Source organism: Lithobates pipiens, unplaced genomic scaffold (assembly GCF_037356315.1).
Source record: "Lithobates pipiens isolate NorthernLeopardFrog02 unplaced genomic scaffold, aLitPip1_a1.2 Scaffold_3, whole genome shotgun sequence".
NCBI lineage: Eukaryota > Metazoa > Chordata > Amphibia > Anura > Ranidae > Lithobates > Lithobates pipiens.
In genome coordinates, this window is record NW_027507790.1 from 5,955,595 (window position 1) to 6,078,363 (window position 122,769).

Sequence of the window (122,769 nt, forward strand, 5' to 3'; positions counted from 1 at the left end):
GAGATCAGACCTGTAGGAGATATGCTGTCTCTCAGATGATCTCCCCGCGCAAATCAGGCCTCCACCGTAAGTCAGGACATCCAGCCTGAGAGAGTGAGATTCCAGGTGCATTCCAGGTGCAATCCAGTGTGAGATGACCAGTCGGGTTACTAGGAAAGCCTGCTGTTCCAGGACATTCATTTGGGCCTTGATCACAGGATTTGGTGAAAGGGCATTTTGCCCATCTGCAGGGAACAGAGACACTGCACCATAGAAGGAGTATGAACACTGTATACAGATATTGTTGCTGGTAGTCATCTTGCTGACACTTGTAGTACCAAAGGGATAAGGGATAAGGCTATCCATTTTGGGACACTGTATACAGACATCATTGTCCTTTCACCTTGCTGAGGAGTATACTGCCTATTTCACTTGATGAGCTGGGCCAGTTGTGTTGTTTGGGCCCGCTATACAGGAGTTTAAGTGCACCATCAAAAGTGGCTAGCTGAAGACATGAAATCTTATCTTTTCCTCAAAAGAACTAAAGCTACTAGTGCCATACAGATCCACACACACATATTCGGGGCTCTGCATAAGCATTGAGTGCGTGGGACAGTTTATCTAAGAAGTTAATCCATTACCTGTTGACTTGTATAAAGTGTTTAAAGTTGGGCCTGTGGTGTCAGGGGTTAGGAGAGAGAGGTCTGACACAAAGGGAGTCATTCCTCTGCTCTCCTCCAGCCTGGACTCATAGAGCTAACCTGAGTAAAAGTAACCAATCCAATTTAAAGTGTCAGCTTGAATATAGGATTGAGAGCTATATTGCTCTTAAATCTCAGTTATTGCTCTCTGGTTGATAACTTGAATATATATTGTTACTGTCTGTCATCTGTCCACAGAAATATTGCAGTAAAGACAAGTTGTGTGTTTTATCATAACATGTGTGCTTCTCATTGGTCACTGCACCTACACTATTGCCAGGTGTGCCAGAGGGGGCTGGGACGGTTATTAGGGTTGAGAGGCAGAGTAATGGACTGAACAAACAAAGCAGCTCCTTTGGGGGTATCGCTACACGTGGGGGCTCTTCAGGGATAATACCACTACTCTGCAATCAACTTCTCAACACAGCACCCCTAAAGACACCAAGGGGACCCTTTTGTTGTGACCCAGTGGTGTACAGAAGAAAATGGCCAAGTGGAGCTGTGTGTGGTGATTGAATTTACTAGCAGTGACTGGACTGAAAACCAGGTCTGCTAAGCCCTGGATGCCTTCGATCTGGGCCAAAGAGCAAACATTCTGAATGTGAAGGCTGATCTTAGCTCTGATAGTACCTTTGTTTTAACAGAGTGGAAGAAAGGAGTTTCTGACGCCTTAAAGATGGTTATCCTTCAACTAACTGCTAAAGTCAAGGTTGATCCAACCAGACGGACAAATGTCAAATCCAGGGAGCTCAAGACATATCCAACCAGATCCAGAGACTACCACCTCTATGTCAACTACGTCCTCTGAAGACCCTTTTACCGCTTTAACAGCTGAGTTTTGGAGATTGGTTGAGGGCTCCTCAAGAAGCCAGCTATGACCGATTATGGTTATCACAAGCTACAGTCCTTCTCGGAGAAAGTCCCCAAACCCTCAGGAGAGGATGACTTTGACACCTGGATTGACATCTATACAAGCGGTGGAAGAGTGGGAAGTTTTATGAGCTAAAAACTCATTTTCTGGGAAATTGGGAGACCCTGCATTGGGTGAAGTGAACACCTAGCAAGTGAGCCGTGATCCAGGTAATCTAAAAAGCCAACCCTTTTTAATCTCATCTTCCGAGGGTGGGAATGTGCCTTTTTTCAAGTGGGAAGTGAAAAAGGTGCAAGAGAGTTGAGTGTTCTGTCGAGGGGCAGGAGGGACACACCTTTTTAGAGAAAAGAAAGGTGTGTTATATAAAGGAGAAGCTTTTGACCAGGCTTCTGCCTACTCAATTCCAGGGGAAAAGGGGTAAATCTAGTACCCAGGGGATTTTCCAAAATGGGAAATCAGTTGGGGGGAGGCACTAAAATTAAAAGTCCCCCTTTGACTCCTTGCCAGGAGTTAAAAGCAAGGTATGGTAAATGGGTGGTCAAATCTGTTAAGAAATGGCATAGATTAACACATATCACAGATTATCCTGTGCCCATTAGGGGGAACTTATGACTTTAGAACTTGGACTGCTTTGCAACACAATTTTAAAAGCAAAATTACAGCCCTAACCTAACGAATTAGCAACTTGGGCAAGGTGGACCAATGAGGCTTATTCAAAAACGTTAAAAATCCTATTGGCAGTACAACCTAAGGAATCAGAAGAGAAGGGTGACATATCAAAAGAAATGATTATGAGCACCCATTTATTTGCTAAAACACTTAAAAGAGATCCTAGCAGGCCAGTGATAGAGGAGGTGTCTAGTAGTGATGGCCGTCCACCTCCATACGCAGCTGCGTCCACACCAAAGGTGACCCCTCGTTGTACAAATGGGGCTACATTGGGGGAAGGGTCTAACATAGGATCATTACCGCGGGCAAGTGGATCCAGTAGTCCTCCAGTAAAGGTATCATGATACAGTCCATATCTGTATCCTGCCTTGCCGCCTGACAATCAGTGGGATCGGGAGGACATTGCTGATACCACCGAGGGGCAACATAAGGGATCTCATTATGATCTTAGGAAGGAAAGGAAGCCCCCAGGGAGACTGTATCCAGTAAGGGAACAGAGAGCATACAATGAAAGACAGGAGTTAACAGGAGTAATAACTCATCATGTTCGCTGGACTCTCCAGGTGAAATGAACACATTTCTAAACACTATTCCAAAACCAAGGCACAGTCCTCATCTGTTTGCTCTGCAGTTATGTAATATTAAAGCAGGCTACAGAGCAACCTGGGAAGACATGTTAAGAATAATTAGGGGGGGGTTCTTGTTAAAAAATAATAATTAAGGGGGTAGCAGTAGTGAGTGATTTTGAGTTGCTAATAGGAGAAGCAGGATTGCATGAAAGGGAGGATTTGGGCAAAAAGAAAAACTATGTTGCTATAGATCAGATCAGTGTAATAAAATGAAAGGGGCAATAGGAGGCATATTCCCTGCAGCCTCCTGGACCAAGGTGAGTACAATGTCACAGGGAATGAGAAGCATCGACAAAAGCATGTCAGTTAGCAAAAGGTCAGTCAGTTAATATATATAATGATTCATGCTATGCTTTTGGTGCTGTGCATGACCTGGGAGCTCTGTGGAAAAGTAGAAATTATTTAACGTCCCAAGGGGGAGAATATAAAAAATGCTGCTTAGCTAATGGCTCTGTTAGAAGCTATTACCTTACCAGCTGCTATCGCTGTAGTGAAGGTAAAGGCCCATACTAAAGGGACAGATCATTATAGGATGCCAAAGACCAGACAGAGCTGCTAAAGAGGGAAAAGTGAAACAGTATGTTTCCTAAAACTATAGAGAGTGATAGGGGAAAGCACTTCACAGGTTAGATAATGAAGGAAGTATTGACAGCTTTCAACATTGAGCAGCGCCTATATACACCATACAACCCTGCTGCAAGAGGTTAAGTAGAGAAATATAATGGGTTGTTAAAGGCAAAGTTGGGGGAATTTAAAGCTGGGACAGGATTGAATTGGTTACAAGGATTACCAATTGCATTGTTTTCTTTGAGAACTACCCCAAAGCAAAAAAGAAAAGATATCTCCTTATGAGATAATTTTTGGATCAGTGTCAAAGACAGGTTTGTACTATCCACAGGCCTCAACTAAATCCTATGGCACCCTCACTGAATATGTAGTGTTCCAGTTCGTATATTTCTTTTATGGTGCTCAACATAATCTTCCTTCTCTCCTACTTTTTTCTTGCCCCGATAGATATAAAGTTTTTTTTTGAAAGTTCTGGGGTATCATTTTCACTGGAATATTTCTCAATCTCTTCTTTTATGATTTTTTGATTTTCGTCATCCTCCAGTAAATCCTTATTAATTCTCCATGTTCCTTTTCCCATAGGTTCTCCATATAATTTCATCTTTATCATCACTGGGGCGTGATCTGATACAGTTATTATTCCTATCTTTGTTTCTATTATTTCTTTCAAAATTCTATGTTCTACCATAATGTAATCTAACTGTGAATATGTTCTGTGTACTGGCAAAAACAAAGTGTAATCTTTTGTACTCGGGTATTGTATTCGCCATGGGTCTACTAGCTGGTGCTCATATAAATTTATATATATTCTCATATATATCTTTATTTTCCTAGATTGCCTAATTTCTCTGTCTATTATGCCCGAGGTACTATCTAAGTTCTGATCCATGGGAAAATTGAAATCTCCTGCTAGTATTAATTTACCTTGTTTGATTTCTATTAGATCTTTCAATATTCCCCCCAGATATTTATGGGGGTTTTTATTAGGGCAATACATATTCGCAAGCGTATATTTTATATTATGAATGGACCCTAAAAGAAAAAGGGTCCACTTTTCTCTTTTCTATTTCAAATCAAACATTTTTCCCCAATCCTATGGCCACTCCTTTTGCCCTTCTAACTGAACTAAATCTCCATAGAACCATGTTGGTTTATTTCTTGAGTAAATTTTGACATTTGAATCCTGGGAGATATGCGTCTCCTGGAGAAATACAATTTTGGCTTTACTCCTTTCTAATTCCCGTAGGACTATATGTCTCTTGCCTGGTGAGTTTAATCCACAGACGTTATAGGTTAAGATTTTTATACTACTTGTATCCTCCAATTTCTTTCCATTCCCATCGTGTCCCCCCGAGCGACCCCCTCCCATCCCCCGATAGGGGGTATGAGCTGGGGTCGTCTAAGGCGACACATGGGATCCTCTTCCATTTCATCGAAACAATATAGTCTGTACATTTCCCTAAGAACAAACCTCTTCCCCCCCTTATCCCCACCCCAACTCCCTCCTCTCACCTCCCCCCTCCCATAACCCCACTCATCCTCCCACTCCCCCTACTTCTCCTTTGTTGTTGTTGTTGTGATTGGTGCTTTTATTTTTGGAGCACCTCCTTGTCCCCCCCCCTGCACTCCCTTTCCAGAGGTGGAAATCTATTGGCGTACCAGACTCACCCAATCTATTCCAAAATGGACGGGCCTTGTGCACGCCATGTAACCCCATCCCCCCTCTCTACCCACACTAAATTTCCTGGCCTCCTCCACATCTAACCCCCATCCCCCATCCCGTCCCTGACCCCTGAGAACCAATTATTTTAACTTATAGATCTAATTTCTTGAAACCAATTGCGATTGTGCTGTATCTAGTGTATTCTTTTATTCCTGTTTAGAGGCTAAGTCTCTGAGATTTTCTGGTATTGGAATTTCAAATTTTTTACAGAAATCAGGTATTTCATCCATGAATCTCAGTCTCGCAACTCGCCCATTTTTCCTGGCTATCAGGCTTGCAGGGAAACCCCAATTATATTGGATTTCCTGGATTTCCTGTTCTTGTAAAATTTTCAGTAGAGATGTCAACATCCTCCTTCTTCTCAGAGTTTCTTGCGATAAATCCTGGAAGAGTTGTATCGGTTTTTCCCCGTATTTAATTTGAGTCTTTTTCTTCATGTTTCTCCAAATTATTATTTTTTTTCTTCCCAATCTTTAAATCAAACAACTATATCCCTCGGAATTTCCGTTGGAAGTCTTTGTGGTCTTCTCAGTCTATGTACTCTTTAAATTTTTATTAAATTAGTTTCTTCCTTATCCAGGATGGGGTTAAACATCTTCCTTACTATTTCTGGTAAGTTTTCTTCCTGGGTAGATTCTGGTATACCATGTATCCTCAGGGTTTTCCTTCGGGCCCTATTTTCTTGGTCTTCCATTTTATATGCTTGTTCCTGTTGTTCCCGTTTTAATAAATGTATTTCTCCCCTCAACTCTTCTATTATTTTTACATGAGACTCTACTTTTGCCTCTGCTTCTTCAACTCTTACAAGCATATGGCCCAGATCTTTATGGATTGTTACCATTTTTGTTTTTAAAGAATTTTCCAGCGCTGCGAACATTTTTTCCATGTCAGATTTTGTTGGTAATTGAACAGCTTGTTGTTCCTCCAACCTTCTAACTCCTCCATACACTGCTTCTTTTAAGTCCTGCTCTATTCTGGGTTCTGATAATATGCTGCTTTCCACTGTTTTATTCTGGCCTTTTTTCATCTTTTTTTCCTTGGTATCAGTTTGTCTCCCCTTTACACTCGGTTGTCTTTCTCCCACTACATCACCCTGTGTTAAATACTTGTTCATAGGGCCGGAGCTCAGACTAGGCCACGGTGATTTAGCAACCGCACCACCACTTCTTACCATTTTACCACGCATTGAGAGAGGGGGAGGAAAAAAAACCCACACAGGTACTCAGTAGCTGATCTTTCACTTTTGCTCTGCCCCAAGGGAAGAGACTACGGCTTCATTGATTCCATCTAGAAAAATTAATTGACTAAATATGCAAGTATTTCACCACTGTCAGCAGGCTTTTTCTTTTTTCACCTTCCTCCTCTTATTTCACAATTCCCAGAGAGCACAATCAATTTTGATCGGGTCCACTTTTCTGTTAAACCATCCATCAAATTGAATTTAAAAAAAACACAAACATTTCCGCTACCATTTCCCTTTCTTTTCCTTTCTCTCTTCCTCTCCCCCTCCACATTTCGTTCTAGTAGAATTAACATTTATCAAGTTTCCTTTGCCACAAAAAATCCCATACATATATTTATTTGTCCAGTTATTTTCCTTTTCCTCTCTTTCACTTTCACTTTCTACTACCGACTTACTCCTTTGATAAGTGACACCATCCTGTTTGTCTTTCACTTAAAGCGGAGCTTCCGCTCATTGGAACCCTCCCCCCCTCCGGCGCCACAATTGGCACCTTTCAGGGGGGAGGGGGTGCAGGTACCTGTACAGTACAGGTATCTGCACTCACTTCCGGCGTAGATTCTGCAGAAACTACGCCCCTTTCCGCAGAGTCTACGTCCCTTTCCGAAGGTCCCCCGCTGCCTGCTGGGAAACACACAGATCCCAGAGACAGCGGGGACCATCCTTATTGCGCAGCGCGACTTGCGCATGCGCAGTAGGGAACCGGGAAATTAAGCCGCAAGGCTCCACTTCCTGATTCCCATACCGAAGATGGTGGCGGCAGCACCCGAGAGATGATTGAGAGATCGGCTTCGGGTGCCGACATCGCGGGCGCGCTGGGCGGGTAAGTGTCATTATTTTAAAAGTCAGCAGCTGCAGTATTTGTAGCTGCTGGCTTTAAAAAAAAAAAAACGCCGGACTCCCGCTTTAACACTGCACAGCCTCCATACATTCACTTTTTCCTCTTCCGTTCTATTTTATATGCTTAGTTTTGCATTACTATTTTCATTGGTATCACAAAAAGTCAGTAAGAGGTTTACTTATCTCATAAAGCACCTGTGGGGGGGGGGGGGGGTAGCGTCCCCCTTCCTCGTTCCTGTAAAATTGTCAGGTCAGGTCTGTTCAGCACTTCTTAGAGCTCTTCACCACGTCCTGGGGGCTCCGTCCTCTCTCTGCCTCCACTCAACGGGCGCTTATAGTGGCTATTCAGCTGGGAGCCGCTCGTCCATGCGCCGCATCAAGCCAAGGAGGAAGACTCCCTCAGCCACCATCTGACCTCTTCCCGCCTCGCAAGCTCCCAGCACGAAGCGTACGCCCGCCCACCCTCACCTCTTGCAAGGTGGGGGGAGCCGACAACCAGAGGTCGACGGCGCAGAAACGGGAGGAGAACGGGAACTAGAAGAACCCGGGGGGGTCAGCAAGGGCATCCATGGGATTCTACGTCCATCCTGCAGGCAGGGAGAGAGATAGAGGCTCTTCACGGCATGCGACCTAATGGCGCCATGTTTAGAGTCCCCCCCACTGAATATATGATGGATCTACAAAGACACTTTAAGCAGTTGCACAATAAAATCTATGCTTCGCTTCCAGAGCCAGATGATCTCAAAGGGACACATTGTCAGGTCACCTGAGACCAGGTGACAGATGCACTCCGGAAGAGTCAGAAGTGCGCCGCTAGGTAGTGGACCTTAGGACTGACTGCTGCAGATTGTACCCAGGGAGATTCAGGACACAGGTCTACAGGATCACTAACACAGATCCCAATGGGAGCTGGAGCATAGATTCCCCAGGGCGCGGAGTCTAAGAGCCAGCGGGTGTTCGCCAGAGCCTCCAGTGGTGAGGATGGACTTCGCTGCAGTCTGGCTCCAGGTCGTGGCCCCTAGGGTCTCACAGCTCACGCTCACAGTAGACTATAGGACAGTGATGGCGAACCTTGGCACCCCAGATGTTTTGGAACTACATTTCCCACGATGCTCCACTACACTGCAGAGTACATGGGCATCATGGGAAATGTAGTTCCAAAACATCTGGAGTGCCAAGGTTCGCCATCACTGCTATAGGAGAAGGAAGCAGCAGGCTGGAACGACAAGGATACTAAGTGGATACGGCAGAGGTCAGGGCAACTAGGAAACAGGAACAACAGAGTACACACCAAAGGTTTAGGGTCACAGGCAGACAGGGATGGTCGGGAACATGCAAAAGGTCAAGGTCGCAAGCAGACAGGAATCTTAGCGAACACGCCAAGGTCGTTAACAGAGTTAAACATAGAGCAGTGCACGGGTTATTATAGGGTTCCCTGATAGGGCCTGGGGTGGAGCCATGCTTAGAGGAAAGGTTATAAAAACCACCAGGTGGAAGTGGCTGGCCTCTTAGTCAGAAGACATGAGGGGAGGTAAGCAACCAGAGGAAGATCACTGTATAACCATGACACACATAAGTTAGAACCAGGTGACTGGGTGATGCTTAAGAAGCAACAGAGTAAAGGTCTCGAACCTTGTTGGTCAGGACCTCATTGTGTAGTAATGGTGACCCCAACTGCGGTAAAGCTTGAAGGCAGAGATACTTGTGTGCATGCGTCACACTGTGAATAAGTGCATAAAGCAGTGATACCTGAGCAATCAGGCTAGTTAAAGTGATGGAGGTCTTGGAGGGGGCCCCAGATCTTGACAGGAGGTGCTTAGGAAAAATATTAATTGTGTCCCTTTAGTTTACAGAGTAAATTATTTGTGAAGAAGGAAGATGGGCGCATGGAAGGGTGCTCCCATCTCATTATAGTAGTCCTGGGGCCGATATGTATGGGAAGCCAAACTTTCTTGAATAGGATGATCCAAATGCATGAGGTGATCAGTACGCAATTCAATCTCTCAGATTGTTGGATATGCACTATGATTCCCCCTAGTGTACGTCACAAACCCATAATTGCTATGGCAGTGACAAGTCCTGATTAGGGATGAGCCGAACACCCCCCGGTTCGGTTCGCACCAGAACTTGCGAACGACCCCCGCGTTCGGTACGAACGTTAGAACCCCATTGAAGTCTATGGGACTCGAACGTTCGAATTGGAAAATGCTAATTTTAACGGCTAATATGCAAGATAGTGTCCTAAAAAGGGTTTGGCGACCTGCCTCCTGCCTCAGGGGACATGGGTCAATGCAAAAAAAAGTTTTAAAAACTACCGTTTTGGCGGGAGCACTGATTTTAATGACGATTAAAGTGAAAAAAAAAGTAAAATATTCCTTTAAATATGGTGCCTGGGGGGTGTCTGTAGTATGCCTGTGAAGTGCCACGTGTTTCCCGTGTTTAGAACAGTCCCTGCACAAAATGACATTAAACGGAAATAACACCATTTAAAACTGCTTGCGGTTTTAATGTTATATCTGGTTCCTGCAATATGGTTGAAAATCATTGAGAAACATGGCATGGGTAGCCCTCCCTGCCCATTACCAGCCTATTTGGGTCTTGTACACATATTAAGGGGAACCCCGTACCCATATAAAAAAAAAGGAAATGCGTGTGGCCCCCAGGCCCTATATACTCAGAACAGCAGTATACAGGCGGTGCAAACAAGACAGGGACTGTGTAGGTTTGTTGTGTTAAGTTGAATCTGTTTGTCATTTTCAACCGGTACATTTTTAAAGTGTAGCTCCAGTCAAAAAAAATATCTTTAAGCTTTTTGGAAAACATAGGGAAGGGGTATCACCCCTGTATAATTTGTTTTGTCGTCCATCTTTTTTCATCTCACTTGCTGCTGTCTCCTTGCGTTTGCAAGTAGGAGATGTTTGTAAGTTGGATGTTTGAAAGTAGGGGCCTGCCCTATATTATAGCGGTATGTACTGGGTACAGAGCACGCAGACAGCACGCACTATCTCCTAACACTACTGACTGCAAGCTCTATTATTAACCACTTGTTAGCCCAATGTTTGCATAAAGTGAAAGATGAAGTTATGCTGAGTAAATAGATATCAAACATGTCACTCTTCAAAATTGCACATGCCCGTGGAATGGCGCCAAACGTCGCTACTTAAAAAATCCCCATAGGCGACGCTTTAAATATTTTTTTACTGGTTACATGTTTTGAGTTGCAGAGGAGGTCTAGGACTAGAATTATTGCTCTCGCTCTAAGATTCTCGGCGATACCTCACATGTGTGGCACATGCGAGCACATGGGGACATGGGCGCTTTAATTTTTATTTTATTTTTTTATTGTTCATTTTACTTTATTTATTTTAGTTTGACATTTTTTTCCCCCAAAATATATTTTTGATCACTTTTATTCCTATTACAAGAAATGTAAACATCCCTTGTAATAGGAATATGGGGTGACAGGTCCTCTTTACAGTGAAATCTGGGGGGTCAATATGACCCCACATCTCACCTCTAGGCTGGGAAGCCTGAAATCAAAAATAAAAAAAAGATTCTGGCTTTGATCGTACTGGCGAGTTGGTAGAAGCACCGGAGGGCGGTGAGGGGTGGGGGGCGTCTATGGCTGGGTATTTCAGGGTATCACCGAGTATGGCTGGGTATCTCTGAGTATGGCTGGGTATGGCAATTTATGGCAGGGTATTACAGAGTATTGGCGGGGTATTGGCGGGGTACTACAGAGTAATAGCAGGGTACTGCAGAGTATTGGGGGTACTGCAGAGTAATGGCGGGTACTGCAGAGTAATGGCGGGTACTGCAGAGTATTGGGGGGTACTGCAGAGTAATGGGGGTTACTGCAGAGTAATGGGGGGTACTGCAGAGTAATGGCAGGGTACTGCACTGCAGAGTAATGGCAGGGTACTGCACTGCAGAGTAATGGCGGGGTACTGCAGAGTAATGGCGGGGTACTGCAGAGTAATGGCAGGGTACTGCAGAGTATGCACTGGTATTGCAGAGTATTGGCAGGGAATTGAGGGGTTAAATTCGGTGAGCAGCGATGTGGGCACTGCAGATGCAGCCCACATCGCTGCTGACACCGATCTCTTTCCCCTCCGCTGTACCGATCGGTACAGAAAGGGGAGGGAGGAACAGGCGTCATAACATGACGCCGGTTTGTTTCCAAGTGATCACTCCGTCATTTGACGGAGCAATCACGTGGTAAACGGCCGCTATGAGCGCCCGTTTACCGTGATGCGCCGGGTCCTGCGGACCCGGCGGTCACGGATGCTCTCGAGTGCGCACACCTCGGGGCACGGGAGAGCAGAATTCTGGGAGGCCGTTAATTAACGGCCTCTCTGAGTTAAACAACCGCCCTGAAGCCGTTAATCGGCAATGGGCAGTTGTTAAGTGGTTAAAGCTAGATCACTAGCTATATAGGTGAGGTGAATATAGTGGTGTATACTGCAGTCAGGGCACAGACAACAACCACTACACAGCAGCAAGATAGGAAATCAGCCAAAAACGATTGGTGTGTACTGTGTTGAAGGTACACAGAACACCCACTGCTTCAGATGCAAAGTAACACACTACAGGAGGCCGCCTTAAAGGCGGCTTTATATAGTGTGGGGCGTGCACTACACAGCCTGAGCTATGATTGGCCACAGGCATCCTGCCTGTGGCCAATCATAGCTCTCCTCGCTGCCGGCGCTGCGATTGGCCAAGCATGCGGGGTCACAGTGCATGCTTGGCCAATCATCGGGCAGCAATGCACTGCGCCAACGCAGTGCATTGTGGTCCGCGCGCGCGTCACTCGAATTTTGACGCGAACGGCCAAAACGTTCGGAATTCGCCGAACGCACGAACAGCCAATGTTCGAGTCGAACGTACGTTCGACTCGAACACGAAGCTCATCCCTAGTCCTGATTTATATCATACTTTATTGGTAAACTTGTCTACAAATAGTGTGTTAAGCACCGTCAGGAAAATCAGTTAAAGAAGAGGATTTGTTAATCCAAGGCATATCAAGTAGAGGGGGTTGGAATGTAGAGAATCTTAACATTCTCTGCTGCCTTCCTGATGGTTATGTGTGGGTCCACTACCTGCACATCCTAAAATGGTATTGTAATTGTTATTGATAATGTGTGAACAACTACTATGAAATATATAGTAAATATAAAGGTTTGAGCCTTTCTTCACACACCTGTGTGTAAGGAATGACGGTATCTGATCAGTAATGATCAAAGGAAGGAATTGATGTATAGGGACAATATATGATCCTTACTGATTCACATCATAGTCTACATTAATAGTGGTTAATATTAATAGTACACACACATAATTATAAGTATATATATATATATATATATATATATATATATATATATATATATTATATATATATTAATTATGATAATAGTTAATATAATATATGGGTATATTCTCCATTTTGTCTAAATGAAGCTAAAATGGCGACATGAGCTTTGTGTGATAAACAACTTCTTCTTTGAAGTAAACAATTTAAGGGAACATGCCTGGTATTTTATCAATGTGTTTTTGAAGACAATTTGCCAGGAAATTTTAAATGTATATGTAGCATGACCCCCTTGGGGACTCCTTGGATTTACCTGCTTATCTGCACCCCCGTGATCCTGGGAACATTCCAACTCACCTGACAATCTGGGTTCAGACATGTTTGCACCACCTTAAAGTAATAAGTCAAACAGCTTGATGAGTTTATATTCTATTAACGTTTACTGGATAACATATATCAAGGAAGATCTTATTGCACAGAGGAGGTAATAAATCAACTGAACTTTGGATAACAGCCTAGTTCAGTAGACAAATTCCTCTACACTTATACAAGTTAGACAATTTGGCAATAACAGCATATTATATACATGTATGTACAATGGAGTACCACTTGAACGTGACCTTAAATGATAAGCGAGTGTTAAGCATTAATACTGGCAAGACTTCTAAAGGGGGAACCCAGGCCGGCCTATTTAACCTTTAATCCTAATGAGAGATCAATTAAGCAAGAACGGTATGATGGCCCTTTAAGTAGTAATGACAGTAATGTCCCCATTGCAGGTGTAATGGCCTTCGCCAGCAGTCGGAGCTCAATAACTATATCCAATAAGGTGCAGCAACAAGGCAATGGTATTTCTTGGAATGGTTGATGCAACGGATTTTTATGTGCAGTGTTCAAATAGAAATGCAGTAAAGTGTTTCCCCAGGGTAAAGCTGTCTGTGCACAGTGTCCCAATGAAGCAACAAAGGAAGGTTTGCAAAGGTGGGCAATTGCCCTCTCACCAATGACCAGGCCAATTCAGTGCCTTCTGAACAACGGTTCCCGGGGAGAGAGAGACGTCCTTGCAGTGGATCCCCACGGGATGATCATCTGATGCGAAGCCCGTAGTGCCGGTTGTCGGACTATCAGGATGGCACTGGATAGATGTCTGATGAACAGCAAGCAGTGATGGGCCCTTCTCGGCCGAGTTGGAATGTTTTACACTGTGTGGTAGGCCACGACCTTACCCTCCCTGTACAGAGAGGTCCGTCACAGACCAGACCCAGGAGGAAGAGAGCGTGGGCCAGTCCCTGGCCTCTTTTATAGCTTTTCCCAACATTCTCTCCGATGGTAGCAAAGATCCCTGGGATATGTAGTCTGGGTGCATGGTCATACGGAGCAATTGCCATTCTGAGGAACTATTAATCCCACAATCCCTTTGGTTTGGCTCACAGATATGATGTCAGTTAGTGACACTGGGCACTAGAGGGACAATACACTACATAGAAATGACAGGGAATTGCTATGCTTTGCATTTGTAGTCCACATTGCTACATCTACGTTTGTTGTTTCTTGATAAGAAACTCTATATAAGGGGATGCTTTAATACCTAGCACCAGAGCATATTCTGGCCAGCCGCATGTGTGTGTGTATCCATAGGGTAGGTTCCTATTTTTACACGCCATGTTGAATGGGTTAGAAATGCTAGTGTTGGCCTACTACGTACCACCTCCATTTCAATTTAATATCCTGACAGAGAGATTAGCTTTTATGTCACAATTCCCCACTGTACTGGCTATATGGTAGGGGATTTTAATACTGTAGTTGACCCCACTTTGGATAGGCTTGCCTCTGTGCCACCAACAATTCCCACACCTTCCAACATGAGATTCGGGAAACTTCTGAGTGAATTCGCAATGGTAGATACCTGGAGACACAGGCATCAAGATGACAGGACCTTCTCTTGCTTTTCAGTTATGTACAATACTATGTCCCGTATAGATGTAATTCTTCTATCCAAAACCCTGCTACCAAACCTGAGCAACACAGGCTTCAGCCCACGCATATTATCTGACCATGCACCCTATTGGATAGTACTTAAAATGTGTTCCCCTCCCCCTTCATATATGTGGAAACTCAACCCCTTTTGGTTGGCAGTTGTTCCAGATATGGAGGGAGTATCGTGCCTCTGCCCCATTCAAGACAGTATAGGACTCTTTTAAGTCCCATGCTCAGATGGTCCTTTCGAATCTCTAGGTATAGGAAATCCTCTGCGCAGGTAGCCCAACAAGCAGAAGAAACAGCAATCCTTTAAAAATAACCCCTCGTCTGTTTTGGCGGATCAGGTTAAACTGCAGGCCCATATAATGAACAGCCTCCACTTTGAAAAAACAGAGAGGAAAATATTTTACAATAGGCAGAGAGTATATGAGTGTGGGGAGCGGGCATGGCATCTGTTGCCTTTTTTGCACACTTTGAGAACAAACCGCCCATGGTGGTCTCTCTACAAGATGTGCATGGGCACCCATCTATGATTCCTATATAGTGGCCAGAAAGTTTTGCTTCTTCTTTGCATCCCTGTACTCGTCTACCACAAACAATTCCCCTGCAGACCTGACTGATTTCCTCTCTGCTGTTGTGCTACCAACACTAACCTCCTCGCAGATTGAGATGCTGGAAGCTCCCATCTCCGCACATAATATCAATCAGGCAATATTACATCTTGGCCCTTCCAAGGCCCCAGGCTCAGACGGCCTCCCGCTTGAGTTTTACACGAGTTTTAGTGAGACCTTAGTGGCAAAATTACATAAGCTATTTTCGCATATCTTTAAATCCACCTTATTACCCAAATCCACAGGTGAAGTCTTAATTGTACTCATACCCAAACCAGGTAAAGACCCAGAACTCCCTGAATCATACCGCCCAATTTGGGTTTATGCCAGCTAAAAACACGGCATTTAACTTACGCAGACTCTTCATGAGCATACAAGCTGAACACGACCAGATTGGCTCCAGAGTGGTAGCGTCTCTAGACGCTGCCAAGGCATTTGACTCAGTGGAATGGGACTACCTTTGGGAATGCCTTGCCCGGTTTGACTTTGGACCCAATTTCATTAAGTGAATCCAGTTCCTCTACCAGGCTCCAACTGCCAGGATCTTGGTCAAATGATAGGGTCTCTGATGCTTTCCCTTTGGCCAAAGACATGCGCCCAGGGTGCCCCCTATCCCCCTTATTATATGCCCTGGCAGTAGAACCTCTAGCTACGTCATTTCGAGCGCATCCAGCGATTAGGGGCCTGTGCAGTGGTCAATTAGTGGAGACGGTTAGCTTATATGCAGATGACATGCTCCTTTATTTAGGAGGCTGGTCCCTCTCTAACAGCAGCACTAAATGTAATAGAATAATTTGGACGCTACTCAGGTCTGAAGATCCTAGAACCTCTATTTGCAGTTTTAAAAGCTAAAACACAGGTGTGGACTAGACGTCATGGGACGTGTCAACCTAATTAAAATGGTTCTGCTACCCAAATTCCTGTAAGTCCTATGGCATGCTCCAGCATATATACCATTGTGGATCTTTAAAACTTGTCCTGGCAAGCGCTGGAGAACCCCGCGGATTTAGGGGGCACAGCACAGCACATCCTGACTTTAACCTGTACTATTTGGCAGCGCAATTGTCTCATTTTTACTATATAGACAAGGGGAACAAAGACTTCTGGCTTTGATGTGTTTCTCCTTTTCCCAAATTACCACACACCATTTTCATCTCCTTTTTAGAGACCCGGGCAACCCATGAACTCTGGGAAATCGTGAAGGATTGTTATATCATCACTGTAAGGTGTGGGAGGTGGTGAGGCGCAAACTCAAGACTCCCTCCACGCATAGTCATACACCCCTGTAGTAAAATCCTTGCCTGGCCGAGCTCCTACAGATACCCGACCACCATCTGTGGGTTACCAGAGGAGTTTTATACTTATCTCATTTTTACTGTGGGAGGGTACTGAAATCATTCCAGCAACTTAAGGATGATTTCGGTATTCCCAATTCCATGCATTTTCGCTACCTCCAGCTCCGCCACGCTCTTCAGACCCAGTTTTGTAACACCCCTCCCAACTTAGAGCAATTATATACCCTTCGGGTCAGAGTCCAAAAAACTTACATCCACATTTTATAATAGTCTCCTTCTTCCCTCTGCTACAGCATTAGCTTACCAATTAAAAGACCGCTGGGGTGGAGATGTGGGGGAGATGGAGGATGAGGAGTGGGAGGAGGTGTTAGATGCATGCAAAAAGGGCTCCCCTAAATTGTCTGACCGTCTCACTCAGCTATATATTTTACACAAATCTTACCCGACCCCTTCGCACATGACCAAATACAAAGCCAACTGCAGCCCGCTATGCCCTAGATGTGGAGGTTCCATAGGTAACTTTTTTCCCAATATATGGTCCTGCCCTGTGATTCAAGACTATTGGTCCCATATAGTAAAATTCATTCATGACGAAATGGGGTCCCCTCTTACACTCTGCCCTAAGCAGTGTATACTGGGAATGTTCCCAGACCCCGATTCGGATACATTTCCTTATACTTTCTTGCAGTAAATGTTATTCATGGCAAGTCTGCTTATCTCATGAACATGGCTTATGGCACTACCCCCCATTGTTCAAAATTGAATAGCAGCAGTTAATTCTGTGCTGCCTTACAAGAAAGAGTTATATACTCACAGGGGGTGCCCAGCTAAATACAATAAAATTTGGGATACCTGGTTAAAAAAGCCTTCCATATGTTCTGAGCTGGAAGAGGATCCTGTTTCATTGGAGGGTACAGAGTTGACAGGTTTTTTACCCCCCAAACACTGTGAATGGGACTCATGGACATCATTCCAACTTAGCAGATGCAAGGCTGGTTTATATATATGTCTGGTTTATTACTATAATTTATTTCTCTCTCGAATATGTACAACACTTGCAATACAAGTGATGCGATTTTGTAAACATACACTCTTCGCAAATAAAGAAAGTTGATTGTAAAAAAAAAAAAGTGTTCAAGTGGTACACCCCATGTACTGAAGAGAACACACAGCACATGAAATGGCATAAACATTATGTGTATTACAATTTTTTAATTGTTTAAAGTGGAACTAACTTATATCAATCAACATTAATTATTTTAATACTTATGCTGCTAGCATTAGTAAATAGATAGGAAGGTATAGTATAGTTATTTGTTCTAAACTTTTTTTTTTTTACATTTAATCACTTTTTTCTGGCATAGGTCAAAATTATGTCTTGCATCACAAGAGACTTCTTGGGCAATATTTTTTCTTTCATCTCGATAAGGTTAAGAACTTCAATCAAGCTCAAGGTTTGTGCATGCACTCTAGAAGTAAACACTGACACATGTTCAGCCTGGTTACTTCTACATCAGGGCAGTGTTACTGTTTTATACACAAAGATACGTCATGTTACTCTAATGCCCCGTACACACGATCAAACTATCCAGCAGACTTAGTCCGGCGGACAATCCGCCGGACTTTGCAGTAGAGGTCCGCCGGACTTGCACACACACGACCACACATGAACGGACTTTCCGGCGGACAATTCGCCGGACTTTGGCCGAGGTCCGCCGGACTTTCCAAATGAACGGACTTGCCCACACATGAACTAAAGTCCGTTCATTTTGAACGTGACTTTAGGTATGACGGGACTAGAGCAGGAAGTCGGCAAGATTGACACCTTGCGAGCCCCGTCGTCTGGTATGGGTTTTAAGGGTAACCCCTACGCCAAAAAATACATTCAAAATGAATGGACTTTAGTCCATGTGTGGGCAAGTCCGTTCATTTGGAAAGTCCAGCAGACTAGCACACAAACGAGCGGATTGTCCGCTCGAAAGCGGAGTCCCACTGACGATTTTGAGTCAAGTCTTCTTTCAAAGCCCGCCGGACTTTCGGGAAGAAAAAGTCAGCTGGAGCTCACACATGATCAAATTGTCTGGCGTACTCTGGTCCCCAGGATAGTCGGATCATGTTTATGGGCATAAAGAAACTTGAAGCTTGAAGCTTGGTTGAAGTTGGTTCTGTCTTCACTTCCGCATTCTTCTAATGTGTGGGAAGCAGGGCGGTAGCCGCCAGTTTAGTAACGAATCTGTATACTATATAATGAGTAAGGAGTTGCATAGAAACATGTATATACATAAGCAAATAGATTTTCTGGTCAGTTATAAATGTTCCCCCTCTTACTAGGTCACATCTACTAGTTTTCCCCCAAGGAAGCTGTTATCTTGGCCTCTGTTTCGATCTTGAACTGATATAATGCTGCACATGCAATCAACAATAATACCAGCCATTTGATGGTTTGACAATTCTGTTGAGAGCACAACCAATGGGACAGTTACGTTCCTGGGAAAAATCAATGGGGTTAGTTCCGCTTTAAGACATTTTTTCTAGACCAATAAATGGACCATTTAATGTCAATATTGGGCATCCTATATAACAGAGCTGCTAATCATTAAAGGAGAAGTCCAGCCAAAGCTTGTTTGTCTGGGCTTCCCCTATGGATCACATAATTTTCTTCCCACAAATAGAGCTTTCTTTTGGTGGTATTTGATCACCACTGGGGTTTTTATTTTTTTTGCTAAACAAACTAAAAAAGACCTACCGGCACTGATGAGGAGACACTGATATGTAGAATTGATAGGCATTGATAGGTGGCACTGATATGCAGCACTGATGGGCACCAATAAGCGGCACTAATATGCAGCACTGATGGGCACTGATGGGCCCTGACAGGCAGCTGTGATGGGCACTGACAGGCGGCACTGATTGGCACTGATAGGTGGTACTGATTGGCATTGACAGGTGGCACTGATGGGCAGCACTGATGATGAGTTACTGATGAGGTACTGACTCTGTGGTGGGCACTGATTGGCACTGATATGGGCACTGATATCCATTTTTTTAATGGGGCACTGACTGGCAGCTGATGGAAATGTATTGGCAGCTGTGGTGCCACATCTGAAGGGGGGGTCTGTGCTGATAATAGGCAAATTGATTATCAGCACAGACCCCCCCTCTGACAGGGAGAGCTGTCGATTGGTTCTTCCAGTCAGAACCGAGGAATGCCGTTTACCGGTCACAGCTGATCACGTGGTAAGGCGCCTCCGTCAGAGGCTCCATACCATGATCTGAGATGCAGTGTGTCAGACTGAGACAGATCACCACCAATCGCCACGCTGCGCACACCCCCGCAGGCGCATGCCGGCATGTTATGCTGCTGGCCGCCATATGACACCCAGTCAGGATAACAGAACCACTGTCCGGGTGTCTTTCTGCTATAGGCCGGGCGGGAAGTGGTTAATAAAGGATTTGTCAAAAACTGTCTCTTCTGTTTTTTACTTTTTGACACTTTTTTGGTGAATGGGTAGGGGTACCCATTCAAATGCGGGGGGCGGGATCTGGGGGCCCCCTTGTTGTTATTATGAGAACCCCCCCCCCCCCCCCCCGCAGACCCCGACAACCACCGTCCTGGCTTGTCGGGAAGAGGCCCATGTCCCCATCAAGATGGAAACAAGGTGCTTTGGCACCCTCCCCATGTTGAGAGAAAGCGGCCTGGTATGGTTCAGGAAGGGGGGGGGGGGGCGCTCAGTCATCCCCCCTTTCCTGGCCTGTTAGGCTGTATGACCTGAAGGGCCTTGTATGGATTTTGGGGTGAACCCATGCCGTTTATTTTCCTAATTCTGTCACATCAATACACTGTATTATATACTCTGCACTGCACTGTATTATACACTCTGCACTGCACTATATACTCTGCACTGCACTGTATTATATATTCTGCACTATACTATATACTCTGCACTGCATTGTATTATATACTCTGCACTGCACTATATACTCTGCACTGCACTGTATTATATACTCTGTAGAGGGCAACCTGCCTTTGACCAATCATGGCTCTCACAGCACATCATGCCGTGATTGGCCAAAGCATACAGGTCAGGTGAATACTTTTGCCAATCTGCAGCCATCAATGCACTGCAATCTCGCAGTGCATTTTGGGGCGCTCAGCAGCAGGTGAACGTCCCGCAAGTGCCCCGTATGTTAGTTAGCGAACACCCAATGTAATAAACAATTGTTTAATACAAAATCTAAAAAAAAACAATACATAAAGGTTTTTGTCAAAACTGCATAATCAATTGATGCCATAGATAAGAGAACATAATCAAACTATTTACAGCACTTGTGTGCGATTGTACAAAGTCAAGTTCTGCGCGTTTGGAAGTTTTTGCCGTGATTCCTTTTCATCAGGAGAAAGTGGTGTAGAAATCTATGCAATATACAATTCATAACGATATGAGTAAATACAAGATATATGCATACACAAATTGGGACACAGAAATTTTGTCCACAGACAAACACTATATAACTTTGAAAAACATTGTTTACTGACCATATATGTACACACATGCAGGTATCCTGATGTTTTACATCAGGGGTAGAGAAAGAAGGGAGCGGAGGAAGACAAGGAGGAAAAAAACCACACGATGACCCAGGCGGGGAGGGACGGATGCAAACACGACCATCCAGGAAGGGGGTCAAAAGGGGGAGCAAACTATTGGAAGATAGCCCGACTTTTTTTGATGTGCCATTAGGGATGTGGGCAATCTCTCCTATTCCCCACTAGAATTGAACTACTTCTTGCATTCAACTTGAACATCGGGCCCACCTCTAATAGGAAGTCAGATAAAGACACCGGCAGGCTTGAGAAAGGGGGCATGCCACCAAAATACGTTGTGGCCAACCTGTGTGTGTTTGCACCCGCCTCATAGAACTTGCCTTTTGATCTGTGGCCAATTGTGTTAGTGGCGCTTGGCTGCGATCCCCTCCTGCTGTTGTTTGATATTTAGCCATCCACTTGGTGTTTTACTCTCCTCAGATCTGTGGGACTGAAATTGTGTGTACCACTCACTTGCCTCTACATGCTTGTGATGGTGGTGCTCTGCTGTCATCCCCTCCAGTACAGCCTGTCAGTTGCACTGTCACTGTGGGACTCTGACATCAGTTCCCCTGCCCTTGTGCATAAGGCAGCATGCATATTACACCTGCCTGGCTGCTAGCTGGGTCCTTGCTCATTAATGCTCACTGGGTTGGCCAAAACTAACTAGTTAAGGTCACAGGAAACCTGGGCTTTGGCTTTAAAGTGTTACTAAACCCACAACAGTAAAATAAATCTGTATATGCAGTAAAGCATGCTTGTTATATTCAACATGGAACTCAAGTGGTTAATCCTCTGAATTATGTAAAAAGGCTGATTGATCCTGTCTTCACTGACCCTCCTCTTCTACCAGAGTACCCAACCCATCTTTTGATAGTACAGAGGCTAGGGGACAAACTGCACATGTTCAGTTTGGTGTGTATTGCTAGAGAGTTTTTTTTTTCTGCAAGGTGCATATGATCAGCACAGGGCCAATCAGCATTCTCCAGACAGAAGGTCAGGGGTCCCGCAGCCTCATAGGACAATCATGGGATAATGAAAGCTCCTTCTACAAGCTTTTACTAGACACTGATAGAAGTCACGGGACTGCTCTAACTGCTGATAAGAAAAGATTTATATTTACAGGCAGTTTATATTTACTAAAACTATTGCATACTCTGTACTGTGGGAGACAAGATATACTGTGGGAGACCAGATATAGTGAAATGCAGGGTCCCAGGTTTAGTAATACTTTAAGCTTTGGCTATCAGGATAAATAAAATAACAAATGTGGCATGCTAAGAATATTTGATACCCAATGCTGCTTTATGCAACAGAACTAATAATGATAAAATAAAATAAATTATAATATTGCCCAGAAAAGAACTGCGGGCTGTGAAACTTACAGTAAATGGTCAAGAAAGAATGCCCCTTTCATGGGTGTGCACAGCCAATTGCATTAGGGTGTGCTCCCCAAAGCTCATGCTTGCGTGCATACAGTATATACACTGTATAATATATATATATATATATATATTGTATATACACACACATACTGTATATAAACGCACACACACATACATATACTCTTATACATAAATGTAAACAAACATTTTTAAATGTTTTAAAACATGGACTGTGTCAGTAGAGCAGTGGACATGTCAGTAGGGCAGAGGTTGGTGTCAGCCGGACAGTGGATGGTGTCTGTGAGTAGGGCAGAGGACGGTGTCAACAGGGAAGAGACTGGTCAGGCAAGGGGAATCTGCACCACACAGTGTGATTATGGTGTGCCCAAGCACACCCAGCACACCCTGTGCACACACCTATGGCCCCTTTACTTTGGTGGTCAGTGTAGTGCTCTTTTATGCTGGTGGTGAGTGACATGCCTGTTAGCAACCCTGGAAGGAACCACGGAACTCTGTCTGAAGAAGGCTGCTCTAATACTAGACTAGACACTTTAACACTAAAAACTTTTCTCAAATGATGAAGCGGGACATTTTTTAACACACATTATGTAGGCAAAGGACACTTTCCTTCCACAGCCCCAGTTACACGGACCTCATAGATCTAATATGCAGAAAGTGGTTGGAAAACCACACAAGTGTTTTTTTTACCTCTATTTTTTTCCATCATCCAGCCATGTGCCAGTAAAAATGCCTTTTTTTATTTTTTTCCCTTGACGTGATTGGGTGTTCTTTGAAAGTGATATTTCACCATATTTACTAAGTTCTAGGGAAAATTTCCTTTCTGTGAACATTAACAATTTATTTGCCTTTAGAAAGCCAACCCTATGGACAGAACAAAGGAGTCCTATGACATGGCAATGGAGGGAGGAGGGAAATTGATATATTTTTCAATTATTGCGGAGTTGCTTATAGCACTGACATTTCTGTGATGATGAGTACTCTATAATGTAGTTTGCATGTGATGTCAGCTGTTTTTTTATTACCCTTGTACGCTATCTTATCCATCCTATTGATTTGCCCTATAATTACGCACTTCTTTTTTTTAATGAATTCTTTATTTCCAAAGACAAGGACAGCATTACGTCGCGTTTCAGTAGATGGTGATAGTACATGGTATTATAAAGATCAGGTGATGATGTATGCGCAACAGGCTGTCTTGTACTACTGATGAATTGTACATGCCCTCCTGGTAGTGGATCTGTACGAAACATGTCATTTTTATATTAGACAATTCTAATATTCCCCCCCCCCCTTTTTTTTTTATATAAATTATCTTTTTTTTTATATAAATGATCTTTTTTTTAAAGACAAGGTCAGAATTACATTGCATTTCAGTAGATGGTCATAGTACATGGTATCAGAATGACCAATAAAATGTGTCATGTACTCGGCAAGGACACAATTTATGTGGATTAGTCTTTTATGAATTGTACATGCCCTCCTGGGTAGTGAATCTGTACTAAACAGGACATATTTGTAGGAGACAGTTCGAATATTCTCCCTTTTCTTTTTTTTTTATATAAATTATCTTTTTTTCAAAGATCAGGTCAGAATTACATGACATTTCAGTAGATGGTCACAGTAGATGACATTACAATGACCGAGACCATGATTCATGCAGAATAGGCTGTCTTAGTACTTATTGACGAATTGTCCACCCAACTACAGGTCTTGGAGCTGGCTAGCCCGAGGCAAAGAAACTGAAAGAAGGATTCAAAGGTGGTCCGGTGCCGTCTCGGTTTGTGGAGAGGCCCAGCAACTGTGAAGGTATCCAGGGGAGGACTCTTCGGGATAAAGCCAAGCAAAGGTTGGTTTCTCAGCAAGAGCCCGGAGAAGTTGAAAGACCCCAAGTGAATCTGGTCTTGTGTGGTATCGCTGGACCGGCTGCAAGATACTGGTACCATACGAGGGTTCTCCAAGTGTTCTACAAACTTTCAGTTTTACTCAAGTGTTCTATAGCAAGTCTGTGGAAGAGACTTGGTCTAATTGAAACACCCTGTTGGCTGCTAGGCCTGGTGAGAGAAGGACTGTCCGATAAGGGTGAGGATCCAGTTGTGAATGGCTATTCTCTGGATTTCCTGATGTGAGAGACTTTTTTTCCTATTTGAATTAGCACTAAAGAGTACCTGGACTTTCCTACCTAAACCCTCCAACCCTATGTTGAGAGACTGTGTTCGTTAACTATTTTTGCAAATGGAAATCCATTTAAGTGGGTCTGGCGTCAGTCTCTACAGTTCTTGTGCCATCTACCTCGGGAAACCCCTAGACACACACGAGGTGAAGAAGGTAACGGTGAGCCCAATTAAATCAGCCGCTCCTTTGGGAGTCAGTGATACATAGATATTTGCTAAATAGATTATTTTGTAGGAGACAGTTCTAATAATCACCTTCTTCTTTTTTCTATGTAAATTCTTTATTTTAAAAAACAAGGACAGAATTACATCACATTTCAGTAGATGGTCACAGTACATGGTATCAGAATGGTATTGGATCTGTACTAAACAGGTCATATTTGTAGGAGACAGTACTAATAATCACCCTCTTCTTTTATCTATATAAATTCTTTATTTTTTGCCTGGGTTCACACTAGATGCGGGGTGAATTCACATCAAATTCACTGCAGATTCGGCACCACATCAAAATCGCAACCAGTCCATGCAAACTGATTGTGGAGTGTATGTTGGGTTAGTGCCCAATCCCCCCCCCCCGCAATCGGTGTGCAAAACGCAGCACAATTTGCAGAATCGGATCGCGTTGGTGCACCCACACGATCCGATTCTGGTGCAGACAAAAAAAGACAAGGACAAAATTATATCACATTTTAGTAGATGGTAACAGTACATGGTTTCAGAATGATCAGGGCCAAGATTCATGCAAAAATGCCTTGTATTTATTGATGAATGGTACATGTCTTCAGGGTAGTAGATCTCACTAAACAGGTCATATTGTAGAAGACAGTTCCAATAATCTCTTTATTTACTTATTTTTTAGAAATTTGTTCCAAAGACAAGGATAACATCACATCACCTTTTAGTAGATGGCCCAGTGCATGGTATTAGAATGATCAAGGCAACATGTTATGTACTCAGTAAGGTTCATTCATGCGGAATAGTCTGTCTTGTATTTATTGATGAATTGTACATGCCCTTCTGGTAGTGAATATGTACTAAACGGGTCATATTTGTAGGAGGCAATTCTAATAATCACATTCTCTTTTTTTTTTATATATAAATTCTTTATTTTCAAAGACAGGGACAGAATTACATCACATTTCAGTAGATAGTCACAGCACATAGTATAAGAGTGATCGAGGCAACGTGTTATCTTCTCAGCAAGGCCACGATTCATGCGGAATAGTACTTGTACTTATTAATAAATTGTCCGTGGCCCTATTAGTAGTGGATCTGTACTAAACAGGTCATATTTGTAGGAGACTTTTCTAATAATCACCCTCTTCTTGCAGTGACAAGCCCAATTAGCAACACCCACCTGTAAGTCACAGGCCTCCCTCCTCTGGGACAGTGGGACCCCCAGAGTCAAGCTTGTGAGACTGCTATTTGTTCTGCTAGCTGATAAGAAAAGCCTTGTTCTTTCTTGAAGCTGAATGGACTCTCTGTACTGTGATCGAGAGAGCGAGGGGTGGAGAGAGAGTCCGAGTTGTTATAGAGGAGGGGCGGGCAGGGGGATGGAGACATTGACTTTGTCATTTTAAGTCATTCTTCAGTTAGGAAGAAAGTCTTTTTGCTGTGCTTTGTAGCAGCATTAAAATGACTTTTTGTGTTATTTTTAAGAGATGTATACATAAGGAATGAAGGTAAACACAGGAGAAGGAGAGATAAGAAGGCAATAAGGGAGGAGGGCCAGCAGACAAAGTGTGAGAGCAGTGGCGGACAAAGACAGCGTAGTGTATTGAGGTCTCAGCTTTCCAGGCAGACCTACACAACAATTATTAGATAATAGCACAGAATGCTTCTCTTATCGTGTATGTGGACTGCTGCGAGCATGGCAAAAAACATCTGATACTGGGAACAACTTACAGCCTGCCCCGGAGACTCCAGTGAGAGAGGTAAGTGACATTTGTTCATAGTACATAGAAGAACGGGCGTGTGGGCTAAATGCTGTTTGGGAAGCTTTTGACACATCAAATAAATGTGCAAAACAAAGGAAAGTTCAAAGCACATGTTATTGTACTCCCTTTCCACCTCAATTCACATTAATTTAAAGTAACACTACACTCTGATTTAAAAAAAAGATTCTACTCAAGTATGTATTTGTAACTCAAAAAAGTCCCGTCTATTGCCCCAGCCTTCACCAAATCTCCAAATTCCTTGTTTTTGTTGTGCTCTGACCTCCTGGTAGAGGGTGGCTCTCCATGGTCTCACTGTATATAGGAACCTCGACACCTACACTTTCCCAATCCCCAGATGGACTATGTACTATGAGATTTGTAGTGTGCATATAGAGCAATGCACAAGACTACAACTAATGCCGCGTACACACGATCGGACTTTCCAGCGGACCAGAGTCCATCAGACAATTCGATCGTGTGTGGGCTCCAGCGGACTTTTTCTTCCCAAAAGTCCGGCGGACCTAGAAATAAGACTGGCTTCAAATTTATCTTCCAGACTCGCTTCTAGCAGACAATCCGTACGTCTTGTTAATTGTTAATTGTCCCCTTTAACACAAGGATAAAGATCTTTATTTGCAACCATCTGACTCATTTTTAAATCTCATTGGAGCAAAAATAACTCATTATAACGTATGATTCTGTTATGTTAACTTTGTGAGCTCCATGACTCTAGTATATTCAGCAGTCCCGAAAGAACGAAGAAAAAGGGACAAATATGATAGGGGTGATTCACTGTCTAAGACCACAGTTTGATTAACAGATTAAAAAGCAAATACAATACATGTAAAAGTATATCTTTACAGACAGTCTGTAAGAATTGTAAGGTCAGTTTAGTACTCTAAAGCAGTGGTCTCCAAACTGCAGCCCTGGGGCCAGATGTGGCCATTTGCTTGCTTTTGTCTGGCATTTGGGGCACTATTTCTCCCATTTATATTCCTCCTACTGACACCAGCAATTGACCATAATTACTGCCACCCAAGAATAAAAGGAAATATCCCTCCCACTGACACCAATAAGGGGGCATAATTCTTGCCACTGAAACCAATGATGAGGCACTATTCCTCCCACTGACACCAAATAACGGCGCACTATTCCTCCCACTAACACCAATGATGGCGCACTATTCCTCCCACTGACACCAATGATGGCGCACTATTCCTCCCACTGACACCAATGATGGGGCACTATTCCTCCCACTGACACCAATGATGGCGCACTATTCCTCCCACTGACACCAATGATGGGGCACTATTCCTCGTCCCACTGACACCAATGATGGGGCACTATTCCTCCCACTGACACCAATGATGGGGCACTATTCCTCCTCCCACTGACACCAATGATGGGGCACTATTCCTCCCACTGACACCAATAATGGGGCATAGTTCTTGCCACTGACGCCAGTGACGGGGCACTATTCCTCCCAATGACACAAATAATGGGGCACTATTTCTCCCACTGACACTAGTGACGGGGCACTATTACTCCCTCTGACACCAATGATAGGGCACTATTCCTCCCACTGACACAGTCCAGGCCCCCTAAAGCCCAAAGAACAGTAAACTGGCCCTTTGTTTAGAAAGTTTAGAGACCCCTGCTAAGTATCCCTATGGCATGGACACCTGATATACATAGTTGAATTAGGCTGAAACAAAGGAAACCTAATCTAGAGATAAAAAAATGTTATCACTAGGAAACAATGTTTTTTTCATGTAATAGAGAAACATTACAACAATATTTCAACATTTCAATACAGTGTTTGTTTTAAGATCTGTAAAATATTAGGCAGCCAATTGTGGTTTAAAAAAGAGGGATGTTGAAATTGGATTGATTCTTCTTTTTTTTTTTTCTTTTTTTTTTTATGCCTTTAAACATAGCTGTATTTCAGCCAATGAGTTCACGTGGCATTGGGGTTTGCGTTTTGGAGCATTGTTCAAGAGAAAAGAAAAAAGCCTCAAACCTGCGTTCGGAGAGGTGCTACATACATATATAAACGCACGTGTATGCATGTACATTTTTACAGCCAATGTGTTCATGTACATTGTGGCATTTAGGTTTGTAATTTAAAGCATTGTTCAATAGAATTTTAAAAAAGCCTCAAACCTGTGCTCAGAGCAATCCCACATACATTATTTCCAGTGGCCAGAACAAATGAATATCCTAGCTAATAGAATGAGTTTACACCCATATGCTTTTAAACACTATACACTTATAAATGCATGTAATTACGCACCAAAAGGAGCATTTTATTATCCTGGATTTTTTTGCTAGCCCCTGGCTGAAAGATCCAACGTAGATGGGAATATTTGAACCGGTCCATGTGCATGAAGTTATATGCGTAGTTGTTTTTTCTAACCTTATCATTTATTTTTGCTAAGGCTAATTTATGAAAAATTTAGCAATTGGCATTGCAAGTAGCTTTGTGGCTCATTAATCCATTAAAATCTATATAAATCAATAAACGTGAAACCCAGCTGGCTGCCCCATGCAACAGTCAACATGCAACAATTTCTCCATTTAAATTTACATCAGCCACATGTATTACTTTTTTATTGCTTGCATGCTTCAAAAAGAATTTACAGTTCTGTGCTGGTTAAATGATACATGATATGGATTGGATAATAAAATCATTTCAGATCTACCCCTCATATTTGCAGCGACTGCACTTCCAAGTGCACTTTGCACATGTAGTGCAAAGTGGATTTGCCTTTCGTAAATAACCCCCAGTGTGTTAGAAAAAAAAAAATCTTAAAAAAAGAAAAAGAAAATAGATTTTTTTTCCCACATACTGTCACCAGTTATATGATAACACTGTACTGCACTGGTGACAGTATGTACAATTTTTTTTATTAATTTTCCAAATAATTGTGACAATAAATTATAACAAAAAAACTGGCCATGCCTCTTACTAAATACGTCGGACTGTCTACTTTCCAAAAAGGGGTCATTTGGGGGTATTTGTACTGTCCTGGCATTTTCAGGCCTCAAGAAATTAGATGTGTCAGTACATCAGGGTTGATTGATTTTCAGATATACTGTATGTACCATAGTTTGTGAACTCTACAACTTTCCTACAGACTTAAAGTGGTTGTAAACCCTTACAAACCACTTTGACCTACAGGTAAGCCTAGATTAAGGCTTACCTGTAGGTCCAAGAAATATCTCCTCAACCTACACGGTTTAGGAAATATTTGCCAAAACACAGGCACCGCTGTCAACGGCGATATGCCGCGAGTGGCGGCTCCCTTGTGCATGCGTGGGAGTGACGTCATTGCGGCTTCGCCGAATGACAGCGCCGGAGCAGTGAGACCCACCGAGAAGATGGAGGCTCCGTACACAAGGGGACAGCGGTGACTTTGCTGGCTCCTGTGTCAGGTAAGTGACACATAATGGACTACTATGCGATGCATAATAGTCCATTATGCTTTACCTTTGCATGGAATCAAAGAGGAAGTAAATCCATCAGGGTTTACTTCCTCTTTAACCACTTCAGGACCGCCGTATTGCCATTGTACGTCAGCACAATGGCACAGGCAGGCAGAATCACGTACATCTACGTGATTGCCTTCCAGCGGGTGGGGGGTCCCATCGGACCCCCTCCCGCTGGATACGGCGGTCCGATTCGGTCCAGCAGCGATCCGTGATGAGGGGATGGCCGTTCGTTTTCGGCCACCCCCTCTGGATCGCTCCTGGCCAATGAGAAGCTTCCTCCCCTGTGTATTGTTTACACAGGAAGGAGGAAGTGATGTCATTCTCCTCGGGGCGGTCTTTTTGACCGGACTACGAGGAGAAGAGTAAAAGTAAGTCTGCACGAACACTACACTGACATGTAGGTACACACAGGCACACAAACCCCCCCCGATCCCCCCCCCGATCGCCCCCCGATCCCCCCCCCGCCCCCCCTCCCCCCCCAGTCACAGTGTCACTGATTGCATTGATCATTTCTTTACTGATCAATGCAGTGTCAGTTGTGACAGTAAAAACTGTCAGGACAGTTAGTGTTAGGTCCAGGGTAGCCCCCTATCACCCCCCAATAAAGATTTAACCCCCTGATTGCCCCTAGAGTTAACCCTTTCACCCCCTTTTGCCAGTGTCACTAAGCGATCATTTTTCTGATCGCTGCATGTGTCGCTAGTGTCGCTAGGTAGCTAGTTATTTTTTTAGGTTCACCGCCAGGTTTTTATATCGCTAGGTACCCCGATATACTACCCAATAATGTTTTTAACCCCCTGATTGCCGCTAGTTAACCCTTTCACCCCCTTTTGCCAGTGTCACTAAGCGATCGTTTTTCTGATCGCTGCATTAGTGTCGCTACAGTCGCTAGGTAGCTAGTTATTTTTTTAGGTTCACCGCCAGGTTTTTATAGCGCTAGGTACCCCGATATACTACCCAATAATGTTTTTAACCCCCTGATTGCCGCTAGTTAACCCTTTCACCCCCTTTTGCCAGTGTCACTAAGCGATCATTTTTCTGATCGCTGCATGTGTCGCTAGGTAGCTAGTTATTTTTTTAGGTTCACCGCCAGGTTTTTATATCGCTAGGTACCCCGATATACTACCCAATAATGTTTTTAACCCCCTGATTGCCGCTAGTTAACCCTTTCACCCCCTTTTGCCAGTGTCACTAAGCGATCGTTTTTCTGATCGCTGCATTAGTGTCGCTACAGTCGCTAGGTAGCTAGTTATTTTTTTAGGTTCACCGCCAGGTTTTTATAGCGCTAGGTACCCCGATATACTACCCAATAATGGTTTTAACCCCCTGATTTCCGCTAGTTAACCCTTTCACCCCCTTTTGCCAGTGTCACTAAGCGATAATTTTTCTGAACGCTGCATCAGTGTCGCTAGTGTCGCTAGGTAGCTAGTTAACTAGGCTCCCAAAAAGTCCCCCACATGTGGTATCCCCGTACTCGGGAGAAGCAGCAGAATTTATTTTGGGGTGTAATTTGACTTCTGCCCATAGCATGTGTGAGCAATATATCATTTAGTGACAACTTTGTGCAAAAAAAAAAAAGTTTGTAATATTCCCGCAACTTTTGGCAAAATATAAAATATTCCATGGACTCAACATGCCTCTCAGTAAATAGCTTGGGGTGTCTACTTTCCAAAATGGGGTCATTTGGGGGGGTTTTGTGCTATTTTGGCATTTTATGGCCTTCGAAACTGTGATAGGTAGTGAGGAGTTAAATCAAAAATTTGCACCCTTAGAAATCCTGAAGGTGGTGATTGGTTTTCGGGGTGCCGTGCGCGACTAGACTCCCAAAAAGTCCCACACATGTGGTATCCCCGTACTCGGGAGAAGCAGCAGAATGTATTTTGGGGTGTCATTTCACATATAACCATGGCATGTGTGAGCAATATATCATTTAGTGACAACTTTTTGTAAAAAAAAATTTTTTTTTTTTTTTTTGTCATTATTCAATCCCTTAGGACAAAAAAAATAAATATTCAATGGGCTCAACATACCCATCAGCAATTTCCTTGGGGTGTCTACTTTCCAAAATGGGGTCATTTGGGGGGGATTTGTACTGCCCTGCCATTTTAGCACCTCAAGAAATGAGATCGGCAGTCATAAATTAAAAGCTGTGTAAATTCCAGAAAATGTACTCTAGTTTGTAGACGCTATAACTTTTGCGCAAACCAAAAAATATACGCTTATTGACATTTTTTTTACTAAAGACATGTGGCTGAATAAATTTTGCCCTCAATGTATGACTAAAATTTAGTTTATTCGATTTTTCTTATAACAAAAAGAAGAAAATATCTTTTTTTTTCAAAATTTTCGCTCTTTTTTCATTTATATCGCAAAAAAAAAAAATCGCAGAGGCAATCAAATACCATCAAAAGAAAGCTCTATTTGTGGGAAGAAAAGGACGCAAATTTCGTTTGGGTGCAATATTGCATGACCGCGCAATTACCAGTTAAAGCAGCGCAGTGCGAAATTGCAAAAAGACCTCTGGTCCTTAAGGTGTTTATTGGTCCGGAACTGAAGTGGTTAACAATAAATATTGATTTGGATTATGTTCACCAAAACAATATAGCAGAATATATTTGGGACTAAATTTATAAAGGAAGATTATTTATTTGCAAAATGTTATAACAGTATTTTTCGTTTATTTTGCAAAAAATAAAAAAATAAACCCAGTGGTGATTAAATACCACTAAAAGAAAGCTCTTAATGATAATAATTTCATTTGGGCACAATGTTGCAGGACCGCACAATTGTGCATTCGAAGCGTCACAGCGCTGAAAGATGAAAATTGACCTGGGCAGGAAGGGGGTTAAAGTGCCGTGTATTGACGTGGTTAAGGGCTGGTATGCTTGAAGGGAGCCCACCCCTCCTTAAAGGTACAGGGATGCACTGGACATCCATCAATAGCACAATGGCAGCAAAGGTGAACTGTAAACTGTTATCCAGGAAACAGCAGCTTTTTCACATATGGAAAGTTCACCAAAGGCTGCCATACACAGCTCAAATCTCTGCCAATTCTTGCTGAATTAGTCGAAATTCACCACTGTCGGGAGTCGGGACAACCTGGCCTGAATAAAGTCAATTGTTCAATAGGCTTGTGTTGAAGAAACCAAGTGGAAAATTGTTGACTCTACAGGTATTTTGACAGCCACTGGTGCCAGCTGTTCGTATACAACAGTCAGCAAGGGAAATCTTCCAGCCTGCAGGCTGAACAAAATAAATCTTTACAAGTATGCTTAGAATTAGTTCACTTTAAATGATATCTAAATTTTTGTTTTTGGATAGAGTATCAGGGGGTTAGAACTCCTATCTGGTTTTCAATGTGTCTGTGTCCCCGCTGAGGACATTCACTCTCTAAGTCTGTTCTGGTGTCACTATGATTGGAAGTGAGGAAAAAAATCAGTTTTTTTATGCCCATCTCTGGAGAGAAAACTTGAACCTGGATAGGGCATCTGTTCAAATGACAACTGTTTAAGTGAGGAATTCAACTTACTTTGGGTGACAGAGCAGGGATTCCACTTCTGGCTCCGCTACCTGGGGACTATAGAGAGTTGAGACAAGGCTCTTTCTACCAGTCTACCAAGTTTGCGTGTATGGCTGATTTGCCTTTCAGCCTCCCCCTTTGCTCAGATGCTGCTCCAATAACGTAAGACCTATCCGCATTTCTGCTCAAGTGTATAGACCGTGTTAAAGCATCTCCAACACTATTAAAAGCTGTTGTACCTGAGTTCTGGTGGTATTAACCACTTCCATACTGGCACTCCTCTCCTATATCTAATAATCATAATTTGTTTGCTAGAAAATGAATCAGAACCCACAAACATTATATTATATATATATATTTTATTTAGCAGACACCCTAGGGAATACAATGGCGGTAATTGCAACTTTTTATCTCGCACGATATTTTTCAAACTTTTTTTTGGAAATTTCATGATTTAAAAAATAACAAAAGAGTAAAGTTAGCCAGTTTTTTTTTAAATAATGTTAAAGATGATGTTAGGCTGAGTAAATAGATACCCAACATGTCATGCTTTAAAATTGCGCACACTCTTGGAATGCCGCCAAACTTCAGTATTAAAAAATCTCCATTGGCGGCGTTTTACATTTTTTTTTACAGGTTACATGTTTAGAGTTTCAGGGGAGGTCTCGTGCTAAAATTGTTGCTCGCACTATCATGCACGCGGTGATACCTTACATGTGTGGTTTGAACGGCGTTTACATATGTGGGCGGGACTAACGTGTGTGTTCGCTTCTGTGCGCAAGCAAAAATTATAATTTTTTTTTTTATTTTACGTTATTTTTTTTAATTTTTACTTTCTTTTACAACATTTTCTTTTTTGATCACTTTTATTCCTATTACAAGGAATGTAAAAATCCCTAGTAATAGGAATCATTCCTGACGGGTCCTTTTTTTGGAGAGATGAGTGATCAATAAGACCCCACATCTCTCCTCCAGGCTGGAAAGCATGAGATCGGGAAAAAAATGCACAATCTCATGCTTACCAGCCGTGATCAAAGTCATCATAATGTCACGCCCGGGCCTCAGACGGTCATAGAGATAACCGGTGACCATTTGGTGACCGGTCATCTCTATGCACCGGCCGATTCTTTCTTCGTGTTCCCGATGGCACGGGAGAGACCAGAGAAGCACCATATGGCGGCGGGAAGGGGGGGGGGGGGGAGTGGAACTGCCACTATGATCATTCTTATGGTGCACAGAATCGCCGGCTGAAAACAAGGATATCTGAATGATGCCTGTAGCTGCACCCATCATTCAGATATTCCCACTGAAAGTCCACAACGTCATATGACGCCCTTTGGCTGGGAAGTGGTTAAGGCTCTAAGACTCTGTACCATATTGTTTAGGGTTGTTGAGTAAACCCCTTGCTGCTGTCTGCTATGTATTATATGTTACTACTAATTATCCAAACAATACCAGTGCCACCTTCTTTGGTCTCTGTATGCCTTTAATCTTGGGTACCAAACAGTTTTCCCTGCCCACAAGTAATCAGGAAGGATGGAGTTGAATGAATAATTGATCTGAATGACTATGGGCTTGCCTAATTAAAATAGACTTATAGTATATGTGTAAAGTTCACAGGCACCAAAAAATTGTATGCAGCTAATGTACTCAGACAATTTCATTGCGAAAAAAGCCTTGTCCCCTGTATATTTTTCCACTTTTTCCAAGTGTTCAGGCATTCTATGGAATGTTCCTTTAAGCTTTAACAACTTGAGGACAAACAAGGTAAATGCCTACAAAATGTCAGAAAAGTACCCCTTGGATGTATGTTGTATGTTATTTTCCTCCTGCCCCCACAGCTGCTTCTCCCGACTGTCTTGGCCAGATTTGCATCACAAAGGTAGCTACAGCTGCTGCTATGTTAAATGAAGCCCTGTTAACTGTTTTGAATGCTGTTAAGAAGCTTAACATCTAACTGTAGGTTTCTTGTGACTTTAAATAGTTTGTTTGAACCAAGCTGGTACAAACTGTTTTGCTGTATACACACGACCGGACTTTTTCGACGGACTTGGTCCGGCGGACTGGAATCTGTCGGACAATTCAATCATGTGTGGGCTCCAAAAGTCCGGCGGAACCTAGAAATAAAACTTACTTCAAATCTTTCCGACGGACTCGAGTTCGGTCGAAAAATCCGGTCGCCTGTGTGCTAGTCCGACGGACTAAAACCGACGCTAGGGCAGCTATTGGCTACTGGCTATGAACTTCCTTATTCTACGTCATCACATTCGAATACGTCGGATTTTTGGAGTGATTGTGTGTGGCCAAGTCTGTTTGAAAGTCCACAGGCCTCAACTGTAAAGTCTGTCGGATTGTCCGCCAGACCAAGTCCGTCGAAAAGTCCGGTCGTGTGTACGCGGCATTTATTTCACTAACAGAAGTGCGTGCTCAAAGCACTGCATAAAATATATGTAGAATCATCCACATATAGTATAAATTGCTGTGCTCTGGTAGAGAGAACTTCCCATCTTGCTCCCAGAACAAATTTGAGTTGGGTTGAGCTCCGCTCAGCCACTCATAGGGAGCTTTGTGTTATATGTATAATATAATTGGATGAAGGTGAGTTTGTGATGTTATCCACCTGCCTTTCCATCTCAGCCAACCAAGTCTAGTATTCACTGTTAAAATACAAAGCTTCCTGTGAATGGCTGACCAGCGCTCAGCCCAACTTGATTTTGTAGCGGAAGCAGGACGGGAAGTCACAATCCAGCTGCTGGAACACATCTGTATAATATATGTAGCTGATGCTACGTGCAGTTTATACAGCGCATTGAGCGCCCTCGTCTGTTAGTGAAGCAAATAGTTTGTTTGGACCATTTGGGTCCAGGCGAACTATTTAAAGTCACATTAAATCTAGAGTTAGGCTTTAAATGAGAAATACCATGTAATAACATTACGGTTACATGGTAATTACTCTGTTTCATTCATGTGCAGATCACAGGGATTACATTTTATCTGCATATACCATGTGAACTGATGACGTAATTTGATGTTAACTGATGAAAATGCATGTAACAGCATTAAAATATTAAAAACTGAAATAAAGAAATAACATTCTGTTTGCCTAAATGTTTTCTTCTCTGCAGACGTATTTAGGATACAGCATTATAGAGTCCCATTAGACTCCCACCTTGGGGTTAGCAAATGAATACAACAAACTCTTATGCTGTGTACACGACAGGACTTTTCGCCGGACTAGGTCCCATGGTCTTCCCGACCGACTTTTGGCAGGGTTCCGACTGACTTTCCGAACTAACGGACTTGGCCACACACAATCACACCAAAGTCCGACGGATTCAACCATGATGTACGACCGGACTAAAATAAGGAAGTTCATAGCCAGTAGCCAATAGCTGCCCTAGCGTTGGTTTTTGTCCGTTGGACTAGCATACACACGAACAGATTTTTCGACCGGACTCGAGTCCGTTGGAAAGATTTGAAACATGTTCTAAATCTAAAGTCCGTCTGATTTTTCAACAGAAAAGGTCAGATGAAGCCCACACACGGTCAAATTGTCCGACGGATTAGTTACGTCGGACCTTTGCTGTCGAAAAGTCCGTCCGTGTGTACACGGCATTACAAGATTGTAGAACATGAGACTTGGGCTGGGCTAGAAAGCAGAGCTGGCATCTAAAGCATAGTCTCCCACATTTAGGTGTTGTATACAAAAGCGTTTGTGTTTTGCTGCTGACATGCATTTCATAAAGATCAAGAAAGCAGTGTTAGAAATTTGAATTGAATAGTACAGAGTAATATTATTTTGTGCTTTTGCTATGCAGTGCATTGTTGTATGTGTTTATAAATGCATGTCCTGTTGCAATGCGTTTGTATTGCTTTTGTGTCTGGAAAAGTAAATAGGAAAGTAGTGCATGGTAAATGCACCAAGATCTAAATAGCAGACCATTTATTTCTTCCAAGCACATAAAAACATACAGTTTTGCAGTCATGGTCACAACCTCTCCACTTGTCTTGTACTGGTGTCATAGGAACAAGAAGTGAAGGAAAATATTCACACTAGGGTCACAGACTGATATAAAAACCTGCTAAAAAATGTATTTCTTCCCTGCTTTATCCAAACCACTGTTAGGCTGAACCTTGAAGTTAGATCTTAAAGCGTAATTACACTGCATCTGAGCACCACAAACCAAAAACACAATGAATTTTTAATATTGAAATCAAACTCACCTATCCATCCATGTCTCCATGCTTTATTTTGCTGAGAAATCGCCTTGAAAAGAACCTCTTAGCATTTCTGGTTGTGGCCATCTTGAGTAAGGCCAGAAGGGCATGTAGCATATACTGGAATCCATCTGCCTTTAGCTCAGACCTAAGGGCAGGAGGGTGTGCTTACTTGGGAAAACCCCTTTTCCTCTCTTGAGGACTACTGAGATATATGACATAATTTGTCAAGGCATGGAAACCACAAAGTAACTGAAGAAATGTAAAAAAAATGTTTAAAACAAGTAATTATGATATACTTTTATCTATATATACTATTATCTATTTACTAATGCTAGCAGCACAAGGATTAAATATAGTCAATGTTGATTGAGAGAGTGAAGTTCCACTTTAAAATGGAATTAAACCTAAAAAAGTAAAAAAATATGCTGATTTTGTGTGATTTTTATGTCAGAAACCCTTCACCCTGTCTATCATGGTTTGTGTACACTGAGCTGCAACCGCATATTTCTTTGGCACTTCTTTGTGCATGGCATACTAGCACATTATGGCCAAAAGTTCTTCAGGCCACTTACTTTTTTTGCAGAATTTTTATTCCGCTTTAAGTTAGGTTGAGAAGCCACAAAAATTCCTACAAGCTGTCAAATACTCTAAGGGGACGATTATAAATTGAGTGCTGATACTTCTACCTTGAGAATAGAGCTTTGTTCACTTCATATTGTGCCTGCCTTTAAAGTGTTACTAAACTCACAACAGTAAAATCAGTCAGTATATGCAGTAAAGCATGCTTGTTATACTCACTGTGGAACCTAAGCGGTTAATCCTGCTTATTGCGTAAAAAAGGATGTTTGCTCTTGTCTGCTCTGATCCTCCCCTTCTTCCACTGTCTCCAATCCATCTCATGATAGTACAGAGCCTTGGGGGCACTCTGCACATGCTCAGTTTGGTGTGTATTGCTAGAGAGTGTTTTTTTTATTTTTTGGGGGGGGGGTGCAATCAGCACATGGCCAATCAGCACTGTCCAGACAGAGGATCAGGGGTCCTGCAGCCTCATATGACAGTCAGATTAGAATGAAAATTAAAAATAAAGCAAGCACTAGGTAAAAAATGATATATATATATATATATATATATATATATATATATATATATATATATATATATAGCAGCTAGCATGAAAAAAGGTGAATATACAAACTTCAATAGCAATAGTGTATAAAGTTTGTGCAGCGCTTACATATAAATGGTACAAAGCCACTCAATTGTGATGAAAAATGCAATGTAAAACAAACTAACAGTGTAAGAAATTTCCAAATGGTGAACGTGAACAAATTGTCATCTAACAGAAATCAGCTGAACTTTTCAGTGAATCCAATGAGCTCCTCCGAGAGTGAGTATGGCGTGTCAGAACACTCACCAGATATCAAACAGACTTCATCAGCATTGAAACAGGAGACAATACACCCAAAGTGTTGCCAGATGTTCCTCCAAAGTTATATCCCTCCACCAATCTATGCACTCACCGGAAGTTGAACCAAGATAAGTCTAGAACTGCTGGTATGTAGCATGATGATTTTGTAGTCCGGTGTGCTGGTTGTGTGATCAACTCGAATGGGATAAACACTGTGTGAAAGAAGCTCACCATCAGAAGCCAGAGCAGTGCTCATATAGTGTAGTATTTATTTAAATAAAAAGCAGGTACATGTACTCAAGCATAAAAATGTAGGCCCCTCCTATTTCTGTTAGATGACAATATGTTCACGTTCACCGTTCACCACCTGGACTTTCTTTACCTATTAAGGTATTAAGTGTACCATTTATATTTAAGCACTGCACAAACTTTATTTAGTATTGCTATTTGAGGGTAAAATGAAAACTCCTCCCATAAGCTCTAACCAGACACTGATAGAAGTCGCAAGACTGCTATATACTGCTGATGAGAAAAGGTATTTAGCAGTTTATATTTACTAAAATAATTGCATTTCCATGTTCTGTGTATGATAGGACACCAGATATAGTGAATGTGGAGCCTTGGTTTTAGTAACACTTTTACGTCTTTCATAAAATATAGGTCATGGTGTGTAAGATGAAGGGGCAGACTTACCAATTTCAACTCAACACTGCGTACATTGGTGATTGATGTGACTGGTCACCACAGCCATCACATGGTACAGAGATGCTTGGATCAGCTCTGTACACAGTGTCTGTGTGTAGCAGGGTGAAACCCTTGTTAGTTGGCACTGCCTGTTCTAGTGGTATGGTATAGTCACTCAGGTGAGGTAAGAGGAGGGTATTTCAGAGGAAGAGTAGTCAGTGGGTTTCAAGAAGAAGAAGAAGGCAGGGCAGTTAATGTGCACTTATGCTTTCCCCTTTGAGGGAAAGCTGCAGCTTAGATGGACCTGTAGATGGGAATAGAAAGGAGAAGCACAATAGAGGATCAGAACATTTTTGTGAGTACCATAGCACCCCTCTTGTAAAATTAGTGAAATTAGTTATATACAATTTTTAAATGTGCATTTAATACTCTGAAATATCTTTGAAAAAGTTATGGATAAATTTGGCTGTGTAAATGTATAGAAGAAAGTTAATGAAATATTTTGAATCAGTGGCACCTCTGTGGTGTGTTTAGTGAAGGCTCCACGGTTAAGCCAAGCTTGGCATGGTGGGATTGTATACTCAGTGGTAAGGTAATCATCTGGGCTTCTGAAATAAGTGCTACACTGGTCTGGTATTTTTTTGGGAGGAACATTACAATACCTGGGGTGTTAAGGCAGTGCATTTGGTTCAAGTGAGGAATGAGTGGTGGCCTGGGGAAGAAGGGTCTGCCTGCTTATCAGTGGCAGGAAGGTTTCCTAGGGTGTATGCACTTGCCAACCTGGGCCCCTATTTCTCAGGGGCCTTGGGTGTTTGACAAGACACTTGTGGACTAGGTCTGGAACCACTGGAGTCAGAGAGGCTTCTTATAAGTGTGTAAGAGTGTGATTTCCGACATGACCTGAGCAATGAGATGAGTGAGAAACCTGAAAAAATTGTGATGTGTAGGGATGGTGGTTGGGGTTTTGGACATGCCATGACTGAAATCTTTTTCTGCAGGCCTTGGCAAAGAAACTGGCTTTAACCCACAGCAAGGTCTCAAAGTTGATTTCTGCAGTGCTTTTAAAAATGTACTGTAAGTTTAATCCTGTATACAATCACTTTACCGCTAATTCAAAAAATAATAATGACTATCTTTATTAAGATCTAAAATTTGCTGTACCCATGTGCTTCTTATATTCAGGTGAATGACTAGAAATCCAAGACTTTATCTTTGTACCTGTCTGCCCCTGTACACACGGTCGGAAATTCCAACGGAAAAGGTCCAACCATGTTGTCAGATAATCCGACCGTGTGTGGGCTACATCAGACTTTTTTTGTCGGACTGTCCGACCAACAAAGTTTGAGAGCTGGATATAAAATTTTCTGACAACATGATCCGATCGGACCTTGTCCTATTGTTTGTAGAGAATTCCGATCGGACAAAGTGCCACGCATGCTCAGATCAAATTACGAGACCAAAGCTATTGGCTACTAGCCGCAACGTGGTCCCGTCGCAATGAACGAACGTCATTACGTTCCGAACGATTGGATTTTCCAACAACTTTGTCCGACCGTGTGTATGCAACACCAGTTTTGGACAAAATCCATCGTAAAAAATAAGACGGATTTTGTTGTCGGAATGTCCGACCCTGTGTACAAGGGCTAAAACCAAAGATATTCTTTTGCTACCACCTTGACAGTTTGCTTATATGAAGGCAGTGACTGCAGGGCATTAGCATATGTAAGGAACAAACAGCCCAACACTGGTTCAAACTGCAAGAAATCAGCCTGTGTCCAAGCAATAGCAAAATACTTGGAAATCTCCCAATGAAATTTGATGTATTATACTTTCACACAATTTGTGTACCCTCCTTCAATCTACACTATTGCATTGACTTAAAGTGATTCTAAAGGCTAATGTTTTTCTTAATTAAAGTAAAAAAGAAAAGAAAATCAATGTGCACTGCGCTTGTGACACCAAAAATGTAAATAATTACTGCTGCTACTTAAAGCGGACTTCCACCCATTTAAAAGTCAGCAGCTACAAAAAGTGTAGCTGCTGACTTTTAATAATCGGACACTCCCCTGCCCCATGGTCCAGCGACGCGGGTGAACGAAGCCCCGCTCCTCTTCCCCTCCTTTCTGCAGCGCGACATTGTAACTGTAGGCACGCACTGCGCATGCGCGAGCCATGCTGCTTGCTGTGAATGGCTGGGCAATTTTTCAATTTTCCCCAGAAAAAAAATTAAAATGCCAAATGTGGCATGTCAGGGGGTCACCATCACTTAAAGCGGAAGTTACATTTTTGGGTAAGACTCCACTTTAAATAATATAAATCAACCAACAGGTGAAAAAAAATCAATAAATGAAAAAACACATATATAACTTTTCCACAGTAGCGCTCAAGATAAGTTGAACAATAATTAGTGTCCAAATATAATCAATAAGTGTCCAAAAAGAATCTAAAAATAATATGTTAAGTGGAACTGTTCTAAGTGGTGAGTTAAAAACCAGAGTTAGTGGAACTGGCGTAAGTGGCGAGTTAAAACCAGAGTTTAAAACAGGAGGTTATAATAGGGGTCATAGTACCTGTGTAGTGTGAGTACCTGAGTGTTGTCTGAGTAGGGTGTGTGGATAGTACTTGTGTATTGTGTACTGTATACTTGTGTATTGTGAGAGCACATAGTTCTACGAGTGGTCTGTGAGTGCACATAGTTCTGCGAGTGGTCTGCGAGTGCATGTAGTTCTGCGAGTGCACTTAGTTCTGCGAGTGGTCTGCGAGTGCACGTAGTTCTGCGAGTGGTCTGCGAGTGCACGTAGTTCTGCAAATGGTCTGCGAATGCACGTAGTTCTGGGGGTACGCGTAGTTCTGCGAGTGGTCTGCGAGTGCATGTAGTTCTGCGAGTGTTCTGCGAGTACACATTGTTCTGCGAGTGGTCTGCGAGTGCACTTAGTTCTGCGAGTGGTCTGCGAGTGCACGTAGTTCTGTGAGTGCACGTAGCTCTGCGAGTGGTCTGCGAGTGCACGTAGTTCTGCGAGTGGTCTGCGAGTGCACTTAGTTCTGCGAGTGGTCTGCGAGTGCACGTAGTTCTGTGAGTGCACGTAGCTCTGCGAGTGGTCTGCGAGTGCACGTAGTTCTGCGAGTGGTCTGCGAGTGCACGAAGTTCTGCAAAAAGGTCTGCGAGTGCACGTAGTTATGCGAGTGGTCTGCGAGTGCACGTAGTTCTGCGAGTGCACTTAGTTCTGCGAGTGGTCTGCGAGTGCACGTAGTTCTGCGAGTGGTCTGCGAGTGCACGTAGTTCTGCAAAAAGGTCTGCGAGTGCACGTAGTTATGCGAGTGGTCTGCGAGTGCACGTAGTTCTGCGAGTGCACTTAGTTCTGCGAGTGGTCTGCGAGTGCACGTAGTTCTGCGAGTGGTCTGCGAGTGCACGTAGTTCTGCAAATGGTCTGCGAATGCACGTAGTTCTGGGGGTACGCGTAGTTCTGCGAGTGGTCTGCGAGTGCATGTAGTTCTGCGAGTGTTCTGCGAGTACACATTGTTCTGCGAGTGGTCTGCGAGTGCACGTAGTTCTGCGAGTGGTCTGCGAGTGCACGTAGTTCTGCGAGTGGTCTGCGAGTGCACATAGTTCTGCAAATGGTCTGCGAATGCACGTAGTTCTGGGGTACACGTAGTTCTGCGAGTGGTCTGCGAGTGCACGTAGTTCTGGGGGTACACTGAAGGACCGCAACATACAGGGATATACAATGTAATACTGATATATAATCACACACACAGGTTGGACTTGTGTCTTTTTTCAACCTCACCTACTATGTACAGTAACTATGTCAATGTCCATGAATGATTAGTGAATATATGTGGCTACACGGCGACTGTATGCTGAGGCTGGGAATGTGAACAGACGTCTGGTGAATGAAGGAGTGGTGAGATCGCAGTGCAGCATTTATCGGCTTGTCTTGCCATATAACATAAAGGCTTGTTTTAGTTTGATTTGATGTACGTTCAATATATATTTTGATAAATTACTCATCCTAAGTGATTTTACACTATTGGAGGCTCTGTCTCTAGCTCTATTTCCTGCATGTGGAGTGTATAGTCAAGCAAGAGAATGGAGTGTGGCATTTACAAGTGACTCTTCAATTTAAATCCTGAGATTATTTGCCAGACACAAGAGAGAATGGCAACAGCATCTGGTGAGCCTGTTTCTTAAGGGGGTTGATCTCACGCTTTTCACTGTGGTGGAGGAGTCGGTGTTAATTTACATTATTATTTTGCACATCTTAAAGAAGACTGCTCTTCATATTTGTCAGATTTCAATGTATTTACCCTATTCATTTATGGACATTGACATATTATTTTTGGACACTTATTGATTATTTTTGGACAGTATTATAATTATTGTTCAATCAATTTATCTTGAGCGCTACTGTGGAAAAGTTATATATGTGTTTTTTCATTTATTGATTTTTTTTTTCACTTGTCGATTAAAGTAAAAAAGAGTTTATACTTATGGTACCTGCTCTGTGCAACAATATTGCACAGAGCGGTCCCTTACCTATTCATTGCCAATCCCCCGCCTGTGCTGTCTGCTCCTTCCTACTGCAGGTGCCTGCCCCCATAGCAAGTCATGTGATATGGGAGCACCCATGTGGGCATGCTCCTGAACTGGGCTGTTTGCATTGTATAAACACATAGAGCACATATAAGCCACGTCCCAAATGTCCTTGTCACAGATTTTTGACTGGCAGCAGCAAGAGCCTATGGCTCCCGCTGCTGCCTGTGTCTCCTGTGAAACCAGGAAGTGGAGGATTGGTGCTGCAGATGGAACATCCCAAGAGTGGCTGACAGCAGGTAGGTAAGTGTTTAGCGACAAAGGAGGAGAATAGATATTGGGGCATTTTTCACCTTAATGCATGAATCTGATGCTGCATCTGTACCTTGCTGGCTCTGCATTGAGAACTGAGTGATCAAACAGTGCTGATTTCTCAGTTCTCTGCCTCCACTCTGAGCAGAGAGCCATGACTGTCAGTCAGCAGCTCTCTGCTTGCCCCTCCAGTGCTCCATGAAGTGATGGGCTGTGGAGGGGGGCGAGAAGGGCTGGCTCAGGCTCTTGGTAGATTGCTGAGAGGCTGAGCCAGGTGCTGCCCCAGGCTTCTGAGCGCATCCTAACCATATGGTCAGAATCTGGTCCCTTGTTTGAATTTCAGTCAGGCTGATATCTGGAGTCTGCATTTCCCCCCTGCACTTGCATAGGTTTCCTCTGAGTGTACAGGAGAAACTGGAGCGGTTTCCTCTCACACTCCAAAGACATGCTGGTAGCTTAAAGAGTAACTTCAGCCTTTCTCCTCCTCCCATTTTTTCCCCTCTGCTTGCCTTTTACTGTCTTCTGCAGAGTAATGGCCTGTACACACAATCTGAATATCGTCCAAAAACTGACGTCGTCCGAAAATACAATACAAATACATTACAACACATGACATCACTTCTGATTTTTTTTCTGTTGTGCGAGAATTTTCGGGACTTTATTTACCTATTCAATTTCTACTTGCGATTATTAAGCGAAAAAGGTCATACGATTCTTGCGTACGATATTTGGATCATGTGTAGGGGCCATTAGGATACTCGCCTAGCCACTGAATCCAGAGTTGAGCTGCTGGCATCCTCCCTCTGCAGATTCTGCATGAGTCAGGTGCGCCGCCAGGCCTGCTCCCCTTCTCTTTACTAAATGGGACTGAATGTCTTGCATCCCAGGAGGCACGGGGGCACAGTGTAATTTGCCTAGGTAAATTCCAGAGGTTGGGAGGCTGGGCCACGCCTTTTAAGCCTGAAAATACCAGTAAGTAAACAAACAAAAAAAAGGAACCCGATATTGGCGCTGCAGAGGGGGGGTGGGTGGAGAGGAGAGGGTGAAGGTCTACTTTAATTGCCTTCTGTCTAAATTGGCCCTATGTAATATAAGTGTGCGTGTACAATATGTAGAAATGTGAGATAGGGGCCGTGGACTCTTTGAGGAACTTGGTCTTTAGCTTTAGGAAAGATAACAGATCCAAAACTCCCTGCCATATACCATTTATTCTAACTGCTTTGCAAGATTGGCACAATAAAATAAATCTTTATCTTTGGTAATTTGGTTATGTGATCTTTTCCCAGTTCCTCTGCAACTCAATGGGCAATATTCTGTCTGCAACAATAGAAACACACAGTCTTGTAGCCTTGGATGGAAAGGCACTTCCCTGCTCCTCCTTGCCTCCCCCCTCCCTTTTTCAAGCTAACAAACTGGCTGGAGTCTGCACTGTCCACTGGTATCTCATTTTTGGGAAGACAGGAAGTTCAAGGAAGCAGTAATGAAAGAGCAGGAGCTAGCAGCACTAAAAGCTGTAAACTGAAAGTTCTGGAGTAAGAATTTTAACAAATAGTTTACTGGGGAACTTTAGTTAAATTGTGCTCAATGTGTTTAAGCACTGATGGTTTAATACTACTTTACCTTTAATTCCTTATAATCGTCTCAGCCACACCACATGAGACTCCTGTAGTCTTGTGGGTATGGCTCCAGAACCGTAATTGACAGCTTAGTACTTCCTATTTTCTTCTCCTTGTCATCCAGCCCATATAATTCTTCTTAGCATGCTGTAAATTAAAAAAATATTTTTTTATTGCTATTTATATTTTTTGTATTAATTAGTTACATGAGAGCCACAGGAGTGCTCCACTGTCAGTCATGCTTTTGGAGCCACCCTGCAAGACATGCCTGATACTTGGGGCAGCTAGCTAAGGGAGGGTGTGAAGAAGGAGTGCAGGGCTCAAAAATTAACCAATGCGGAGATAGAGTGGCAAAGCAGAAGATTGTTGCCGCTTTGAACATTTATTCTCTACTGATCTAAGGCCTCATGCACACTAGGCCCAGCTCCTCTGAACACCTTTGCTTCTGGCAGGAAAAAAGCAGCTAAAAAGAAATGGCTAAAGCAACGTTTTCAAATGTGTTTAGGCACGTCAATCATTTTGGGCATTCATTTAATCCATTGGCCAGGATATTAAAGTGTTTATAACTCTAAGGCCGCGTACACACGCGCGGACTGTTGGCCCAACTTTGTCCGTCCAACAGTTTGAGCGAACAGTCCGCTCAAACTTAGCATGGACGGACATGGCCACACACGACGGACGAACAGTTTGCTGAAACCGTGCGCGATGACGTGAACGGCACGTACGACGGGACGAAAAATACGACGTCCTATACACTGCAATGCAACCTTCCGACGTGGAAATCCTTTCTGAGCATGCGCGAGACTTAGTTGGCCGAACAAGCCTACACACGAGCGAACAGTCCGCTGAAACCTTGTTTCAGTGGACAGTTTTTCGGAATTTCCGTAAGACCTTGTTCGGCCAACTGTCCGCTGAAACTGTCCGCTGAAGCCCCACACACGAGCGGACTGTCCGCCCAAACACTGTTCAGCGGACAAGGTTGGGCGAACAGTCCGCGCGTGTGTACGCGGCCTAAAAGAAAAAAAAACAGCACAGTGATTGTGCTGTCTAACCTGTCCCTCTCTAAACTGTAAAAAACCTGGCTGATCCTGACATTTCCCGTTTCCTTCTCTGTGTACTGACCACATTAATCATGGCTGCTGAGCCCTGATTACCGCGGTCAGTTTACGTGTCACCATCATCCGCAGCTCTCCTCTATGCCCCCACCTCCCTGCCTGTCAGCTCTGTGTGTCTATGTTTGTGTCACTGCCCATCCCCCACCTCCTGACGCTAATAGTAGTAAAGAAAAGTATTACAATTTTTACTGCCAGCCCCTCTGTTTTATCCAGGCATACCACACTTTGTAAGTGTTTTTTTTTTTAAAAGCCTTTACAATGAGGGAAAAAACTTGTACATTTCCCCACTGTCAAAGAAATTATCAGTCTATAATTTTAATGGTAAGTTTATTTTAATAGTGAGAAACAGAATAACAAAAATATCCAGAAAAACGCATTTAAAAAAAGTTATGAATTGATTTGCATTTTAATGAGTGAAATAAGTATTTGACCCCTTTACAAAATATGACTTGGTGGCAAAACCCTTGTTGGTAATCACAGAGGTCAGATGTTCCTTGTAGTTGGCCACCAGGTTTGCACACATCTCAGAAAGGATTTTGTCCCACTCTTCTTTGCAGATCCTCTCCAAGTCACATAGTTACATAGTTCGTAAGGCTGAATAATGACACTAGTCCAATTGTCCCTATCCCTGTACATTGCACACTCACATCGGTCCCTACTCTCAAGGAGCCGATGATCCAAGGTCCCCATTCATATACTAGGGTCATTTTTGGACAGAAGCCAATTAACCTACTTGCATGTCTTTGGAGTGTGGGAAGAAACTGAAGTACCCAAGAGGAAACCCACGCAGGCACAGGGAGAACATACAAACTCCAGGCAGGTAGTGTCGTGATTGGGATTCAAACCAGCGACCAATTCTTACTGCTAGGTGAGAGTGCTAACCACTACACCACTATGCCGCCCAACAAAAAGTCATTAAGGTTTCGAGGCTAACATTTGGTAACTCGAATCTTCAGCTCCCTCCACATATTTTCTATGGGATTAAGGTCTGGATAATCGCTAGGCCACTCCAGGACCTTAATGTGCTTCTTCTTGAGCCACTGCTTTGTTGCCTTGGTCGTGTGTTTTGGGTCATTGTCATGCACTACCCATTTTCAATGTTCTGGCTGATGGAAGGAGGTTCTCACCCAATATTTGATTGCATGGCCCCATCCTTCATCCCTTTGATGCGGTGAAGTTGTCTTGTCCCCTTAGCAGAAAAACACTTCCAAAGCATAGTATTTCCACCTCCATGTTTGACGTGGGGGTGGTGTTCTTGGGGTAATAGGCAGCATACCTCCTCCTTCAAACACTGTGAGTTGAGTCGATGCCAAAGAGCTTGATTTTGGTCTCATCTGACCACAACACTTTCACCCAATACTCCTCTGAATCATTCAGATGTTCATTAGCAAACTTCAGTCGGGACATTGTGGGCTCTGCAGGATTTCAGTCCTTCATGGCTTAGTGTGTTACCAATTTTTTTCTTGGTGACTATGGTCCCAGCTGCCTTGAGATTGTTTTGCTTTAATTAAAGGTTCTTGCGGTAAAACCAAGGAAGATTAGACTTTTTTAGTGTATCAATGCTTTACTAAACAGAAAAACTGCACATACAACTGTAGGATACACAATACAACACAATTCATAGCTTACAAAAATTGCCTACAACATGCACAAGCCAATTAACCTTTCTAGCAAAATAAGCATGTACAAAATGTATGCAATAAGTAAACTAAACAGTTACTTAGGGTTCAAGATGTAATGTCCTTCATGGTTCCTTGGCCAAAGTCCAAACTCAAAATGTCTCCAAAGCTATTCAGCTTCTGGTAGCCATATCATTCTTCTTTGTCTCTCAAAACTCCTTTGTCTGACCACATGCTTCTTTCAAAAGACCCCAAGCCCCTCCCACCAACTTCCTGTATACACCAACTTCCTGTCCTCTGCTCAGCTCCAAAACCTATCAAACTGCTTTATTTACATATCACTAGGGGGAAAGCCTGGCTTCCTTAAAAACATATGGTCTCAAAAATATATCTAACTCCATATTATGGTTATCAAGTCACTACTAATAGTCATGGCAACGCAGAGATCATTGACAAGATTCCCCTGTGTAGTTCTGGGCTGAATCCTCACCGTTCCCATGATCATTGAAACTCCATGAGGTGAGATCTTGCATGGAGCCCCAGAACGAGGGAGATTGACAGTTATTTTGTGTTTCTTCCATTTGCAAATAATCGCGCCAACTGTTGTCACCTCTCATCAAGCTGTTCGGCGATGGCCTTGTAGCTCATTCTAGCCTTGTGTAGGTCTACAATATTGTCCCTAACATCCTTGGAGAACTCTTTGGTCTTGGCCATGGTAGAGAGACTGGAATCTGATTGATTGCTTCTGTGGACAAACTGAGATTAGGAGTTAAGAGAGTGCTCCTAATCTCAGCTTGTTACCTGTATAGAAGACACCTGGGAGCCAGAAATATTTATGATTGATAGGAGGTCAAAAATTTCACTCATAAATTAAAATAAATTTATAACTTTTTTGAAATGCGTTTTTCTTGAGATTTTATATATATTTTTTCCAATTCTTTATTTGTGTGTGACGTGGAAATACAGAAACCTTCACATTGGTGTGCATAAAATGAAACAATCCAAATACAAGACCAAACATACAAACACCGCATTATAGTAGTAAATTAATCACAATCTCAGGGAAACCATCCCTGGACTTCTGGGTCTAGGGAGTCTCTGCAGCCCACATGACAATTTTTTATCACCACCCTCCGAACTCGCCCTTGCAGCCAGTCTTCAATCCATGTACTCACCCTATGGTCCATGCAAATGGCTTACTTTGTACAGTAAAAGTTTATGGCAAACTGTGTAAAATGTATTTGCAAAATCCAGATACACCACATCTACGGGCCTTCCTTTATCTAGATGGCAGCTCCCCTCTTCATAGAAGGTTAATAGATTGGTTTGGCAAGAATGATTCTTCATGAATCAGCTGGCTGTCAATAAAAATTAGGAACAATTGTCTGGTAATTACTTGACTGAGTTTCCTAAGTACCCACGGGTGCAAGCCATCTGGTCCTGGTGATTTATTAATGTTAAGTTTCCTAAGTCCATTTCTAATTCTGTGCTCTGTTAGCCATGAGGGTGCTTCCTGTGATGTGTCATGATGACAAACACTGCAGTTTTCGTTACTGAAACCCCCCGATTCCCTCGTGAAGACTGAGGAGAAGAATAAATTCAATACCTTCGCCATCTCCCCATCCTTTGTAACCAGATGTCCTTCCGTATTCTTTATGGGGCATATATGGTCTGTCCTCCCTTTTTTACTGTTTATATACTTAAATCATTTTTTGGGATTTTTTTTGCTCTCCTCCACTATGCTTAATTTGTATTCTATCTTAGCCACCCTAATTGCACCCTTACATATCTTGTTGCATTCTTTGTAAAGTCTGAATGTTGACTATGATCCCTCAGCCGTGTATTTTTTGAAGGCCTTCTCCTTTGCTTTTATATGCATTCTTACATTAGAGTTAAGCCATCCAGAATGTTTGTTCGCTCTTTTAAATTTATTTACTAATGGGATGCACTTTTTTAATATGCTCTTAAAGCAAACCCATCTCTAATCCGTGTTCTTTGTTTCTAAGATTTTATCCCAATTTATATCTTCCAGCAAGATTCGTAGTTTAGGGATGTTGGCTCTTTTGAAATTCAGTGTCTTTGTATTTCCTGTGTTTCCTATTTGTGTGATTTATTCTGAAACCAATTGACCTGTGATGGCTGTTTCCTAAATTGCCCCATATTTCCACATCCGGGATCAGGTCTATATTGTTGATAATCAGTAGATCTAGTAACGCCTTGTTTCTAGTTGGTGCGTCTACCATCTGACCCATGGAATTGTCCTGCAAGACATTTAGGAACTGGCAAGCCTTAGACGAATGTGTGGTTCCCTCCGCCCAGTCTATGTCTGGATAATTAAAATCCCCCATTATAACACTTCCCATCCTTGCTGCTAATCCAAATTGTGATAGGAGCCCCCCCCCCCCCCTCAGGTTGGGGGCCTATAGCATTCTCCCAGTATTATTTCCCCTTTGGAGCTCTATCCATAAGGATTTCACCTCCTTCCTAGCTCCCTTATTGATGTCACCTCTCACATTCACTTGTACTATTAATCTTGATATATTGTTGTTATTCTGTCTCTCACTGTTAAAATAAACCTTCTAAAAATTATAGACTGATCATTTGTTTGTCAGTGGGCAAACGCACAAAATCAACAAGGGATTAAATACTTTTTTCCCTCACGTTAAAGCGGGATTCCACCCTAAAGTGGAACCTCTGCTGATCGGATCCCTCCCCCCCTCCGGTGTCACAATTGACACCTTTCAGGGGGGAGGGGGGTGGAGATACCTGTCAAAGACAGGTATTTTCACCCACTTCCGGGCATAGACTCCCGTGGGAGTCTACGCCATTTCCTGCCCTGCCGCGCTGTCTGCTGGGACACACACGGGTCCCAGTGACAGCGCGGAGATTACCTATTGCGCGGCGCGGCTCGCGCATGCGCAGTAGGGAACCGGGAAGTGAAGCCGATTCGCTTCACTTCCTGATTCCCTCACCTAGAATGGTGGCGGCAGCAGCCGAGAGCCGAGCGATCGATCGGCCTCGGCTGCCGGCATCGCTGGAACCCGGGACAGGTGAGTGTCCATTTATTAAAAGTCAGCAGCTGTAGTATTTATAGCTGCTGGCTTTTAATATTTTTTTTTTTGGTGGAATCCCTCTTTAAATACCTTTTTCAGAGATCTTCAGGCCGGTCATGTGACTCCCAGACCGCTGTCCTACTCTGATCCAGGGCTACAGCAGGAGGGGCTGAGCGCCCTGGATCAGAGTAGAAGAGCAGTGGGGAGTCATGTGACTGGCCTGAAGATATCTGAAAAAAGGTATTTACTTTAAAAGGCTTTGTTTTAAAAAAAACTTAGACAGTGTGGTATGGCTGCATAGAAGAGAGGGACTGGCAGTGATTTCATCTTTAAAGTTACAAACACTTTAATTTATTCTGGCCATTGAAATGAATGATCACTCAAGCGCTAAACGTGCCTAGTTTTTGGGCATTTTGTTTAGATGCGTTTATACACCTTTAGGCACATCAATTGTTTTTTATCTGCTAAAACGCTCCTCTCCTTAGTGTGCAAGAGATGTTTTTTTTCCAGATTTGAAGGCTCCGTTCACATCTAGGCGTTTTTGGGCGTTTTTCTGCTATAAGCCTCAGCTCTAAAAATGCCCAAAAAGACAAATACCATTCGTTTTTAATGGCCCCTGTTCACATCTGAGTGTTTTGTTGCCTAAAGCAAAGTACATGAGCTTTTTTTTTTTGACAGATTAAATGTGTTTTACTGCTTTTAAATTAGTGACTTGTCAACTTCAAAATACCTGTACAAAAACTCTGAAAAAACTCTACAAAAATGGCCTGAGAAATGCCAGAAAACTCCTGTAAAATAGCTACGTTAACCCTCCTGACTCTAAATGTGTGTAAACACTTATGTGTGCACGGACCCATAAACTAACATAGAGGGGCATTTAGAGGCAGAAAAAAAAGCCAAACGTCCCCAAAAGTGAATTTTTTATACTCAGTGTGCTTTAGGTCTAATTGTGAAACAAACATTCCCCATATATTGCTAGATAGAATCATTTTGGAGCCGAAGGGGAAAAAAATTTTTTTGGGTTTATCGACCACTAGAGATCCGTGCTATAGCCGAATGACGTCTACAGTGCGGACCTGCTTTGCCGGGACTACTGACGTCGTCCGGTGCACGAGCAGCCTGCGCGCCTCCTGAGGGGCGCACGCGGCGCGCTCTGTGATCAGCGAGTCTATGAGACTCGCCTGATCACGGATCGGAGCAAGGGGTCGATCCCGACCCCTTACCACGTGATCAGCTGTCAGCCAATGACAGCTGATCATGTGACAAAACAGAGCCAGTAATCGGCTATTTGCGCGAGGAGAAAAAAAGCCGATCACCGGCGGCTGTGATCGGGACATCAGTCCCGATCACGGCCAGCTTATCAGTGCCCATCTGCCCCCTGCCAGTGCCACCTAACTAATAAAAAAGTGCCCCCCATCAGTGCCACCCATCAGTGCCCACAGTGCCATCCATCAGTGCCCACAGTGCCACCTATCAGTGCCCAAAATCTGCCTCAACAACAGTGCTGCACCCCAGTACCACATATCCGTGCCCATCAGTGTCATCTACCAGTGCCCATCAGTGCCGCCCATCAGTGCCCAGCAGTGCCACCTATCAGAGCCACCTATCAGTGCCACCTCTCAGTGCCCATCAGTCCCATCTATCAGTGGTACCTATCAGTGCCCCTTAGTGCCACCCATCCGTGCCACCCATCCGTGCCACCCATCAGTGCCCATCAGTGCCGCCTTATCTGTGCCCATCACTACTGCCTTATCTGTGCCTATCGGTGTCACCTTATCTGTGCCTATTAGTGCCGCTTTAACTGTGCCTATCAGTGCCCACCAGTGCAGCCTATCAGTGCCCACCAGTGCTGCCTCATCAGTGCATTTCAATGAAGGAGAAAAATGACCTGTTTGCAAAATTTTATAACAAACTAAGAAAAAAAATGTATTTTTATTTTGCATCTTTTTTTGTTTGTTTAGCAAAAAATAAAACTCCCAGCTGTAATTAAATACCACCAAAAGAAGGCTCTATTTGTGGGAAAAAAAATGATAAAAACTTAATTTGGGTACGGTGTTGTATGCCCGCGCAATTGTCATTCAAAGTGCATCAGAGCTGAAAGCTGAAAATTGGTCTGGGCAGGAGGGGGGTTTAAGTGCCCAGTAAGCAAGTGATTAAGAACAAGCTGGAAGCTCATATGAACTACATGTTTAACAATAGTATTGTACAACGTACATCATTTAATTAATTCTGCTTGTTCTGTAAGGCACACTGGGGTCAAACAAAGAGTTAAATAGCACATAAATATTTGTCTTAAAGGGGGACTAAAGTAAAAGAGGGCCTTACCTCTGCATGCTAATAAAATGCTACTATTTGCATATATATATATATTTTTTTTTTTAATAGGATTTGGACATTTGTAGTGTTAAACTATTACATGTGCTAATTCCAGAATCAGTTCTTTGCAATGGTTGAGTAATATTACCTGTCTGTTTTGATTTGTAATGCAGCAAAGTGTAGACAATTAACTGCTCTATATGGGTTGTATGTATCTAGTAACTGAATGAACTAATTAGTAACCTATTACTTATTGCGATGTCAATATTAGACCAACAGATATGCATTGAGTATGAAAGTAACAATGAAGGGGTGGCCTCTAATCTGCACGTACGGCAGTTTCTGTTGAAGAAGGGATGCCAAAGTATTGTATTGTGTAAAAATTAATAAAATTGTTCAGCTGTGAATATTTTATTTTGTTTGAGTCACAGAGTGATAGGCACACACATGTGTAGCACTATGCTCATGGTAACATTTAACATACAATATCATAATCTTACTTCATATATAATAGTTAACAAAAGCAAAAAATATGGATTATAAACATATTACACCTTCCTATTAATGTGATTGTGTTGTATTTATTATATGGCTAAAAAGGTAGGGCATGAACTACACGTAGACCAAAATATCAGCATATGCCTTCATAGGAAACCCTACAGGAAATGTGAAATGTGGAGGCTGCAGAAATGACCTCTCTTTTTGAAAATACTAATAGTCTAGTTGTCATGGCAATCCAATGGCATCAATGTGCTCTAGGTCACTGACCGAAAATAAGCATGCAGACCAGAAGATCTAACTTCACTCTGACTTCCCCCTTCCCAAAACTGCAAATGTTGAACTGCTTGTGTAGTTTGTGAAGCTCCCATGGGCTTCATCCTCACTGTACAACTCCCACCCCCCCCACCCCCCCAAACCTGCTTCTCTGTGCCCAGAGTCTAGCCGCAGCTCTTAAATTACATTATGTATGTGCAATTATTTTACTTATTCGTTACCCCTAGATAAAAGAACCAATTACCCTTTACAGTGCAAGGTAGAGAAAGAGGGGCACTGCAATGTGATATTTTTTTCCAGATAACTGAAGTTCAGCCTTCAAAGTGGTTGTATACCACTTTAGCACATTTTCACCTACAGGTAAGCCTATAATAATGAATATCTCCTAAATCTGTACAGTTACTAGCTCATTATGCCTTTGCCTTATAGTTTTGTTTTGTTTTGTTTTTTTTTGTTCTGGGTATACAACTGATTTTAGTGAACATGTGCTTTGGCCATGCTGGACAAAGCAGCATGTTCCCTCTAAAAAGGAGCTTCACCCAGGTATTTGACACTTAACAGCCCATTGAGTCCAACACTGTCTTCCCCCAGCTGATTTTTCTAAAAGGCTGTGTACCTCAGACATCACCATCTTGGATATGAGAGCCAACTGTGATTACTTGATGAGTCACAGCCGATTTCCCAATGCACATGGGAGATCGAGCAGCCCAAGGAGACTGGTCCTGCAATCTTCCCAGGTAAAAAATATGCACTTTAGATAGTGGCCGGGGGTAAAGAAGACAAAAAGAGAAACTTCTTTTGGGGGAAGGTCCACTTTAATGCCGGCCCCACCAATTGCATATACTTCCATTCCCTCTTCTTTTGTGTCACTCTGATCAGCCCAAAAAACTAAAGAAAGGAAACTTTCACAAGCTGTGATTTGGAGTTTTCATAGGCTTTGGTTTGCTCTTCACACCACACTTCCCAACCATCCTAGATTACTCAGGATTGTCCCTGGATTTTAACAAAATCCCAGGGTCCTGTAGGTCCTGCTGAATATAATGGAATGTCACGTTTGAGGCCACTACAGGTCCAATACTGTGACTATACACATTGACCACACTATGAAAGATGCTCTGTGGAAGGTGGTGCCCAAGATGCCACCAATCAGCACTTTGTGCTGAGACCCCACAGCCAGAGCCATTTGTCAAGCTGCTGAAGCCTAGTGCCAGTCAGCAAAAATTGTAGCCTCAACTGTTCTGCCTGCCTGAGAAGCAGTTGGATAGGTCAGCAGATTGGTGCTCTGTCCCTAAGTGTGAACAGGGTGCAGCTGACTCTGAGCCTTTATGACGTCCCAGGGCACAGCTGAGAGGAGGCGGCACTCTGCTACTGGTGAATGTGCCAGCGCCAGCTTTAACACTTGTTAAGTGCATTAAAAGAGAGCAGTGTGTGCAGAGATGGGGGCAATGTGTGTAGTAAGGGAGGACAGTATGTACAGGGAGAGGGGCAATGTGTGAAGGAAGAGGGCAAAGGATGTGTGCAATGAGTGGGAAAAATGTGTGCAGTGAGTGGGAACAATGTGTACAGTGAGAGGGAGGGGGGATCATTGTGTACAGGGGGGGCAGTGAGTGCAGTAGGGAGAGCAATGTGTACGTCTGTGAATTTAATTTTATGCTATTTCTCAGGTTGTTCAATTACTGTTTCTAATCAGACTCTATTAAACGTGTGGTCCCCATCTCCATTTCCCCAAAGTGCCCCTGATTTTCTGGTACAATAGTTTTTATTGAGAATAACAGTATAACATAGTACGAGCTGAGCATATAAATCCCATGCAGGAGATTAAAACAAGTAAAAGAACATGTAAACGTAGAAGAAGCACAGTTTTTTTTTTTTTTAGTTAATCAAAGCAGAAGTGCAAAAACATCCAGCATCCGGTGCCGAAAATGGGAACAAGTGCCTGGGCATGGTGGCCCAGAACTAAGTGGAGCAGGAGGGGTGGGATTACACATCCCTTGGTACAAAACAAAAAGGTAAAAAATATGGGGGAGATAGAGCTCAGGTCGGGGAGGGGGAAAAATAATGTGAAGGGAGGGAAAAAAAAGAAAGAAAAAGGAGTCCCTAATTTTCAAGTTTTAAAGGTGAGACGTACTCTTCCCCACCTCTATATAACACTAGATCCCTGATTGGCCAAATTCCAAGCACTAGTTAAGTGGGAAGAAGAGTAGTAAGTGGTCTGTACATATTTTATTTCTGCATGGTTGGGAATAAATAATATATTTTAAGTATTTTACTTTTTTTTCATAAAAATATGAAATATTACATATTATTTCAGATTTTTTTTAGACACAGTAGTTGGAGCTTTTGATTCTTTTTTTAATTCTGTTGTAAGCAACCTATTGTTTACAGAGCTCTGTAGCTCAGAACGGAATGTTTTCAATTCTGCTCAATGGGTTCACATACTGTAGGTGCTGCTGTAATGGCTTTTGAGAGTATATGCATGGGGTAGTACATATACATTAACATTTGATTTTGTTTCCTGCCCAGACTGACAGCATGTGAGCCATACATACATACAGTGGTGTGAAAAAGTGTTTGCCCCCTTCCTCATTTCCTGTTCCTTTGCATGTTTGTCACACTTAAGTGTTTCGGAACATCAAACCAATTTAAACAATAGTCAAGGACAACACAAGTAAACACAAAATGCAATTTGTAAATGAAGGTGTTTATTATTAAAGGTGAAAAAAAATCCAAACCATCATGGCCCTGTGTGAAAAAGTGATTGCCCCCTAAACCTAATAACTGGTTGAGCCACCCTTAGCAGCAACAACTGCAACCAAGCGTTTGCGATCACGTGCAATGAGGCTTTTACAGCGTCCTGGAGGAATTTTGGCCCACTCATCTTTGCAGAATTGTCCTAATTCAGTTACATTAGAGGGTTTTCGAGCATGAACGGCCTTTTTAAGGTCATACCACAACATCTCAATAGGATTCAGGTCAGGACTTTGGCTAGGCCACTCCAAAGTCTTCATTTTGTTTTTCTTCAGCCATTCGGTGGTGGACTTGCTGGTGTGTTTAGGATCATTGTCCTGCTGCAGAACCCAAGTTCGTTTCAGCTTGAGTACATGAACAGATGGTCGGACATTCTCCTTCAGGATCTCTTGGTAGACAGCAGAATTCATAGTTCCTTTTATCACGGCAAGTCTTCCAGGTCCTGAAGCAGCAAAACAGCCCCAGACCATCACACTACCACCACCATATTTTACTGTTGGTATAATGTTCTTTTTATGAAATGCAGTGTTCCTTCTACGCCAGATATACTTGGACACACACCTTCCAAAGAGTTCCACTTTTGTCTCATCGGGCCACAGAATTTTGTCCCAAAAGTCTTGGGGATCATCAAGATGTGTTGTGGAGAAATTGAGACGAGCTTTGATGTTCTTTTTGCTCAGCAGTGGTTTTCTCCTTGGAACTCTGCCATGCAGGCCATTTTTGCCCAGTCTTTTCCTGATGGTGGAGGCATGAACGCTGACCTTAACTGAGGCAAGTGAGGCCTGCAGTTCCTTGGACGTTGTTGTGGGGTCTTTTGTGACCTCTTGGATGAGTCGTCGCTGCGCTCTTGGGGTAATTTTGGGCGGCCGGCCACTCCTGGGAAGGTTCACCACTGTTCCATGTCTTCGCCATTTGTGGATAATGGCTCTCACTGTGGTTCGCTGGATTCCCAAAGCTTTGGAAATGGCTTTATAACCCTTTCCAGACTGATAGATCTCAATTACTTTCTTTCTCAATTGTTCCTGAATTTCTTTGGGTCTCGGCATGATGTGTAGCTTTTAAGGATCTTCTGGTGGACCTTACTGTGTCAAGCAGCTCCTATTTAAGTGATGCCTTGATTGTGAACAGGTGTGGCAATAATCAGGCCTGGGTGTGGCTAGAGAAATTGAACTCAGGTGTGGACAACCACAGTTATAGTATGTTTTAACAAGGGGGGCAATCACTTTTTCACACAGGGCCATGATGGTTTGGATTTTTTTCACCTTTAATAATAAACACCTTCATTTACAAATTGCATTTTGTGTTTACTTGTGTTGTCCTTGACTATTGTTTAAATTGGTTTGATGTTCCGAAACACTTAAGTGTGACAAACATGCAAAGGAACAGGAAATGAGGAAGGGGGCAAACACTTTTTCACACCACTGTACCATAGACAACCATTCACTTTACAATTCTGCAGCATTAAAAAACTGTGAATTGGGCAGTTCTGCCACATTGTTTGTTATAGTGAAAGATATCTTGAAAAGAATATTGCCTAATCTGTAACAGTAATAAAAAAATAATTTACCATGAATAAAAATAAAAGCAGTGAGCCATTTGAAGGGAAATGTGTTTTTATTGTTCACGCACACTATTGCTCAAAGTACATCCTTGGTAATGCAGAGCCTTGCTAATAAATTTTAGGGCACGGATTGTACACCTTATGTTACATTCATTCAGTTACGGACTCTCAGGTCACACTTACCTATTAATATTTATACCATGCTCAGATTCCACTCTCTCTGTCTGAATAAATACAGCTTACTTTCTTTACCCTTGAGCTCTCTGCACACGTTGTTCCCCATTTTAAAAAGTGTTTTTTTTTTCTTTTTATTTATTATACAATGTTCAAAAGTATACTGCAAGTATATGTAACAGTAAGCCTCTTCACATTTTCTAAATAAGAATTCAAAATTATAACATGTTTAGGATAGTAGATAATTGCCACATTCTATCATACACTGATAAAAAAAAAAGGTTGTGCAAAATATGTCCCATAGCTGCACTTTGATTTTTTGAATGTCTAAACTCAAAGAATCAAGGGTATTTGTTCTGTTCAGCAACCATTTTAGACTATAGGTTAAATGAAGGGACAACCTAATACCACATCCATTACAGTTAATATTCAACTAAATATGCAAGCCAAAAACAGAAAACCATTAGGTACCATTAGACAACAATTCCATGTTAAAATGCTTGTTTATTGACAACAAACAAATGTATGGATCCTAAAATAACATACAGTTTTTCATCATAGGTATTGTATATATCATAAAATGAAAAGCCTTTTCAAAGGGAGGCACATTTATCACAGATGACACCCTAATGCGACTTCATGATTTTTTGGGATGGTATATTACTCAAGTATAATCAGAGGGTTGTGACCACTGGCAGAGCATCCTCCTACTTCAAGGAGTTTCGCAGACTTATCTGCTTCTGCAGGATGGAACAATGGGACGGTAATTATCATAAAAGGTCTTAATGAGAAACATAATATAGTTACAAGAAACATGATGCATACAGAATTTAATATTACTAAAATTATTATTTGCTACACATACTGTACTTAAAAGATGAACATGTGATTTGTTTACTGGTGTGCATTAACCCTTAAAAGTGCAAAGCTAACTCCTGGGAGGACGCAGGGGCAAGAGTGGGAAAGGACAGAATATTCCTAACATGAAGGAAGGTAATGCCGCGTACACACGATTAGACTATCCGCCGGACTTTGCAGCGGAGGTCCGCCGGACTTTCCGAACAAGCGGACCTGCCCATACATGACCGGACTTTTCCGGTGGCTATTCCACCGGACTATTGAAATGAACGGACTTGCCCACACACAGAGAAAAGTCAGTTCATCTTGAACGTGGCTCCAGGTAGACGGAACTAGCGAAGGAAGTCAATGTCGCTGCCTCCGTCAGCGAGATTGACACCTCGCTAGCCCCATTACCTGGTATGGATTTAAAGGGGAAGCCCTACGCTGAAAAAATGGTGTGGGGGTCCCCCCAAAGTCCATAGCAGACCCTTATCCGAGCACACAGCCCAGCTGGTCAGGAAAGGGGGTGTGAACGAGCGTGCGCCCCCCCTCCTGAGCCGTACCAGGATGCGTGCCCTCAACATGGAGGGTGCTTTGGGGAAGGGGGGCCCTGCACCCCCCCACCCCAAAGCACCTTGTCCCCATGTTGATGAGGACAAGGGCCTCTTCCCGACGAACCTGGCCGTTGATTGTCAGGGTCTGTGGGTGGGGGGCTTATCAGAATCCAGGAGCACCCTTTAATAAGGGGCCCCCAGATCCCGGCCCCCTACCCTATGTGAATGAGTATGGGGTACGTTGTACCCCTACCCTTTCACCTGGGGGAAAAAAGTGTACATAAAAAAAAGTTTTTTTAAAATACTTTATTAGACAGCTCTGGGCATCTTCTCTTCTTCCGTCTTCGGGGGTCTTCTCACCGAACTCCTCCGCTATCTTTTGCTAGCTTGGGTCTTGTCCCGCTCTTTGGTTCTTCTTGCCGGGCCTCCGCTTTCTTCTTCCAGCTCTTTTACTAGAGTTGGCCTGGTCTTCTGACGCTGTCGCCATTGCCGCCGCCTTCTGCTTCTTCTTCTTCTGATGTTGACACAACGCTCTCTCCAGCCTTAATGGCAGGGATGCATTGTGTGGCAACTTATATAGGGACAAGGGGTGGGGTCACTCCGGAGGATGCCGGGACTGTGACATCATAAGGGGCGGGGTCACCATGTGGCCGGGCCAACGGTAGTAAAAGAGCTGGAAGAAGAAAGCGGAGGCCCGGCAAGAAGAACCGAAGAGTGGGACAAGACCCCCGAAGAGTGGGACAAGACCCCCGAAATCGGAAGAAGACCCCCGGAATGGCGGCGGCGACGAAGGAGAAAGCCGGGCTCCTCCGCTAGTAAAAGAGCTAGCAGAAGATAGCGGAGGAGTCCAGCAAGAAGACCCCCGAAGACGGAAGAAGAGAAGACCCCCAGAGTTACACTTTTTTTTTTCTACACTTTTTTCCCCCAGGTGAATGGATAGGGGTTCAACGTACCCCATACTCATTCACATAGGTTAGGGGCCAGAATCTGGGGGCCCCCTTATTAAAGGGGCTCCCGGATTCTGATAAGCCCCCTGCCCGAAGGCCCCCGACAACCAATGGCCAGGGTTGTCGGGAAGAGGCCCTTGTCCTCATCAACATGGGGACAAGGTGCTTTGGGGTGAGGGGGCCGCAGGGTGCCCCCTTCCCAAATGTACCCACCCCCCATGTTGAGGGCATGCGGCCTGGTACGGCTCAGGAGGGGGGGCGCTCGCTTGTCCCCACCCCCTTTCCTGACCAGCCGGGCTGTGTGCTCGGATAAGGGTCTGCTATGGGCTTTGTGGGGACCCCCACACCGTTTTTTCGGTGTAGGGCTTCCCTTTTAAATCCATACCAGGTGACGGGGCTAGCGAGGTGTTGATCTCGCCGATGGAGGCAGCGACATTGACTTCCTTCGCTAATTCCATCTACCTGGAGCCACGTTCAAAATGAACGGACTTTTCTCCGTGTGTGGACAAGTCCGTTCATTTCAAAAGTCCGGCCTAGCACACACACGGGCGGATTGTCCAGTGGACCCTGGTCCGCCGGATAATCCGATTGTGTGTATGCGGCATAAGAGTTTACCCCTGGAGACTGTGGAAATATGGTAAGGGTTTTTAGGTAGGCATCAAGTAGGTATAAGCCAAGTATCAGGTAAGTATCATGTACATATTATACAATATGTCTAGATAGTATAATTTGGTTTAACTTGTCTTATTAATGGTAAAAAGAATTACCTTTTGAACTTGGACATACAAACAGTTATTTCTGGGGCAGGGCCGTATTGGATAGTAAATGGTCACGACCCCTTTAGACATGGATGACAGGGAGGTACTATAATCTCAGCCTATAAAAACAAGTTGTATCATTCTAAACAGAGTCTAATTACCCTAGCAGTATATCATATATTATTTAGGTTAATTTCGGTTCTTTCTTATCTTGACATAAATATATTATGATATACTACTAGGGTAATTAATCCTGTTTAGAATGATAAAACAGGCTTATATAGGCAGACATTGAGGTGCCTCTGTCATTCAAGTCCACTGTAGTCTTGGTCATTTACCATCTATTGCGGCCCTGCCACAGGAATACTTTTTCATATGCCCAATAAGTAAAGTAAGGTATGTGTTTTTACCATTAATAACTGATGCTAAATCAAATATACCATCTATACATATTGCAGTTGATTTACTAAAGGCGACTAGACTGTGCACTTTTGCAAGATCTTAGTAAATGAGCGAGAGCTCTGCTAACTTCCATCATCCAATCATGTGCAAGCAAAAAAAAATTTTTTTTTTTTACCTTGCATGTGATTGGGTGTTCTTTGTAAAGTGAAGCTTTACCTCATTTACTAAGCTCTGGAGCAACTGCACTTGCAAAAGTGCACAGTCTATTTGCCTTCAGTAAATCAACCCCATTGCGTATTACATATATGATACTTACCTTATACAGTACCTATTTAACAGCTACCTGATAACTCTTACCAGGATTTCACAGCCACCTGGGGTGAACTCTTACCTTCCTTCATGTTAGTGATATTCTGTTCTTTGACCCTTTTCCCCCGTTTCTGCCCAGGAGTTAGCTTTGCCCTTTTATGAGTTACCGCACATCCTTGGACAACTCACATGTTCATCTATAGTATGTGCAGCAAATATGAACTTTAGTAATATTGAATTATGTATGCATGGTCCTGTGCAAAGGGTCACTGCCAGACATGCATTAAAAGAGAAGCAAAGGCTTTTCTTTTTATACTAACCTAGGTGGAGCAGCAGATAAACATAAGGAAGGCATAACTGCTTCCACGCCATCTGGGCATTAGTCCCGATTGTCTGCTTGCGGATCAGTACTAGCACTGAAAACTAGGTAAAGTGGTTCACCATGATGAGAACGTGATGGTATCTGTCTTCTGAAATGTCAAGTGTAAGAAAGTTGATGTTAAGTAGTTCCATTGGGCACACATGGTCTGAGAATGAAATTCGGACCTCAACATCCTTCGACCCTGATCAGACCACACAATTTCTGCCCAGGTGAGGTGTTTGGATCAGGTGAATGTCTTGTTGACGCCTCAGTGTCCAGCTCATGGGCAATGACACCATGAAAGTGACACGCTACACGCCACGGATGACGCATCACGTCATGTCAGCGCAAGCGCAATACTCATTTTGAAGCCAGCATCAGCCACTTTGACTGAGGTATCAAAACGGCTGCCGAGATGGCCCTACAAACGCTACAGTGCTACTAACAGAATCGTCAGCGAAGCTCGCTGGACTCCCGTGCGGCAATAGAGCACCCTGGATGACAAGACCAATGCAGTGTGTGGCCCCTTTCCATCAAATAAAATCTTTTGGAGACACCAAGGACACCTGCCAGAGATCATGGGCTCTTGCCTACCATGGTTGGGTGAGCGGACAACTGGTCCTTTGACTTTGCCTAACTTCTGCATAAACATGCCTGTTCTGACATGTAGATAATCTCTACCTACTGCCTTACTTTACAAGATCCCTCTCTGGGCTAGCTCTACTTCAAATGGCTTAACCTGAAACTGATTACCTGGACTAATTAATACAAGTAGCTGCATGCTGCTCTTTATACAGGGTTTATTATCAGTTTAAAACAAAGGCATTCCATTAATTTAGCTGCATGCTACTCTCTTGGCTCATCTTCAAGTGTGCAGGTATCTAACATTAGACCCTGGTCTACTGAATAACGGTGATGGGATGGGCACATTGATCTATGGTGGTTGCCACTGGGATCTGTGAGCCAATCCACTGCCACCCCTTGCACTTTACTTGCAATCGCTTGGGTACATGTTGTGTGCTTGCTTATAAATCCCACACACGGTCGGACATTCCGACCACAAAATTCGTCTGATTTTTTTCTGATGGATTTTGGCCAAAAACTTGTGTTGCATACACACGGTCAGACAAAGTTGTAGGAAAATCCGATCGTTCTGAATGCGGTGACGTTCGTTGCGTACGATGGGACTACATAGAGGCCAGTAGCCAATCATCTCGTAATTTATTCTGAGCATGCGTGGCACTTTGTCCATAGGAATTCTCTACAAACGATCAGAAAAAGTCAGATCAGATTTTGTTGTCGGAAAATTTTAGATCCAGCTCTCAAACTTTTTCCGCCTGAATTTCTGACAGAAAAAGTCCGATAGAGCCCACACACGATCGGATTTTCTGACAACATAATTTGATCGGACCGTTTCCGTCTGAAACTTCCAACCGTGTGTACAGGGCATAAGGGGGCTGAATACAAATGCACGCCACACTTTTCACATATTTATTTGTAAAAAATTTAGAAAACCTTTTATCATTTTCCTTCCGCTTCACAATTACTGTACATGCCACTTTGTGTTGGTCTATCACATAAAATCCCAATAAAATACATTTACGTTTTTGGGTTGTAACATGACAAAATGTGAAAAAATTCAAGGGGTATAAATACTTTTTCAAGGCACTGCAGCTGTGCAAAAATGCACTTGTAGATTGTTTTTCATACATCAGGGGACACAGAACCATAGTAGTTACTATGTGGTTAATAGGCCACCAATAGGTGATGGACACTGGCACGCCCTAAGACCAGAAGTGCACTCCCCATATAACCCCTCCCATTACCGGGAGTACCTCAGTTTTTTCGCCAGTGTCTAAGGTGTTGGTCACGAGTATATGCTGTCCTGAGCTCCACTGGAGCAATCCTTGCTGGGGCTAGCCATGCTGACCAGATCCGTTCAGAGTGTCCTTTAATGGGCCTAAGCAATGGTACCCGGGCCTTGTGTCTGAAGAAACTAGGCTTTGCTTGCAAATGCTTCTCTTTTTAGAGAGCTGGACCCTGGGATCCAGTACTTTTTGGTAGTAAGGCCATAATGTTTTACTGGCAAGGTGCTGTTGCAGGTCCAGGATTGTGGGTAACCTCTAGGTTCCCATGTTCCTGAAGGTTTCGGAGCCCACCGTGAAGGGTGAAGATTGGGTTTATCTCAGATAACCCTGCGGCGGGAAGGTAAGTGGAGTTTTATAAGAAATATCTTTGGATTTTCTTATTAATTTCTCCTTTAAGTTTATAATGTTGTCATGCCTATGTGTCACCACTGGGGGCTGTATTGAGCACTCACCGCCTTATGCTGGAAACAGCCCTGTGTCACTTCCTCCTTCTCCTCCGGCCAAAGCAAGCAGATCCTCCGGTAAGAAAGGGGGGACTGGTCTCTCCTCCTGCGCCCCCCCCCATGTTGAAATTAACCTCTTTGTGGGAATTGTATGCCGAAAGCATTCTTTTTTTGAAAAAAAAAGATAAAAAATATACAGATAAAATATTGGATGCCCGGGATCTTCGGGCCCTCACTGCATCACATCACTGCATGGGTTCAGGAATACTTCTAAAAATCACAGTCGGTAAACAACAATACAAGGTGAAGCTCTATCCTGCAAAGAAGCCATATCTGAACATGATTTAGAAATGCCACCGTCTTCACCGGGCCAGAGCTCTTTTAAAATGGTCTGTTGCAAAGTGGAAAGCTGTTCCGTGGTCAGACGAATATAAATTTGACATTCTTCTTGGCAACCATTGGAGCCTTTTCGACTTGTTATTAATGCTGAGTTCAAAAGCCTGCATCTCTGATGATATGGGGGTACGTTAATGTGTATGGAATGGGCAGCTTGCACATCTGGAAAAGTACCATCAATGCTGAAAGATATATACAAGTTTTAGTGCAGCATATTCTCCCATCCAGACAACGTCTTTTTCAGGGAAGGACTTGCATATTTTAGCAGGACTGTGCTAAACTGCATCTATCACAACGTGGCTTTGTAGTAGAAGAATCCATGTGCTTAACTGGCCTGCTTGCAGTGCAGACCTTTCACCAACTGAAAATATTTGACGCATCTTGAAATGAAAAATACAACAAAGACCACCCAGGACTGTTTAGCAGTTAGAATCCTATATCAAGCAAGAATGGGGCAACATTCACAGAGATTTGTTAAAAGAAGAGGAAATACTACACCGTGGAAAATATGGTCCTGTCTTTCAAGTATTTTGAGATGTATTGCTGCCATCAATTTCAAAATTATCTTATTTTTTTTCTTAATATGGTACATTTTCCGTTTCCAATTTTATATTGTAAAAAAAAAAATATAGGTTTATGAGATTTGCAAATCATTTCATTCTGTTTCATGTAGATTTTACACAGCGTCTCAACTATTTTGGAATTGAGGTTGTAGATAAAAATGTGCTGTGTGTGTTTTTTAATTTAGGAACATCATTGCTGAGTAGTTCATAAAATTAGATACTGTGACAGAGTCCATTTTGTACTGCTTCATTCACCAGCAGACACTGAATCACTCCCCACCCAGCCTTGCCCATCACTTGTTTACCTTTAAGTCACTATGAAATAACTTGTCATCTTTTTAGTACTATAAAACTCACTCGGTTACAGTGACATTTGAAACCTACCTGGGATTATGTAAGTGTAGTTTCAGTTGACACTGTGTTTAAAGTATAAAAAAAAGTATATCTTCACACTCCATAACACCCTTAACCTAACCTTTATTCTAATTCTCACATTCAAAGAACTCCAGATTTTATAGATTTTTTATAGAGTTTAAAGGGGTGTTCCAGCCGCAATTTTTTTTTTTAAAAGTCAGCAGCTACAAACACTGTAGCTGCTAACTTTTAATAAGGACACTTACCTGTACAGCGAGCCCGCGATGTTGCCCCCCCCCCCCCCCGCCGGCGTCTACATCTTAATGAGGGGAAACAGGCAGTGGAACCTTGCAGCTTCACTGCCCATTTCCTACTGCGCATGCACGAGTCGCACGGCGCTTTGTGAATGGCCCCCGTTGTTTCCTGGGACACACACATGTCCCAGAAGGCAATGGGGCCACTGGCCGAAGAGGAGAACCCGCGTAATAGGAAGAGGCAGATTAGGAAGACTGCCTAGCAACAACGGTTTCAGATAAGTTAAAAAAATGTTTTATTTTTATTTTTTTAAGAATATTAATGCAATTTTTTATTTTAGGGTGGCCCTCCGCTTTAAGTGTCATTCTACACTCATGTTTAATTGTGATAGGGTACACTTTAATCTTTCCCTCAGGCCAAGCCCTAAACGGTTAATACTAAAACTGCTAAACAGAAAAAGTTGTGGCTAGCACCGCAATTCCCTCACCAGTTGGACTTCATGTAGCCCCTGAATCACATACATAATTGTTATGACTCACCTACAAGGACATAAACTTTATCTCCAGCTTCATATAGGGCTTGTGTACAATAATCCTTATCTAAATGATAGACTAAGCAGCACTAAATATAATATAAATCCACACCAGTGAATTAAAAAATATTAAATACTACAGATCCACTCCAGTGAACATGAATTACGAAATGTTACTTCACTGTGCAAACCCTGCCCTGTGCATACAGAAATAGAAAAAAAATAAAAAAATAACTTGTATCAAAATCAATTAACACAAATTATTATATAGTGCATATCACCAGATGAATAGTGATGGCAAATACATACAATCTTTTGAAAACAAATCACCCTGTGACTAAATATTGTTCAACACTGAAAATACAAGTTATTTTTTATTTTTTTTCTATTTCTGTATGCACAGGGCAGGGTTTGCACAGTGAAGTAACATTTAGTAACTCATGTTCACTGGAGTAGATCTATAGTATTTAATATTTTTTAATTCACTGGTGTGGATTTATATTATATTTAGCGCTGCTTTTTCTATCGTTTAGCTAAGGATTATTGTACACATTTTGTTTTTATAAAGTGGCTGTTTAGTTTAAAGTTTTTGTTCAGCGCAGTGTTGATACACAGTAGATGGGGAAAGAGTAAGGCCGCGTACACACGCGCGGACTGTTCGCCCAACTTTGTCCGTCCAACAGTTTCGGCAAACAGTCCGCTCAAACTTAGCATGGACGGACATGGCCACACACGACGGACGAACAGTTTGCTGAAACCGTGCGCGATGACGTGAACGGCACGTACGACGGGACGAAAAATACGACGTCCTATACACTGCATTATAGCTTTCGGCGTGAAAATCCTTTCTGAGCATGCGCGCAACTTTGTTTGACGAACAAGCCTACACACGGGCGGACTGTTCGCTCAAACAAGGTTTCAGCGGACAGTTTTTCGGAAATTCCGAAAAACCTTGTCCGTCCAACTGTCCGCTGAAACTGTCCGCTGAAAGCCCACACACGAGCGGACTGTCCGCCCAAACACTGTTCAGCGGACAAGGTTGGGCGAACAGTCCGCCCGTGTGTACGCGGCCTGAGTGTATCTTTGTTTTTCATATAGGGCTTACACAACCTGGTGTTCTATTTATCCCTTGTATTCATTCAGACAGCTTAACTCAATGAATAAACTCACTCCATGGAAAGACAGACGAAGAATCCTTTCTAATCTGCCATTTAATGATGGATATTCATAGGTAGAAAAACGTTGGTGTTGTAAGTCACATGGAAAGATGTTACAGCAATGTGGTATATTGAGCAAATGAATGAGAGACAGGAAGGGGAGGGGAATATTCAGAACTATGGTGGGGGAGAGAGCTCAGCTAGACAGAAGAGAACAGAGCTTAAAGACACAGAGCAATAATAAATCATATAGTGTAACACAACAGTAATGATCTCAAAATACTGAAGGGATTTATAAAGAAAGAGGTAACATGTGTGTGTATAGATATATATATATATATATATATATAGTGCCTTGCGAAAGTATTCGGCCCCCTTGAACTTTTCAACCTTTTGCCACATTTCAGGCTTCAAACATAAAGATATAAAATTTTAATTTTTTGTGAAGAATCACCAACAAGTGGGACACAATTGTGAAGTGGAACGAAATCTATTGGATAATTTAAACTTTTTTTAGCAAATAAAAAACTGAAAAGTGGTGCGTGCAAAATTATTCGGCCCCTTTACTTTCAGTGCAGCAAACTCACTCCAGAAGTTCAGCGAGGATCTCTGAATGATCCAATGTTGTCCTAAATGACTGATGGTGATAAATAGAATCCACCTGTGTGCAATCAAGTTTCTGTATAAATGCACCTGCTCTGTGATAGTCTCAGGGTTCTGTTGAAAGCGCAGAGAGCATCATGAAGACCAAGGAACACACCAGGCAGGTCCGTAATACTGTTGTGGAGAAGTTTAAAGCCGGATTTGGATACAAAAAGATTTCCCAAGCTTTAAACATCACAAGGAGCACTGTGCAAGCGATCATTTTGAAATGGAAGGAGTATCAGACCACTGCAAATCTACCAAGACCTGGCCGTCCCTCTAAACTTTCAGCTCAGACAAGGAGAAGACTGATCAGAGATGCAGCCAAGAGGCGCATGATCACTCTGGATGAACTGCAGAGAACTACAGCTGAGGTGGGAGAGTCTGTCCATAGGACAACAATCAGTCATACACTGCACAAATCTGGCCTTTATGGAAGAGTGGCAAGAAAAAAGCCATTTCTCAAAGATATCCATAAAAAGTCTCGTCTAAAGTTTGCCACAAGCCACCTGGGAGACACACCAAACATGTGGAAGAAGGTGCTCTGGTCAGATGAAACCAAAATCGAACTTTTTGCCCACAATGCAAAACTATATGTTTGGCGTAAAAGCAACACAGCTCATCACCCTCACAAACCTGTTGGAGTCTGCAAAAGACCTGAAACTGGGACAGAGATGTATCTTCCAACAAGACAATGATCCCAAACATACAGCAAAATCTACAAAGGAATGGTTCACAAATAAACGTATCCAGGTGTTAGAATGGCCAAGTCAAAGTCCAGACCTGAATCCAATTGAGAATCTGTTGTTCACAAACGCTCTCCATCCAATCTCACTGAGCTCGAGCTGTTTTGCAAGGAAGAATGGGCAAGAATTTCAGTCTCTCGATGTGCAAAACTGATAGAGACATACCCCAAGCGACTTGCAGCTGTAATCACAGCAAAAGGTGGCTCTACAAAGTATTAACGCAAGGGGGCTGAATAATTTTGCACGCCCCACTTTTCATTTTTTTATTAGTTAAAAAAGTTTCAAAAATCCAATAGATTTCGTTCCACTTCACAATTGTCTCCCACTTGTTGGTTATTCTTCACAAAAAATAAAAATGTTATATCTTTATGTTTGAAGCCTGAAATGTGGCAAAAGGTTGAAAAGTTCAAGGGGGCCAAATACTTTCGCAAGGCACTGTATATATATATATATATATATATATATATATATATATATATATATTCTCTATAAATTTAAATAACTAACCTAAAACTGTCACAAAACCATTATAGTCTCTCATTTTACTAGTATGATGTCCCTTTATCTGAAAAGGGAATCTTATTTCATATATATGTTTACTGTATTCATTTAAAAATAAAAAGATAGAGTTTTCCAGAAAATCAGAAGCTAGGTATCTTGATTGTATACTACAGGCTTGATATTTATAACTGGAAAAATCCAATGTATGGTTAAAGCAGAGCTCCACCCAAAAGGGGAAGCTCCACTTGTCTGCCCCCCCCCCACTTCACTGCCACATTTGGAACATTTTGGGGGGGAATGGGCAACTGGTTTTGACCCCTCTCCTTCCTCCGCAAGCCTTCTGGGACACTTCACAGGTCCCAGAAGGCTGTGGCCCATTCACAAAGCGCAGTGCGCTTTGCGCATGTGCAGTAGGAAACCGGCCGTGAAGCCACAAGGCTTCACTGGCATTTTCCCTTAGTCAAGATGGTGGTGCCAACAACTGATAGCCAATTGCAGAATTGGCTCGGGAGAGGACACCGCTGGATGCCTGGACAGGTAAGTGCCCTAATATTTAAAGTCAGTATTTGTAGCATCTGACTTTTACTTTTTTTTGGGGGGGGGGGGGAGCCTGGAACTCCTCTTTAAGGTATTTAGGGTTAAAAAGCTTTCATATAAAAAATAGAGGAGCCTTGACTGCTGGAAGCATGGCGTTATGGCGATATACGTCGGCACAAAAGGCACAACTGCACAAATGTACGCACAGGTACGTCCCCGTGGCATTGTGGGTGCGCCCGCCGCATACTCCGTGACCGTGCCCGTGGACTCGATGTCTGCCGGTGTCCCGCGATCGTGTCACGGACCGGCAGAATGGGGAGACGCCTATGTAAACAAGGCATTTCCCTGTTCTGCCTAGTGACATGACAGAGATCTACTGCTCCTTGTCATTTGGAGCAGTGATCACTGTCATGTCAGTGGTAGCCCACCCCCCACAGTTAGAATCACTCCCTAGGACACACTTAACCTCTTGAGCGCCTCCTAGTGTTTAACCTCTTCCCTGCCAGTGTCATTTATATAGTAATCAGTGCATTTTTATAGCACTGATCGCTGTATAAATGACTATGATCCCAAAATAGTGTCAAAATGTCCGATGTGTCCGCCATAATGTCGCAGTCACGATAAAAATCTCAGATCGCTGCCATTACTAGTAATAAAAATGAAAATGCTATAAATCAATCCCCTATTTTGTAGACGCTATAACTTTTGTGCAAACCAATCAATATACGCTTATTACAGAAGAATACATAGCGGCCTAAACTGAGAAATACATTTTCTTTTTTTATATATTTTTGGGGGATATTTATTATAGCAAAAAGTAAAAAAACATCTATGTTTATAGCGCAAAAAATAAAAACCACAGAGGTGATCAAATACCACCAAAAGAAAGCTCTATTTGTGGGGGGAAAAGGACAACAATTTTGTTTGGGTGTAATGTCGCAAAAGTATCGCAAAAAGTACTCTGGTCAGAAAGGGGGTAAATTCTTCCTGGGCTGAAGTGGTTAAGTAGCTCCCTTAAGATTGGCTACAAGACCTGAGGTGACAGAACATTGAAAAACGACGCCTCTGCCGTTCTGCACTTGCTTTTCCGACTTACGAACATATTCGACTTAAGAACAAACCTACAGTCCCTAACCCATTCGTAACTCGGGGACTTCCTGTACTTCAGTCAGACATTGGATTAGTACTGGAGCACACAGGGTCAAATCCTGGACTCCAGAGTCTCCTTCCAGCTCTTTCTACAAGCAATCATCAGTCCTCCTACTCCACCTCCTTTGGGTAAGTATAATTATGGGGTGGTCTGAGATAAGTCAAGTGTAGCTGTTTTAGGGCCACTGATGCATTTGTGCAGCAGTCCAATCAAATCTTATGTTTACTTTATTTGAGGCTCCCACCCCATCCCCAGGGTCTGGTTCTCACCTAGGTGGCCCTCTATAAATTGATTTTCCCCGTCGATTTGAACTTAGTACAGGGGATTGAATAAATATATTTTAAAAATGACACTGTGAGTTCACTGATGTGCTGACGATGGTGCTTTTTGATACACAGACAGTTGACATATAGAAAGATATTGATGTTAAGATGGCTTTCACACTGCAGCGCCTATAGCGTTGGCGGTAAAACGCCGCTTTTTTAGCAGCGTTTTACCGTCGGATTTTCGGTGCATTTCTGCTGCTAGCAGGGCACTTTTACCCCCCGCTAGCGGCCGAGAAAGGGTTAAAACCGCCCGCAATAGCGACGTTTTGCCTGCGGTATAGCCGCGCTGCCCCATTGATTTCAATGGAGAGCAGCGGTGGATGAGCGGCAAACACACCGCATCTTCACCGCTCCAAAGAAGCTGCTGGCCGGACTTTTCCTGTCGTCCTGCCAGCGCTGCAACACTGCTCTAGTGTGAAAGCCCTTTAATAATTCAGTTGTTAAAACCAGCACCATTTCCATTACCGTCTAATACTTCCTATTCTACTCTATATGAAGGAACAGATTCTTATATGGATTTACACTAAAGATTAGTCGATCATCATGAGAGAAACAAAAAAAAAAAACAGGACTAAACAAATGCAAAAGAGCAAAAGAAGAAAGAAATCAATTGTCCATGTTGCTTTGAGTAGCAATAGGACACCATCCGACTCCAAAAACATTCCATAAATCCTATATTGCATAATCCTGTTCAATCTGTAAAACAACCATAAAATATGCTTCACATAAACTTCAAAAAAGAGATATAGATCATAATCCCTGTTCATTCCCTTAAGCCGCGTACACACGGGCGGACTGTCTGGCCTACTTAGTCCGCCGAAACACATTTCAGCGGACAGTCCGCTCGTGTGTGGGCTTCAGCTGACTTTTTCAGCGTGCAGTCTGGCGGACTAAGTATTTCGGAATTTCCGTAATACTGTCCATCGGACTCGCATTTCGGCGGACAATCCACCCGTGTGTGTGCCAGTCCGCCGTACTTTTGAAATGAGCGGACTTTTCCCGCCCGGAGAAAAGTCCGCTCATTTCGAGCGGGTATCCAGGTAGGCGGGGCCCGCGAAGGAGACGTCGCTGGCCCCGCCGCCTGGTATGGACTTAAAGGGGAACCCCAATGCCGAAAAAAATCGGCGTGGGGGTCCCCCCCAAGTCCACAACAGACCCTTGTCCGAGCACGCTACCCGGCCGGCCAGGAAAGGGGGGCGAGCGAGCGCCCCCCCTCCTGAGCCGTACCAGGCCGCGTGCCCTCAACATGGGGGGGTGCCTTGGGGAAGGGGAGGTCGCGCGGCCCCCCCACCCCAAAGCACCTTGTCCCCAAGTTGATGAGGACAAGGGCCTCTTCCCGACAACCCTGGCCGTTGGTTGTCGGAGTCTGCGGGCGGGGGGCTTATCGGAATCCGGGAGCCCCCTTTAATAAGGGGGCCCCCGGATACCGGCCCCCCACCCTATGTGAATGAGTATGGGGTACAATGTACCCCTACCCATTCACCTGTAAAATAAAAGTACCAAAAAAAACACAACACACGAGATAAAATACTTTATTGCACAGCTCCGGGGGTCTTCCGTCTTCGGGGGTCTTCTCGCCGGACTCCTCCGCTATCTTCTTGTAGCTCTTTTGCTAGCGGAGGAGTCCGGCTTTCTTCCTTGCCGCCGGCCTCTTCTCCCGACTTCGGGGGTCTTGTCCCCCTCTTCGGTTCTTCTGCCGGGCCACCGCGCCTTCTTATAGCTCTTTTACAGGCGGTGGCCCGGTCTTCTGTCGCTGCCGTCGCCGCCGCCGCCTTCCGTTCTTCTTCTTCTTCTTCTTCTCCAGGAGATGTTGCCTCGACGATCTCTCCGGCCGGAATGCCAGGGACGCACTGCGCGGCCACTTATATAGGGACAAGGGGCGGAGTCACATGGCTTTATGTCACATGGGTTGGTCACATGGGTTGATGTCACATGGGTTGATGTCACATGGGGACTATGACATCGTAAGGGGGCGGGGTCACCATGTGACACCAACCCATGTGACATAAAGCCATGTGACACCGCCCCATTGTCCCTATATAAGTGGCCGTGCAGTGTGTCCCTGGCATTCCGGCCGGAGAGATCGTCGAGGCAACATCTCCTGGAGAAGAAGAAGAAGAAAAAGAAGAAGAAGAAGAACGGAAGGCGGCGGCGACGGCGGCGACAGAAGACCGGGCCACCGCCTGTAAAAGAGCTATAAGAAGGCGCGGTGGCCCGGCAGAAGAACCGAAGAGGGGGACAAGACCCCCGAAGTCGGGAGAAGAGGCCGGCGGCGAGGAAGAAAGCCGGACTCCTCCGCTAGCAAAAGAGCTACAAGAAGATAGCGGAGGAGTCCGGCGAGAAGACCCCCGAAGACGGAAGACCCCCGGAGCTGTGCAATAAAGTATTTTATCTCGTGTGTTGTGTTTTTTTTGGTACTTTTATTTTACAGGTGAATGGGTAGGGGTACATTGTACCCCATACTCATTCACATAGGGTGGGGGGCCGGTATCCGGGGGCCCCCTTATTAAAGGGGGCTCCCGGATTCCGATAAGCCCCCCGCCCGCAGACCCCGACAACCAACGGCCAGGGTTGTCGGGAAGAGGCCCTTGTCCTCATCAACATGGGGACAAGGTGCTTTGGGGTGGGGGGGCCGCGCGCCCCCCCCTTCCCCAAGGCACCCCCCCATGTTGAGGGCACGTGGCCTGGTACGGCTCAGGAGGGGGGCGCTCGCTCGCCCCCCTTTCCTGGCTGGCCGGGTAGCGTGCTCGGACAAGGGTCTGTTGTGGACTTGGGGGGGACCCCACGCCGATTTTTTTCGGCGTTGGGGTTCCCCTTTAAGTCCATACCAGGCGGCGGGGCCAGCGACGTCTCCTTCGCGGGCCCCGCCTACCTGGAGACGCGCTCGAAATGAGCGGACTTTCCTCCGCGTGTGTGGGCGAGTCCGTTCATTTCAAAAGTAGGGCGGATAGTATGGCGGACTTAGTATCATTCGAAAGTATGACGGACTGTCCGTCGGATTGTCTGACGGACTAAGTTGGCCAGACAGTCTGCCCCGTGTGTACGCGGCTTTAGGGTGCATGGACGGCAATTTATTTATCCACCATACCTCTCTTTGTTTTAATTACAATACCCTATCACCCCCCTCTTCGATCCGTCAATACCTCTTCTAAGACCATGAATCTAAGATCTTAGTCTTTATGTCCATGCTCAAAAAAATATCTGGAAACTGGTAAACCTGATTGCTTGTGTCTGATTGTACTGTGGTGTTGAGTGATTCTGCGTGGTCTCCCCAACATAAATTAAATTGCTAGGGCATAACAACATATAAACTACATAAGAGGACTGTATATGGTTGTTTTACCGGTTGAACAGGATTATGCAATATAGGATTTATGGAATGGTTTTGGAGACAGATCATTTCATTCTTTTGCTTGTTCGCATTTGTTCTGTTTAGTCCTGTTTTTTTGTTTCTCTCATGATGATCTGAGAGCATTTTTCTTGATATGAATAGGTCTTTGGTGTTCTATAAAAGATACATCGATGACGTGATCCTGTTTTGGCAGGGTGATCAGGCCAGTTTTGTGTCTTTCTTGGGGACAATGAATAGGAACAAATATGGTTTAAAATTCACAGCAGAAACTAACATGAAGGAGGTAAATTATTTGGACCTCACCATCACTAAACAAGATGGGGGGTTCCAAACTAAAACCTTTTTTAAGGCCACTGACAGAAATGGCTACGTGCCGACGCACAGTTGCCATCACCCTCAGTGGATCAGAGCAGTCCCCAAGGGACAATACATGAGACTCAGGCGAAATTGTACAAATGAGGCTGATTTTGTTACACAGGCAGGAATTCTCACAGAGCGATTCCTAGAAAAAGGGTATAGATCAGAGACCCTAAGTAGAGATTTTGATAAAGTGTTAAATATGGAGAGACAATCCCTTTTGACCCCCAAGCCCAAATCTACATTCAAGGGTGAACTAGCTTTTGTGACAGGATTCAATAGACAATATAAGCAAAAAATATTGGCCCATTTTACATAAAGATAAAGACCTTGCATCTACCATTCCAAACAGGCCTAGGTTCATCTATAGGAGCCTGGCCTTAGAAACCGGCTAGGCCGAAATGTACCAGACCCGCCAAAGAAATTGGTTACCTTCTTGGATGGGTCTGGTTTTAACTTCTGTACTAGGTGTCCTGCATGTAAAGTTACTAGGGGTCCTGGGATTCCTAAAAAATTTTTGAATTTTACATCACGTGTAACGGGAGAAGAATCTGGGATTAAACCTCTTATCACTTGCAATTCAGATCATGTAATTTACGTATTGGAATGTCCATGTTCATTGCAATATGTAGGCCGTACTACAAAATGTATTGGTGACACTTTGTCCTACAAATTATACATTGTGAACATGAATGTTAATAATTGTATCTGTCCGTTGTGTTGCCTGGGTGGCAATGGAGCTGCGCACAACCTTTTTTTCGCATTCATTCGTATCCGTTACAATTCGATAACGATTTGCTATGGTTGACAATTGTTTTCGTTATTCGAGTGGGATTCGGTATAAATGTTAATTAGTAATGATCGTTGTGTTGCCTTGTTGGCTGTGCACGACCTGTTTTTTCCATTCGCTACAATTCGTTAGTGTTTTCGATATAATTTGACAACTATGCCCGTTACAATCGGATAATGATTTGATAAGGTTCCGAGCAGTCACGATTCGATATAAATGTAAATTATTAGTCTTGGTTGCTTTGCCTTGGATGTACTGAGGCTGCGCACAAACTGTTTTCCTATTCATTATAATTCGATAAGTGATCCGATATAAGCGACAATTACGAGTGACCCAGTGCCCTTCCTGAAGACGTTAACAACGAAACATACGTCGGAGCGGCACTTGGTCACAATATCGAATGCGGAAGAATTTTTCCTTGAGTTGGAGAGCGATTCTTTTGGTCAGAGCGAGCAGTCCCAGTGCCATAACCATGTAAGGAGCCTTTTGGCTGTCTGTTTTTTACTTATTTTTTATTAAAGTCAGTATTATGCTATGGATTTTTTTGTATTTTTTCACATTTGCCGCTTGAGTCTGTGAAGAGAGACACACCATCTAACATCATTTGCATCGGTATCCATATGAGCAGGCATTATCCTGTACAAGCGTTGTTTGACTTACTTTTTAATTAAAGTGGTCAAACGGATCTGGTAAGCGTTTTGGACTTGTATCCTCACTACTGGTGTAGTTCTACGTGCATGGCGAAGGGAGTCACAAGCCTTTTTCCAACATGTTGCTAATCGTTGCTATATCACGATTACTATTTGTTTTCCACTTTCCGGATTGGCAGAATTCGACAGAATTCATTCTTTGTAGAAACACGTCATTGGGACTTTACATTGCTAATTATTATTATTATGTATGGTGGTTCACTGAGGTTCACTATTCCTCCAGTATAATCATTGTTATTATATATGCGCATTTTCTCACTTTGGTGATCATCACTTTGTTTTAAGCATTTTTTTCACAGCCATTTTGATTCAGTGGTTTAATTTTTTTTTTTACAAATTAGTGGTTTAGATTAATATTTTTTGCAGAGCGCCCTTAATCATTGCTATCAACTCAGAGGATGTGCTGATCACAGAATCCTTTGTTTTTATCTCTCGCTTATTCTTCCAACCTCAACAAATTCAAATTTTTTCGGGTCTTGCGCCTTTTCCTTTTCCCAGCTGGTCTTGCCTCCTCATGATTTTTCCCACATACTCTTTTCCCATTGGCGCAGCCATTGCTGCCCATGGGGTGGGTTTTTTCGGATAACAGAGATGGCTTTTATCTGACCCCAGATCTCATATTTAAGAGGACCTGTCATGCTTTTTTCTATTACAAGGGATTTTTACATTATTTGTAATAGGAATAAAAGTGACACAATTTTTTTTTTAAAGAACAGTGAAAAAAAATCAAAATAAAAGTTAAAATAAGAAAAAAAAAATAATAATTTTAACGCGCCCTGTCCCGTCTGCATATGAAAGCGGTGTTCAAACCACACATGTGAGGTATCGCCGTGATCGGTAGAGTGAGAGCAATAATTCTAGCCCTAGACCTCCTCTAACTCAAAAGGTGCAACCTGTAGAATTTTTTAAACGTCGTGGAGATTTTAAAGGGTAAAAGTTTGTCGCCATTCCATGAGCGGGCGTAATTTTGAAGCATGACATGTTGGGTATCAATAAACTCAGCGTAACATTATCTTTCACAATATAAAAAAAAAAATTAAGCTAACTTTACTGTTGTCTTATTTTTTCCATTAAATAAATTATTTTTCCCCAAAAAAGTGCGCTTGTAAGTCCGCTGTGCAAATACGGTGTGACAGACAGTATTGGAACGACCAGCATTTTATTCTCTAGGGTGTTAGAATAAAAAATATATATAATGTTTAGGGGTTCTAAATAAAGGGAAGGAGATAGGCAGGAAACGAAAAGAGGCAGGGGAAGCTCCATTAGCATTGCTGGTTGTCATACCAACGGCCACCACAAGAGGGCGCCAGATTCCAGAAGGAATCATAGGACCGCAGAAGGCCTCAAAGCCGCGGCCTCAATTACCAGCCGCCAGCGGAACGGCCCGACGCGATCATGCCGGGGGGGTCCACGGAGACAGGATACCCCCAGCTGTGCTGCCCCAGGCGTCAGGTCGCTAATTCTAGTCGCAAATGCGACCTGGCGCCCGGGTTTTGTCGAGCCCTGTCTTAGACTATGAGTTTATGTTTATGGATGCACACAGTATACTATGATTGGCATGTTTGGTAAATTTTGGGGTCAGTCTAATGCCTGTCTGGACCTGATAGTAAGGACAGGCCTTTTAGACTATGAGTTTATGGGTGCACACAGTATACTATGACTGCCATGTTTGGTAAATTCTGGGGTCAGTCTAATGCCTGTCTGGCACTGATGGTAAGGACAGGCCTCTAATACACGATGAGACTATCCGGCGGACTTGGTCCGGCGGACCAGAGTCCGCCGGACAGTCCGCCTGTGTGTGGGCTCTGGTGGACTTTTTTTTCCCAAAAGTCCGGCGGACTTAGAAAGTAGTTTTGACTCAAAAATTGTCCGCCGGACTGCGATCCAGCCGTCTATGTGCTAGTCCACCGGACTTTTGAAATGAACAGACTTTCCCGCAATGGAGAAAAGTCCGTTCATTTTGAACGCGGCTCCAGGTAGACGGGACTAGCGAAGGAAGTCAATGTCACCGCCTTTGGCGGCAAAATTGACACGTCGCTGGCCCCGTCACCTGGTATGGACTTAAAGGGGAAGTCCTAAACCGAAAAAACGGTGTGGGGGTCTCCCCCAAGGTCCATATAAGACCCTTATTCGAGCATGCAGCCCGGCCGGTCAAGAAAGCCATACCAGGTCGAGTGCTCTCAACAGGGGGGTGCTTTGGGGAAGGGGGGCCCTGCGGCCCCCCCCACCCCAAAGCACCTTGTCCCCATGTTGATGAGGACAAGGACCTCTTCCCGACAACCCTGGCCGTTGGTTGTCGGGGTCTGTGGGCAGGGGGCTTATCGGAATCCGGGAGCCCCCTTTAATAAGGGGGCCCCCAGATACCGACCCCCCACCCTATGTGAATGAGTATGGGGTACAATGTACCCCTACCCATTCACCTGGTGAAAAAAATGTAAATAAAACACAACACAAGGTTTTAAAATAATTTATTGCACAGCTCCAGGGGTCTTCTTCCGTCTTGGGGGTCTTCTCGCTGGACTCCTCCGCTATCTTCTGCTCTTTTGCTAGCTCTTTTACTAGTGGAGGAGCCCGGCTTTCTTCTTCGTCGCCGCCCGGGTGTCTTCTTCCGACTTCGGGGGTCCTGTCCTCCTTTTCGGGGGTCTTGTCCCCCTCTTCGGTTCTTCTTGCCAGGACTCCTCTTTCTTCCTTTAGCTCTTTTACTAGCGGTGGCCTGGTCTTCTGTCACCGCTGCCGCCTCTTCTTCCAACTTCAGGGGTCTTGTCCCCCTCTTCAGTTCTTCTTGCCGGGCCTCTGCTCCTTCTTCCAGCTCTTTTACTGGCGGTGGCCCGGTCTTCTGTCGCCGCTGTCGCCGCCTTCTCTTCTTTTCTTCTCTTCTTCTTCCTTGGGATGTTGACTCAAAGCTGTCTCTGCCCGTAATGACAGGGACATGTTGCGCGGCGACTTATATAGGGACAATGGGCGGGGTCACCGGGTGATGTCCCCGCCTGTTAGGATGTCACAGTCCCAGAGGATGCTGTATACCTGGGACACCTCTGTGTGCCCTAGGGGTGTAGTAATGCAGCATGTGCAGCGGTGAAAAGTGGGTGTAGCCAATTGTAAATAGTGCAGGTGTGTGTAATATGCAATATAGTGTATATAGTGCAGGCGTGTGTAATGTGCAATATAGTTTATATAGTGTAGGCCTGTGTAATGTACAATATAGTGGATATAGTGCAGGTGTGTGTAATGTACAATATAGTGTATATAGTGCAGGCCTGTGAAATGTGCAATATAGTGTATATAGTGCAGGCGTGTGTAATGTACAATATAGTGTATATAGTGCAAGCGTGTGTAATGTACAATACAGTGTATATAGTGCAAGCATGTGTAATGTACAATATAGTGTGTATAGTGCAGCCGTGTGTAATGTACAATATAGTGCAGGCGTGTGTAATGTACAATATAGTGTTTATAGTGCAGCCGTGTGTAATGTACAATATAGTGTATATAGTGCAAGCGTGTTTAATGTGCACTATAGTGCAGACGTGTGTAATGTACTATATAGTATATATGTAGTGTGCAATGTTTGGTGAGGAGCCTCGCAGTGTAATTTTGGGGGGTTGGGGGAGGTCTCCTGGTGTAGTATGGGGCCTGTATATAGGGAAATTATTAGTAATTAATTGTATGAATTATCAGATGTTCACATCAATGGAGGATAATAAATTACGTACTCAGATATATAAATGTTGAGTTAATCACATGCATAAATACACACACTTAAATGCATACGGATACTGTGATATATACATAGGCTCAATTACATACAGTACACACACACACATACAGTATATACACACTCAGATACATGCATATACACTCAGATATATACAGATACATGCATACACACACTCAGAATATATGCAATCAGATACATGCATACACACTCAGATATATACACAATCAGATACATGCATACACACTCAGATATATATAGATACATGTATACACAATCAGATATGTACACAGATACATGCATACACACTCAGATATATACACAATCAGATACATGCATACACACAGATACATGCATACACACTCAGATATATACACAGATACATGCATACACACTCAGATATATACACAACCAGATAAATGCATACACACTCAGATATATACAGATACATACATGCACTCAGATACACACAAACATGTATAAATACACTAGACGCAACCACAACATACTGTGAAATGAATACTTACATATGTAGCATGGTAATGGGCAGCCAGCTTCTCTCCTCCCCTCTCTGTCCTGCTGTCCCCTCACACTCCGTGCAGCTCCTTCCTCTGCCCACCCACATACACTCACAGCTCCTCTCCAATACATCGGTCTGTCAGAGTGAACAGTCCTGAGAGGGTTCCAGTAGCTGGAACTAGCAGCAAAGCATTGGAAAATGTGGCCAGGGGGTTATGTATCCCTCCACAGAGAGAAACAAGTCCCTTGTAATTAGGGCTGTTTCCATCCTGACAATTACAAATATGTGAAGATAGGTGAAACCTGGGCAGAGGATGTAAAAACCGGACTGTCCGGGTGAATCCCAGACAGGTGGCAACCTTAAATTTTTGCTACATTTGGAAAGTTGTACTTTTAAAAAGTTTAATAAAGCTGTGGCTTTGCCCTATTTCAAACTCAATCAGCTTCTGTGTCTTTTGGGGGGGGGGGGGGGCAAAGTATTGGTTTATTAGTTGGTCATAAATGAGCCTATGCTTCTCAGCAGTCATGTTACTAAGCTAAAGCTGAAATTCAATATGTCAAAACCAATTCAAAATCTCCTAGAGACAGGTTGGCCTGACTTGCTTTTCCCAGATGATTGTAAGTTTATATGCAATGAGACCTGTGCAGTGAACCTTACAAATAATGTCTTTTTGAGAGCTATTAAAACCTACACTTTAGAAACAACAGAAGCTAATAAACAAGCTGGAAGCGTGAAGGTTACATGACTGCTTTTTAGTGTTGCGTAAAGCCCAGAGAATTTCAGCAGTGCTTTCGTTTAGTAATAATTCATAGTCCTAGCACTCAACTTTGCACGTTCCTTAGCCATCTATAACCCATTTTTTAATTACAGTTAATGCTCTGAATATAAAGAAGGCCATAGGAAAGCATGACCCTCTACTGTGCAGTCATACACGCATGAACAATTTATCATTGCGTGTATGTAGATGTACTAAACCTTTTTTCTATTTATAGCTTGTAATTATCTATGCACATAGCCATATTTGCTAATAAAATATGCAGGCCCTGCTTTATTTGTGCCTTGCTGATGTTCTTGTCACACGAGTCTCAAGGTTAGCCTGATTGTAAAACAATACATAGTTACATAGTTAGTCAAGTTGAAAAAAATGCACAAGTCCATCCAGTTCAACCATAAACATGGTGTACTGTAGTCTCTAATTGCTGGTAGCCACAGATCATGGTGAGGCCTGTTCTGAGTGGAACCTGCCCTGTTAAACCACTGTATGATCTTGTCCACCATGCTACAGCTCAGGGTCTTGGAAATCTTCTTATAGCCTAGGCCATCTTTATGTAGATACAAACAAACCCAAGGATAAACCGAGGAAAAAACCAAGCTTTACTTACCACCAGCCAGGGGCGGATCCAGGGCGGGGCAACGGGTCAATTGCCCCCCCCCCCCCCGAAAATATTTCACTTCAAGGCTTTCTCCCTCCGCCACCTATTTACGTTTGGCGAGGAATCGTCTAAATGCAGTTGCAGGGACTTTATTTCTGCTTCCCCCACTCCCAGATGGCTTAAGACATAATATTCAGTGTGCCCCATCCGTTCATTTAGAGGGGCCCAGGCGGTGGCGTCCTTATGGGGGTAAAGACCATGGTAAAACTGGAGTCGCCGCTACAGACTGTGTAGTATTATTAGCAGAGCGGTGCGGACGTGCCCAGTGTTACTTCCCTGTCAGGCGGAGTGATCTCCACCCGACAGGAGCTCCCTAGTCCTGGCTGGCGTGACGTCACATTTCAGAGGCCGGGAGCGCGAGATTCAAGACAAGATGCTTTCCAACCTGTGAGCCCATCTGCACTGTCTGCAAGTGAGTGATCACTTAACTGCCTTAACTCCTTAACACAGCAGTGTGTTAGCTGTGTGAACTGCTGAAGTGGTTAACACTTGGAGGGAAGGGGAGGGGGGAGGGATGTTAATGCAGTTAGAATGGTAATTGTAATACACAGCATGGAGGGGGGTAATGTACTCACTGATGCATTCATGACCAATGGCAATTAATTAACCCCTTTGTGCTGCATTAGTGGCAGTGGCACCATCATTATTAATTAACCCCTTTTATGCTGCAGCATGATGGGGTTGAAAAAAAACACTGCTACAAATGCAGCACAAAGGGGTTAATTAATTGCCATTGGTCACAAATGCGTCAGTCGGTACATTACCCCCCTCCATGCTGTGTATTACAATTACCAATCATCATCATCATGAGCCACAGCACCTGTATTGTGTGATTATCATGATGATAATTATGATATAGAATGACATTAAAATTCATCTTTAGGCCTCATTCACACAGGGGGCATGCTGCAGACATACGGGCTGTCTTTAACTGACTTGGGGATGGATAAAGTGTGGGATATACTAAAAGGAATGACAGAAAGGAATGTCCCATAACGTTTTGTACATATCCCTGTGCTGGCATCCCATTTATTTATACTGACACACACAGCTTTTGTGTCCCAATATGTCCTGCGTGGGTTCCAGAATGCTTGCCAGGTGCCTTCAGGTACCCACACCGGCATGTCATATTGGGACATAGTGGCTGTGTCCGTGCAGCCATGTGTTAGAATACAAATAAATGGGATGCCGGCATGGGGATGCATCTAACACTTTAAAACAGTGTCACTGTTTTAAACAAGGTTATGACTGTATGATATGTTAAATACATATATTTTAATACAAATGTGTTCTGTAAGCAACACCTTATTTTCTGGCAGTGCCCCTCCCGAGACTAGACTCTGGATGCCCCCCTGCCACCAGCCCACAGACAACCAATTAACCTGTCTAACAATATGCGTTAAAAACAGGGGTTTAGTCTGCACACATTTGCAAATGCATGCGTAAGCCACAGAGCCCCGCCAAGGAACCCCTATATCTGTGGTACCTAACACTAACTTATGAGTGTCCCCACAGTGGAGGCACATGCATTCTGATGGATAGGTGAGAGCAGGTGGACTGAAAGGGAGCCACCCCTTCTTAAAGGTACAGGAGCACACTGAACACCCAGCACAATGGCAACACAGGTGTCAGTGGGATGCCTGACCAAAAACACAACCTGTGACGCAAAAAGACGCCACCCGCTCACACCTATAGCTGGCTATCGCAGTAAGAAACTTGGAAGGCTAACAACAGATACAAACAAACCCAAGGATAAACCGAGGAAAAAACCAAGCTTTACTTACCACCAGCCCACAGACAACCAATTAACTCTTTATGTAGAGCAACAATTTTTTTTCAGATCCTCAGATAGTTCTTTGCCATGTTGAACTTCCAGTGACCAGTATGAGATGGTGAGAGCGATAACACCAAATTTAACATGCCTACCCCCCATTCACACCTGAGACCTTGTAAAACTAACGAGTCACATGACACTGGGGAGGGAAAATGGCGAATTGGGCCCAATTTGGACATTTTCACTTAGGGGCTGTACTCACTTTTGTTGCCAGCGGTTTAGACATTAATGGCTGTGTGTTGAGTTAATTTAAGGGGACAGCAAATGTACACTATTATACAATCTGTACACTCACTACTTTACATTGTAGCAAAGTGTAATTTCTTCAGTGTTGTCACATGAAAAGATATAATAAAATATTTACAAAAATGTGGGGAGTGTACTCACTTTTGTAAGATACTGTATGTAGCACCCTGATGTTTAGGCAGGGTTGCTAGTAAATTTACCTGCCAGGTGTAGTTGCCTTGGCCAATTGATAGGAGATCAATTGATTCCAACCTAATTCTGGAAATGCTGCACTTCTCTCTTATGTTGCTAGATGGCCGGATATCTGGTGGCATTGGATAAGACAAGGGCATTGCAAGAAGATTGCCAAGACCCTGAAACCGAGCTGCAGCATGGTGGCCAAGACCATCGTGCATTACTGTCATCCCATCTGAACCAAATAAGTTTATCTTGGTCTCATCAGACCACAGGACACGGTTCCAGTAATCCATGTCCTTAGTCTGCTTATCTTCAGCAAACTGTTTGCGGGCTTTCTTGTGCGTCATCTTTAGAAGATGCTTCCTTCTGGGATGACAGACATGCACGGTGGTCTTGGCCACCATCCTTCAGCTCAGTTTCAGGGTCTTGGCAATCTTCTTATACCCTAGGCCATCTTTATATAGAGTAACAATTCTTTTTTTCAGATCCTCAGAGATTTCTTTGCCATGAGGTGCTATGTTAAACTTCCAGTGACCAGTGAGAGCGATAACACCAAATTTAACACACTTGCTCTCAATTTACACCTGAGACCTTTACACCTGAGACCCGTGCATGTCTGTCATCCCAGAAGGAAGCCTCTTCTAAAGATGACGCACAAGAAAGCCCGCAAACACTAACGAGTCACATGACATCTGGTGGGAATTTGGCTAATTTGGCCCAATTTGGACATTTTCACTTAGGGGTGTACCCACAGCAAATTTACACTGTGGTGTCCATTTTTTCGTGCCATTTGGAGGACACTAGCTTGTGCTTCTAGGACAGTATAAGTCACATGGGCCATATATGAAAACATATATTTCAACGAAAAAGAACAGTTTATTGCTTGATAACCAATAAAGAACAAAATACAGCTGTATGATTTTTTTATGTAGATCAATGAGACAGTTTTGTTGATGTACAGGATTTTATAGGAAGTAAAACATCTACTTACTTTTCCCACAAAGAACATGAGAAAAATTTCCACGCAGAACATGGGAAAAATGTAATTCAAGAGAACAGTTATTCCTTTACAACTACTACTACTACTATTCTGCTTATACAAGAGGAATAAATGCATAAAACGTTATAAATCCTGGAGAAAAGCTTAATATAGCTTTTGTGGTCAAATTTCTATAGGGCAAATTATGTCGCATTTATGCTGGTGATGTATAATGATAAATGACACATCTTCAAAAAATACTTTTTAAATTAGGTCTATTTTTGTAGGAAAAATCATTGTATTCAATTCTGATGATAGTTGGGCAGAGCATACGCAAAAAATAGTCCCAAATGAGCTTAATGTAATTTATCTGAATCTAAAACTGAATCATACACAGTCTGGCAGATAGTTCATGGATGTCTAAGTACCTTTACAGGTGAATTAGTATGTGAAGTGGGTCAGTGGTTACAGGGATAAATCATTAACACCTAAACGTGTCCTTGAAATATAAGAGTAGTTTTAGGGTGTTTTTCAGTTGATGTTTTATGTATTTGACAAAGGTCATATGCCTAAAGTTTTGGATGGTGTTGTTTAGCGTTCATGTCAGCTGCCTGCTCACTATTAGATGAGTCATGCATAACATATTTAAGTGTAGTAAAATAGGTTTGACAGCTGACAGTTTTACATAATAGCATGGTCATTTGAAGACTATATTATTTTAAATTCTTTAGGCTGCATGCACACTACGAGCTGAAAAAAATGATGGAAATACACTGAATAAAAAAACATTCATTATTAGTGTTGGCGTTTTGCAGTGTATAGCAGGCTGTGGAGGATTGGGCAGCCACCTATGTCTTTAACAACTGATGACTCATCTGCTGTCAGTGGGATTCCCTGCTGACAACTGAATAGGGATGAGCTCAGGCGTGTTCGCATGGAACACGTGCAGAGCCCGCCAGGAAGTCGGCGCAGCACTGCGCTAATCACAGGCAGTGAGACATTACCCGATCTCTGCAGCCGCACATCGGGGCAATGTCTCACTGCCTGTGATTAGCGCAGTGCTGCGCCGACTTCCTGGCGGGCTCTGCACGTGTTCCATGCGAACACGCCTGAGCTCATCCCTACAACTGAATGTAAATGTCATGGTTTTACAGTAATGTTTGTCTGTCAGCTTACCTCTCCATGTGTTCAGCTTAAGAGGCCAGCCACTCTCACCTGGTTGCTTAAGTAATCTATCCTCAAAGCATGGCTCCACCTCAGCCCCTATCAGAGAACTCTATGTTAACCTGTGCACTGCTAGTCAGCCCTGCTGATCAATATTGTGTGTTTTGGCTTCTGTGTGATCATTGCTCTGTGTCCTATGTCTGATCCTGTTTACCGACCTTGGCTTGTTCTTGACTGTCCTTGTCTGCTTCATATTCCGACCTTTGGCATGTTCTTTGACGATCCCGATCTACTTGTTGCCCTGATTTTTTGGCTTATCTCCTGACTATCCTTTGTTGTCACAGTCTGCTGCTTCCTCTCTACCTTCCTGTACTCTACTGTGAGCATGAGCTGGGAGACCCTAAGAGCCACGACCTGGAGCCAGACTGCAGCGAAGTCCGTCCCCACCATCAGAGGTCCTGGTGAACACCCGCTGGCTCTTAATTTCCACGCCCTGGGAAATCTCATGCTCTAGCTCCCAGTGTGATCCGTGTTGCTGCTCCAGAGTACCTGCTTTCCTGAACCACCCAGAGGTCCATCCGCAGCAGTCAGCCATAGGGTCCACTACCTTGCGGTGCACTCCAGACCCTAATGGGGTGCATCTGTCACCTGGACTCAGGTGACCTGACAGTTTGATCAGCCATGGACCCGGCTGATGTGCGGCTACCCGCAGATGGTCTATTGTAGGGAATAGTCCACAGACTTGAGACCCAGGAATCAAATCAGACTCAGGTGATTCATTTCCTCCCGAATCTGGCTTCCTGCTTCAAGCAGCTTCAGGCCTCCTTGGGAGCCCCCGGAGTCAGCAACCTCAAGTACAATTGGCGGCTGCACCTATTCCGGTCGCAGACACACTTTTACTACAACTGCCAGCTCCGTTACGTTTCTTTTGGGACTCCAAGGCCTGCATTCATTTTGAGCTCCAGCCTCAAAAGTTCCTGTCTGATCGGGCAAAAGTAGCCTATATTTCCCTCCTCTGCGGTGAAGCTTTAGCCTGGGCTGCCCCCCTCTGGGAGAAGAATGATCCTGTGTTTTCCAGCCTGTCCGTCTTCTTGACGCTCTTTCTAAACATCTTCGAGGAGTCGGCTCAGGTTTCTTCAGCGTCCAGTGCCCTTTTACGTCTAGTTTTGGAAAGTCTTTTGCAAATCCCCTAATGTTGCCTTGGATTTTTCCTCTTCTTACCACCCTCAATCCAATGGACAGACTGAGAGGGTTAATCAGGAGTTAGAGGTCTTTCTTTGCACCTTAACCTCTGCTCATCATGACGATTGGTCCTCTCTACTTCCGTGGGCAGAATTCTCTCACAACAATCATGTAAATACCAGTTCGCAGAAGACACCCTTTTTCCCTCTTCCCATGACCTGTTCTCCAGATATTCCAGCTTTGGCTATGGCTCAGGAGTCTTTCCATTCTATTTGGGGTGACGTTCATGATTCCCTCCGGGCAGCTGCTGACAAATTCAAAGGCTTTGCTGACCGCCGCAGGCATAAACCACCTTCTCTTCAGCCAGGGGACAAAGTCTGGCTCTCCACCAGGAACATCAAGCTCCGAGTTCCTTCTCTGAAGTTTGTCCCAAGATTCTTTGGTCCGTACACTATAACCTCTAAACTGAATCTGGTTTGTTTCAAACTCCAGATTCCTAAAAGCCTCAAAATCGCTATCTCCTTCTATGTTGCCCTTCTGAAGCATTTAGTCCTGAATAAGTTCTCTCGTCCTCTCCCTACTGCGGCCCCTGGTCTCTGAGGATAATCAGAAGTATGAGGTTAGTCAAATTCTGAATTCCCGGTTCTGTAGAGGCATTATTCAGTACCTTGTGCATTGGAAAGGGTTTGGTCCAGAGAAGAGGTCTTGGATCACTGCATCTGAGGTCTTTGCGCCTCACCTGTTGAGGATTCATCTGAAGTTTCCATCTAAGCCTGGGCCCAGCCGAGGGAGGAGAAGGCCTTGTAAGAGGGGGGTACTGTCATGGTTATGCAGTAATGTTTGTTTGTCATCTTACCTCTCCATGTGTTCAGATTAAAGTGGTTGTAAACCGTCCACCACAACTTTGTCCCATGTAAATCAGCATAAAAAACCCTAATGAACACTGCTTGTAGATATCTCCTTACTTGCTTAGTATTGTTGTAATCCTTTTTGTTCTTTAGAATGACGTCACTGAACATGCCCAGATCTCCCCTGATTTACGGCACACTCTCTATGTCTTATCTATCTGTTATCAGGACTTCCTACGGCAAACAGCACTGAACTCCCAGGAGGCTGCTAATCACTCAGAGCTTCCTTCTACACACCATGTGACCATGTGACCTCACATACAGAGTAAAGCAGGGCATGGGACAGAAATAACTGCAGTCTTATCAGCTGAAGCTGATAGGACTCATACAGGCAAACACTAGATAATCAGCACAAGTAAATACTATGAAATAAAACACGTCAGCTATGAACAGGGCTTGGTTAACAGTACAGGAAGCGCTCAATGTAAGGGCGGAAATACACTCCACTGTGGACTCAGAAAACAATACTTAAGATGGCGCTGCCTAACCCATGGAAACAAGATTTTTAAAGTTTCTTTAAACAGTGAGTAATATGTGATTTGGGCTGGATTACAGTGGCTATACTTTGATAATTACTTATTATAATGGATTAAATGAAAAGAAGAATCAGAGTGGGAGAGTTGACTTCCTCTTTAAGAGGCCAGCCCCTCTCACCTGGCTGCTTAAGTAATCTCTCCTCAAAGGGGCTGGGGTAGAGCCATGCTACCAGGGAACTCTACACTCTGCACTGCAAGCCAGCCCTGCTTATCAATATTGTATGTTTTGGCATCCATGTGCTCATTGCTCTGTGTCCTACATCTGATGAGCATGAGCATGAGCTGGGTGACCCTTGGGGCCGCGACCTGGAGCCAGACTGCAGCAAAGTCCATCCCCACCATCAAGTCCATCCCCACCACCAGGGGCCCTGGTGAACACCTGCTGGCTCTTAGATTCCACGCCTGGGAAATCTCATGCTCTAGCTCCCAGTGTGATCCGTGTTGCTGCTCTAGAGTACCTGCTTTCCTGAACCACACAGGGCTCCATCCGCAGCAGTCAGTGGTAGGGTCCACTACCTTGCGGTGCACTCCAGACCCCAACAGGGTGCATCTGTCACCTTGACTCAGGTAACTTGACAGTAAACAAAAGAAAGCTGGCAAAAAAAAAAGTTGTGCCCCACCCCCAAATCCATACCAGACCCTTATCCGAGCATGCAGCCTGGCAATCCAGGAAAGCAGGGGATGAGCAAGCATCCCCCCCTCCTGAACCATACCAGGCCACATGCCCCATATGGGTGGTGCTTGGGAGGGGGGTCCCGCTCAAAGCACCTTTGCCTCAAGCGATTGAATAATGACAATTTTTTTTTTTACACAAAGTTGTCACTAAATGATATATTGCTCACACATGCCATGGTTATATGTGGAATTGTACCCCAAAATACATTCTGCTGCTTCTCCTGAGTACGGGGATACCACATGTGGTCGACTTTTTGGAAGCCTAGCCGCGTACGGGGCCCCGAAAGCCAAGCACCGCCTTCAGGATTTCTAAGGGCATACATTTGTAATTTCACTCCTCACTACCTATCACAGTTTTGAAGGCCATAAAATGCCAAGATGGCACAAAACCCCCACAAATGACCCCATTTTAGAAAGTAGACACCCCAAGCTATTTGCTGAGAGGCATGTTGAGTCCATGGAATATTTTATATTTTGCCACAAGTTGCGGGAAAATTACAAACTTTATTTATTTTTCACAAAGTTGTCACTAAATGATATATTGCTCACACATGCTATGGGCATATGTGAAATTACACCCCAAAATAAATTCTGCTGCTTCTCCTGAGTACAGGGGATACCACATGTGTGGGACTTTTTGGGAGCCTAGCCGCGTACGGGGCCCCGAAAACCAAGCACCGCCTTCAGGCTTTCTAAGGGCGTAAATTTTTGATTTCACTCCTCACTACCTATTACAGTTTTGAAGGCCATAAAATGCCAAGATGGCACAAAACCCCCCCAAATGACCCCATTTTAGAAAGTAGACACCCCAAGCTATTTGCTGAGAGGCATGTTGAGTCCATGGAATATTTTATATTTTGCCACAAGTTGCGGGAAAATTACAAACTTTTATTTATTTTATTTTTTTTCACAAAGTTGTCACTAAATGATGTATTGCTCACACATGCCATGGGCATATGTGAAATGACACCCCAAAATAAATTCTGCTGCTTCTCCTGAGTACGGGGATACCACATGTGTGGGACTTTTTGGGAGCCTAGCTGCGTACGGGGCCCCGAAAGCCAAGAACCGCCTTCAGGCTTTCTAAGGGCGTAAATCTTTGATTTCACTCCTCACCACCTATTACAGTTTTGAAGGCCATAAAATGCCAAGATGGCACAAAACCCCCCCAAATGACCCCATTTTAGAAAGTAGACACCCCAAGCTATTTGCTGAGAGGCATGTTGAGTCCATGGAATATTTAATATTTTGCCACAAGTTGCGGGAATATTACAAACTTTTTTTTTTTTTCACAAAGTTGTCACTAAATTATATATTGCTCACACATGCCATGGGCATATGTGAAATGACACCCCAAAATAAATTCTGCTGCTTCTCTTGAGTACGGAGATACCACATGTGTGGGACTTTTTGGGAGCTTAGCCGCGTACGGGGCCCCGAAACCCAAGCACCGCCTTCAGGATTTCTAAGGGTGTAAATTTTTGATTTCACTCCTCACTACCTATTACAGTTTTGAAGGCCATAAAATGCCAAGATGGCACAAAACCCCCACAAATGACCCCATTTTAGAAAGTAGACACCCCAAGCTATTTGCTGAGAGGCATGTTGAGTCCATGGAATATTTTATATTTTGCCACAAGTTGCGGGAAAATTACAAACTTTTTTTTTTTTTTTCACAAAGTTGTCACTAAATGATATATTGCTCACACATGCCATGGGCATATGTGAAATGACACCCCAAAATAAATTCTGCTGCTTCTCCTGAGTATGGGGATACCACATGTGTGGGACTTTTTGGGAGCCTAGCCGCGTACGGGGCCCCGAAAACCAAGCACCGCCTTCAGGATTTCTAAGGGTGTAAATTTTTGATTTCACTCCTCACTACCTATCGCAGTTTTGAAGGCCATAAAATGCCAAGATGGCACAAACCCCCCCCCCAAATGACCCCATTTTGGAAAGTAGACACCCCTAAATTTAGGGGTACACTAGTGAGACTCACAGGTAAAAAAGCACCTAGGCTGTCAGCGACTGTATCAAAACGCTACAAAAAAAACTGTTAGCGATCGCAGGGATCAGGCCTGACTCTGCGAACGCTGCAGTTATGTGTGTTGTGTTTTGTAAGTGACAGTGATCGATCGATACTGCACTTGGGTGGGCTGGGCTGGGCTTGGCGGAGGGGCTAAACGCAGGTGCTAGCAGGTATCTGGGCTGATCCCGCTAACAATGCATTTTGGGAAACCTAAACTGCTGGCGACGCTAATATAGATCTGATCAGATACTATATTACTAAGGGAGGTGTATGCTTTGCGCGTGGGTGTTAGCGGTACTGGCACTAACCTGACGCTGCCTGGGGCGACGCAGACCTTATCTGACCCTCAAACTTATATCACCTGCTGGGTGATCAGGGGGTTAAACCTTTATTAGGTAATAAATGGCGGGTGCCCTGAAACTATAAAAAAATAACTAACCAACCAGCGTCACCTGTAACAGTTATATGGTGAGCACTGGTGAAAGGGTTAACTAGGGGGCAATCAGGGGGATTTATGCGGTAGTATATGGGGGTCCCTGGAGCTATAAAAAGCTGCGGCGAACCTAAATACCTACCTGCCTAGCTAGCGTCACCTGTGACACTAATACAGCGATCAGAAAAACGATAGCTTATTAGGCTGGGTTCACACTGGAGCGATGCGGGAATGCCGTGAATCCGTGGTGGGTTCCCGCATGCCCTATGCGAACTGCTGGGAGTGTCAGTGAAATGTTAATGACACCCCCAGATCAGTTCGCATATCGCAGTGCGATCTGCAAACTCGGACAGGAATCGGATCGCATGGTGTGAACACCCATGCGATCCGATTCTGCTGCGGACCAAAAAAAGGGTCCCGTGCGAGTTTGCGGCGGGTGCGATCTGTATGGCTGAACTCGCATCGCACAGAGATCGGATGTGATTTGCACTGCAGTGCGGTGCGAATCACATCCGTTCTCATAAACCGCTGCAATGTGAACCCAGCCTTAGTGACACTGGCGATGGGGGGTGATCACGGGGTTAAACCTTTATTGGGGGGGTTAGGGGGGTACCCTAGAGCTAAAAGGGGCTAACCCTAACTGCCTTAACAGTTATTGCAGTCACAAATGACACCAATGCAATAATTTAAAAAAAAATGCAATTGGTGTCACTGTGACTGGGGGTGCAGGGGTGATTGGGGGGGTGATCGGGGGGTGAAGGGGGGGTGAAAGTGTGCCTGGCGTGTTCTACTGTTAGTGTAGTTTTAGGTGCAACTCACCGATCCTCTCTCCTCGGTGCCGGAACGAAAAATACCGACACGGAGGAGAGATTACATCACTTCCTCTGCCTGTGTTTACATTACAGGAGAGGAAGTGATGTAGAGGAGGGATTTCATTCGTCAGGAGCGATCGCGAGGGGGTGGCCATGAATGAATGGCTGCCCCCTCATCCCGGATCGCTCCTGCATGGAATCCGACCGCCGCTGGCACCGGGGGGGGGGGGCGATCGGGCCCCCCACCCGCGGGAAGGCAGGGACATACATGTACGCCTTCTGTCGACGTACATCGTCGTGCGGCGGTCGGCAAGTGGTTAAAGGGGAATTCCACACTCCATTCTACAATGCTTTTGTCTCCCCCCTCTAACCCCTTAGATTTCCATGGGATAACTTTTGCTTTTAAAGGGGAACTCCACACTCCACTCTATTCTCAAAAGGCTGTGAGCTGCCTTCACCAATCCAAACCACATCCTTTTTCAGAGCATACAACAGGGCCAGCTAGGAAAGGGGGGAGCAGAGTGATCACCCAACCCTTTCCTGAACCATACAGGGCCACATGCACTCGACATAGCTGGCTGCCTTTGGGGCATGTTGGGCTCAGCCCAATACCAACCACAATGCACCTTGTACCCACTACTTTAAAGGGGTCTTACACATTCTGTAAAGCCCCCCACATCCCCAGCCTAGGGAAGTGTGGAAGAAGCCCTTGTTCCCCTGAATATGGGAAGGTGGTTGACTTTTGGGGTGACCGAGCCCCTCCTGCCCCCAAGCATCCACCCCCTCTTTCATGGGCTGGCTTGCTGTGTGTTTGGCTAGGGGTTTGTTAGAGGGGCACAATATTTTTTTAGTTTGGAGGTGGTATTTTTCACATGGGGGTTTTCATTTTAAGCCTTAACAGACCCAAATGGCATTGTATGTATTGGGGGGCAGGCTGTTTTTCGTTTTGGGTTAAAATCTTGCTGCAATGTAGATTTGTAAGTTTTCTCTGAAGCCATACATCTTTGAAGCAGCATTTTGGATACATGTCAGAGATACACCACTTTACAGGCAGAGTAAGCCCCCCAAGTTACTAGCTTTTAAGCAATTTTGCATTTTTAAAGGCACTTCTTGTTTCGTTTTTGGGGTTGTCCAAATTGGTGACATTGATATATGTCCCTCAGAGTGGGAAAAGGAAAGCTTGGCACTCGCAGTTCACCCAGCTGTATTAGAAAAGCCAATGAATATTCGCTTTCCTAAGACTAAACAGTCTCTCTGCCAATCAGGTGCCTGGGTCTGTTACCCGTCACCTGATTGGCTGAAATGACAGGCACTGTGATTGGAAGCCTATCAGGCATCCAATCATAAGAGAGGAAGAGAGAAGACATTGAGGACATGGAGGAGCATTGAGAACACCACTCGCGGGCACAGTGGCAGCGTTCGATGGGCACAGTGGCTTCATTCGATGGGCACAGTGCCTGAATTCAATGGGCACAGGGGAGCATTTGATGGCACAGTGGCTGCATTCAATGGGCACAGTGGTGGCATTTGATGGCACAGTGGGAGCATTTGATGGGCACAGTGGCTGCATTCAATGGGCACAGTGGCTGCATTCAATGGGCACAGTGGCAGCATTTGATGGGCACAATGGGAGCATTTGGCACAGTAGCAGCATTTTATGGGCATATTGGCAGCATTTGATGGCACAGTGGCAGCGTTCAATGGCACAGTGGCTGCATTATATGGCACAGTAGCTGTGTTTAATGGCACATTGGCTGCGTTTAATGATCACAGTCGTTGCGTTTGATGGCACAGTGGCTGTGTTTGATGATCACAGTTGCTGCGTTTGATGGCACAGTGACTGCGTTTGATGGCACAGTGGCTGTGTTTGATGGGCATAGTGAGGCTGCAATTGATGGATTTTTTTTTCAGAATTTTTCAATTTGTTTGCACCCCCCCCAAAAATTTTGAGCACCAGCCGCTACTGGTTCCCATAGACTGCAATGGTTTTATTTAACTTTTGCCCATGTTAGGCTCTTTGTTTAAGCCCCTGGGCCGGGGGGGTGTTTGTCCCATCTGTAATTTTGTACATGCTGGCATTGCTGGATGATGTGCTTAATTTTGGACAGGAGGGGTGGCTTATTTTGTGCTAGCTGCTTTTGGATTATTCTGGGCATGCTCAGGGACTTTATTTTTTTGTGCTTTTTGTGTGTGAACAGCACTTTTTTCTGGTCATATTAACATACATGTGCTTTTTCTTTCCTTGCTTTTTTCCAAGTCCTGTTTTGTTGACCAATAAAATATGTATGTGTTATTGTTAATAATTTGTTTTGCAGATGCATGCTCAATCCAAGTAATGCATTTTACACTCTCTCCCCCAAACAATTTTCATGCAACAGATTTCCCAGCAGCAGCTTAAAGCGGACCTCCACCCTGAAGTGAAAGTTCCGCTCATCTGATCCATCCCCCCCTCCGGTGCCACGATTGGCCCCTTTCAGGGGGGAGGGGGGTGCAGATACCTGAATAATCCAGGTATCTGCACCCACTTCCAGGACAAGCTAGTCCCCCCCCCCCCCCCCCCCGTTGTGTTCTGGGAAACACACAGTTCCCAGGACACAGCGGGGACCAGTGGAGACTGCAATGATTCACTTCCCGATTCCCTGACAGAGGATGGCGGCGGGGGCAGCTGAGAGATGAGCGATTGCTCGCCATCTGCCGCCGGCATCGCTGGACCCTGGGACAGGTAAGTGTAAATTATTAAAAGTCAGCAGCTGCAATATTTGTAGCTGCTGGCTTTTAATATTTTTTTTAAAGGTGCAGCTCCTCTTTAACTAGGCTGATTGGCATGGCAAAACACATAAAGGTGTGATTTGTCTAAATTTAAAACTACTTTCCTGGTGCATTCATGGTAGTGTACGCATGCATATGCTGCCATGGATAGGCATTGGGAAAAGAAAATTACAAAGAGGTAAGTATTCAATTTTCCATGTGTATGTCCCAAATTATTAGGGATTTTGGGGTTTGTTAAGTGTACTCGCTGTAAATGGCAGGGGAAGCACCACTGATTTTATCATGTAGAAGCAAAGATGCTGTTTTTTTATTTTCCTTGCATGTCCCCCTCGGATTTCCAGCAACTGCACTTCCAAGTGCACTTGTAGTGCAAAGTGCATTTGCCTTTAGTAAATAAACGCCAAAGCCCAAGATACCTAATAATTTGGGGTTAACACAGCAAAATGCTAGAGTGCAATTTACCTAATGGGGAAACTATTTAGATTGACCTATGTGTCCCCAAGGAAAGGCATTGGTCGGGTTTTACCCTCACTTCCTGTTTGGCTATGTGACAGGAAGTGAATAAATTTGAAGGAGAAACTGGCAAAATTTAAGAGGTGTCTTCACCCTATGAAGGGTGCAGACATCCTCAAAAACTGACAAGACTTCTAATCCCTCTGCATTCTATCCCCAAGCAAATATAAGAAACAATTTAATTTAGTTTAACTTTGCAAAGACACGTTCCTAAGTTCAACTGTGATGCATGTCAATGGCCCATTTAGACCTTGTTTAACCACCTCAATACAGTGCACTTACACCCCCTTCCAGCCCAGACCAATTTTCAGCTTTCAGCGCTCTTACAATTTGAATGACAATTACTCAGTCATGCAACACTGTACCCATATGAAATTTGCGTTCTTTTTTTTCACATAAATAGATCTTTCTTTTGGTGGTATTTAAAGAGGGATTCCACCCAAAAAAAATTATTAAAAGCCAGCAGCTATAAATACTACAGCTGCTGACTTTTAATAAATGGACACTCACCTGTCCCGGGTTCCAGCGATGCCGGCAGCCGAGGCCGATCGATCGCTCGGCTCTCGGCTGCTGCCGCCACCATTCTAGGTGAGGGAATCAAGAAGTGAAGCGAATCGGCTTCACTTCCCGGTTCCCTACTGCGCATGCGCGAGTCGCATCGCGCAATAGGAAATCTCCGCGCTGTCACTGGGACCCGTGTGTGTCCCAGCAGACAGCGTGGCAGGGCAGGAAATGGTGTAGACTCCCACGGGAGTCTATGCCCGGAAGTGGGTGTAAATACCTGTCTTTGACAGGTATCTTCACCCCCCTCCCCCCTGAAAGGTGTCAATTGTGACACCGGAGGGGGGGAGGGATCCGATCAGCGGAGGTTCCACTTTAGGGTGGAATCCCGCTTTAATAACTAGTGGGTTTTTATTTTTTTATGTGCTATAAATATAAAAAGACCGTAAATTTTGAGAAAAAAAATCCTTTTTCTTTTTTTTTGTCATGGAATTTAGAAAATGAGTAGTTTTTCTTCATACATTTTGGCCAAAATATATACTGCCACATATCTTTGGTAAAAATAACCCGAATTAGTGTAAATTTTTTGGTCTTTGTGAAAGTTATAGAGTCTACAAACTATGGTGCCAATCACTGAAAATTGATCACATCCGATCACACCTGATGTACATTTCTTGAGACACTAACAAGTCAGCAAAAGTACATAGACCCCCCAAATTACCCCTTTTTAGAAAGTAGACATTACAAGGTATTAAGTAGCATGGTGAGTTTTTTTAAGATGTAATTTATTTTTTCCCACAATTCTTTGCAAAATTAAGATTTTTTTTTCCTTTTTTTTTACAAAATTGTCACATTAACAGGTTATTTCTCTCATAGAGCATATGCATACAACAAATTACACCCCAAAATACATTCTCCTACTCTTCCCGAGTATGGCGATACCACATTTATGAGACTTGCCACATACAAAGGCCCAACGTTGAAGTAGCACCTTCGGGCATTCTACGAGCATAAATGACACATCTCATTTCTCAACCCCCTATTACACTTTTGAAGGCCCTGGAGCACCAGGACAATGGAATTGTCCACAAAATGACCCAAATTTGGAAAGTAAACACCCCAGCGTATAATCTATGAGGCATAATGAGTCTTTTGAATGGTTCGTTTTTTTCCAGAAGTTTTTGGAAAATGTGGAAAAAAAATGAAAAATGAAAACAATTTTTTTTTTACACAAAGTTGTCAATTTATAAGATATCTATAACACATAGCATGGATATAGAAAAAATTACACCCAAAACACATTCTGCTACTCATCCTGAGTAGGACGATACCACATGTGTGAGACTTTTACACAGCCTGGCCACATACAGAGGCCCAACATTGAGATAGTAGCTTCAGGCATTCTAGGAGCATAAATTACACATCTCATTTCATTCCTACCTATCACACTTTTGAAGGTCTTTGAGCACCAGGACAGTGGAATTACCCACAATATGACCCCATATTGGAAAGCAAGCACCCCAACGTACACTCTATGAGGCATGGGCTGCAGATAGGTACACAGGTACTCTGATGGGATGCAGATAGGTACTCGGGTACTCTGATGGGCTAGAGACAGGTACCTTGAGGAGCTGCAGATAGGTACTCGGGTACTCTGATGGGCTGGTAACAGTTACTCGGTTACTCTTATGGGTGGGTGACAGGTACTCGGGTACTCCGATGGGCTGGTGACAGGTACTCGGGTACTCTGAAGGGCTGGTGACAGGTACTTGGGTACTCTGGTGGCCTGGTGACAGGTACTTGGGTACTCTGATGGGCTGGTGACTGGTACTCAGGTACTCTGAAGGGCAGTGACAGGTACTCAGATAGGCTGTGACAGGTACTCAGATGGACAGTGACAGGTACTCAGATAGGCTGTGACAGGTACTCAGGTACTCAGATGGGCTTTGACAGGTACTCAGATGAACTGTGACAAGTACTCAGATGGGCTGAGACATGTACTCAGGTAGTCAGATGGGCTGTGACAGGTACTTCCAACGGGATTTCACTCAAGCTGTCTTGCATACACACGGACACACCAAATTCCGACCATCAAGAACGCGGTGACGTACAACACATATGATGGGACTAGAAAAAGGAAGTTCAATACCCAGTAGCCAATAGCTTCCATCTCGTAGTTGAATCTGAGCATGCATGAGTTTTTGGGCGTCGGAATTTCATACACACGATTGGAATTTCCGAAAGAACGTTTTTACATCTGAAAAATTGAGAACATGCTCTCAAAATTTGCTGGCGGGGATTCGGCCATCTAAATTCCGATGGAGCATACACACGGTCGGAGTAGGAGTATGGAGTAATCCGTTGGTTTTAGAAGTTAGTAGCTGATTAATAAGTTTTAGTAGGGTAGAATTAGTGGGGTAGCACTAGAAGCTACAAGATCAAGAAGCTTGGGGGCAAACAGGAGCAGGGAGATTGATCTTAAGTTTTTCAAAATAAGGATTAAACATAGTAAATGATGATGATTGGGAGAGTTTAGTTCCACTTTAGTGCTATGCCTTACAACCAGATTCTGCAGACTTTTTACAGTGTTTCCAGTTGTCACATGATTATGTGCAACTGCCCTCTTATATTACAGTATGTTTGGGTGAGGACTGCTTTCTTGTTGTACCTGTTCAAATTATTTTATTATTTATGTCATTATATAGAACTATACTGAAATGGCTCTTCACTGTTGCTTTGTTTATGATGTTTGTAAATTGATCATTATACATGATGTCATTTTTTTTGCAGAGGATGTGCCTGCAGGCCCAGGGCAAACTTTGCCGGTCAGTATGGAAAGGCTTGATCTTGGGAACCCTCCTCACCAGCTTTTTTATTCTGTTGTACTCTTATGCAGCTCCACCTCTGAGTCTTAGCAGCACAGAGTGAGTAATCTACTATATTATAATTGCAAGTTTAAATGTATTTCCTTACAGCCTGTATGATATATATTTTTTGTGCACCATTAAAGCCTTAGTTTAACCAAAACAAAACAAAAAAAAATAAAAATTGTGTGGTTTCCTCCTTTCGCTAAAATCTTTCTTTTCCGATAGTCCCCACTTCACAGTGCTTTGGGGGTTAATATAGCTAAGGGGCCATGACAGGCACTCAACAAGAGAGCCTTACTATGTCCACCCTTTCTGCCTAGGTCCACCATTATTATTATTATTGTTATTATACAGGATTTATATAGCACCAATAGTTTGTTCAGCGCTTTACAATGTAAAGGGAGAACACAAGGGTAGTACAATTACAATACAGTTTAAAAAAGAAGCAATAAGAAGGCCCTGCTCATGGAGCCTACAATCTAAAGGGAGGAGGAGGTGCTACAAAAGGTAATAGCTGTAGACAAACTGATGGAGTTGGCCAATATACAGTTTTTAGGTGGGGGTGAGGTAGGCTTCAATGAATAAATGAGTTTTCAAGGATAGCGGACAAGGTGGAACATACTGGGGTGGGGGAATTCCAGAGGATGGAAGAGGTTCTGGAGAAGTCCTGAAGGAAAAATGGGAGGAGGTGACAAGGGAGCTAGAGTGCAAGATGTCTAGGGAGGAGCAGATTGGATGATTTGGGCGATGTCTTGAGAAGAGGTCGGTGATGTAGCTGGGCTAGGGCATTGTTATGGATGGCTTTGTATGTTGTGAGTAGTATTTTGAACTTTATATGCAGGGCTAGTGGAAGCCAGTACAGGGATTGGCAGAGAGGGGCAGCAGCTGTGGATCAGCTAGTAAGGTGTAAAAATCTTCCTGCAACATTTAGGCTAGACTGAAGGGGAAATAGTCTGTGTAGAGGTAGGTCAGCAAAAATGGATTCAGTAGTCAAGATGGGAGATAACAGGGAGTGAAAAAGTTGTTTTGTGCTGTCATTAGTTAAGGAGAAGTGAATTCTGTAAATGTTACAGAGGTTAAAGAGGAAGTAAACCCTGATGGGTTTACTTCCTCTTTGTCTCCCTGCAAAGGTAAAGCATAATGGGCTACTATGCATCACTTACCTGACACAGGAGCCAGCGATGTCACCACTGTCCCCTGTAGTCTGGAGCATCCATCTTCTTCCGGGCATAGCTGCTCCGGCCACTCACAGCGCCGGAGCAGCGATGACGTCACTCCCACGCATGCGCACGGGAGCCACCACTGACGGCATATCGCCGTAAGCAGCGGCATGGTGCTAACGGCGATAGTGCGTCTGCGCGCCGCTGCCTGCGGCGCATGCGCCATAGACAGCTATCACTGTCTTTTAGTAAATATCTCCTAAACCGTGTATGTTTAGGAGATATTTCTTGGACCTACAGGTAAGCCTTAATCTAGGTTTACCTGTAGGTCAATGTGGTTTGTATGGGTTTACAACCACTTTAAGATGGCAAGATTTAGCCAGTGATTGAATGTGGGGTTCAAAGGAGAAGTCAGAATCTAGGATTATACCTAGCACCCTGTCGTGTGTGGAGGGACCAATAATTGTGTCACTTTTGGCATGGTGGAAGAGCACAATTAATGAAAGCACTTTATTTGGACTGGTTAAATATTCAATATTGAGAAGTTTTACACAGCATGAGCACTTTATAATAAGGACTGGTGGAAGTGAATTTGTAGTTGTCATACATATTGTCGTTTAAAGCTAATATATACATTTATGGTTTATGTTGGAATTTGAATTTTACAAGGTAATAGCTGGCAACAGCAGATTACTAATTGTATGCAAATAGCACTAACAGCAGATCACTAATTGAATGCAAGTAGCACCAGCAAGTACAATTTTTTAGGTTTTGTTTCACACATTACACTGGAGTTAATAGTGCACAGTTTTACTAGGTATATTTGAGTTTAGTGGATTTTTTTTTTGAGCGTGCTGAACTAACCCAAATTTATTTGTACCAATAATTGTGCTATTGATCTCAAGTCATGAGGGGGTGATCATGGAGGAGGAAATATTACATGCTCAGTTTTAGACAGATTCAGTTTAAAGAAATAGTGTGACATCCATACTAATATGTTGCTCACTAAATTTATAATACGGGAGGAGATCGAAGGGGTGAGCTGGGGAGTGAAGAGATAGATCTGGGTGTAGAGGTGGTATTGGAAGCTGTGGGAGGTTAGCTCAGGTAGGGGGTGTAGAGCAGTGCCGGCTAGTGTTTTTTTTTGGGATGGTGGGGCTGAAAACACCCCCCGGCACTACCCCCCTCCCCCTGGCACTTACCTAATCGAAGTGGTGGGTGGCGGGCAGCAGTTTCCGCCGTGCATCTCCACTCTCTTCCTCCTAAGCGCTAGGTGTCCAATGGGATTGTTGTAGCGATTGAGGCCTTACGGCTTCACTGCCCATTTCCTACTGCACATGCGCGTGTCGCACCGTGCTTTGTGAATGGCCAGCTGTCTTCTGGGACACGCGCAGGTCCTAAAAGACAGTGGGGGGCTCGACATACGAATAGAATATGAAGTCCTGATGAATCGGAAGTACACTATGTACTTCATAAAAAGGTATGTTAGAAGATAAAAATGTAAGATCCGAAAACGAGGGGTGGAGAGGTGGTGTGACAGTGGGGTCACTTTGGACACAGGGTGAATAAAAGAAACCCCCGATATGGTCTGTGATAGCCATATTCAAGGCTGTATAATACTTTGTGTACTGTATGTGGGGGTTAAGTGTCATTGTTGTGAGGAATTAAGTTGTTTTGCATTTCTATTGTTCATTTAAGTCTATCCTTGTGTGTAGTGTAAAGTGCCAGACAGACTGGCTGCTAACCCTTTGTGAAAAGATGTGTATTGGGTGGGATTGTTTGAAGCATAGCAGACGTCTTGGGATGTGTGGGTGGAGCTGGGCTCTTGTTCATGTTAAAGCATATGCCGTGAATTGTGTATAAAAATACAATGTTGGTTTTTAATAAAGTCAATTCCTACTACAGCAGAGACAGAGTGCGTCTCGTCTTGTTGCCAGAGGGATCGGCTCCTATAGGAAAGGGTCGTTTAACTGTGGATATTGGTACCGATTGGATGTGTGTCTCGGAGAGGGAACATCGTAAACGGCGTTAACCCCCTTTATATTAGGGGAGCCGTTACATTGGTGGCAGCAGCGGGATATTCCCTCCAGTTACTGGGACACTTCAAACCACCACAGTAAATGACCAGCTATGCAACCTGCAGGAAAGCCGCACTGAAAGACTTACTTGAGAGCCGTGGAGGGACCAGTGGGACAAAGAACAAGGCCACCTTGATCAGGGAACTAACCGAGATGGATCAGAGGGATGGTGATGCAGGACCCCGGTCAGTTGAAGACTTGTTTCAGCAACGAGTTCGACAGCGGGTGGCATTATATGGTGCCAACCCATCAGAGACCGCCATACAGAATGCCATTAGAGACATCCAGCTGCAGGATGAGCGACAGGAGAGAGAACTAGAGCGGCAACATGAACAGAGAATGGCAGAAATACGGCAATCGGAGACAACACTTAAAGATGCAGCGCCTGTCCGTAAGTTGCCCTTTCGGGCGTTCAAACTATTTAAGGAGGGAGAGGAGGAAATTGAAGCATTCCTGCAGGACTTTGAGAGACTATGCCAGATACATGAAGTACTGCCCCAAGATTGGGTCGTCTTACTGGCAAGTAATTTAACTGGCAGAGCGGCGGATGCGTATCGGGCCCTGGAGGATGAGGACGCTAAAGACTATGATCGGGTAAAAGAAGCTCTGCTAGCCCGATTTGCCATTACACCCGAAGCCAGCCGGATTAAGTTTCGAGAATCTCGGAAACAAACCCACATAACATACGTGGAGTGGGCACATCGTCTGCAGCGAGACCTTAAGGGCTGGATCCAGGGAAGCCACGCTCATACCATAGAAGACATCACCCAACTAGTACTCTTAGAACAGTTCTTTAACCACACCCCTCCGGTACTACGGGATTGGGTACGAGATAAGCAACCACGGACTGTACAGCAAGCGGCTACTTTGGCCGATGAATATCTGGACTCTCGAAGGTCAGGCGGAAGCGAACGCTATCCACCATCTCGGCCCAGTTTATCAGCCTCTAACACAGCTTCAGCACCAACCCCAGCGGCCACTTATCCTCAGCAGCCCAGGTTCAACGCCCAGGACTATGCACAACCCATCAGGTGTTTCGGATGTAAACAGCTAGGGCACAAAAAGCCAGACTGTCCATTAAATCTAGCCATCCAGTCCCAGTCATGGAGACAACCAGCAAGGGGGAGCCCCCGCACACCCATGCCTGCGGCCCACTGCGTTGAGGGGGAAGAACATTGGGGCGTCCTGCACGAGGCTGATCCAATACAAGCAGCTAACCGGGACAACAGGCAACAACACAGGCAGACGGTCCGGGTTAATGGAACGGTAGCCAATGGCTTACGTGATAGCGGCGCTACCATGACCCTACTACGGAAGAACCTCATCCCAGAGAGCCAACACACCGGAGACACTGTAGCCGTAAGAGTAGCGGGAGGTACCATCTTCCGGCTACCCGTGGCCCGTGTTCACCTGGATTGGGGGGTTGGTTCGGGACACGTGAATGTGGGGGTGATGAAGGACTTGCCTGCGGATGTACTACTGGGGAATGATTTGGCCCCCCTGTTTTCTGCTTACACCCCGATGGGCCCCGATGAAGTCAACCCTGTGACTACCCGTGCACAGACACGTACTGCTGGAACCGGCCCACTTGCTGCAGAGACCCAGGTGAGACTATCCTCCCCGACACGTACCTTAGATCAGGCGCGCCTAGGCTGGGATATTCCAGAAGCATTCGGGAGGGAAACTCGGGAGGACCCGACCTTACACAAGTATAGGGCTAAGGCAGATACTCAGGAAAGGGGAATAGATGGGGAGCTGTTTGAATGGGATGGGGATAGACTGTATAGGATCCCCAAGCCATCTCAGAGAAGTAAGGCCCCTTCGCAGAAACGACAGCTGGTGGTACCTAAGAAATACCAGCTGGAGATTCTGCGAATCGGGCATGATGTGCCGCTAGCGGGACATCTAGGGTTCCGTCGCACGGCCCATAGAATCACACAGAATTTCTTCTGGCCCAATTTTAGCCAGGATGTGCGACAATACTGCAAAACGTGTGACACATGTCAACGGATAGGGAAGAGGGGGGACCACCCTAAGGCTAAACTCATGTCCATGCCTATTATTGGGGAGCCCTTTTACCGCATAGCCGTTGACATTGTGGGTCCCCTTGCCCGGCCTAGTCCATCCGGAAAGAAGTATATTCTCACCGTGGTGGACTACGCCACCCGTTACCCAGAGGCAGTAGCTATGTCCAACATTGAAGCAGAGACAGTAGCTGATGCCCTGGTTAAGATTTTTACCAGAGTGGGGTTCCCTAAAGAGATTCTCTCTGACCAGGGAACCCAGTTTACCGCGGTACTCACCCGGCAGTTGTGGAAGGTGTGCAATATTAAGCCCTTACTGAGCTCCCCCTACCACCACCAGACTAATGGTCTCTGCGAACGCTTTAACGGGACCCTCAAGCAAATGCTGAGGACCTTTTCGGACTCTTGCAGAGACTGGGAGAGATTCCTGCCTCACCTGTTATTTGCGTAAAGAGAGGTACCCCAGGAATCTACTGGGTTCTCGCCCTTCCAGTTACTCTATGGGAGAAGGGTCCGCGGACCCCTCGATCTCATCAGAGGACACTGGGAGGGAGAGACAGAGCAAGAAGGGACCCCCATAGTACCCTATGTTCTGGAACTCAGGGACCACATGGAGCACATGGACCACAGTTGTCTCTGATGGTAAGAGAGAATCTCCAGGCGGCCCAGGGAAGACAGAAGAGATGGTACGACCGGGGGGCCCGACAGCTTCCAGGTTGGGCAGAAGGTCTTAGTGCTCAAGCCTGTGAAGACTGACAAGATGCAGGCATCTTGGCAGGGCCCGTATAAAGTAGTAGCCCAGGTATGTGATACTACCTATGTCATTGCCAGCTGTGCAGATGAAAGAATCCAGCGAACCTTTCATGTGAACATGCTGAAGGAGTATCAGGAACGGCAGGAGGATGTTGCGGCAGTATGTGCCCCTGCTGCGGACGACTCAGAAGGTTTACCCCTCCCTGACTTACTAGAGAGAGAGCCCCAGACCGACCTCATTAGCCTTGTACAGCTAGGAGACCGGTTAAGCCCCACAAAGAAGGAACAGGCTAAGCGGCTTCTGTGGGAGAAACAGGCGACGTTCTCCCAAAGACCGGGCTATACGACCTTGGCTGTACATAAGGTAGAGACCCCTGGACAAGCACCCCTCCGCCAGTCCCCCTACCGTATCCCTGAAGCAGTCCGAGAGGAAATGCGGAAGGAGATACAGGAGATGATTCAGTTAGGAGTCATTGAGCCTTCTGACAGCCCTTGGGCCTCGCCTGTAGTCCTGGTGCCTAAGAAAGACGGGACTACCCGGTTCTGTGTGGACTACAGGCGACTCAACGAGAAGACCACCACCGATGCCTACCCGATGCCCAGGGTAGACGAACTACTAGATCGTATAGCCAGGGGACGTTATTTAACTACAATAGACCTGTGTAAAGGTTATTGGCAGATCCCCCTGGCCGAGGATGCTATCCCCAAGTCGGCATTTGTTACCCCATTTGGCCTGTACCAGTCTAAGGTCATGCCATTTGGAATGAAAAATGCCCCGGCGACCTTCCAACGTATGGTGGATAGGCTCCTCGATGGCTTCCAGGATTTTGCATGTGCCTATCTGGATGACATTGCGATCTACAGTGGGTCTTGGGAGGAGCACCTGGTTCACGTAGGAGTGGTTCTGGACAAAATTCGGGCCGCAGGCCTGACCTTGAAACCAGACAAGTGCCATCTAGGGATGGCGGAGGTGCAGTACCTGGGACACCGAGTGGGGTGTGGGAACCAGCGACCCGAGCCAGCCAAGGTAGAGGCAGTAGCTAACTGGCCCACGCCCCGTACTAAGACCCAGGTATTGGCCTTCTTGGGAACTGCAGGGTACTACCGACATTTTGTCCCTAATTATAGTGCTATCGCCAAACCCCTGACTGACCTGACGAAAAAGAATTTACCTAGGCAAGTCCTCTGGTCTCCAGCTTGTGAATCCGCGTTTCTAGCCCTCAAGCAAGCACTTGTAAATGCCCCTGTCTTGGCTGCCCCAGTACCTAACAAACGTTTTCTTGTCCACACGGATGCTTCCATGTTTGGACTGGGGGCGGTGCTGAGCCAAGTTGGGGAGGATGGAGGAGAACACCCTGTCGCATACCTGAGTAGAAAACTATTACCCCAGGAAGTGAGCTATGCGGCAGTGGAGAAGGAGTGTTTGGCCCTGGTCTGGGCCCTTAAAAAGCTGAACCCTTACTTATACGGACAGGAATTTTCACTGGTCACCGACCACAACCCATTGGTCTGGCTTAACCGGGTCTCTGGAGATAATGGCAGGTTGTTGCGGTGGAGCTTAGCCCTACAACCTTACAACTTCACCATCAGCTACCGACCCGGTAAAATGGCAATGCTGATGGGTTGTCCCGGCAAACCGACGCCCTCCCGGGCTCCTAGTGCAATGTTGATGGGTTATCCAGTATTGGAAGAATGGACCCATGGACTAACTGCGGAGTCAACCCATCTGGGGTCCCCTCCTCTGTTAGTCTCCTGCCGAAAGGGGAGATGTGTGACAGTGGGGTCACTTTGGACACAGGGTGAATAAAAGAAACCCCCGATATGGTCTGTGATAGCCATATTCAAGGCTGTATAATACATTGTATACTGTATGTGGGGGTTAAGTGTCATTGTTGTGAGGAATTAAGTTGTTTTGCATTTCTATTGTTCATTTAAGTCTATCCTTGTGTGTAGTGTAAAGTGCCAGACAGACTGGCTGCTAACCCTTTGTGAAAAGATGTGTATTGGGTGGGATTGTTTGAAGCATAGCAGACGTCTTGGGATGTGTGGGTGGAGCTGGGCTCTTGTTCATGTTAAAGCATATGCCGTGAATTGTGTATAAAAATACAATGTTGGTTTTTAATAAAGTCAATTCCTACTACAGCAGAGACAGAGTGCGTCTCGTCTTGTTGCCAGAGGGATCGGCTCCTATAGGAAAGGGTCGTTTAACTGTGGATATTGGTACCGATTGGATGTGTGTCTCGGAGAGGGAACATCGTAAACGGCGTTAACCCCCTTTATATTAGGGGAGCCGTTACATTGGTGGCAGCAGCGGGATATTCCCTCCAGTTACTGGGACACTTCAAACCACCACAGTAAATGACCAGCTATGCAACCTGCAGGAAAGCCGCACTGAAAGACTTACTTGAGAGCCGTGGAGGGACCAGTGGGACAAAGAACAAGGCCACCTTGATCAGGGAACTAACCGAGATGGATCAGAGGGATGGTGATGCAGGACCCCGGTCAGTTGAAGACTTGTTTCAGCAACGAGTTCGACAGCGGGTGGCATTATATGGTGCCAACCCATCAGAGACCGCCATACAGAATGCCATTAGAGACATCCAGCTGCAGGATGAGCGACAGGAGAGAGAACTAGAGCGGCAACATGAACAGAGAATGGCAGAAATACGGCAATCGGAGACAACACTTAAAGATGCAGCGCCTGTCCGTAAGTTGCCCTTTCGGGCGTTCAAACTATTTAAGGAGGGAGAGGAGGAAATTGAAGCATTCCTGCAGGACTTTGAGAGACTATGCCAGATACATGAAGTACTGCCCCAAGATTGGGTCGTCTTACTGGCAAGTAATTTAACTGGCAGAGCGGCGGATGCGTATCGGGCCCTGGAGGATGAGGACGCTAAAGACTATGATCGGGTAAAAGAAGCTCTGCTAGCCCGATTTGCCATTACACCCGAAGCCAGCCGGATTAAGTTTCGAGAATCTCGGAAACAAACCCACATAACATACGTGGAGTGGGCACATCGTCTGCAGCGAGACCTTAAGGGCTGGATCCAGGGAAGCCACGCTCATACCATAGAAGACATCACCCAACTAGTACTCTTAGAACAGTTCTTTAACCACACCCCTCCGGTACTACAGGATTGGGTACGAGATAAGCAACCACGGACTGTACAGCAAGCGGCTACTTTGGCCGATGAATATCTGGACTCTCGAAGGTCAGGCGGAAGCGAACGCTATCCACCATCTCGGCCCAGTTTATCAGCCTCTAACACAGCTTCAGCACCAACCCCAGCGGCCACTTATCCTCAGCAGCCCAGGTTCAACGCCCAGGACTATGCACAACCCATCAGGTGTTTCGGATGTAAACAGCTAGGGCACAAAAAGCCAGACTGTCCATTAAATCTAGCCATCCAGTCCCAGTCATGGAGACAACCAGCAAGGGGGAGCCCCCGCACACCCATGCCTGCGGCCCACTGCGTTGAGGGGGAAGAACATTGGGGCGTCCTGCACGAGGCTGATCCAATACAAGCAGCTAACCGGGACAACAGGCAACAACACAGGCAGACGGTCCGGGTTAATGGAACGGTAGCCAATGGCTTACGTGATAGCGGCGCTACCATGACCCTACTACGGAAGAACCTCATCCCAGAGAGCCAACACACCGGAGACACTGTAGCCGTAAGAGTAGCGGGAGGTACCATCTTCCGGCTACCCGTGGCCCGTGTTCACCTGGATTGGGGGGTTGGTTCGGGACACGTGAATGTGGGGGTGATGAAGGACTTGCCTGCGGATGTACTACTGGGGAATGATTTGGCCCCCCTGTTTTCTGCTTACACCCCGATGGGCCCCGATGAAGTCAACCCTGTGACTACCCGTGCACAGACACGTACTGCTGGAACCGGCCCACTTGCTGCAGAGACCCAGGTGAGACTATCCTCCCCGACACGTACCTTAGATCAGGCGCGCCTAGGCTGGGATATTCCAGAAGCATTCGGGAGGGGAACTCGGGAGGACCCGACCTTACACAAGTATAGGGCTAAGGCAGATACTCAGGAAAGGGGAATAGATGGGGAGCTGTTTGAATGGGATGGGGATAGACTGTATAGGATCCCCAAGCCATCTCAGAGAAGTAAGGCCCCTTCGCAGAAACGACAGCTGGTGGTACCTAAGAAATACCAGCTGGAGATTCTGCGAATCGGGCATGATGTGCCGCTAGCGGGACATCTAGGGTTCCGTCGCACGGCCCATAGAATCACACAGAATTTCTTCTGGCCCAATTTTAGCCAGGATGTGCGACAATACTGCAAAACGTGTGACACATGTCAACGGATAGGGAAGAGGGGGGACCACCCTAAGGCTAAACTCATGTCCATGCCTATTATTGGGGAGCCCTTTTACCGCATAGCCGTTGACATTGTGGGTCCCCTTGCCCGGCCTAGTCCATCCGGAAAGAAGTATATTCTCACCGTGGTGGACTACGCCACCCGTTACCCAGAGGCAGTAGCTATGTCCAACATTGAAGCAGAGACAGTAGCTGATGCCCTGGTTAAGATTTTTACCAGAGTGGGGTTCCCTAAAGAGATTCTCTCTGACCAGGGAACCCAGTTTACCGCGGTACTCACCCGGCAGTTGTGGAAGGTGTGCAATATTAAGCCCTTACTGAGCTCCCCCTACCACCACCAGACTAATGGTCTCTGCGAACGCTTTAACGGGACCCTCAAGCAAATGCTGAGGACCTTTTCGGACTCTTGCAGAGACTGGGAGAGATTCCTGCCTCACCTGTTATTTGCGTAAAGAGAGGTACCCCAGGAATCTACTGGGTTCTCGCCCTTCCAGTTACTCTATGGGAGAAGGGTCCGCGGACCCCTCGATCTCATCAGAGGACACTGGGAGGGAGAGACAGAGCAAGAAGGGACCCCCATAGTACCCTATGTTCTGGAACTCAGGGACCACATGGAGCACATGGACCACAGTTGTTGGTAAGAGAGAATCTCCAGGCGGCCCAGGGAAGACAGAAGAGATGGTACGACCGGGGGGCCCGACAGCTTCCAGGTTGGGCAGAAGGTCTTAGTGCTCAAGCCTGTGAAGACTGACAAGATGCAGGCATCTTGGCAGGGCCCGTATAAAGTAGTAGCCCAGGTATGTGATACTACCTATGTCATTGCCAGCTGTGCAGATGAAAGAATCCAGCGAACCTTTCATGTGAACATGCTGAAGGAGTATCAGGAACGGCAGGAGGATGTTGCGGCAGTATGTGCCCCTGCTGCGGACGACTCAGAAGGTTTACCCCTCCCTGACTTACTAGAGAGAGAGCCCCAGACCGACCTCATTAGCCTTGTACAGCTAGGAGACCGGTTAAGCCCCACAAAGAAGGAACAGGCTAAGCGGCTTCTGTGGGAGAAACAGGCGACGTTCTCCCAAAGACCGGGCTATACGACCTTGGCTGTACATAAGGTAGAGACCCCTGGACAAGCACCCCTCCGCCAGTCCCCCTACCGTATCCCTGAAGCAGTCCGAGAGGAAATGCGGAAGGAGATACAGGAGATGATTCAGTTAGGAGTCATTGAGCCTTCTGACAGCCCTTGGGCCTCGCCTGTAGTCCTGGTGCCTAAGAAAGACGGGACTACCCGGTTCTGTGTGGACTACAGGCGACTCAACGAGAAGACCACCACCGATGCCTACCCGATGCCCAGGGTAGACGAACTACTAGATCGTATAGCCAGGGGACGTTATTTAACTACAATAGACCTGTGTAAAGGTTATTGGCAGATCCCCCTGGCCGAGGATGCTATCCCCAAGTCGGCATTTGTTACCCCATTTGGCCTGTACCAGTCTAAGGTCATGCCATTTGGAATGAAAAATGCCCCGGCGACCTTCCAACGTATGGTGGATAGGCTCCTCGATGGCTTCCAGGATTTTGCATGTGCCTATCTGGATGACATTGCGATCTACAGTGGGTCTTGGGAGGAGCACCTGGTTCACGTAGGAGTGGTTCTGGACAAAATTCGGGCCGCAGGCCTGACCTTGAAACCAGACAAGTGCCATCTAGGGATGGCGGAGGTGCAGTACCTGGGACACCGAGTGGGGTGTGGGAACCAGCGACCCGAGCCAGCCAAGGTAGAGGCAGTAGCTAACTGGCCCACGCCCCGTACTAAGACCCAGGTATTGGCCTTCTTGGGAACTGCAGGGTACTACCGACATTTTGTCCCTAATTATAGTGCTATCGCCAAACCCCTGACTGACCTGACGAAAAAGAATTTACCTAGGCAAGTCCTCTGGTCTCCAGCTTGTGAATCCGCGTTTCTAGCCCTCAAGCAAGCACTTGTAAATGCCCCTGTCTTGGCTGCCCCAGTACCTAACAAACGTTTTCTTGTCCACACGGATGCTTCCATGTTTGGACTGGGGGCGGTGCTGAGCCAAGTTGGGGAGGATGGAGGAGAACACCCTGTCGCATACCTGAGTAGAAAACTATTACCCCAGGAAGTGAGCTATGCGGCAGTGGAGAAGGAGTGTTTGGCCCTGGTCTGGGCCCTTAAAAAGCTGAACCCTTACTTATACGGACAGGAATTTTCACTGGTCACCGACCACAACCCATTGGTCTGGCTTAACCGGGTCTCTGGAGATAATGGCAGGTTGTTGCGGTGGAGCTTAGCCCTACAACCTTACAACTTCACCATCAGCTACCGACCCGGTAAAATGGCAATGCTGATGGGTTGTCCCGGCAAACCGACGCCCTCCCGGGCTCCTAGTGCAATGTTGATGGGTTATCCAGTATTGGAAGAATGGACCCATGGACTAACTGCGGAGTCAACCCATCTGGGGTCCCCTCCTCTGTTAGTCTCCTGCCGAAAGGGGAGATGTGTGACAGTGGGGTCACTTTGGACACAGGGTGAATAAAAGAAACCCCCGATATGGTCTGTGATAGCCATATTCAAGGCTGTATAATACATTGTATACTGTATGTGGGGGTTAAGTGTCATTGTTGTGAGGAATTAAGTTGTTTTGCATTTCTATTGTTCATTTAAGTCTATCCTTGTGTGTAGTGTAAAGTGCCAGACAGACTGGCTGCTAACCCTTTGTGAAAAGATGTGTATTGGGTGGGATTGTTTGAAGCATAGCAGACGTCTTGGGATGTGTGGGTGGAGCTGGGCTCTTGTTCATGTTAAAGCATATGCCGTGAATTGTGTATAAAAATACAATGTTGGTTTTTAATAAAGTCAATTCCTACTACAGCAGAGACAGAGTGCGTCTCGTCTTGTTGCCAGAGGGATCGGCTCCTATAGGAAAGGGTCGTTTAACTGTGGATATTGGTACCGATTGGATGTGTGTCTCGGAGAGGGAACATCGTAAACGGCGTTAACCCCCTTTATATTAGGGGAGCCGTTACAGGTGGTCTTTCGTTTAAGACCACCTCTTAAAAGTGGGTGGAACTCCGCTTTAAGAGGGGATGTTATATTGAGAAGTTGATAGAAGGCTGAGGCATTATGTAGGATCAGGAGCAGGAGATAAGGGCAGTATTACTGAGAAGGCTGAAGTGAAGGTGATATGTATAGAGTATGGGTTGGAGAGAAGAGGAAAAAGAAGGAGAATTTGAGGAGAGAGGGCATTATTGCAAAAATTAACGTTAGTGAGAGCATGTTAAAGGATGAAAAGGGAGAAAAGCAGGCTGAGGGAGAGAGATATGCTTGCAGACCGTTCGGAGTGGAGCTCTAATGTCTGTACTTGCTTTTATTGATGTGCCTAACATACACTTAATGCAGAAAATTGCATGTAACGTAAAAATGGTCATACCTAACCCCTCACCAGCCACCCCCAAGAGTTGTACAGAATATTTATACTTGGATAGTGTGTGTGTGTGGGGGGGGGGGGGGGGGGGGGGGTTAGACAAATAAAAAAGAATATAAACTTTTTTTGTTTTTTTGCAGAAACTCTGTCTCCTTGCGTTGTCAACCATCTACAAATTCTGGCTCCTATCTACGAAAAGTCAATTCTAGTTCTGGATCTTCACTGGTCTGTGTACCAAGGCACAACCTTATGTTCCTGAAAACCCACAAAACTGGAAGCAGCACAATCCTTAATATTCTGTTCCGCTATGGAGAGAAGCACAATCTTCATTTCGCCTTCCCCCGCGGGCGCAATGACTTTGAGTATCCAAGCTATTTTCAACGTTGGCAAGTTGAAGGGTACCAGCCCGGCATGTGCTTTAATATCATCTGCAATCATATGCGCTACCGGCATTCCGAAGTGAACCTTCTCATGGCTCAAGATACCACCTTTGTCACTGTTCTCCGTAATCCAGCTCTGCTTTTTGAATCCTCATTTCAGTATTTTTCTCGTGTGGTACCATTAACATGGACTCTTCCAGGATCAGGGAGTGAACAAAAGATGGATGCTTTTCTACGAAGTCCCCAAAGTTACTACGATTCCAGTGGATTTAATGCACACTACCTGCGTAATCTGTTGACATTTGACCTGGGATATGATAATGAAATCAATGTGGGAGATGCTAAAGTGCAAAATATGTTGGAGGAGCTTGATAAACGATTTCATTTGGTCATGATGTTGGAATATTTTGATGAGTCCCTGTTGTTGTTGCGTGAGTTGATGTGTTGGGAGATGGATGACATACTTTATTTTAAGCTAAACGCACGTAAAGACTCGAGTGGCTCCCGTCTAAGTCCTGAGATATACCAGTTGGCAGAGGAGTGGAATGCACTTGACTTACTTATTTATCAACATTTTAATACTACATTTTGGAAGAAGGTAGAAAAATATGGAATGGAAAGGATGAAGAAGGATGTCATAGAATTGAGGAGGAAGAATGAAGAACTCAAGCAGGAATGTATTGCAGGAGGTGGCCCAGTAGATGCCAGTAAGATTAAAGAATCTGGTCTGCAACCATGGCAGCCTCTAGGGAAATCATCTATTCAAGGATATAATTTGAATAAGAACATTCTGCCCCAGCATAAACAACTCTGCAGAAGTATGCTGACGCCTGAAATACAATACATGAGCCGGCTGGGAGCAGATCTTTGGGTCACAAGACTATGGGGTAATATAAGGGCACTGCTGAACTGGTGACACTCATATGGAAATTGAATGTGTACTAACAAGACTTTGCCAAAGAAAGAAATGAACAACATGGTGTCTAAAATAACAGCAGGCCAGTAAACCGACTGATGAGATTATGATAATGTGATGGATTCTTTTTTTCCCAAGTATTTTCCTAAAATCAGTATTTTCAGAAGGGTGTGCTTGTTGGACATTGCTGCCATGGACATTATCTATACAGGGTATTTTTGTAGAAATGAAACAAGCAAATAATTAACTACGTAGTGTTTTCCCCTGCATTCTGCCAGCAAACGTTCTGTACTTACACAAATGGGACTGTGACATGTAAAGAAGACAGACGTAGGCAGTTTCTGAATATCACCTTTATAGTGAGAAACCCAATAGAATTATTCTTAGTTTGTGATGAAGGGGTGGAGAGTGTATCTGTGGTAACATGTATGGTGCCCCTAGTTCTAAAATATCTGATGAAACCTAATTTATGATGTATAAATCCCCATTATTCTGTCCTTTTCCTAGTTTTGTGAACTAATTTTTTTATTTTTTTATTGAGGGCTTATATCTGTGAGCCCAGAGTAGAATAATAAAACCAAATCTACAATATTGAGTTTATTCCATGGACATTTCAAAGAACAAAGCACTAAATGCAAAAGTAAAGTAACCAGAAAAAACATCACTTTTTTGATGTTGAACCAGTACAAGATTTAAATGTAATGGTACTTTTATAACTTCTGACTATTTAATTGAATATGTCCATATATCTCTTTAGTATTAGGGTCATAAACCTCTGATAAGCACTACTGCTTACTATTGATTTAAGTAAAGATGTTTTGGGTTTTGGTATTCTTCATGTTACCTGGTTTGAACTACTGTCTGAATGTTTGTTTGTCCTTTTGGTCATCATCTGACTCCCGGATTATCACAGGAACAGAAATGCAGGTATTTTGGCCTCTGGGATATTCTTCCTTATGTAACTGATTGATTAGTACAACATTAGATGATAGATAGAATTTTTATGCTAGTACACGCAATGGGCTGCTTATGTGTTTGTAGGTGCCTACAGAAAATATTCACCAGTTCTAGACAAATTTTTGGTTATTCCGAGATTTCCGATGTAACAGAATCTCTGTATGAAATAGTAAGCCCTTGTACACACAGTTGGAGATTCCGACAACCAAATTCGTCGGATTTTGTCCAAAACTGTTGTATATACACGGTCGGACAAAGTTGACAGAAAATCCGACGTGATTACGTTATTTCGTTACAACGGGACTACATTCACGCTAATAGCTTTGGTGTAGGAATTTGATCTGAGCATGCGTGGCACTTTGTCCGATGGGAATTCTCTGCACATGATCGGAGTGTGTCCGATCGGAGCATTTTGTCGGAAAATTTTACCAACAAGTTGGAAAACTTGGTCCGTAAGATACTCCGACGGAAACAGTCCGATGTAGACCACACACAGTGGGAATATCCGACAAAACGGTCCGATCGGACACATTCCGTCGGAATCTCCGACCGCGTGTACAAGGGCTAACACATTTTGTTGAAATTTATTTATTTTGTTTTGTTTGTTTTCTAATGAATTCCAAATTTTCAGAAAAATTTGAATTCAGATCGGTTGAAAAATGATTGACCAATTCAAATTCTATGTGAAGAAAAGCTGGTTGTCAAGGAATGGGCCCGGAAGCCGGTCGCCACGTCCTTAGCAACCAATGACTCATCAGCTGTCAGTGGGCTTTCCCCCTGAGAGCTAAACTATAAACAAAAGAATTCAGGCAATAGAAAATTCAGAAAAGAACAGCAACCCCCCCCCAATCCATACCAGGCCCTTTGGGTCTGGTATGGGTTTTAAGGGGAACCCTGTGCCAAAAAAATGTAATAAACAGTGTGGCCCCCCCCAAAATCCATACTAGATCCTTATCTGAGCATACAGCCTGGCAGGCCAGGAAAAGGCCCTAGTGAAACCATACAAGGCTGCATGCCCTCAACATGAGGCGGTTCCTTGGGGCAGGGGGGGTTACGCCACAATCTTTTGCTTACATTTCAGCTCTCAGCAGGGAAGACCGCTGGCAACTCATAAGTCTTCAGTTGTTAATGATGCGGCGGCCGGCTTCCGGGCTTACTCTTTAACAACCAGCTATTCTTCACACAGAATTCTAATCAGTCGATCCTTTTTCGACACCTGCATTCGAATCATTCAGAAAATTTTTAATTCATTAGAAAATTAATAACCAAAACAAAATTAAACGAACCTAAACAAATTCCAAAACGACTCAACGAAACAAAATTAGTAACAAAACAAATCTATCAGAAACAAAACAAATAATGTTTCCGTTCTGCACGTCTAACCAATTCTGTCTTTTAGATGCAGAATTAGAACTTACTATATATTTGTGGGCTGTTCTTGGACCATGGGTGACACCCACATTATAAGCTTTTTAGGGGGAACAGTGGACAGATCAGAATAGATTTTTTTCCAGACGATTGCTATCACCTTCTCCTGTGAGTGCCCCTCCCTCCTCTGAGAAAATGCGGCCGTATCATACATGATCCATTTGCCATATTGTTTTTGTTTGTAGGCATCATTAGGGCCTGTAGGTGCAGTTTCTTACCAACTTTTTCAAGCTGGAATCCAGGCAGATATTAAAAAAAAAAAAAAAAAACACTACAGGAACATTTGCTGACAAGGAACATGCTGATAGAAGAAGCAATGAGAGCAGAGAGATACACTATTGATGCTCCTTCACTGTCCAATTGCAAGCTGGGAGCAGGGAGGTGACCTAACTTTATTGCTTATCTGTAACAAAGAAAAGTTAGGTCACCAGCGATCTTGTACTATGGGGTGAATTTACTAAAACTGAAGAGCAAAAAATCTGGTGCGGCTCTGCAGAGAAACCAATCAGCTTCCAGTTTTTTTTTTAATGTCAAAACTTAACTGACCAAGCTGAGGTAAAGCCTCGTACACACGATCGGATTGTCTGCCAACAAAGCATCAGACTTTTATCCGAAGGGTGTGTGCTGTCAACTTGTCTTGCATACAAATGGTACACAATTGTCTGCCAACAAACACGAACATAGTGACGAACTAGACATACTACAAGCTGATAAAGAGGAAGTTCAATTGTCAGGTGCCACCCTTTGGGCTCCTTCTGCTAATTTCATGTCGCACTTTTCAGTTTGTTTCTGAACGGCCGTTCGCCAACCAGCCATGTTACAGAATCGAAGGAGATAAAGTGTTATTTATTATTGGCCTTGGAGTTATTGCTTTGACCCAAGTCCAGTCCAGGAACAGGAGGAGGAGGAGGATTTCTTGGACTGAAAATTGTTTGCTTTATAAATCATGATCAGTTATATCATATGCCCTTGCTGCGGGAGCTCCAGGAGAATAATCCAGATGATTTTCGGAATTATCTCCGGATGACGGATCCATGCTTTCACCAACTCCTGGCATTGTTGACCCCCTATATTAAGAAGCAGGACACATGCATGAGGCTTTCATTTTATTTTTTGGTTGAATAATGATTTGATTTGGTATATTTTCTATACTTTTGGATGCATAGAATGCACTTTTTGGTTAAGTTCTATTGGCAGATGGTATGTCTAATTTTATTTCTCTTCTTTTTTTAACCACTTACGGACTGGCTGCCGCAGTTTTACGTTGGCTATATGAAAGAGGATATCGTTGTTATGGCAGCAGCTAGCTGCATAACCCCAGTATTCTCTTCTTCAGCGGGCGGTCCGCTACAAGAAAAAAGTGGTCTCTGCAGCGGATTCGCCGCAACATCACTTTTATCAGCGGCGAGAGGGCCCCCCTCCCGCTGCGATCCGGTGCCCTCCGCTGCTTACCAGAGCCATCGGCAGTGGCGGAGGCAATCATGTCCTGTCTCCTGTTAGGTATGGAGACGAGTGTGGGGAAGATGGCCCTCACTCGTCTCCATAACAATGCAGGGCGGATGTGACTTCAAAACGTCACTTATGCCCACAGCTCTTAAAGGGCCATTTTTTACAATTTTTTTTTCTTTTATTGCATTTTAGTGTAAATATGAGATCTGAGGTCTTTTGACCCCAGATTTCATATTTAAGAGGTCCTGTCATGCTTTTTTCTATTACAGGGGATGTTTACATTCCTTGTAATATGAATAAAAATTACATTTTTGTTTTAAAAATAGTGTAAAAATGAAAAATACATTTTAAAAAATATATATTTTTTAAATGCGCCCCGTCCCGACAAGCGAACGCATATGTAAGTAGTGCCCATAGACCTCCTCTGTAAAACATCCAACCTGTAGAATTTTTTAACCATCGCCTATGGAGATTTTTAAGGGTAAAAGTTTGTTGCCATTCCACGAGTGGGCGCAATTTTAAAGCATGACATGTTGGGTATCAATTTACTCAGCGTAACATGATCTTTCATAACTTTACTGTTGTCTTATTTTTTAATTCAAAAAAAGTGTATTTTTTCCCAAAAAAGTGTGCTTGTAAGACCGCTGTGCAAATACAGTGTGACAGAAAGTATTACAACAACCGCCATTTTATTCTCTAGGATGTTAGAAAAAAATGTATAATGTTTGGGGGTTCTAAGTAATTTTCTAGCAAAAAGAAACAGTTTTTGACTTTTAAACAACAAATCTCAGAAAGAGGCTCGGTCCTTAAGTGGTTAAAGCACAATAAAAAAATTGTGGAGAATAATAATAATGTAAAATTAACAAGGGACACCAACATAGTTGTATCTTTGATCTTAAAAACTACAGGATAATGGTGCCCCAAAAAACAAACAAAAAAAAAACAAGCATAATAATATTATTCTTGATATCACTAGAAAATCAAAGCCTTTTAAAATACGTTTGCCAGAACTCCATCAGTATCACCAGCAAAGCAGCTTCATTAATATTCCATTAAAGAAGAGAATGTGCGCTGCATTTTGAGATTTCATAATTTGCCACGGCACGAATGTTAATGCTTCTGGCTCATCCTTGCTTCTGATCATGTGTGTTTGTACTTTGGATTTTTGTCTGACGGACTTGTGTACACACGATCGGAATATCCGACAACAGACATTTGTCTTGGGAAAAAATTATAAGCCTGCCATCCAACATTTGTCCTTGGAAAATCCGACAACAATTGTCCGATGTAGCGTACAAACGGTCAGATTTTCCGCCAACAGCCTATCATCACACAATTCCCGTCGGAAAATCCGATCGCGTGTACGAAGCTTTAGAAGCTGATTGGCTACCATGCACAGCTGCACCAGATTTGCAGGCTCCAGTTTCAGTAAATCAACTCTGTGTCAGAGTTCTGTAAATCTCATGACTGTGGACAGAAATACAATTATTGTGGCAGGTAAAACATCTCTCATTTAGGTATTTCAACATTGTATTTTGTTGTTTGCCTGGAATAAATACTTTAGCTCGTATTGAAAAATCAGAAACACATCGACAAATACTGAAACATGTGTTCCACGGGGATTTCTATTGCTGTTAAAGTTTAAGTTCACCTTAGGAACATGTTAATGTTTCACCCATATTTAGGGTGGAACATGTAACATGATCCAGCTCCTGCCCCATCTCCATTCCCAATCTCCCTGTGACAGCAGGTGGGGGTTCTTCTCCCCGCAGCTGCTGTCACTTTTTAAAAACAGCTTCGCTGTGTGTGGCTCTGCCCACACAGCTACATCATTCATATATTCCTATGAATGAATAAACTACAAGTACTGTTCTCCACTGCAGAAGACTGACTTGTAGTGTCAATAGGCTGCGGGGGCATCGATGAGTGCTCTCGTAGTCCAATGACATGTCCTCTGGCCTTCAAATAGAAAGCCCTTACAGAGGTATGGGCTGAAAGGTAGAGGACATGTCTGCAGGAGCCCACATTGCACCCGAGATCTAC

General features: G+C 44.2%; 1 protein-coding gene across 1 annotated transcript; it reads left to right on the plus strand.

Moving 5' to 3' along the window:
• Window positions 1-26,130: 26,130 nt before the first annotated feature.
• Window positions 26,131-120,892, plus strand: GAL3ST1 (galactose-3-O-sulfotransferase 1). The gene is made up of 3 exons (XM_077461198.1): window positions 26,131-26,509; window positions 101,723-101,856; window positions 115,737-120,892. The coding sequence occupies exons 2-3, from the start codon at window positions 101,726-101,728 to the stop codon at window positions 116,890-116,892; spliced, it is 1,287 nt and encodes a 428-aa protein (XP_077317324.1). The 5' UTR covers window positions 26,131-26,509; window positions 101,723-101,725; the 3' UTR covers window positions 116,893-120,892.
• Window positions 120,893-122,769: the final 1,877 nt, after the last annotated feature.

What these genes read in the sequence shown, in the direction of transcription:
- GAL3ST1 (XM_077461198.1), top strand. Translation starts at nt 101,726, where the DNA reads ATGTGCCTGCAGGCCCAGGGCAAACTTTGCCGGTCAGTATGGAAAGGC. An exon ending in CTGAGTCTTAGCAGCACAGA is followed by an intron (nt 101,857 to 115,736) that starts GTGAGTAATCTA and finishes GTTTTTTTGCAG; the next exon opens with AAACTCTGTCTCCTTGCGTT.